General features: G+C 39.6%; 5 protein-coding genes and 4 long non-coding RNA genes across 12 annotated transcripts; 2 read left to right on the top strand and 7 right to left on the bottom strand.

Moving 5' to 3' along the window:
• Positions 1-15348: 15348 nt before the first annotated feature.
• On the bottom strand, positions 15349-16736 carry LOC129446116 (uncharacterized). Its single transcript, XM_055207070.2, has 6 exons — positions 16239-16736; positions 16032-16149; positions 15827-15940; positions 15646-15741; positions 15525-15569; positions 15349-15444 (listed from the first exon to the last, which is right to left on the bottom strand). Exons 1-6 carry the CDS (start codon positions 16452-16454, stop codon positions 15413-15415), a joined length of 621 nt encoding a protein of 206 aa, XP_055063045.2. The 5' UTR covers positions 16455-16736; the 3' UTR covers positions 15349-15412.
• A 1418-nt stretch (positions 16737-18154) lies between these two features.
• Positions 18155-21044, bottom strand: LOC129447550 (uncharacterized). The gene is made up of 6 exons (XM_073874651.1): positions 19676-21044; positions 19407-19581; positions 19022-19317; positions 18770-18939; positions 18458-18688; positions 18155-18346 (listed from the first exon to the last, which is right to left on the bottom strand). Exons 1-6 carry the CDS (start codon positions 20244-20246, stop codon positions 18155-18157), a joined length of 1635 nt encoding a protein of 544 aa, XP_073730752.1. The 5' UTR covers positions 20247-21044.
• A 5244-nt stretch (positions 21045-26288) lies between these two features.
• LOC129446118 (uncharacterized) lies at positions 26289-27676 on the bottom strand. The gene is made up of 6 exons (XM_073873756.1): positions 27179-27676; positions 26972-27089; positions 26767-26880; positions 26586-26681; positions 26465-26509; positions 26289-26384 (listed from the first exon to the last, which is right to left on the bottom strand). The coding sequence occupies exons 1-6, from the start codon at positions 27392-27394 to the stop codon at positions 26353-26355; spliced, it is 621 nt and encodes a 206-aa protein (XP_073729857.1). The 5' UTR covers positions 27395-27676; the 3' UTR covers positions 26289-26352.
• Positions 27677-29093: 1417 nt separating this feature from the next.
• Positions 29094-41470, bottom strand: LOC129447549 (uncharacterized). The gene is made up of 6 exons (XM_073874650.1): positions 40998-41470; positions 30346-30520; positions 29961-30256; positions 29709-29878; positions 29355-29627; positions 29094-29285 (listed from the first exon to the last, which is right to left on the bottom strand). The coding sequence occupies exons 1-6, from the start codon at positions 41140-41142 to the stop codon at positions 29094-29096; spliced, it is 1251 nt and encodes a 416-aa protein (XP_073730751.1). The 5' UTR covers positions 41143-41470.
• Positions 41471-42080: 610 nt separating this feature from the next.
• LOC129446120 (uncharacterized) lies at positions 42081-43564 on the bottom strand. Its single transcript, XR_012372328.1, has 3 exons — positions 43115-43564; positions 42949-43002; positions 42081-42626 (listed from the first exon to the last, which is right to left on the bottom strand). It is a non-coding gene; the product is annotated as an uncharacterized lncRNA (long non-coding RNA).
• On the top strand, positions 42789-47772 carry LOC141368925 (uncharacterized). 3 transcript variants are annotated; one of them, XR_012372327.1, is made up of 7 exons: positions 42789-42854; positions 42940-43025; positions 43127-43201; positions 46257-46329; positions 46578-46677; positions 47342-47404; positions 47523-47771. It is a non-coding gene; the product is annotated as an uncharacterized lncRNA (long non-coding RNA). The 3 variants fall into 3 exon arrangements; XR_012372325.1 differs by having other exon boundaries at positions 42790-42854; positions 42940-43022; XR_012372326.1 differs by having other exon boundaries at positions 42794-42854; positions 42940-43037; positions 47523-47772.
• A 12723-nt stretch (positions 47773-60495) lies between these two features.
• Positions 60496-121000, top strand: LOC141368922 (uncharacterized). Its single transcript, XR_012372321.1, has 3 exons — positions 60496-60639; positions 61789-61837; positions 120282-121000. It is a non-coding gene; the product is annotated as an uncharacterized lncRNA (long non-coding RNA).
• Positions 67818-86941, bottom strand: LOC141368921 (uncharacterized). Of its 2 annotated transcripts, XM_073873754.1 has the most exons (12): positions 84203-86940; positions 83477-83621; positions 80825-80987; positions 79303-79495; positions 79128-79187; positions 78659-78775; positions 77256-77342; positions 76780-77004; positions 76439-76471; positions 74261-76277; positions 74022-74144; positions 67818-68229 (listed from the first exon to the last, which is right to left on the bottom strand). In XM_073873754.1, the coding sequence occupies exons 1-12, from the start codon at positions 84284-84286 to the stop codon at positions 68009-68011; spliced, it is 3468 nt and encodes a 1155-aa protein (XP_073729855.1). In that variant the 5' UTR covers positions 84287-86940; the 3' UTR covers positions 67818-68008. The 2 variants fall into 2 exon arrangements, with proteins under 2 accessions (XP_073729855.1, XP_073729856.1); XM_073873755.1 differs by lacking the exon at positions 76439-76471 and having other exon boundaries at positions 84203-86941.
• A 4696-nt stretch (positions 121001-125696) lies between the features above and the next one.
• LOC141369118 (uncharacterized) lies at positions 125697-135270 on the bottom strand. Its single transcript, XR_012372669.1, has 4 exons — positions 135067-135270; positions 133013-133171; positions 129193-129287; positions 125697-126067 (listed from the first exon to the last, which is right to left on the bottom strand). It is a non-coding gene; the product is annotated as an uncharacterized lncRNA (long non-coding RNA).
• Positions 135271-144179: the final 8909 nt, after the last annotated feature.

Here is a 144179-nt window from a genome sequence, read left to right as displayed (position 1 = left end):
CAAGTAAACTGACAGAACTCATAAAAAAATCTCATAAGATAGTCTGAGCCCTGCTGAAAAAAACAGCATACCAGCAAGACCAGCATATGTTGTGTTTTGGTGCTGGTTTTGCTAGTGAACACCAGCGCAACCAGCATCAGCACCATCATTAGCACCAGCTGAACCAGCATTAGCACATTGTTCACAAATTGTGTATACAAACTGATTTTAGACAAAAAATCATGTTTTTTTTTTAAATAATTGTGAATCTAATGTCACGTGTCTGTTGTGAGAAGCACTTGCATATTACGGTACAGTATACAGCGAATCAGACGTCAACCATCAATGAATTTTCTTTATTCTGTGATTTAAGTATGAAGTAAATAAAAATGTAAATGTACAATTGTACTCTCAAGAGTACACATTTACAAGTAAATGTAACACATTATATGGAGTGTGTTCATACCCACCTCTGTAGTTAAAATTTATATATCTTTTATAGGTTTACTTCTACATTAACACACACAAGCGATCTTGTCCACTAATTACTAATCCACTAACTACTACTCCATTCTTAAGCCCTATTCGAACAGGATTAGTTTTACAGGGTTAGATGGCGTAATATAATTTTACCACAGGACGTCTGTAATATTAATGGTCAATATGGATGGGATTGGACAGCTCAGTAAAACATTCAGAAGTGGGAGGGTAACTCGTTTGCGCAGCGCATCACCTCCCGTCTTCACGTGCACATTACCTTGCTTTCTGACATCTGATGTGCAAACAATAAGACACAGACGAGGAAAACGCAAAACACTCATTCACCGCCAGCCTTTTTGAGAAAAGTTGCCCACCTGCATTTTTGTGATTTTAACAAAAGTTTCACAAAATTCCTTGCAGGAAAAATTATCTTCTATAAATATATAAACATACAAATTATATCAAATTAAAGAACACACCCTTTGCTTTCAAACAAACAATAAACAAATAAACAAACAAACAAAATGGGGAAAAAACGTTTCATTATATATTTACTTTTTCTACTTAATTTAACCACTGAAATATGGATATTTCTCTTCAAAAATACAACATTTTGAGGAAAAAGCTTAAAAAATTGCGTTTTTGTAAAGGAATTTATGTTAGATATCAGACTCAGAATGACTATAAAACATAAAGGCATTTAAAATCAGTCATTACTTCTTTTTAACTTCCGTTTTTGATCAATTTGGTTTTGGCGCCATCCAGTGGATAAAAGCGGTATTACACTTTCACTTTGAAATTCGTCCAGAAAGGCATATTAATTAGTTCAATATTACCTCATAATTGAAGAGATAACTCGTCAATGGCGGGGAATGAGTTAATTTCAGTTTGGGGAGAACGTCAGTTTCATAAACAATTCCATGCCTCTGAGAAATAAAGTTTGTGTCGTGTTATTCAGAAACTGACTTGTAACTGACTTGTTTTTCCACCTAGAATGCAAGTAAATGCTTCTTTAACCCCCTGGGGTCCAAAAACGCGGGGCCGCGTTTTGACGTGTTTTTTCCTTATCATGGCAGAATCAACTTAAAATACTCCATCATTAATAATCATACACTTACATGTTTGACATCATTTGAAACGGTAAAGGGTCTTCTTTAATATGTGTTCATTCACAATAACAACAGATCTTTGTGTTTTTGTCAAATAAAGAAAATAAACAGGGTGTGCATCCAGACATTTCTGTCTCCGCCAGCTGTCTCTCAAAACGTTACAAAAATCAATTGAAACTCCGCGAATACTCGTCACAAGCTAAATATAATCGAAAACAAATATTGCCTGTTTATGTAATCTGGATTGAAGTAAAGAGAGTACAGTCTTTCCTGGCTGACTTCATTATTTTTAATTCGGCCACGCCCACAGCTGTTGACATGGTAATGAAGACACGAGCTGTTACCATAACAAGCAAAGCGTAAAGTTTACAGATTTAAAGACTTTACCGCATGTTTGGATGATAAACTTTACACACACGTGAGGAATATCTTCATTTATGTCTGGACATTGAGGAAGAGAAGCATTTATCTTTAACGTTACCTAAGAAGAACAATGGAGAACGCACTGGAGCTGGATTAGAAGTAAGTAACGTTAACAGTTAATTTATACCATTTATATTTGCTATCATGTAACTTAATATGCTCATGGCTTGTGCAGTTCAGCCTACATACAGTAAGCAACCTCACAGACTGTACGCTTCGGATTGAAAAACTTTCGCATTGTTTACAAACGGACGCAATCTCACGTAATGGCGGATTTCACTGTTGCATGCTGTAACAGTGTTAAACACAGTTATTCACTTATATCCTTCATGGAAACTTTCAGTAAGCCTGAACTGCTGTATCTTTTAAGTGTGTGCTGTAATATGATTCCATGTTTACATGCTTATTTACAAACAAATCCGCGTGACATCCCGTAATGGCGGATATCTGTTACATGCTGTACAGTGTTAGACACAGTTATAACTTTCGTATCCTTCATGGCAACTTTGAGTAATGCCGCACTGCGGGATTTGCTGTAAAATGATTCCATATTGTTTACATGCAAGGTAATTCCATACATTGCGCTTTATGCGACACCGTTTTTATGAGCGCTGTGTTACACGGAGACGCGAGCTCGCGCACATGCGATGTGTTTTTAAAGTTCATACGCGCTTACAGAAACACGTTTAAAACAGAAGCTAGACGATAAGGGCATGGGCATCTGAAAACAGTCATCTGAAAACAGCTTTTTAAATTAATTGCTGCAGATGTTTATCTGAGATTAAGTTTATGTACAAGATAGTGTATGAATGTAACTTAGTATCAGTGATATTTACCCATCAGTTATATAAGTAAGGGTATTTCTGTGGACAAATTATGCTAACAGCTGTTTATATCTCTCTTAGAGGTCTGCATCTTTCTCATCAGTACAAAACTATGAAGTGGAAAAACACTTTTTGGACATAAAGTTATACGGTAACATAAGCCACATGAAGTTTACAGCTCTGTTGTGTATCAGTTTCTTAGTTTATACAAAGTTTTTGAATAAGGTTTCTTTCCAAATGAACTTAAAATGTCCTACTAACCATCATTTTTATTTTGATTATATTGTTAACTTAATAAACCTCAAACAAACATGTATACATTTGTCCTCACATTCTTCACTGTAGTTCATTCTCACATTCCTGCCTCATTATGCAGCTCATTATGCGAGCCTTTGTTTGCTTGCTGTCAATCAATCCTTCTCACATACGGCCCCTCTAAACAAAAAGTGTCTTACAATTTCTAAATCAATACATTGTTTTATGTGAATAAGTAGGCAGGGTGATTGTCACATCATTTTAAAGAAAAAACTCTAGACTACTAGATTCTGTTTAGGAAAGTCTTGTTAAAATATGTTTAGTATGGGTTTTGTAGACTTATATCAGTGACTTAAAAATTTAGCTTTTTTAAAAACCACGCATAAACATTTTCTCTCAAAAATACAAACATGTACATACATGTAGCTCATATAATATTTTAGCTCAGTTTGTGCTGAACACAGTGGTATGAGACACTTGCCATTATTATGTTTTAATGCAACTGAAAACAGACCAAATGTAAGAGCATGTCAGAACCTCTGAGAGTGTCCCAAAATGGTCGGACCCCTTTATTTTGAAAAGAAACTCGCAAATTAAAAGGAAATGATGCGATTTACCTGGATATTTACAGCTGGTCTATTTGCACTGGATTAGTATTACTTGAGGTAATTTCTCCGGACCTTTTTTACAGAAGGTAAAAGTCGCCGTAATCTTTACTGACATTATCCGTAATGATTACTGACATGGAGCATTCGGGCGGGACTAAAATCACTGAGAAGCTCTGATAAAAATTGCTTTATCTCACCTCCCTATGTAAATCTAATCCCGTCCGAATAGTACTTTATTTGTATAATCACATGTCATGAGTACATATTTTCCAAAAACTTACTAAAGAAAGTAATTGTAACATAGTATATGGAGTGCGTTCCTACCCACCTCTGTAGTAATAATTTATATTTCAATTATAGGTTTACTACAAATGTCATGGTAGAAAAATAATTTCTGTAGTGAAACCACGTTTTGTTTGATGTCACCACCAGGGGTTAAATTGGGATTTGTTATGTGGGGGGGCTCTGCGGGAAGGGGTACTTCAAGGGGTAACATGTTTAATACTGATGATAGCAAAGCCACTGGTGTGTTTCAATGACATTCTGGACCTCTGATAGGATTTGATAAGTTTCAGCTTTAAATCTGTGCCAGAGGTTGACCCAAATTATTTACAAAGAGCTTCTGAATTTTAAATGATGCAAATCTATGAGTTTGACACCCTATATCCATTTATTGCACATGTCATTATGCACAACTGATCAAACTTTAAAGGAAGTTAAAAGAATCAACATCCTTGAATAATTCTAGGCATAAGATACCCTAAAAGACTAAATTAACAAGAAAAGGTACAACACACTATACTGTATCAGCAACATGTCTTAGTCATTAGTCAAATTAGTCATAGAGATTCCCTATGCTGGTCAGCAGCTAAAACAATCCTATAGTTAGGTTTGATTTGTGTAATCAAAATACATTATTTTATTAATCTATACAATAGTTATATCCACTGTTATCCTTAACATAATGTAATTAGATGAGTGACATACATACTTTAATCCTTTACACGTTTCTAGTCTTCTATGAAGTTTTCTCGACATGGGCACCATTCTTACCTCTCTCTCTCTCTCTCGTCAAATTATCCTGCGTGAGAGCGCGTTCTTGAAGTTCTGAGTTTTTTCGCTTGAGTTGCATAACTTGCCGCATTTAAAAGGAAAAGCGCGTGTTTTCGCGGCAATTGCGGCGCCCAATTCGCGTCATTTTCATCTCCCCATGCGAGGACGCCCCTGGTTGCGTCTTTGCATTGACTTTGTATGTAATCTGCTCGCGCAAATCGTTGAACTTGCGTTGGTGAGTATGCCCCATAATGAATGAAAACGCATTATTCCCTTCGCGTCAGTGCACACACAACAGCGCAGCGAGTACACACGCCCAAGCGCAGCGGGTACACTGGCAAGAGCAGAGCGTGACCTTCAGCCTATGTGCCGGAGCTTAGCCCCGGACGGCCCCGGCCCAATTTAAACCCTTGTCACCACTACTTTACAACAATCTTAAAATATTATAGTTAAATCATGGTTATATTTACTGAAAAAAAAACGCCAATACCATCCAAAACTGATTTGCTGGTTTAGTTGTTTAGCGAGATGGTTTAAGATAGGCTGTGGCCTTTTTTTAGTTTAAACTTAAGTAGTGCTGCCGCGAATAGTCGACGTAATCGACGATGAAAATTTGTCGACGGCAATTTTTTTTAGTCGAGGAGTCGCATATTTTTTTTTTTCCGTCTCAAACGGCCCACTGTAATTCTGTCTCATGTCTCAAATGGCTCAATGTAATTCACCTCCACACCAGTCTGTGCGCACCCTGCTGGTTAATCTGCTACGCTATCATCTTTCTTCCCTCTCCCCCTGCCTTCACTGCTTTAATTTTGAAAAATTGCCGGTGGCAGGTGAGTCTATGGAATTATGAGTCGGAAAGCTTCCGAAGTATGAAAGTATTTTAAGCCAAGTTGTGATAAAAGAGTGGTCTGTTACACCGTGCCAAACGTCGCTGGCTTATCACGGGAGCACAACGACAATGCACGAGCATCTCAAACGAAAACACTCGGGAGTTATTGACGATACACCCACAGAGAATAGGACAACGTAAGTAACTGTTATATGATTATTAATGAAACGGCGAGCTAGTCAGTACTGTTTTATTAACTCTTTTGAGAAGTACAATGACTCTGTCTTTGGATGTTAAAGGCTATCAGTGTTTGCTCGTGATTCCGCCACGGAATCAACACTGGACGCAACAAATAGATTTTTCATGATTCCCATTTACATTTTTATTTTACTATTTTATACGGCTCATTTCATTGTTGCGAGTGTTCAGCGCGTCTCTCTCTCTCTCTCTCTCTCACTCACTCATGTTGCTTGCAGCGCCTCGACCGCGCGCGCCTCTCTCTTACGTGACAGTGAAAAGGTGGCAGTGTTTTTAATGTACTTTCTTTTTTTGCGTAAACGTCAACATTCCCAGATGTCTCTGACAAAGACGACTGATCGAGTTAACATGACTTGAAGAAAGATTAGCAGTAGTGTGAGTCTGTGTGCGAGCTTTCTCCCTCCCTATGATGCTGTATGCCGTGTTCTGTAGTCTATGTAACAACTAGTGTATTCTCTTATATTTCTGAATTTGCACCGAATTGTCTGCGCTATATCACTCGCATTTAAAATCAAGAAATGGCTCAAAACACAACAACAATTATGAGAAGAGCAACAGCAGTAAAGCTACAATGTAAATGTATGGTGATGTTTGCATATCTAAATCAGGATTTTAGCAGCAGTTAAAGGAACAGCTGGTTGGATAAAAAACGAGGTGATGGGTCATGTTTAGTCACTATTTTATAGGCTACAACAGAACAGATAATATGTAAAATAGCATTCAGTTGTGTTAAAATGCAATATAAGATCAAAGAGTAGAAGTGAAACATTTCATATTTCTGTTAAGCATCTACTTTGCACTGGAAGTTTTTATTATTATTTATATTGTTTACATTGTAATTTTTTATTTGGTAACATTTAAGTTATTCATATTGTTTATGACACTGGTGGGTTCAAAATAAAATGGACACAATGAAATAACAAACACTTGAGTTTTTTTTTTGTCGTTTAGAATAGTCGACTTTTCGAAAAATTAGTCGAAAGATTAGTCGTTAGAAAATTAGTCGTTAGTGGCAGCACTAAACTTAAGCTAACTGATCACCAGGGGCCTCATTTATAAAGCGTGTGTACGCACAAAACGGGGCTGCAAACGTGCGTACACCAATTCTTACGCAAAGGTTGTGATTTATAAAAAAAAACTTGACTGCAGAATGTGTGCGCACCTGTAAGCAAACTGTGACCCATGCGTACGCACATTCTGGAGACAAATAATGGGTATTGGTGACGCAGATGGCAAGAAAGTGAACTGAAATCAGATTGAAGAAAGTAAATATGAAAAGAAAGATTTTAAGTATTGATAACACAAACACATTTAATTTCCCTCTATATCAGGGGTGTCTAATACATCGATCGCGGCAATGCCGGTAGATCGCACATAAGTTAACTGTGTATCCTCATGCTGCTCCATGCCTCCATGAGTAATTGTGAAACACGCAAGTCTTTTTGAGTTGCTGTGCCTTTCTTCTCAAATGTGTTTTTATAAATCTTATGCCTGCCCGCTGCAGCTCAGTTGTGTAAACTTCCGAAATTTACCAGGATGCAATCGCATCGCATTCTTGCCTTCATGCAGGAGCTGATCCATGCGCCCAGTGTGTGTGTGTGTGTAGGCGTGCGAGCGAACGAGGGAGAGAGATGCAGCGTTGTGCTGATTTATATGCTTCTGATACTATTGTCATTTTCTTTGTAGTTTGTTTTACTGAATCGTATCTCCGCTATTTTAACACTCTGGGGTCGGCTGCGGCGCGGGCTCTTTATTTTTCATTCACTCCGCAAAGAGACTTAGATAACTCTGGTGATTTCGGACATACAGATATGATTTATACATCATTTAAAACGTTAAAGTGTCTATTATTTTTCTGTCCAATCCCAATAAAAACAGAATGTTGTGCTTTTCACAAAATTAAGAAAATAAACATGATGCGCGTTTTGTTCTCTCTCCCTCAGTGAAGTCCTTTCTCAAACGCATCAGAAAAAGAAACTGTAACTTAACGAATACATGTCATAGAAACAAAAGATAAACGTTTACATAATGCTTGGAATGTCAGCTTTTAAATGAAGTAAGTGAGATCGAAAACATATATTGTCATTCGGTGTAAACTGTATGAGAAGGATGAGAAGTACCGTCTATCTCTTGTTACCTGATTATCTATAATGAGATGAGATCGCCACACCCCTGCGCCATTGAAGTGAACAAGCAGAAACATCCATATGCATAACTCGTGCCTCCTGCAGTCAATGGAGACTCAGTCCAGTGTCTCCATTCCTTATTGTTTCATCAGAATGCACCAAACAGGACATCTAAATCCTCATTTACTTGCGTATGTGTGTCAGTATCTCCAAACACGAGTGTTTTCTTTGTTCTTCCGTCAAACATTTCACACGAGGGGAACCCACATAAACACACGAAAACTCAGGAAACTCGACTCGGTTTTTGGTATTCTTATAAAATACGCGATTGCGAACAATACAATCCTTATTTAGTTGCATCTTAGCGCATATCTCCGCACAGCAAGTTTATTAAACACAGGATCACTCGCGTGTGCACACATTCACTGCTTTCATGATCAATACGTGAGGTAGCAATGGCGGCGGCTGTAAACAAACATTACAAAAACACAAATAAGAGTCCAGACAACGATAGGCAGTTTTTATTTTGAGTTGTTTACTGCACAAAAGTAAAACTCTCGCTGGCCAACCAAACACTACCCTGTGTTCATTTTTACGATCGCCAAAACAGTACCTTTACTATGATTACTATGGTTTTTAAAGGTATACTTGTGAAATTAATAGAAAATATTTCTATATATACACACATTAAATATATATATAATTTTTTGTTATAAATTCCCAAGTAAACCTTATCATGGTTTTACTACAGAGAAAGGCTCATTATGTGGCTCATTATGCAACTCTTTTGTTCCTCAGCTGTCAATCCCAGATTATTCAGGAGCTATCCCAACTCCACGCATACAGCCTTTCCCAGGAAAAAGTGTCTTAGAAATTGTAAGTCAATATATTGCTTTATGTGAATGAGTAGGCTGCATATTTTTCACATCATTTTGAAGAAAAAACTGTATAGACTACTAGATCCTGTTTTGAAAAGTCTTGGGAAAACATGTTTAGAATGAGTTTTGTGGACTTGTATCAGTGACTTAAAAATTTAGCTTTTTCAAAAACCACGCATAAACATTTTTCTCTCAAAAATACAAACATGTACATACATGTTGATCATGTAATATTGTAGCCCAGTTTGTGCTGAACACAGTGTTATGAGAATTTTGCCATTTATATGTTTTTAAGAAACTGAAAAAAGCACAAATGTCAGTGCATGTCAAAACTTCCCCAGGGCCCTAAAAACCCCTTAGACCCCAGAGGGTTAAACAGTACTCGACATGAACTCCAGGATTTTTTTAAACTCTTCAAAAAAATAGAGTAATGGTGACAGCACTAAATCCAATGTAGAGATATATGCAGTATAGTCCACGCATTTAAAGTGTTTTTTAGCATGTAGATGTTGTCGGTTTTATCATTTTAAAAGTAAATCACCACACAAAAAAGTCTGGACACCCCTGCTCTATATCATAGATCCACGTTATCATGATGATGAAATCCAACAGTGTTATTTGCACTTGTACTGTTTGATAATTGTTTCATATACATCTTGTAAAATTTAATTAAAAATCATTTTAAATGTTTAACCAGTGCTGTCACGGTCACAATGTCCACTACGGGAGCGCTAGATGAACTGACAGATGTATAGCATCAAATACGCATCCATTAGATAACTGTAGAACACGGTGTAAATAACCAAATATAATAATATCCTTAATTAATGTGCAATTTTATCATCAAATGTCAAAGTGGGGAAATACAACCATCAAGTTCCTGGACAATCGTTTCTGTATCGTTATAATAGTCCTAATTATGATGTTCATAAGAAAACCTGCATGAAGAAACATGTGTTCGCCTAATATTAAAACAAATATTTACTCACACTTGTAAGTTAATACAAGTCTGTTAGGTAAAAGGAAATTACTATTAATGTTTTTAAAGTTAAATTATTAATTTTTTATATGTCTGCTCTTTGTAGAGCTAAGGAGAACGCTCGTGCTGCTGGAGAACAGTTCGCATATATCAGACGTGCACTGAAGGAGCAGAAAACACTTTTTTTTGGTGATACCTCTCATTTATGCTGTGATTTTGGCAAGGCGTACGATTTGCTGTAACAATATATGAAAGCTGCAGTGACTCCCGTGTGTAATGCTGCGTCCTTGCAATGCTGGAGGATTACAACAATGGCTTGCGTTTATTGGCTGGGCGCATTTAGCTTACGAACTAACAATTGGATGCCAGTCTTATTAATATGAGGATCAGCATTCAGGAGGTGATTTGCATTGACTATTTATGGTTAAAAGTGGGCGTGTATAGGGCGTGACATGAGGCAGATTCACGTACTAACCCTTTCAGGTGATCTGTGATTTTATAAAAGGAAAATTGCTTGCTGGTGTGCGTGCGCATGGTTTTATAAATCTGAATATTTTTTATTCAGATTTATAAATATGTGTGGCTTTCTTGCTATTTTTGGCTTTTGTGCGTAGGTAGACTTTTACTAAGGATCCTACGTTTTATAAATGAGGCCCCTGGGTTTTATACGTTGTGGGAAATCGCCACCTGGTGGATAATAGGGGTATTGCAGATTGACGAGATAACTTGTCAATGATGGGGAAAGAGTTAATTAATAGGGATTAATGTGCATTCATTTTTGTTATTATAATGTGTTTCTTTAAAACAATACGTGTCAGCCAATAATAGCTTGTTGTTATGCATAGCTAATGACCGACTAGTTTCAACCTGTTATCGCGTCAGGTGAGGATGGACAGATCACTTCTCGTCTAGTTTTTAGTTAAGTTATACTATGACAAAAATATGGTAAATTTTTACTTGAAATCAATCTAGAGAGAGGATTCACTTCTTGCACGCACCTGCACTTAATGCACACGTCTTGGACTCTTTCTAGCACCTAAATCCAGGGCGTTGTGAGCAGCTGCGCTTTTCTCTGTCTCACGTGCACAAGCTCTTGCATCCGTCCGAAATCTTAACATAAACTAGAGTAGTAATCCTTATATATTTCTTTAATTTAATGTGTTTAATGCGAGCTGAAGTAAACTATCCCTTTTGTTTAAAATATAACTCGCTGCATATTGGCGCCTCACTCACTCTCGTGTAGGTGCAGAAAGCTGCGCTTGTCCGAAGTCAGATCACTAGGTAGTAATCCTGTTTATGATATGCATTTCAAAGATTTGTAGCAATACATTCCTGTTTAAAATATGACCGCGTTCCGCTGGACCAATGTGTTTAAAAAGGCACCTCTGAAAGCACCACTGCTTGAGACATGTAGCCTTCTGCAATAGCACTGTCTGTGTGTGTGCAGGCATGTGTTTACAGTCATTAAGTAATCATGCAAGACATTTTAGAGCGCCTGGGCTTTAATGACTTGCTCGGATTAATGGCATCAGTTTTAAGAAGGTTGCGTTCATGACTAGGCTTGTGCCGGTGTTCGGTAATACGATACACCACGGTAGTTAAGCTGCACGTTGTGTTATTGCGAGGTCTTCAATTTACGGCAAAAAGACGTGCATTATTTTTTCCTTTGACCGGTTCAAATTACACTGGATGCTGCATAGGTGTCACTCATACGCAGGTGCACACGTTACTTATGGAGAAGGATAGCGGAAGGATGAGTGCTGCTGCTGACTATTTTTACACATTCTAAAAGACTAAAGTATGGAAGTGTTTTGGCTTCGTGAAAAAACAAAGAGGGAGTGCTGGTGATAGACAACTTCCCTATGTGTAGAATATGTGGACGGAAAGGCTTTCAAACATCATGGACTCCGCCTTTAAGTTAAAATAGACTACAATTAATGTTAGAGCAAAACACAGCTGAGTTCTTACCAGGTCACGAAGTTTGATCATATAACTCAAATTCCATTATCTTTACACTGGTAAGTTTTTATTTTTTTACAACAAAAAAAAGATTTTAATCTTCTAAATTGTGTTTTGTTGTATATTTTAATTGTGTACATTATGTATATTTTCATTGACTGTTAAATGCGTTATATGAATTGAGTTAAGTGATGTGTCACTGACTGGCTGTCACAGGGTTCCTGCAGGTTTCACCAAGTCAAATTTAAGACTTTTTAAGACCTTTTTAAGACCATTATGAGTGAAATTTAAGACCAAAGCGGCACAATGATCTCAGAAATTCTCAAAACATTAAATTTTTTATTATATCTTTGTTTATTGTTTTTTTTTTGACAAATAAAATCCACTAATATGGGAAGATCAGTATGGTCAGCTGCTGATATGTGCCTTGTTAACATGTTTTACACTTTCTCCACCCATACGTTATATGCATAAATATACGCTATTACGCTATCGCATTTATTCCCCTCTCTAATTACACAATAATGAAATGAAAAGGAACTTTACTATTAAAAGGCTGTTCGTGGTTTGTTGTGTGTTGCAAACAAGGCCGTTTCTAAATCCAAAGGCTGTAGCCTCCAGAGGTCGCATTTGTAGGCTGCATATGAAAACTGTGTAACACTAAAGTTGACTCATTGTTGATGGCGCGGGACTTGACGGCCTGACTGTTAAGTTGATTTTCAATAAAGCAGTGTTGATTTTTTCGCTTCTGGGTCCTCTGTTTCAGAACCTTGCAAATGCTCTGGTAAGCCACGGGCTAGTTGGTTAAATTAACACAGAAAAGATTTTTGCTTATAAAAAACTGCATTTAAGGTTTGTTTCTCGCCAAACCTACAGTATACAGTCGGATCACAACACCTGAAATATAGCTTATGGCATGAATTGCGTGGATTATAATAGCCTACATTTGTATCCTCTTTAAAAAATAATGATTAAAAACTGGATTGAAGAGACATTCAGTGACACGCAAAGTGCAGAACTTTTCTTTTTAGAGGCCCACCCACCAAATACATTCTTCCCCCGTCACTGATTAGTTCTACAGCATTTTAATTTACCATTTTATATTTTTCGGACAACCTTTTCGGGAATAAATGGAGGTAAGAAATTTAAGACTTGGGTTAATTAAATTTAAGACCTAGTGCAGTGTTCTTCATTGCGCGGCTCGCGAGCCGCATGCGGCTCGGCAAGCTTTAATTTGTGGCTCGCATGGCATTGTAATATAATACAGTGATATGATCATGCAGGCATGCGTTTTTTCTGTTTTTTCTGCTCCGGACGCTAACTTTGTTAGAAACCCATACCTATTAGATCAAGATGCACGTCGAGAACCGTGTTCAATCGCATGCAGCGCTTGCTCGCCCTAGGGTACCACGCAAGGGCAGCTGACATCCCTAGGCTAAAATACAGGCAAGAGGGAAGGGGAAACTGTCAGCTGCGCGCCACGCCCCCAAAATTTTTCACGACCAATCGAACGCCACAGGGGGTCCCCGCGTGAACTCCCGGTCGAGGCTGGGGGGTTTTCGCGCCCCTCCCCCCCAGGGGGTCCGACTTGGTTTTCCACGGATTTTAGGGATTTCGGGCGTCGTTCGGCACTGAGCCACCGGGTGGAGACTCTCCCTCCGTCCACGGACCCTCTATTCATCCGATTGCCCATTATCTTCGGCTACGCCCCCCGGCCCCCTCCCAAACGTACGCGGGGCCATTATTTGTCAATTTGCCCATTATCGGTGCGGATTGACCCCCTGACCCCTCCTGACCGCACCCCAGACCCCCCCCCAATGACACGGACCCACTATTTGTCCATTTGCCCATTATCGGTGCGGATTAACCCCTTGGACACTCCTGACCCGCCCCCCCGACCCCCCCCCCATGACACGGACCCACTATTTGTCCGTTTGCCCATTAATGTCGCGGATTGACCCCCTGACCCCTCCTGACCGCCCCCCCGACCCCCCCCATGACACGGACCCACTTACGCGCACGTACGACACGTACACGAACCCGTTATTTATTTTTGAATGGAATCTGTGACACGTGTCAGGGCCGTAACTCCGCCCCGTAACGAGTCACTGCCCCGAGACGCACGTTTCCGCGCACGGCCCGACCCCCTCATCACGCGTGAGCGATTTGAGCTAAATCCGGCAACGTTGAAAATTTCGTCCAAAAAAATGACGTAAGGGGTACGTACCCCTGTCGGTTTTTTTGGACCAAATTTTCGACCTCGCCGGATCTTCACCGGATTCGCACCACGCGTCGACCGTGCCGAGACTAAGACGGGTGCGCGGGTCCCGCCTTCCTAGCGCGTTCCTGTGCCGAGATAGAGGCCTGACACGTGTCAGCGATTCAATTCAATCGTAAATAGTGCGTTCGTGTACATGTCGTAGGCGCGCGAAAGTTACCTTGCCGCTCTCCGCGCGTCGTCCGTGTCGCGGTAATGCGGTCGAAATCAGCGAGGCTCTAAAGGGGAAAAAATGACACGGACCCATTATCCGTCCAATGGCAGACTATTGAATGCACGAATACATGGAAACTGTCAGTGATGTAAATATGCCCCGTAACGTCGTAGAGACATGTTGGCGGTGTCACTTCCAAAGACATAACTCGTTTTTCCTCATATTCAAATGCCAATAGCTCCGCCCAGGAGAGTGACACGCCCTCGTGCCCGGCACTGTCGGAAAGTACTGTTCCAGGGCTTTCCGACGAATCCAAGATCAAGTGTCTCCGACCTTGTTCGGCTGAGAAAAAGAGCACTAAACTTTAGCCTATTTCGCATGTTTAATAAAAATAAAAAAAACACTGTCCAAGCATTTTTTTTACACATATTCAAATGACCGCAGCCCCGCCCCTGATTAGGTTACACCCTCGACCGTGGGCTCTTTGGAAAGGTCTAGTCCGGACCTTTCCAACGCACGCTCACTCGAGTGTCTACGACCTTCGTGGGCCGAGAAATAGAGCCGTGAATATAAGCATTATTCATACATTTTCAAAAATGAAAAGCTATATCTCGGCGAAGGAACGTCGTAGAGACTCGGTTGGTGTCGTTGGAAAGCTCTCCCTGCCCCCTTTAAAATGCACCCACGCCCGAGTCTCTAGGACCTCCCCTTCCGGAGATATAAAAAATGAGTTATTATATTCAAATTCCCCTAGCTCCGCCCCAGAGATTGTCTAGTCCGGACCTTTCCAACGCACCCTCCACCGAGCGTCTACGACCTTCACAGGTCGAGAAAAAGAGCCCTAAACTTTAGCATTTTTCACATTTTTTTCAAACGCAGAAACGATTGAGGTCAAACTCAAAAAGAGCCTATTTTGAACATTTTTCCAAAAAACAAAACAAAAAACCAGTTCAGAAATGCATCCGTTTACGTTGTTAAACAGTGAAATTGCACGTTATTTACCATGCAATTGAATACGTACCAGTTCTCAGTTGTTAAACAGTGTTATTGCATGTTATTTACCATGCAATTAAAAACGTACCAGTTCTCAGTGACAATGATATTGCATGTTATTTACCATGCAATTAAAAATATAAAGGAACAACCAAACACATGATTAAAACACATATAAAAACTTTATTGAACATACATTAATAAACACTTTAAACAATTAAAACTTTTTAAATATCCTCCAGTGAGGGGTACTGCGGCCCTGAAATGAAAGAAAGATTCAAATTAATTAAATGATTTCCTTTAACGGTAACATAATTAAAGGCACAGCATGATACATACCTAGGAGCGTATCCCCCCACTGGAGAGGATCCATGGAATTGTCCTCTGTAAAACAAATCATTCAATCATTCTTGCTGTCCGAGCGAGATAATGCAGAATCGCTAGCAGATTTAAGACCTACCAAGCATCTCCATGAAACTCATGGACACTATGTCCATTTCAAATGGCTCCACTTCATTGACCCCCACACTGGCCTCGACCCCATCTCCAATGGTCACTGTAATGAAATAAAAAACAAACATTTGATTTCCGTATCAGAAGGAAAGGCAAAAGGCCATTCGGGGCGATGAATTGAGACCTACTTAGAAAGGCATCAAAGGAGAAGCCAGTGTGAGGGTCGCTGCTCGCAGGAATGACGGGCGGGCAGACCGGCGGGCAGACCGGCGGGCAGACCTCATTCTGCGTGTCAGGATCGTCTGAAACGACACATAAATGTATATAGTTGATTAGCTTAACTTGCTGTGTCTTGAAAGACAACGGAGCAAAGTTCAGACATAGTACACCTACCAGAGGGTTCATCAAGTGTGACGAGAGGCACCTCCGGGTTGCTGGCCTCAAGCTCACGGAGCCTCTCCATGGTGATCTCCCACTGGAAATGCCGGACAGTCCTCTTGAGCTCCTTGTCCTAGGAGACGAAACGTGTTTAAAACCGGTTCGTAGAGATTTACTAGCTATCGACATGTTGACAAAGAAAGTTTAACGGTCGACACTCACCGACAGATCCTTGTGGGAGTTTGCGAAGTGTGGCCGGATGTATTTGACCGACCGGCCACACAACGGGCACGGCCGGAAAGGCTCCGTGACCTTCCTCAGGGAAAAGCTGACCCAAAGGTGCCTTTCCCTGAGGTTAAGGATGCCATGGGATACCCGGAGGTGTTGCCTCATGTTGGCCCGGGGTTTGCGGCAAAAGGGGCACTTCACAGGAGCCATGTTTCTGAAACGACACACAAGAAAGAGGACATGAATAACAAATAACAGACTTTAATAGAGCCAAACGTGTGCGTAATGCAACAGGCACCGAGATATTACAGCATATTGATGAGAAAAGCACAGGTCAGAGGTTACAGTAGCACTACAAGGCCTGCTTGTTGCATTAAAACAATGTAAACACGAGTCTCAGACAGTAAACTTTAATGTAAAGTGACATTGATGGTGCCCGTTGCATTATGCACACGTTTAGCTCTAAGATATAACAGCATATTGATGAGAAAAGCACAGGTCAGAGTTTACAGTAGCACTACAAGGCCTGCTTTTTGCATTAAAACAATGTAAACACGAGTCTCAGACAGTAAACTTTAATGTAAAGTGACATTGATAGAGCTAAACGTGTGCATAATGCAACGGGCACCAAGAAATTACTGTTTTTTCCATAAGACGAGCATAGGTCAGAGGTTAAATCAATCAATCAACTCATGTTTAATGCAATAGGTAGGCCCTGGTATTAAAAACTGTGACTTTACGTGACGTTAAACAGATAATTACTTAATAAATCACTATCTACGCATTAACGAGACATGTCGGCTCTCGTATTACAACTTTGCACATATCCAATAAAAAAAAAATCAATTGACACAATCACTTGTTAAAAGTTTCAAATCGTCAAATCAAAACATAATTAAACTTACTCATTAAATCGATCATCTGTTGATATATGCGTCATTAATCAGCTGTAATCAATATATATATAGGGATTTCCGAAATTCCCGTCAAGTCCTACGTAGAGAGTACAGTAGCCAATGGGATTCGTTTACCTTTTAAAGTCGTTGTTTTATTTTTACTTGTTTTTCTCAAACTAATAAAGTTAATTTACATCATTCGAGATCAACGTTACGTTTCATTAAGTTGTCTTTGTGTTGAAATTAATTGTTCACAGGCGCTGTTCACTTCCTGGTTTGTGTTTACATATTTATAAACGATGTAATAATTTTTTTATTTAATTTTGACCTTATTCCGTTTAGTTTCTCGTGACGTTACGACGTTTAGATCATAATTTAAGTTACGTTTATCATTAATTATTTACTCGGTGGCGGTTACTTCCGGGTTTGAGTTTACGTGTTTATAAACGTAATAATAATTATTTAATTCTATTTTGACCTTATTTCATCTAGTTTCTCGTTACCTTACGCTGTTTCGATCACGTTTTAAGTTACGTTTATAGTTTATTAATTTCTAGGGCCGTTCACTTCCGGTTTTCAGTTTCGCTCTGTTTTAACTTTATTCTATCCAATATTTTGACCTTATTTATTTTCCTTTGGCCAAACGATGATTCCCTTTCGCTAGAGATTAATGTTTAAGTTTTATCTATTTGTTTTAAGTGTTTTTAATAAATTGTTTTAATAAATTGTTTAATAATTGTTTCATGTTAGTTATTATTTGTTAATTCCTTTGGATTCTCTTTGCTAACGATTGTATTAATTAATAAAAAATGCTGGTATTCGAATAAAGCTATTTTACTTAAGTGTTGTTTGATTACTTGTCTTCATTTCTGGTTTTGACAACAATAAATTCCAAGTCAGTCATTTATCAGAAGAACATTTATTTATAAAAAAAAACACACAACACAATGAACACATTTAAATGACACGCAAACACAGAACATTTGAACAACATTTGAACATTCTATTCTACTTTTATTCTACCTCGGCGGCCGGATTCGCTGGCGAGACCTCCTCCCCCACCAACGCCCCCTCGAAGAGCCGACGGTGCTCCACGGCCTGCTTGACGTTCAGGTTCATAGCATAGAACCTGTCGGCCGTGGAGGTGTCGTGGCACATGAACTTCGACACTTTCTCCCGGTCGGCCTTCGAGTGGGTGTTACGGGCCTGCGAAAGAGAGAAGAACACAAAGGGTCAGTCGCGAGCGTACGTACAAACGAAATCCAACGATATCACGTGTGTCCGGCGCTTACGTGGGTAAGTCCTGGAGGTCCTCACGTCCATGAATGTGGGTTTCCCCGGCAGGCCCATCGACACCCAAGCCCCCTGAAAGTAGTTATTCAAGTTCTTACAGGGGTTGGGTGTCGATGTGTAAAAGAACAAGCGGGCGTCCGGCCCGCCGACCAGCCGGTCGCGCAGCGCCAGGAACCGCCGAAACCATCCGTACTCCTCGGCGGTCAGGGACAGCTGCGCCGGGCCGAACGCCCGGTTCGTCTTGTGTAGAGAGATCTGCGAGAGAGAAAAGAGAGAGAGAGTTAGGTCGTGCCGGGCGCGACGATTTCCGATCTACGCTTGGGGTAAAACGCTTACGTTTATGAGGTAGTCCCCCGTGCTAGGCGACTTGACGGCCCCCTCCACCTCCCGGATGGTGAGGTTCTGGAAAACCCCCAGCCGGTGCCCGTAAATGGAGGCGTAGTAGGCCGTCAAGTAGCCATAGAACGAGAACTGAGTCTTTTGCTGGAGGTCGTTCTCGAGCTGGTCTGTGGATACAAGAGCACACCTGAGTAAAACAGAGACACGAAACCGGACACAATGGCAAAACCGACAGCAACTTCGACCTACCCAGGACCTCCGGTATGCGTTTCTTGGCCTCCGAGAGGCATTGACGGAGCACCGCCTTGGGGATGACGCGGCCCTCTTTGGCCTGCTTCACCCCAATTTGGTGCATGACAACACCTCTACGGAGGCCCTTCAGCAGGGCCCTGACCTCCCGCCTGATCCCCAGCATGGATTTCTTGGACAGGCGGGAGGTCGGCGGAGGGGTCTCATGGATGTAATCGAGGAACTGGGCCACGTTGTTCAGGTAGTGGTTCAAGGTGGTCTCGGTCATTTTGGACGCCCTGAGATTTGTCACCCACCTGCGGACACACACAAAGAGAAACGAGAGTTAATAGCGCCCCGCCGGCGTCAAAACGACAGCAGAAAGACAACAAGGACCGAAACTTACGTCCTCATCCTCTCAGGGTCGTCCATGAACCGCAACGTGGCCAGCCTGCTCTTCCCCTCCGCCACGTAGGCCACGAAGGCCCTGATGCGGAAGATTTTGCTTGTCACGTTGTCCCTCAGCTTCCGGCTGGGTTCCGGCCCCTCGTGATGCCTCCTGAACTCCGCCAGGAGCTCGTCTAGAGAGAGAGAGAGAGAAAGAGAGGGAGATAAACATTAGCATTATAGACTATCGACAGTAGGAGGTCGCTGGGAATAAAGACCGCTACTCACTAAGGGCGACCACGTGGTCCGGAAACTGAGGGCCGCTCGACTCTTCCGCCTCCTCCTCAGGCAGCGGGGGTGGCGTGACGGGACCAGCTTCCACCTCCGGAGGAGAGTCTCCGGTGGCCTCTGGTGGTGCCTCCTCCCGGTCCGGAGACACCGGAGCCTCCAGAGCGCCGAGGAGCTTGCCCGTCACCCTCCGGACTTCCTGAGCCGGCCTCGCCGTCTGCCGACGAAGAAGTTTTTTATATCGCCTCGTGAGCTCGGCCAAGGAAGACGTGAGGGCGTCGACCTGTTCGTTCAGGTCGGCGTTGGTCGCCCTCAACCTGTCGCGAGCCCGCGCACAGGCCTCGGAGCCGCAGTCCTGCGGCTCCGCGTCTTCCTCGGCGGCGGCCGAGGTGCCTTCCCCGGCCTGCTCTCCTTCCCCCCGCAGGTCGAGGGAAGACACCATCGGCACCGCCGGGTTCGTGGCTCTCAGTGTCGCCAACTCCGACAATATCTTCTGCCGTTTGCTCTCGGCAAAGGCGACCCGGCGTGCCTTTGCCGAGAGCTCGGAGTGGGAGAAGAGGTGCCTATCCATTCTCGACACCTCCTTCTGGCATCCCGGCACGGGGCAACGTCCCTGACGGACGTTGACCCGGCCGGACTCTAGCGCCAGAAGGAGGCATCTCTCCTCCAGATTGACCACCCGGTGTAACACCTTCAGATGCTGGCTTAATTGAGCATAGTCACGACCGCACAATGGACATTTTGAAAAATTTTCACAAGATGATTGAGCATGAAGAAATAGAAGAATGGGGAGGTCACTTGAGCTCTAAGCTTATATACTCCTTGCAAAGGGGGCGGAGCACTGGCTCATCGGTATAGATCGGAACCTCCCGTATTTCACTTTTCTATCTATTCTCCGCCTTTTTTAGATAGAAAAGTGAAACGGATTGACTTTCGTGTATATTTGACTTTTTAGACCCGAAAGTCAATTGTTTCACTTTTCCTGCTATTTCAGACCCTGGATGTCACGAGCTGCCCGACTCGACTTAGACTCTCCTGGGGTGCAGCCCCTTGGAAACTATTTAAGTAAAAACACAAAAATACTATATCGGCCCAGGAATGTCGTAGAGACGTCTCCTGGGATGGAGCCCTTTGGAAACAATTAAAGAAAAACCAAAGAAAAAATGATCTCGGCCCAGGAAAGTCGTAGAGAGGTGGGGTCGGTGTCGTCGGAAAGGTCTCGTCGCCCCCTTTAAAACGATCCGACCCCCGAGTCTCTGGGACCTTCCCTTCCAAAGATATAACGAATTTGTCCTCGTATTCAAATGCCCCTAGCTCCGTCCCCGAACGTCGGCCAGACTCGAAGGTAGGCTCGTTCGAAACGTCTCTCTTTCACCTTTTCAACGACACCGGCTCCAAAAAACAAAACAAAAAACCAGTTCAGAAATGCATCCGTTTACGTTGTTAAACAGTGAAATTGCACGTTATTTACCATGCAATTGAATACGTACCAGTTCTCAGTTGTTAAACAGTGTTATTGCATGTTATTTACCATGCAATTAAAAACGTACCAGTTCTCAGTGACAATGATATTGCATGTTATTTACCATGCAATTAAAAATATAAAGGAACAACCAAACACATGATTAAAACACATATAAAAACTTTATTGAACATACATTAATAAACACTTTAAACAATTAAAACTTTTTAAATATCCTCCAGTGAGGGGTACTGCGGCCCTGAAATGAAAGAAAGATTCAAATTAATTAAATGATTTCCTTTAACGGTAACATAATTAAAGGCACAGCATGATACATACCTAGGAGCGTATCCCCCCACTGGAGAGGATCCATGGAATTGTCCTCTGTAAAACAAATCATTCAATCATTCTTGCTGTCCGAGCGAGATAATGCAGAATCGCTAGCAGATTTAAGACCTACCAAGCATCTCCATGAAACTCATGGACACTATGTCCATTTCAAATGGCTCCACTTCATTGACCCCCACACTGGCCTCGACCCCATCTCCAATGGTCACTGTAATGAAATAAAAAACAAACATTTGATTTCCGTATCAGAAGGAAAGGCAAAAGGCCATTCGGGGCGATGAATTGAGACCTACTTAGAAAGGCATCAAAGGAGAAGCCAGTGTGAGGGTCGCTGCTCGCAGGAATGACGGGCGGGCAGACCGGCGGGCAGACCGGCGGGCAGACCTCATTCTGCGTGTCAGGATCGTCTGAAACGACACATAAATGTATATAGTTGATTAGCTTAACTTGCTGTGTCTTGAAAGACAACGGAGCAAAGTTCAGACATAGTACACCTACCAGAGGGTTCATCAAGTGTGACGAGAGGCACCTCCGGGTTGCTGGCCTCAAGCTCACGGAGCCTCTCCATGGTGATCTCCCACTGGAAATGCCGGACAGTCCTCTTGAGCTCCTTGTCCTAGGAGACGAAACGTGTTTAAAACCGGTTCGTAGAGATTTACTAGCTATCGACATGTTGACAAAGAAAGTTTAACGGTCGACACTCACCGACAGATCCTTGTGGGAGTTTGCGAAGTGTGGCCGGATGTATTTGACCGACCGGCCACACAACGGGCACGGCCGGAAAGGCTCCGTGACCTTCCTCAGGGAAAAGCTGACCCAAAGGTGCCTTTCCCTGAGGTTAAGGAGGCCATGGGATACCCGGAGGTGTTGCCTCATGTTGGCCCGGGGTTTGCGGCAAAAGGGGCACTTCACAGGAGCCATGTTTCTGAAACGACACACAAGAAAGAGGACATGAATAACAAATAACAGACTTTAATAGAGCCAAACGTGTGCGTAATGCAACAGGCACCGAGATATTACAGCATATTGATGAGAAAAGCACAGGTCAGAGGTTACAGTAGCACTACAAGGCCTGCTTGTTGCATTAAAACAATGTAAACACGAGTCTCAGACAGTAAACTTTAATGTAAAGTGACATTGATGGTGCCCGTTGCATTATGCACACGTTTAGCTCTAAGATATAACAGCATATTGATGAGAAAAGCACAGGTCAGAGTTTACAGTAGCACTACAAGGCCTGCTTTTTGCATTAAAACAATGTAAACACGAGTCTCAGACAGTAAACTTTAATGTAAAGTGACATTGATAGAGCTAAACGTGTGCATAATGCAACGGGCACCAAGAAATTACTGTTTTTTCCATAAGACGAGCATAGGTCAGAGGTTAAATCAATCAATCAACTCATGTTTAATGCAATAGGTAGGCCCTGGTATTAAAAACTGTGACTTTACGTGACGTTAAACAGATAATTACTTAATAAATCACTATCTACGCATTAACGAGACATGTCGGCTCTCGTATTACAACTTTGCACATATCCAATAAAAAAAAAATCAATTGACACAATCACTTGTTAAAAGTTTCAAATCGTCAAATCAAAACATAATTAAACTTACTCATTAAATCGATCATCTGTTGATATATGCGTCATTAATCAGCTGTAATCAATATATATATAGGGATTTCCGAAATTCCCGTCAAGTCCTACGTAGAGAGTACAGTAGCCAATGGGATTCGTTTACCTTTTGAAGTCGTTGTTTTATTTTTACTTGTTTTTCTCAAACTAATAAAGTTAATTTACATCATTCGAGATCAACGTTACGTTTCATTAAGTTGTCTTTGTGTTGAAATTAATTGTTCATAGGCGCTGTTCACTTCCTGGTTTGTGTTTACATATTTATAAACGATGTAATAATTTTTTTATTTAATTTTGACCTTATTCCGTTTAGTTTCTCGTGACGTTACGACGTTTAGATCATAATTTAAGTTACGTTTATCATTAATTATTTACTCGGTGGCGGTTACTTCCGGGTTTGAGTTTACGTGTTTATAAACGTAATAATAATTATTTAATTCTATTTTGACCTTATTTCATCTAGTTTCTCGTTACCTTACGCTGTTTCGATCACGTTTTAAGTTACGTTTATAGTTTATTAATTTCTAGGGCCGTTCACTTCCGGTTTTCAGTTTCGCTCTGTTTTAACTTTATTCTATCCAATATTTTGACCTTATTTATTTTCCTTTGGCCAAACGATGATTCCCTTTCGCTAGAGATTAATGTTTAAGTTTTATCTATTTGTTTTAAGTGTTTTTAATAAATTGTTTTAATAAATTGTTTAATAATTGTTTCATGTTAGTTATTATTTGTTAATTCCTTTGGATTCTCTTTGCTAACGATTGTATTAATTAATAAAAAATGCTGGTATTCGAATAAAGCTATTTTACTTAAGTGTTGTTTGATTACTTGGAATTTATTGTTGTCAAAACCAGAAATGAAGACAAGTCAGTCATTTATCAGAAGAACATTTATTTATAAAAAAAACACACAACACAATGAACACATTTAAATGACACGCAAACACAGAACATTTGAACAACATTTGAACATTCTATTCTACTTTTATTCTACCTCGGCGGCCGGATTCGCTGGCGAGACCTCCTCCCCCACCAACGCCCCCTGGAAGAGCCGACGGTGCCTGCTTGACGTTCAGGTTCATAGCATAGAACCTGTCGGCCGTGGAGGTGTCGTGGCACATGAACTTCGACACTTTCTCCCGGTCGGCCTTTGAGTGGGTGTTACGGGCCTGCGAAAGAGAGAAGAACACAAGGGGTCAGTCGCGAGCGTACGTACAAACGAAATCCAACGATATCACGTGTGTCCGGCGCTTACGTGGGTAAGTCCTGGAGGTCCTCACGTCCATGAACGTGGGTTTCCCCGGCAGGCCCATCGACACCCAAGCCCCCTGAAAGTAGTTATTCAAGTTCTTACAGGGGTTGGGTGTCGATGTGTAAAAGAACAAGCGGGCGTCCGGCCCGCCGACCAGCCGGTCGCGCAGCGCCAGGAACCGCCGAAACCATCCGTACTCCTCGGCGGTCAGGGACAGCTGCGCCGGGCCGAACGCCCGGTTCGTCTTGTGTAGAGAGATCTGCGAGAGAGAAAAGAGAGAGAGAGTTAGGTCGTGCCGGGCGCGACGATTTCCGATCTACGCTTGGGGTAAAACGCTTACGTTTATGAGGTAGTCCCCCGTGCTAGGCGACTTGACGGCTTCCACCTCCGGAGGAGAGTCTCCGGTGGCCTCTGGTGGTGCCTCCTCCCGGTCCGGAGACACCGGAGCCTCCAGAGCGCCGAGGAGCTTGCCCGTCACCCTCCGGACTTCCTGAGCCGGCCTCGCCGTCTGCCGACGAAGAAGTTTTTTATATCGCCTCGTGAGCTCGGCCAAGGAAGACGTGAGGGCGTCGACCTGTTCGTTCAGGTCGGCGTTGGTCGCCCTCAACCTGTCGCGAGCCCGCGCACAGGCCTCGGAGCCGCAGTCCTGCGGCTCCGCGTCTTCCTCGGCGGCGGCCGAGGTGCCTTCCCCGGCCTGCTCTCCTTCCCCCCGCAGGTCGAGGGAAGACACCATCGGCACCGCCGGGTTCGTGGCTCTCAGTGTCGCCAACTCCGACAATATCTTCTGCCGTTTGCTCTCGGCAAAGGCGACCCGGCGTGCCTTTGCCGAGAGCTCGGAGTGGGAGAAGAGGTGCCTATCCATTCTCGACACCTCCTTCTGGCATCCCGGCACGGGGCAACGTCCCTGACGGACGTTGACCCGGCCGGACTCTAGCGCCAGAAGGAGGCATCTCTCCTCCAGATTGACCACCCGGTGTAACACCTTCAGATGCTGGCTTAATTGAGCATAGTCACGACCGCACAATGGACATTTTGAAAAATTTTCACAAGATGATTGAGCATGAAGAAATAGAAGAATGGGGAGGTCACTTGAGCTCTAAGCTTATATACTCCTTGCAAAGGGGGCGGAGCACTGGCTCATCGGTATAGATCGGAACCTCCCGTATTTCACTTTTCTATCTATTCTCCGCCTTTTTTAGATAGAAAAGTGAAACGGATTGACTTTCGTGTATATTTGACTTTTTAGACCCGAAAGTCAATTGTTTCACTTTTCCTGCTATTTCAGACCCTGGATGTCACGAGCTGCCCGACTCGACTTAGACTCTCCTGGGGTGCAGCCCCTTGGAAACTATTTAAGTAAAAACACAAAAATACTATATCGGCCCAGGAATGTCGTAGAGACGTCTCCTGGGATGGAGCCCTTTGGAAACAATTAAAGAAAAACCAAAGAAAAAATTATCTCGGCCCAGGAAAGTCGTAGAGAGGTGGGGTCGGTGTCGTCGGAAAGGTCTCGTCGCCCCCTTTAAAACGATCCGACCCCCGAGTCTCTGGGACCTTCCCTTCCAAAGATATAACGAATTTGTCCTCGTATTCAAATGCCCCTAGCTCCGTCCCCGAACGTCGGCCAGACTCGAAGGTAGGCTCGTTCGAAACGTCTCTCTTTCACCTTTTCAACGACACCGGCTCCAAAAAACAAAACAAAAAACCAGTTCAGAAATGCATCCGTTTACGTTGTTAAACAGTGAAATTGCACGTTATTTACCATGCAATTGAATACGTACCAGTTCTCAGTTGTTAAACAGTGTTATTGCATGTTATTTACCATGCAATTAAAAACGTACCAGTTCTCAGTGACAATGATATTGCATGTTATTTACCATGCAATTAAAAATATAAAGGAACAACCAAACACATGATTAAAACACATATAAAAACTTTATTGAACATACATTAATAAACACTTTAAACAATTAAAACTTTTTAAATATCCTCCAGTGAGGGGTACTGCGGCCCTGAAATGAAAGAAAGATTCAAATTAATTAAATGATTTCCTTTAACGGTAACATAATTAAAGGCACAGCATGATACATACCTAGGAGCGTATCCCCCCACTGGAGAGGATCCATGGAATTGTCCTCTGTAAAACAAATCATTCAATCATTCTTGCTGTCCGAGCGAGATAATGCAGAATCGCTAGCAGATTTAAGACCTACCAAGCATCTCCATGAAACTCATGGACACTATGTCCATTTCAAATGGCTCCACTTCATTGACCCCCACACTGGCCTCGACCCCATCTCCAATGGTCACTGTAATGAAATAAAAAACAAACATTTGATTTCCGTATCAGAAGGAAAGGCAAAAGGCCATTCGGGGCGATGAATTGAGACCTACTTAGAAAGGCATCAAAGGAGAAGCCAGTGTGAGGGTCGCTGCTCGCAGGAATGACGGGCGGGCAGACCGGCGGGCAGACCGGCGGGCAGACCTCATTCTGCGTGTCAGGATCGTCTGAAACGACACATAAATGTATATAGTTGATTAGCTTAACTTGCTGTGTCTTGAAAGACAACGGAGCAAAGTTCAGACATAGTACACCTACCAGAGGGTTCATCAAGTGTGACGAGAGGCACCTCCGGGTTGCTGGCCTCAAGCTCACGGAGCCTCTCCATGGTGATCTCCCACTGGAAATGCCGGACAGTCCTCTTGAGCTCCTTGTCCTAGGAGACGAAACGTGTTTAAAACCGGTTCGTAGAGATTTACTAGCTATCGACATGTTGACAAAGAAAGTTTAACGGTCGACACTCACCGACAGATCCTTGTGGGAGTTTGCGAAGTGTGGCCGGATGTATTTGACCGACCGGCCACACAACGGGCACGGCCGGAAAGGCTCCGTGACCTTCCTCAGGGAAAAGCTGACCCAAAGGTGCCTTTCCCTGAGGTTAAGGATGCCATGGGATACCCGGAGGTGTTGCCTCATGTTGGCCCGGGGTTTGCGGCAAAAGGGGCACTTCACAGGAGCCATGTTTCTGAAACGACACACAAGAAAGAGGACATGAATAACAAATAACAGACTTTAATAGAGCCAAACGTGTGCGTAATGCAACAGGCACCGAGATATTACAGCATATTGATGAGAAAAGCACAGGTCAGAGGTTACAGTAGCACTACAAGGCCTGCTTGTTGCATTAAAACAATGTAAACACGAGTCTCAGACAGTAAACTTTAATGTAAAGTGACATTGATGGTGCCCGTTGCATTATGCACACGTTTAGCTCTAAGATATAACAGCATATTGATGAGAAAAGCACAGGTCAGAGTTTACAGTAGCACTACAAGGCCTGCTTTTTGCATTAAAACAATGTAAACACGAGTCTCAGACAGTAAACTTTAATGTAAAGTGACATTGATAGAGCTAAACGTGTGCATAATGCAACGGGCACCAAGAAATTACTGTTTTTTCCATAAGACGAGCATAGGTCAGAGGTTAAATCAATCAATCAACTCATGTTTAATGCAATAGGTAGGCCCTGGTATTAAAAACTGTGACTTTACGTGACGTTAAACAGATAATTACTTAATAAATCACTATCTACGCATTAACGAGACATGTCGGCTCTCGTATTACAACTTTGCACATATCCAATAAAAAAAAAATCAATTGACACAATCACTTGTTAAAAGTTTCAAATCGTCAAATCAAAACATAATTAAACTTACTCATTAAATCGATCATCTGTTGATATATGCGTCATTAATCAGCTGTAATCAATATATATATAGGGATTTCCGAAATTCCCGTCAAGTCCTACGTAGAGAGTACAGTAGCCAATGGGATTCGTTTACCTTTTGAAGTCGTTGTTTTATTTTTACTTGTTTTTCTCAAACTAATAAAGTTAATTTACATCATTCGAGATCAACGTTACGTTTCATTAAGTTGTCTTTGTGTTGAAATTAATTGTTCACAGGCGCTGTTCACTTCCTGGTTTGTGTTTACATATTTATAAACGATGTAATAATTTTTTTATTTAATTTTGACCTTATTCCGTTTAGTTTCTCGTGACGTTACGACGTTTAGATCATAATTTAAGTTACGTTTATCATTAATTATTTACTCGGCGGCGGTTACTTCCGGGTTTGAGTTTACGTGTTTATAAACGTAATAATAATTATTTAATTCTATTTTGACCTTATTTCATCTAGTTTCTCGTTACCTTACGCTGTTTCGATCACGTTTTAAGTTACGTTTATAGTTTATTAATTTCTAGGGCCGTTCACTTCCGGTTTTCAGTTTCGCTCTGTTTTAACTTTATTCTATCCAATATTTTGACCTTATTTATTTTCCTTTGGCCAAACGATGATTCCCTTTCGCTAGAGATTAATGTTTAAGTTTTATCTATTTGTTTTAAGTGTTTTTAATAAATTGTTTTAATAAATTGTTTAATAATTGTTTCATGTTAGTTATTATTTGTTAATTCCTTTGGATTCTCTTTGCTAACGATTGTATTAATTAATAAAAAATGCTGGTATTCGAATAAAGCTATTTTACTTAAGTGTTGTTTGATTACTTGGAATTTATTGTTGTCAAAACCAGAAATGAAGACAAGTCAGTCATTTATCAGAAGAACATTTATTTATAAAAAAAACACACAACACAATGAACACATTTAAATGACACGCAAACACAGAACATTTGAACAACATTTGAACATTCTATTCTACTTTTATTCTACCTCGGCGGCCGGATTCGCTGGCGAGACCTCCTCCCCCACCAACGCCCCCTGGAAGAGCCGACGGTGCTCCACGGCCTGCTTGACGTTCAGGTTCATAGCATAGAACCTGTCGGCCGTGGAGGTGTCGTGGCACATGAACTTCGACACTTTCTCCCGGTCGGCCTTCGAGTGGGTGTTACGGGCCTGCGAAAGAGAGAAGAACACAAGGGGTCAGTCGCGAGCGTACGTACAAACGAAATCCAACGATATCACGTGTGTCCGGCGCTTACGTGGGTAAGTCCTGGAGGTCCTCACGTCCATGAACGTGGGTTTCCCCGGCAGGCCCATCGACACCCAAGCCCCCTGAAAGTAGTTATTCAAGTTCTTACAGGGGTTGGGTGTCGATGTGTAAAAGAACAAGCGGGCGTCCGGCCCGCCGACCAGCCGGTCGCGCAGCGCCAGGAACCGCCGAAACCATCCGTACTCCTCGGCGGTCAGGGACAGCTGCGCCGGGCCGAACGCCCGGTTCGTCTTGTGTAGAGAGATCTGCGAGAGAGAAAAGAGAGAGAGAGTTAGGTCGTGCCGGGCGCGACGATTTCCGATCTACGCTTGGGGTAAAACGCTTACGTTTATGAGGTAGTCCCCCGTGCTAGGCGACTTGACGGCCCCCTCCACCTCCCGGATGGTGAGGTTCTGGAAAACCCCCAGCCGGTGCCCGTAAATGGAGGCGTAGTAGGCCGTCAAGTAGCCATAGAACGAGAACTGAGTCTTTTGCTGGAGGTCGTTCTCGAGCTGGTCTGTGGATACAAGAGCACACCTGAGTAAAACAGAGACACGAAACCGGACACAATGGCAAAACCGACAGCAACTTCGACCTACCCAGGACCTCCGGTATGCGTTTCTTGGCCTCCGAGAGGCATTGACGGAGCACCGCCTTGGGGATGACGCGGCCCTCTTTGGCCTGCTTCACCCCAATTTGGTGCATGACAACACCTCTACGGAGGCCCTTCAGCAGGGCCCTGACCTCCCGCCTGATCCCCAGCATGGATTTCTTGGACAGGCGGGAGGTCGGCGGAGGGGTCTCATGGATGTAATCGAGGAACTGGGCCACGTTGTTCAGGTAGTGGTTCAAGGTGGTCTCGGTCATTTTGGACGCCCTGAGATTTGTCACCCACCTGCGGACACACACAAAGAGAAACGAGAGTTAATAGCGCCCCGCCGGCGTCAAAACGACAGCAGAAAGACAACAAGGACCGAAACTTACGTCCTCATCCTCTCAGGGTCGTCCATGAACCGCAACGTGGCCAGCCTGCTCTTCCCCTCCGCCACGTAGGCCACGAAGGCCCTGATGCGGAAGATTTTGCTTGTCACGTTGTCCCTCAGCTTCCGGCTGGGTTCCGGCCCCTCGTGATGCCTCCTGAACTCCGCCAGGAGCTCGTCTAGAGAGAGAGAGAGAGAAAGAGAGGGAGATAAACATTAGCATTATAGACTATCGACAGTAGGAGGTCGCTGGGAATAAAGACCGCTACTCACTAAGGGCGACCACGTGGTCCGGAAACTGAGGGCCGCTCGACTCTTCCGCCTCCTCCTCAGGCAGCGGGGGTGGCGTGACGGGACCAGCTTCCACCTCCGGAGGAGAGTCTCCGGTGGCCTCTGGTGGTGCCTCCTCCCGGTCCGGAGACACCGGAGCCTCCAGACCGCCGAGGAGCTTGCCCGTCACCCTCCGGACTTCCTGAGCCGGCCTCGCCGTCTGCCGACGAAGAAGTTTTTTATATCGCCTCGTGAGCTCGGCCAAGGAAGACGTGAGGGCGTCGACCTGTTCGTTCAGGTCGGCGTTGGTCGCCCTCAACCTGTCGCGAGCCCGCGCACAGGCCTCGGAGCCTCTCCTTCCCCCCGCAGGTCGAGGGAAGACACCATCGGCACCGCCGGGTTCGTGGCTCTCAGTGTCGCCAACTCCGACAATATCTTCTGCCGTTTGCTCTCGGCAAAGGCGACCCGGCGTGCCTTTGCCGAGAGCTCGGAGTGGGAGAAGAGGTGCCTATCCATTCTCGACACCTCCTTCTGGCATCCCGGCACGGGGCAACGTCCCTGACGGACGTTGACCCGGCCGGACTCTAGCGCCAGAAGGAGGCATCTCTCCTCCAGATTGACCACCCGGTGTAACACCTTCAGATGCTGGCTTAATTGAGCATAGTCACGACCGCACAATGGACATTTTGAAAAATTTTCACAAGATGATTGAGCATGAAGAAATAGAAGAATGGGGAGGTCACTTGAGCTCTAAGCTTATATACTCCTTGCAAAGGGGGCGGAGCACTGGCTCATCGGTATAGATCGGAACCTCCCGTATTTCACTTTTCTATCTATTCTCCGCCTTTTTTAGATAGAAAAGTGAAACGGATTGACTTTCGTGTATATTTGACTTTTTAGACCCGAAAGTCAATTGTTTCACTTTTCCTGCTATTTCAGACCCTGGATGTCACGAGCTGCCCGACTCGACTTAGACTCTCCTGGGGTGCAGCCCCTTGGAAACTATTTAAGTAAAAACACAAAAATACTATATCGGCCCAGGAATGTCGTAGAGACGTCTCCTGGGATGGAGCCCTTTGGAAACAATTAAAGAAAAACCAAAGAAAAAATTATCTCGGCCCAGGAAAGTCGTAGAGAGGTGGGGTCGGTGTCGTCGGAAAGGTCTCGTCGCCCCCTTTAAAACGATCCGACCCCCGAGTCTCTGGGACCTTCCCTTCCAAAGATATAACGAATTTGTCCTCGTATTCAAATGCCCCTAGCTCCGTCCCCGAACGTCGGCCAGACTCGAAGGTAGGCTCGTTCGAAACGTCTCTCTTTCACCTTTTCAACGACACCGGCCACGAGTCTCTAGGACACTGCGTTCAGGAGATAAAACCACATTTATCCTACCATTCAAATGCCGCTAGCTCCGCCCCCGAGAAAGCCACGCCCTCGACTTTGGGTTCGTTGGAAAGGCCTAGTCCCTCGTTCGAGTCTCTACGCCCTTCCCAGGCCGAGAAAAAGAGCCCCAACTTTGAGCCCCTTCTCTGGCAAAAACAATTGAGGCAGACCTGTTAAAGGCCCCCTATAATGCGATTTAAGAAAAAAAAAAAAAAACTTTTCGGCACAGAAATGTCGTAGAGACGTGTGGGTGGTTTTGTGGGCGTGGTGTCGTCGCCCCCTTCAAAACGATCCGACCCCCAAGTCTCTAGGACCTCCCCTTCCAAAAATATAACGATTTTCCCTCGTATTCAAATGCCCCTAGCTCCGCCCCTGAATGGGTCACACCCTCGACCCTGAGCTCTTCGGAAAGGCCTGGTCCGGGGCTTTCCAACGAACCCGAGATCAACTGTCTCCGACCTTGTTCGGCTGAGAAAAAGAGCACTAAACTTTAGCCTATTTCACATGTTTAAAAAAAATTAAAAAACACTAAGTCCAAGCTTTTTTTTACACATATTCAAATGACAGCAGCTCCGCCCCTGATTAGGCTACACCCACAACCTTAGGCTTGTTGGAAAGCGCTAGTCCGGGCCTTTCCAAAGAGTCCTCACTCGAGTGTCTACGACCTTCCTGGGCCGAGAAATAGAGCCGCGAGTATGAGCCTTTTTCGTACTTTTTCAAACATTTTAAAACTATATCTCGGCGAGGGAACGTCGTAGAGACTCGAGGCTGGTGTCGTTCGAAAGCTCTCGTCGAGCCCTTCAAAAGGACCCAAGTCTCTAGGACCCACCCTTCCGGAGATATGAATGAGGTTTTATTTTCAAATGCCCCTATCTCCGCCCCAGAGAGTGCCACGCCCTCGAGCTTGGGCTCGTTGGAAAGAACTTTCCTCCACCTTTCCAACGCCCCCACCCCTATGTCTCTAGGACCTTCCCTTCCGGATATATACGAAATTTGCCCATTTTTTCAAATGCGCGTAGCTCCGCCCCCTAGAGGGCCACGCCCTCTAACTTGGGCTCCTTCGAAAGGTCTCCCCAGGACCTTTCCAACGAACCCTCACTCGAGTGTGACCTTCTCGGGCCGAGAAATAGGGCCCTGAAAATCATCATTTTTTTCCCATTTTCACACACAAAAGATATTGAGGTCAATCTTCAAGAAAGCCTTTTTTGAACATTTCAGCCAAAAAATAAAAAATCTATCTCGGCCAATGAGTGTCGTAGAGACTTGGGGGTGGTGTCATTTGAAAGGCCTCGACGCCCCCTCCGACAAGCCCCCACCCCCAAGTCTCTACGCCCCCCACCCTTTCCGAAAAACCAATGTTTTCAAAACGTCTTTTCAAAAGCACATAGCTCCGCCCAGGAAAGAGTTACGCCCATTTCCTTGGACTCTTTGGAAAGGCCTAGTCCGGGCCTTTCCAACGAGCCCTCACTCGAGTCTCTACGACCTTCCTGGGCCGAGAAATAAAGCCCTAAACTTGATTTTTTTCACTTATTTTCAATATTCGACTGGCCCTAGCTCCGCCCAGGAAAGAGTCACGCCCTCGACCTTGGACTCTTTGGAAAGGCCTAGTCCGAGTCTCTACGACCTTCCTAGGCCGAGTAAACGAGCTCTGAAAACAAGCGTTTTTCATAATTTTTCAAAAATCAAAAACTATATCCGTTACCTTATAGAACGCCCTCACCCCCGAGTCTCTAGGACCTTCACTTCCGGAGATATAAAAAATGAGCTTTTAAATTCAAATCGCCATAGCTCCGCCCCTGAACGTGGCACGCCCTCGACCTCGGGCTCGTTGGAAAGGTCTCCATTTGAGTCTCTAGGACCTTCCTGGGCGGAGAAATAAAGCCCCAAAATTTAGCCTTTTTCACACATTATTCATTTTCAAATGGCCGTAGCTCCGCCCCTGATCAGGCTACCCCCTCGTCCTCGGGGTCTTCGTAAAGGCCTGGTCCGGGTCTTTCCAACGAACCCTCGTTCGAGTCTCTACGACCTTTCTCGGCCGAGAATAAAGCCCCAAATTGAGCTTTATTTCACCCTTTTTCACAAAAAAACACAAGTCCAAACTCAAAAATCCTTCACACAGAAATTTTACCAGGTGAATCAGCGTCGTCTGAAACGCCTAGAAAACTTGTTCCCCGGTGACCAATTTTCGCACCCCATACTAAAAACATGAAAAAATGAGGATTTTCGAAGCCTCACCGATGGGCCCCGGAAGGGCCTAGGTGCCCCAAATTCGGGGCCCTGGCTCACCTAGTGCCCCTCTACGACATATCCGAAGACGGGTGTCGTGGCACAAAAAAATCCATTTGTCCGCCGTCCGAAAACATGAAATTCCCCCATTATAATCTCCATAGGCCTCAGGCCTTGCGTTTTCGTTGCTTTTTTTTAATCTATTCTTTCAGGAACGTCGCAGCGGCCCGCGCTTCCGGGGTACGCCTCGTGAGACCTCCGACATTCAGCGTGCCGAATTTCGATCCGACTCCGGCACGAACAGACGGTCGTTAGCGGGAAACCGTCACCTTTCCCGCGAGGCTGGGAAAAGTCGTAAAGTCCCCGAAATCGACGCGCGGGTCGGCGTAGAGCCCTCGCGCGACATATCCGAAACCCGCGCGCCGGCGGTCTAAGGCGCGCGCGCTACGCCCCGGCGAAAACCTCAAAACTAGGGTAGGCGAGTCGTGACGCGAAAGGGTCTCGGCCGCGACGCTCGGCTTCCCGCGGAGAGGCCGTCCAGCCGAGGAGACCCGCGCGCGTCCCGGTCGAATCGGAGTTACGGGGACGGCGTAATCCCGCCGCGAAAGCCGGCATCGGCTCGAGAAATGGCCCTAAGGCTCCTCTTCCGAACGTCCAAGGAGTACGCGCTTCCGGTGTCCGTCTTCGGCGACCCTGCCGTGCGCGCGTGCCGAGTTTCGACCCGATCCGACTCCGGCACGAACCCACGGCCGAATCGTGGAAAACTGTCGGGTCTCCCGCGAGGACGGGAAAAGTCGTAGCCTCTCGGAATTCGGCGCACGTGCTGCCGGAAGGCTCTGGCCCGACATATCCGACACCCGCGCTCCGACGGCGCACCGCGTGCGCGCAGGACAGGCGCAAAGTCCGGGTTTTAGGGTTCGCAACTGTGCTCGCGAAAGGTCCTCGGCCGCGTCCTTCCGCGTCCTTCGGCGTCCCTGGCCGGCCCCCTGGCGGGACGTCACGCCGGGCGTATCGGGGCCGCGCGACGTTCGGGGTCCGCGCGGGGGTAGCGACACTTTTCCATTAAACCAATGCGTTTTTCCGTAATGGGTTTGTGTACGCACTCCTCGTGACCCCGCGCGGTGTCATATGACCTCTGGGGGGCCCCCGATCGACATATCCGAATTTGGAGAACGTAGCTCAAAAATAAGACCAAGTTGTCCAAATGTTCTCAAAATCACTCATCAGGATCCTGTTGATGGCCCAGACAGCCACCCCATGTTAATTGCCAATAGAGCTCCGTTTCGCTAGCTTTTTATCAGAAGGTCCCAGGGGTCTGCGCTTCGAGGGCCCGTACGGCGGGGCCCCCAAGCGCGCGCGTGCCGAATTTGGACCAGATCCGACTCCATACGCGAACCCGCTAATTTAGCGGGAAACTGTCAGTGCCCCCGCGAGGCCGGGAAAAGGCCTAGGCGCCCGAAATTCGGCGTGCCGTCCGGCGGAGGGCCCGCGCACGACGTCTCCCGTTCCCGCGTGCCTTCGGCGTACGGCCTGCCCACAGCTCCCTCGCCGTGCCTCTTAGTGCGATCGCAAAGCGCCTAGGGTTAGGGTTGGCAAGTAGGCTCACAAAGGGTTCTCTGCGGGCAGACTGCAGGACTCTTCGGCCGGGCCGTCGGCACCGGGATACCGCGTGCGTTTCGAAGCCGTGCGTCCTTACGGGGCCGCGTGACGCCACTGACACTTCTCCATTAAACCAATGTTATTTTCGTAGACGCGTCGGACCGCGAAACGGACGGCCGGGGAGCGTTCGGCCGGTGGACGAGGAGGGGGTAGGGGGGGTCCGGTAGAGGTAGCATCCAAATTGAGCAAAAACGGACAGGGACGTCATTTTCGCGTCGAACTCTGCGCTACAGGGCACGTGAGGGGACGTAAGCAGGGCCCGTGACGTCCGTTCGCGGTTCGGACCGTTTCCCAAAAAAGTAGCCTGCGAACGTACGAATAACGGGTCCGTGGCGTCGGGGGGGTCGGGCAGGGTGGGGGGAGACGTTCCGTACACTTAATTTGCAAATGTACAAATAATGGGTCTGTGTCACTGGGGGGGGTCGGGGGGTCGGTCTGGGTGGACGTTCCGAACACGTAATGGGCAAATATACAAATAGTGGGTCCGTGTCATGGGGGGGGTCGGGGGTGCGGTCAGGAGGGGTCAGGGGGTCGATCCGCATCGATAACGGGCAAATGGACAAATAGTGGGTCCGTGTCATGGGGGGGGTCGGGGTCAGGAGGGGTCAGGGGGTCGATCCGCATCGATAACGGGCAAATGGACAAATAGTGGGTCCGTGTCATGGGGGGGGGGGGGGTCGGGGGGGTGGTCAGGAGTGTCCAAGGGGTTAATCCGCACCAATAATGGGCAAATGGACAAATAGTGGGTCCGTGTCATGGGGGGGTCGGGGGGGTGGTCAGGAGTGTCCAAGGGGTTAATCCGCACCAATAATGGGCAAATCGACAAATAGTGGGTCCGTGTCAGTGGGGGCGTGTCCTGGGGGGCGTGTCCGGGGGTCCGGAGGGGTGTGGCGCTAAATCCGGACCAATAATGGGCAAATGGACAAATAGTGGATCCGTGTCAGTGGGGGTCGAGGGGGGGTCGAGGGGGGTGGTCTCGCAACTCATTGGCACCCCTAGAGGTGTCCGTTACCTGGTTAAATCAGCCTTGCAGGTAAAGTCTTTGAAATTTTAAAAGTGTCCATTCTGTAACCGGTTTAACGCGTCCATGGTTGACATGAAAGGCGTACGATCCCTCGCCCCAATTATGGTTACAATGGCAGACTAAATGAATGGCAAAACTGACACCAACCCACTAGGTTCCCTTGCACAGAGCGATCGTCATATGACATCAAAGTACCGTGAGATCAGACTGCTTGTTATGCTTTCGAATTGCTCTCGCGGCACAGATGTCACTCGCCAACTGTTATGTGCAGCGCCGCATGAAATTACTAGAAAGGTGGCCCCCTGGTGGTTTGGGGGGCACTGCATAAGCATATTATAAGAATGCTTAGCATTAAAATCCTGTTTTTGTCATTAAGGGAAATCATATTGTCTCAGACTGGTAAATGATAAAGAATGATTTGCCCTTGTATTTATTGCATTGCAACAGATTGACGGATTGATAGGCAGACATGCTATTTATGACTGCATGTAACTTTTGATACTTTGCGGTAAAGGCGGCTCTCCTATTGACCCTGACCTATCAGTGTGGCTCTCATGAAAAAAATAGTGAAGACCACTGACCTAGGGTGAAAATTTGGCCATTTTTAAGACTTTTTATGGCCTTAAATTTAACTTTCTAAATTTCAGACTTTTTAAGACTTTTTAAGACCCCGCGGGAACCCTGTGTCAGTAATGACCATTTAAATATGTTACATAATTTATTTGACTATGTACGTTATCATATTTAATCAAAGAAACACGCAAAAAAGACAAACTATCAGTAAGTTTCACTTCTTTTTATTCTCTTTAGTTGTCTAAAATGCATCTTTAAGGCATGAAGTAATATTTTTCTTCTCTATTTTACAGAGTATCCAAGCATCTAGCAGTGCTGCTGCTGGCTCATTTTCAGCTTTCCAACATCAGGCTGCATCTGCACTAATTTTTGCAATTTAATCATTTAAACCACTAAAGTTGACTGCTTTTGCAGTTTGAATCTGATTGGCTCAGTTTTAAAAAAAAAACAGTTTCTTCATGTGCCTTTCTTCATTACTGTACTCTTTATGTTATCATGTTTCACTTGGTATGAAACAAAATATAAAATTTGCAATGGTGTTGAATACATTTCACTGAGACTTTTTATGTTGTACATTTAACTAGGTAATAAGTAAATAAAATCTATTGCTTTTATTATCCACCATAAATTTTTCCTTTTTAAATAATTGAAGATAAGAGCAGGCTTCACTCAATGTGTTTAAAATTAAGCTAATTTAAATACATAAGCTAAGAAAGAGGCCGCACTATGCATAAATAATTTTTATTTAACACTCCGTTCAGCACAAACTGGGCTACAATATTATATGAGCTACATGTATGTACATGTTTGTATTTTTGAGAGAATAATGTTTATGTAAAAAGCAACATTTTTAAGTCACTGATATAAGTCCACAAAATCCATACTAAACATGTTTTAACAAGACTTTTCTAAACAGAATCTAGTAGTCTAGAGTTTTTTAACAGGAATGTGAGAGGGAACTACAGCAAAGAATGTGAGGACAAAAGGAATATACATGTTTGTTTGTGGTTTATTAAGAAGTTAACAATATAATCAAAATAGCAATGAAGGTCAGTGGTACATTTTCAGTTTATTTGGAAACAAATCCTATTCAAAAACTGAACTTGTATAAACTAAGAAACTGATACACAACAGAGCTGCCTTAGAAAAATGTTCAGTGGTAATCCTGTGATAAAACATCAAAGGTACCACACAAAACTGGTGTGGTAATTGTGTAGTGTTTTGTAGTTCTTTGGGTAACTTTACCACAGGATTTTGTTGTAATGTCTGTAATATTCCTGCAGTATTCCTGTAATATTCTTGTGTTATTACTTTCATATTTCTGTAGTAGTATTTACCACAGGTATTGTGTTGTTTTTTGGGACACTTTACCAAAGGATTTTGTTGTAACGTCTGTTATATTCCTGCAGTAATCTTGTGATATTAATTTCATAATTCTGTAGTATTAACCACATGATTTTGTTGTAAAGTATGTAATATTCTTGTGGGATTGTGTGGTATTAATTTCATATTTCTGTGGTATTTACCGCAGGATTTTGTTGTCAAGTGTGTAAGATTACTGCACCCAGATAGCACACGTACGTCACGGAGATGTCTGCGCGATGTCTTCTTTTTCGTCTGGAAGACGTATTATTTAGGACGTTTGCTCATCTGGAAGGCGTCGCCGAGACGTCCGACGCAGCTGTTTGCAAGACACCCAGCAGATCTTTACAAGATGTATGTTATTAGAACGATGGCGAGCTGCCGTTTCCCAGATCTTTACAAGATGTTAGAACGGCAAGCCGCTCTTTCACCGATCTTTAGAAGAGCTTTAAAAGATGCGGAGCAGCTCTTTCCCAGATCTTTAGAAGAGCTTAGAAAGACGGTAAGCCGCTCTTTCCCAGATGTTTGTAAGATTACAAGATCCCTCATTAACAAATTGAATTGCCCTAAACTACAGCAAATTATTTCTACACACATCTACACATGCATGCTGTGTCATCGATATTAAGTAATTAAAACAGCATTTTCAATTGATCTTAAAACAGGCAGTTGTTGATTTTATACAGGGTATATACAGCAATCCTTAAGTTAAATTTACAACTTTTTAATACCTTTTTTAATACCTTTAGAATATTTTTTTAAAACCATCACGACACTGAATTGCAAGTGTTAATCAGTGACCTTTCTATTATTTACACATATTTTGACATATATAACATACAAAAAGAATAGACATGGATTAAAGTGAAAAAAAATTCTTCTGACTGAAATGTTTTTCAGGCCAAGTCATATTCCTTTAACACTTTATGTAGGCGAGACCAATAACATTTTAAGGGGAGATTTTTTGCCATAAATTCCATATTGAAGTCTCCTGTTGCATATATAGGTAACTTTAGCTTGCAGGGCATTTCAGATGCGAAGGCGAAACGGCTAAATAAAATAACTATATAAAAAGAAAACATGAATATCACCACCTTTAATGAATCTTTTATTAATTATTTATTAATTGTAAATGTATTTATTTTAGCATTTACTAATTTTTTTTAATCAAAGTTGAAACTGTTAACATTAGTGAATGCACCATGAACTACCATCAATTACTGTAATGACATAAACAAGAATTCATTAATGCTTATATACTCTATATTTTTCATTGTTTGTTCATGTTACATACTGCATTTACTAATGTGAACAAATACAACTTTTCATATCATATTATTCAGTACCGATAAACGACTAATCCAGTGTCTGTTCTGTTCACACAACATCTTACAGTCACAGCTATACAAACGTTATGTATGAATATAAACCCTGAACGAGCAACTCGAGTTAAAGTAGTGTACAAATCGCACAGGATGCCTGTAACCATACTGAATGAAATTAAATGACTGTACCTTTATCAACAAATTATTATGTTACAATAGAGGCAGCGCTGATGTGCTATTTTATGCGCAATGTTTCTGCTGTTTACTTTCTCCTAAGACCTAAATGGTTTGTTTATATGAGGATATTTGCAAAGACGGGATTTTAGAGGCATATGTGTTATTTAAGGCCAATAAAGCGGCAAAAATACTTACAACACAAGCTCAATGAGAAACGAATGCGCGGCTTGCGTGCTCCTCTGACACAGAAACAGCGGATGCATTTAGCACTGTTGTATGTGTTTGAATGGCTTAAAATCACTTGTTTTTAAACTGCGGTGCTTAAATATATGGACAAATGTTACGTTTGTGTGACCACACGCAAATGCAACTGCAAGAACCGACAGGTCGATGACATCAAAGTCCCGCGAGAGCATTTCGGAAGCAGTCTCCTCTTATGATTCCTCGTCAATCTCTCTGATGGGATTTGGATGTCACCTGCCTCTTGGTTCTTGTGGCGCCACATGAAGTTTACCCACGAGTTCAACATACCCATAGCGGCTAGATCAGCATAGCATTAAAAAACGTGACGCGGATGATCACGTACGTGAGAAATCATTTACCCCCAAAATACAGGACCCCTAATAATGTAGTCATACTGTGCGGAGACACGCAAGTTACCTGGCTGTTTGGGTTTCTTAGCCCCCGAACTGAAAGGCTTGCCAATCTTCATCATTTCGCTAAGCCAAGTCAATCTCCAGTGGTCTTTTACACCTTTATCGATCTTCAAAACATCGGAGCCTTCCTGCTTTATAAGTTTGACCATGCTAGCTGAAAGTTTTACCTCAGCTTAACGGGATACAGTCAGAAAACCCGGAGTGGATCCGGTGCGTAGTGATTTCAGTACGCTCACAGTGGAGAGAGGAACGTGATTTGGCTCCACTCCAGGCTTTGATAACATCCCAGAGACGAAAGATCTTTGATTATGTGCCCAGATATGCTAAAGCCCGTATTTAAACGAACTAACGCGAACGCAGATAGAATTTCAATCAGAATAGGACACCTGATAGTCTGAAAAAATAATACCTAATTTGGAAAAAATAATACCTCTAAGCCGAATTTAACACTTTTAATGGCCTTAAATTTGACAATTTTGATTTCACTTTTTAATACTTTTTAAAACCCCGCGGACACCCTGTTATAAAACACATTTATTCAAATTAAACAATGAAAACTTTCATTCATTTATCTTTAAATATATTTTTTACATGACAGTATGCGAAAACAACAAGATATAAAAATAACATATTTAAATAATCAAAACCTTTCCGCTTCAGCTTTATTAATCTCCATTCTAAAAAAAAACATTTAAAAAAATTACCAGGAAATAATCGTGAAAGGCTGTTCTTTCTTTATAGCTTTAATTAGGATCTAGAAGATAAAATTACCCGAAAGTGTTGTCATTGTTAAATAAATTACGGATGTGCGTCTTTACGTCAAGGTCGTGATTCTACATAACAACATCCGCTTGACCTCACAACGCCAAGAAGAAGAAAGGCGTGGAACACATGCTTAAGGTATGTAGTAATAATGCATTCAAATAATAAACTGTTTGGTGTGGGATCATTTAAATAATACCTTGAAATTGGGTTGATAACAGTTATTCATGCTTTAATATTGATATTTCGCCCACCTGTCTGACGTTAATTTATTTTGATCGTTCATGTAACTGAGTCTTGTGTAAGACTAAGATTAAGATATAGTGGCTTACTTTTTTTTAAAACGATCAGTATTATGGTTGATATTTGTATTGCACTTGTTAAAAATAGTTTTTGCCCCCATTTTTCATTTCATGAGCTGAACTTAAATATTTTCTATGTCCCCAAAAGGCCTATTTTTCTCAAATATTATACACAAATCTGTCTAAATCTGTGTTAGTGTTGCGTTTATAATTGTGGTTAGTGTGTGTGTAATGCTCTGCCTATGAAAACACATCTAAAGTCTTTTTTGTGATGTATTGCTTTCTACATAAAATCATCCTAAACAATGAAAAATCATTTTGTAAAAATATCTTATCTTTAATATTGGCTGAGTAAGATTCTTTGTATAAACCCTCAGTCTGTTAATTTTGTCTCCAGCCTGTCAAGATCTTCAGCAGATGTTTGAAAAAAAGTCATCATCCTCTTCGTCACTCTTCATCCGTATTTGGGGTAACAAGCACCTGCTTCCCACAAGAGACTGGACCGCTGAAGTCAGGCTGTTAGTCTTTATTTGCATTCCTCCTAGAACCTCAAGACTGCCTTTTTGCAGCTGCAATAGCAAAGATAAATGAATTAGGAGTGTAGCTTTTAAAATGCTTTTACTATTAAATGCATCATTTTGATTTATTTAAACTTAAGAATCAAATAGGTGTGTAGTTTAGGTAAAATTCTTATAACTGCATATGTCTGTTTTACAACAGATGTAACTAAGTATAAATTTACTGTTTTTTTTTATGTTGGATGGATCATCAGACCTGCACCTTCCTTGAACATGTTGGTAAGGTAACACTTCATCTGAGTAAATGATGATGCTTTTTTATAAGAACTTTTTATAAATAAATATTATTATTGTTTTTTTTTAGGTAACTTACTCTGTATTTGTTCACGGTGGTCACCCCAGGGTCTCAGGACTCAAAACGAGTGCTCTATGGATTGAACAGAAAATGTAGTATAAACAAGTGTTAAGCTATGTCTTTAAATGCCACTAATAATGTGTTTCTGTTTTCTTTCTCATTATGCTAAGACACGCTCTTTTACCCCTCATGTTAGGTGGATCAACACTCCAACCATCTGCATTAGGGACTGAATAAAGGATGCCCTCTGTAGCTGGGAATGTTAGATCAGGTAATTTGCATTTGATATATTTTTAAAGACACACACGTATGCTGCTTGTACACAATCTCGTTCATTCCAATGGAAGCTTTGCCCCATTCAGCAACATGAGCAACTGTGACCATCAACAACAGGAAGTGGGCATGTCCAGCTATGCCACAACGTTGAGGAAAGTTCAACTTGCTGAAGGACTTTTGGGAGCAACTACCAATGAGAGTGAAGCAGTGAAGTTCATGTCATCACTCTTTTGTCATTTACTGAGAGGATTGTTACTCATTTGTTTGTAGTTTTTACTAGGACAACCAGAATTGGGAACGCCTTCTGATAAACTCATTAAAAGAAATGGCTGACACACAGTGACTAGGTTGTTGGCGGTGTGAAAGCAGCATAAGGCCTTAAACCAAGGGTCTCAAACTCAAACTGGCTTGGGGCCATTTCTAAGACAGACATTTCATCGGAGGGCCGCAGAGCTATTTAACGTTAAAAAGTACAATATTTCTGTAAATGTCATGTTTTTAATTTCTATTATTTAATGTATAATAATACTTGAAAATATATAAGCAATGGTTTTATCTTTTTAATATAAATTATTTTATAAAAGTAGCCTAAGTAAATCTTCTCTTAACCTTATCTTAACTAAGACCTATTATAACCTTGCACTAAACTAACACATTTAATTCCTGTATACATTTATAAACTATTATTAAAAATTACCACCAGTAATTGTTTCTGTTTTGATTTATTTTAGATTGTTTTCAGTCATAGTATTAACTTCATTGTGTCTTTGTTATTTCAGTTGTAATGAATTTTCTATTATATGTGGGAAAATATTAATATGTGAAAGTGATCCTAAAACTTTTGAATGGGTAGTCCATGTTATATAAGCTAGTTGGACAGGAAAAAAATAATACTGCTCTATGTGTAATTGAATAGTAAGCTACATAATAACATATTATACTTCATTATATCAGTATACATACTTTATCTTCTGTACATTTCTCCTCATTTTTTCTCTTTTCTTAACCTGGACACTTATCTGTAGTTTAAAATGTGTTGCATTACATCTACCGCTCTGCCTCCATATGCGGTGTCTCCATTAGATGCTGTAACTTGAGGCGAAGCCCACCGCAGCTCTTCTCTGAGTAACAGATGATATCCACCCGGAAGTAACAAATCTTCTCTGGACAAATACTACAAAGTCCCGACCAGATTAACTGATCGCATGGTGACAATGGTATGATTGGCGCGAGGTTCAGTTAAGGCATTAAAATCCGATCACGCATTCCGTTATCCTCGACACGGAGCGCACGGTTCATGGCTGCGTAGCGTGGCTGCGTAGCGTAGCAACGGTGACGCGACCCACGTCACAGAGCGCAACTTCCGCTCCCGAGCACTTTGTAAAGTAATGCTTTGACTCGTTTTAACGCGTTGTTAGAACGAACACTTGAACGTTTAAATAAAAAATCAAACGAATATAAAACAAAGTGGGGTGCTGCTTTTAAAGGAAAACACCACAGTTTTTCAATATTTTACTATATTCTTACCTGAACTTATATAAATTAATACATCCCTATCTTTTATCAATGTATGCACTTAATATTTGTACAGCGCGTCGTGAATGTGTTAGCATTAAGCCTAGCCCCATTCATTCCTCAGAGTGCAGTAACATCATCACTCCTGACTACTCCCCCTCTTTTGAGTTTGAGCAAGAGGTGGAGTAATCAGGAGTGATGATGCCACTGAGCGCCGAGGTTGAAGTGCTGCAAACTTAGTGCTCTTTTGCCATACAATATAGTTCTCATTTTTAACCGCTTAAAAAATTGCCACGTTTTATTTTGTGCCACCATACTTACTCGTGTAACTACTTATGTAACAGTCTTTAAATAGGGAAAACATGAAAGGGTTGGGTGGCTTCTAAATTCATCCCTGTTTGGATCCTAAGGAATGAATGGGGCTAGGCTAAATGCTAACACATTCACAACACCCTGTACAAAGATTAAGTGCACGCATTGAAAAAAGATGGGTATGTATCAATTCGTCAAAGGTAAAAACATATTAACATCTTGGAAAGCGGTGGTGTTCTCCACTTAAAGGGATAGTTCACGCAAAAATGAAAATAATGTAATTAATGACTCACCCTCATGTTGTTCCAAACCTGTAAGACCTCCGTTCAACTTCGGAACACAGGGTAAGATGTTTTAGATTTAGTCCGAGAGCTTTCTGACCCTCCAAAAAATGTATGTGCTGTATAATGTCTAATTTCCAGAAAGTTAATTAAAACATCATCAAAGTAGAATTTGTTGAAGCATCATTAATACATTTTGGTCCAAAAATAACTATTTATTCAGCATTGTCTTCTCTTCCGGGTCTGTTGCGAATACCCGTGCACAGTGGCACTGCTGACGTGTTATCCTCAGAAATGTTTGCGAAGATTGTTTGCAAAGATTTTGTTTACAGCGTCTCCCTCAGACTGTAAATGACAAAAAGCTTGGGTGCACCAGATAACACGCCAGCAGCGTCGTACGGCAGCAGTGTCATGCACACGGTTCACAACAGACCTGAAAGAGAAGACAATGCCGAATTAAGTCATTATTTTTGGACCTAAATGTATTTTTGATGCTTCAACAAATTCTAACTGACCCACTGATGTCACATGAACTACTTTGATGATGTTTTTATTACCTAACTGGACATGAACAGTATATCGTACATACATTTTTAATGGAGGGTCAGCAAGCTCTCGGACTACATCTAAAATATCTTAAACAGTGTTTCTGAAGATGAACGGAGGACTTTAGGGTATTATTTAAATCAACTAAAAGAAAGACAATCCTTAAATGGTTACTAAAATTGAGGTCAGATTTTTGAAAACTTGCTGTCTTGATGGTCATCCAAAGTTCTCGGTACAGAAAATCTGTTTTGTATGGATCAGAGTTAGACATTGTCATGTAATATATAACAATGTAATAGCAAGTGTTATGTTGTTTTTGAAAATGCTGTGAAAATGAAAAAAAGCTATTTTGTTTATCCACTATGCTATCAAATACTCTTTTACCTTGCATGTTAGGCGGATCAACATTCCATCCATCTGCATTAGGATCTACCTTAGAGACACTCCCTGGAGCTGTAAAGGGAAGCAGGTAAGTTGCACAACCCATCAAGCCTTTGTGGGGAACAAGGTTTCTTGTAGAATTCTTAGACTAGCAATTTTTGTGTGAGAACTTTAACATGATAGAAATTGTTAAACTACAAATATGGTCAACCATGAAGCCATCTGAGTCTATATTGTCTAAGAGAAATTCTTACTCAAGAATCTGCATATTGCTATAGATATGCAGAGTACTTATCTTGAAACAGTCGTAAAATATTGATGTTTTTTGTTTTGTAGGTCACTTACTTTTCATTCGTCCTTGGTGGTCACCCCAGGGTCTCTAGAGTGAAAATTACTCAATCTATGGATTAAACAGAAAATGTAGTTTTATGAAGTGGTATGTTGTCTTTAAATGCCATTAAAAATGTGTTTCTGTTTTCTGTCTCATATAAAAATACTCTTTAACCTGCCCACTGGAGCTGGGATTGGTTAGCTGCATTTTTTACATTTACAAATAAACACACTAAGGCTTGGACCTGCCTTAGGTTTTAGCAAATTAACTAGGGGTGCTGATTTTTAAAGGAACACGCCCACATTTTGGGAATTTAGCTTATTCACAGTATCCCCCAGAGTTAGATAAGTCCATACATACCATTCTCATATCCGTGCATGCTGTAACTCTGTCTGACGCAGCCCCCGCTAGCTTAGCTTAGAACAAAAGACTGGTAGTGAATTTAACTATACAAATCGCAACACATAATAGGAAAATGTTTGCGTTATTTTGTCATGTTTGGAAGCCGTATGCTAGATGGAGCCATTCACTTCCAGTCTTTGTGCTAAGCTAAGCTAGCGGGGGCTGCATCAGACAGAGTTATAGCACGCACAGGGTTGAGAAAGGTATGTATGGACTTATCTAACTCTGGGGGATACGTTGAATAAGCTAAATTCCCAAAATGTGGGCATGTTCTTTAAGGATTTAGGGGTATTTTTGAAGTTAAATGAAGCCGTTTTACCTTTTAAACTGTCTCTTTTATAAGGACTTACTGAATTTCTTTTATCAGCAATTTGGGACATTCTTCCAGTTGTCGGCAACTTTGTGAAAAAGGCTGGAAACTAAAATGCAGGTACTGTTTCATTCTTTTGTTTTTTACAGCTATGAAAAATGATGTGTTATTAATTGTACTGTCTATTAATTAATGATTTTATACAGTGTAACTGATTCTGCTTACCTGACTTATGCAGAATTCTGGCCTGGTGTTTGGTCCGTGCTGTCTTTGGCTCTTGCATCTCCATCATCCTGACCCTCTTTAGCAGCCTGTCCATGTATTTATTTGGAGGCCACCATGAGCACCCATCTGCATAATATGACTTTGTTACTCAGTTGTCCATGCTCCTACAAATTCTACATTTTTTGTAAAGCTGCAACAAGTTGAAACCATATAATTATTAACATTTGATTTTGAATTATGTAATTCAAATACATGAATAAGTAACAAAAGCAGAAATATATTAAAGGTGCCCTTCCTCTGGCGTTTTTATTGTTTTAGACTGTTGTCTGAGGTCTACTCATGATGTTTGCATGATTTTTACATCCAAAAACATCAAAAGCAATAAGTAATAGGCTATTTTGTACCCTGGTTTTGAGGCTGGTTAGAGAAGTGATCCGTTTTTAATGGGCGGGCTGCATTGACGACTTGGAAGTAAACGCCCACTGCTATTATTGGATAACAGTTTTTCGTTCAAACTAACTTTCAATTTAATCTCATGTGTAATCAGTTTAATGTTAAGTGAGTGTCTTAAGACACAGTGTCTTTCTTACACACGCATATTTTATCATAAACCCTTTTGACACACACACACGTGTGTCTTTTATCGTAAACCCACGGACAAAAACACACACAACACGTGTCTTTTATCGTAAACCCTTTCGATACGCGTGTAGCAGCGGATGCACACACGCACACGCACACACACACACCCTTTCGACGCACGTGTAACGAACGCACAAACAAACACATGTCTTTTATCACATTCGATGCGTGTGCATTATGAATTTGCGTGAATCGCGTCCCTCTAAAGAGAACTCATAGTGACACAAAGTACTAAAGTGTTTTACTCGCACACACGCGTGCGTGTCTTTTATCATAAACCCTTTCAACGTGTGTGCAGCATGAATTCGCGTCCCTCGGAAGAGAAAACACCGGCCACTACAGTGACACATAGTACTAAAGTGCTTTATTCACATAAGCTGCGCCATTCTGTCCGGATCCGCTTTTTCATCGCAGTCTCTCTACAAATCCAGCGTTCTTCTGAACATCCAAATATGTATCAACTGTTATGATTTCCTCGTTTAATAGGAATGATGTCTCTCGACGAAAAACAATGGCCCGATTACGGTACGGTTGACGTTTAGCCATCCTTGCTGTAACTTGTTATGAAAACTTCACGTAATATGTGGGCGCGGGCTCAAGTTGGAGAGCTCATGAATATTAATGACCTCGATCAGTTCCACGTCACACTGATAAGATTTTAAAACTGACCTGATTTCTACGCTTATTTTTTTTCAGTGGCTAGAGCTGAGAGAGGAGGCGGAAGTTAATTTTCACATTCACGACACAACACAAACACACATGGACCTAACACATATCAAAAAATACAAGTAAAAACGGTTTTATGTGGAAGGGCCTCTTTAAGACATTACCTTTTTGTTGATTGTTTACTGATCTATAAATCCTTTTGCATTCTCATAATTGATCATCATAACTTGGTATACAGTGGATGTGTGGCTGTAGATAACTTTCTGGAGTCAATTTAAAAAGGCAAAATTTAATAAATGCTAAATTGGTCAAATATACATTGTTGTATTTTCACCATTTTAATCTTATTTAGGCATTTCATAACTTGAGGTAAATTTACGTATACTGATGTTTCAAATCAAATATTAATTTATTAATGACAGCTAATCATTTTATAAAGATTTTTTATAACAATATTTATTTATATAATATCAATTTAATACATTTATTTCGTTACACCTACATCACTGAGCGCAAGGGAGTGCAGCCAACAAATACATTCAGGTGTGTTTGACTTTACACCGAGATGCGCAGACAGCACGTGGTATGACATCAAGTACGGCAGGAGTTTGGGAAAGCTCCGGAAAAGGTTTGAACTCGCGGTACTTGATGTCACGATGTGAGAGATGTGTGGGCTGCCTGCACTCAACGTTGCGATCATTCAATAGAGTGTAACCTCAATCGGTTTTTGCAGCTTCTGGGTCTCGTGTAGAACGATCACAGAACGATTTTTTGTTATTTTCCAACTCGATTTTTAACTCCCTAAACTAGTAGGATGTTCCAACGGGTGAAGCAACAGTGCTGACGGCAGTTTCAGTGTCAAGGTAAGTTAATATGTTATGCATGCATGTAAGTTAGTCGATCTACAGAATTATCGTCTTATATTAATGTTCTATACGCGATTAAAAGCTTATTAACATTTATCAATGCAATGCTATTCAGGTCGCTGCAAAGTCCCGAAGCCACGTTGTAACGTTAACTTTACATGTTACACACTGGTGTGGATAAACCAGCCAGTTTAATAGAGTTATTAAATGCCTCAAACCTTTCCCGCCCTGTAACGTTACGTTAAAATGGCCCTTATACGGATTACGTTAATTTCAGTCAGACCTTTTCCTAAAAACTACTCAAAACCGTTAACGTTTTTCTATTGGAGTGGTTCGATAATTGTATTTATTAATTGTTTCAGTTATATTAGTTATATCTGTTCTTTAATTCGTATTTCTAACAATTAAAACCAGGAATGACAAGCTATTAGTTACTTACCAAGATTCTGACGATCAAACTGACAGAAAAACTAACCTAAAGCCGACTATTAAACCAAAAACATACTATTACAACGTGAAGAGGAACGTAATGTGTACAAATTTTATTATTTACAGGTTATTAATAATGATATTTGCGACAAAAAAGTTGAGGGAACTCGAGCAAATAACGGTCTTCTGGTAAATATTGTGGTCACGTGATGGCCTCGCGACATATAAGTCGTTTCCGGTTGTTTCTCAAACGCACAGCTGCGTTCTTTTAAAAATATTTTTAATATATTTTTTTAAATAATAAGAAATACAAGTTCAGTCAGGGGGTACATTATACATATATAAAATAAAATAAATAAGGCTGCTTCCATTTTTTTTTTTTTTTTAAATAAGGCTGCGTCCTAGAATGCTGCATGTCTCGGCTGCCACGTCATCAAGCATAGTCGAAGGACATCTCAATCTGCTTGTTTTCTCTTTTGTTGTTTGAATTAAATTACAAAAGGTTTAACTGTCCATGTTGTAAAGACCGTTGAAACATGACTTTTATTCACTGTACTACAGTATTGGATTTTTTTTGGTGATGCATTGCTAATTTTCAACTTCTCTCTTTAAAGTTTTCATGCCATGACCACTGGGGCAGAAACCATTATGACATTGCCTTGGACATCAAACTAAACCATCTCATTCTGGCTTTTGAGGTGGATTCTAACCTCGAAATCTCAGAAGGACAGGTCTAAGATGGACGCAGCCTCCATAGGATGCAACCTTGCATTTGAGAAACACCCATAGAACGGTCAACTTACCCCACTGCACTGTTTTTTATAAAGTGACCAAATAAAGGTGCACCTTGTGTTTCCACGTCTTTAAAACGCATTTGGTGTGATTGGCTCGCAACAAGGGTTTTTCTGCCACTTTTTATTTTTTTCAGCTTTTGCCTTGATATTGTATTTTACATTGGTAAATGCCTATGGACATTGGCTACTAGCGTTCTGCATGTGTAAATGCACATCGATGCGAACAACGACGCAAACGTGTAAATGAAAAGTGGCGCATAGCCTACTGTGTAGAGGCATTGGGGTAGGTCTGACAAAATCAGCCTTAATGACAACTGCATCAGTCTTCAATGTTGGTTTGACTTTTACACAGATAAACACTCACTTTGTCTATCCAGACCTCAATGTTAGAGTTCAGACAGATTCAGACAGTTGGTTTTGTTCATTTTCAGTGTTTTGTTGATATTTTAGTTAGGGATGCACCGATATGGAAATTTTGGCCGATACCGATAACCGATAACTCTTTATAGTTGGGGGCCGATAACCGATATATATATATATATATATATATATATATATATATATATATATATATATATATATATATATATATATATATATATAGGCCGATAAATATTCCTATTAATTTCACAATGAAAAACTCCCAGACTGCGGACATCTTGTCTTTGCGCTAGACTAGCATACTCTTCTTAAGCCCGCAACATGTGTCATCTTCGTGCTATGTCACAGAAAGCACCAATCGAAACTCCACATGGCCAGCAATGAGCAAGTGAAGTGGTTCAACAAACCAAAATAATCCATAATTTATCGGCTTTCATTTATCTGCCTAATTTCGCTATCAGACCGATAACCGATAATATTAAAAATAAGCAGTTATCGGCCGATAACGATATGTCGGCCGATATATCGTGCATCCCTAATTTTAGTCCTAATTGATTATGACAGATTTGTTACAGCCTTATCTGTCAAAATGAAAAAGTTTAATTCAACCTCTGTTGTAAAGCAGATTTTTAACTAGTCTTCTTCAATTGTGTCACTAGCCTACCACAATCCCTGTGCACCAGCTATGGAAAGTGCAGACCAAACTTCTACCTCCACCTGTGAGTCTCTTCCCATATTTAGTAAAGTAATTAATGCGGTCTTACAAATGAAAGGTTTTTTAGGGTACATTATTTTAATTACCAAATGATTTCTCGGATGAATTGGATAAAAAGACAATATTTTATTTTTCATTTATGAAAACTGGTTGTTGCTGCATGAACTCAAGCACATTTATTTCAAACACATCAACGCAACGTCATTGCTATAAACCAATGCAGCTATTTTGGATAAAAGATAATGCGCCTCAGGTCACACAAATCAAACACGAAGAGTTGTCATACACAGTGTGTACAGTCAGTCATTCAAATTGGATATACACAAAAATCAGATTTAAACTGACAGTGTAAACATAGTCTATGAGATAAAACAAAAATGTTTAAATGTAAGCCTTGCTAAATACCTTATTACCCATAGTTTATCCTCTTTATACTATGGTCACTTGCTTTTGTTTATTTTGCAGTACAAAATAGGACAGGACAGATAAGAAAAAAAACATTATTTTTATTAATTATTTTATCTAGGGGTCAATAGATCTAGTTCAATCAACACCCTCACCATGCTCTCCCAGCTTTAGGTGCTTAGACCTGTTTTTCTAATCAAACAATACAAGGGCAGATGTTTCGGCGTTATTGCCTTCAGTTCATGGCATGAAAGATTAAAATCTGCATTTAAACCCAAAGGGGATATGATCTTTAAATAAAATTGCATTGTCATTTTCTTGATTACAACCATAATACTGAACAACTTTAAAGGTCCCGTTTTTCCTGTGTTTTTTGAAGATTTGATTGTGTTTACAGTGCGCAATATAACATGTGTACATGTTTCACATGCGGTATTTTTCACACAATCTACTTATCTATATAGTGCTTTCACTGTCCTAAAAATGGGCTGATGTCTTCTTTGTCCTATGAAGTCCCTCCATCAGAAATACGTAACGAGTTCTGCTTGTTTAGTGTGTTGTGATTCAATAGCAGCTTATCTTAGCCAGGACGGAGTTTAGTCAAACACACTTGCTTTGACGTCATTCAACCGGGAAGTAGAGGGCTGTAGTACAAACCGGCCGTTCGCTGTATTGGAAGGGGGATTCTGTTAAAGAAAATACATCGCCTGGCTGGCAGTGAACTTTGAGCTTTATCATTTACAGGTATTATTTATGCTATTACAGCAACATTACACACTAACTAAAGTTTGAAAAATGGGATCAGGAAAAACGTGACCTTTAATGTTTAAGTATTGCGAAAGAAATGAATTCTTACTGTGGTGGAGATATTGAAAACTCATACAAAGAGAGTCATTTTGGGTGTTTTATTTAAAGACCATGTCCCCTTTTAGCCTGACTACATCAGACTTTGTACTTCCGCTCAAGCAAAGTAGCAGAGAATGGTATTACCAGGCTAGTCCCCTTTGAGTTTAAATGAAGATTTTGATCTTTCATGTTTTTAATATTTTGGTTTTTCTTTGGGTGCAATTTATATAAATGAAATACTTTGTCTGATGTGATGATGGTCTCATTGTGTTCTTTTGTTACAGATAGAACTGAACTGGAGTCTATGAACTAATGCTGTGTTCGAGACAACTTGGATGTTGGATATTATTGACCTTAAACCCGTAAGAAGTCAGGAACAGCAAACACAGTGGAGTATCCGACCTCTCAACTTGGAACAGATCGATCAACACCGACCTCAACGAGATGCGTCATTTGACATTGCAGACAAGGTGGTGGCTCCCATACGGCAAAAAATATATTTTGAAATATATTTCAAAATATATTTCAAAATATACAAAAATTGGCCAAAAAATATATTTGCTGAAATACATTTTTTAAATATATTTCATATCAATATATTTTTGGCAAGTTTTGTATATTTCTAGAAATATATTTTAAAATATATTTAACACTCCACATATTTCAGTCCAAGGAAAATACATTGCAAAATATATTTAAATATAAACTTTATTTGTTGTTTCCAGCATTTGTAAATATAGAAAACCAATGTGAGCAAAATGTTTATATGTGTAATGCATGCAAAATATGTGACAATTAAACTTATATTGTAACCCAGAACTCTGGAATTCAAGTGGGTTTTTCTTTATTAACATACTCTGTTTTCTCCTCTACAACTGCCTTCATCTTCAGATGTAATGCTTCATCCTCATGGATAATTAAACTAAATATGTTTTTTTTTCAAGCAGTCTCAGTTCCCCCAGTTTTGAATTTACTGCAATCCCCAAAGCTCCATTGGAAACGTTTGGGAATCTTTTCTTAACTGCCACTGAAAGAGACAAAGTCATAGCTTTATTTTAAATTTTTTTAGATTTTTTTGAGCTGGTTTTAGCAGGTCCCCAGCTTGGTTTTAGCTGGTTTTGCTGGTGTAGAAAGCTGGTTTTGCTGGTGTAGCAAGCTGGTCTAGCTGTGTATTGGTGACATTTTAAGCTGGTCTAGCTGGACTTAGCTGGTCATGCTGGAATACCAGCTGGCCCACCAGCATGACCAGCTTTGTCAGGCTGGGAGGACCAGCGTAAACCACCTTAAACCAGCTAAAACCAGCTACCAGCTTATGCTGGTTTTAGCTGGATTTTTCAGTAGGGTCTGTGCATGCGCCCGAAGTGATATCTCGTGCGTGTACGTCACTCATTGTTTACACAGAACAGAGAGTGTAGGTAAGACAGCTAATAGACATTGTACTAATTTGCGCTTATCCGGGATGTTTAAACCGACGTAAAAGAAAACAATTACGTATGCTCGCGCAAACTCATCCAGGAGATCACTTTCGGCGCATGCGCAGACTAAGCACAGACGCGGCTGTGCACAAGGGGCAAAAACAACACAAATAGTGTCCGTTTTCTCACACAAACCGCTCGTTTCATGTCTTAGGCCATCAATGTGTACTTACGATAGACAGTTGTTTAATTTGGACTTCTCTGTGCATGCTCTTTGATGTAAGGTTTAGTAAGTGACTATAGACCTGCATTATATGACTGACAGACAACAACGGCCCGACCCAAAAACATCAAAAGTGAAACCACCGCGGAAACAAATACACATATAGACATAATATATCAGATGAAAAACAGATCCTATCTTCATTTGTTCTGTTTTTATCACCTCTCAAATATGGGTAGGTTTTTTTTAAATACCAACTTTAAGCAAAAACTAGAGCATTTTAATGAGTAGCTTTTGATAGATATCAGATTCAAAGTGATGATCAAAACATACACAGAAGTATAACTGTTTTGGCCTTTTGATGGTTCCGTAAGAGCGCCACAATCGTCATTGGCATGTAAGCGTTTTCTGTTATTTTCTTTTAAGCATTTTCTATTTATAATAGTTAACAGTCTTGTACAGAAACAAAACTACTCAAATAAATGTTTAAGAGGTTGACCTGGCATTTGAAATTGTTTACCTTTCAAATTGCTGTGGATAAGCACATCCAGTGGGAAAGCGACCATTAAAAGAACACGGACCATTGAAGTGGCCGTTGGGGCATGCAGGGCTGAAGTCCATTGATGCCTCAAAACTTTGATGCCTGTGCCATGACCTAACTCCACCTGTAGTTGTGATCACATAAAAAGAAATTGAAGTTTTATTACACAGAGCGTATGATACTGTAAATTCATATATTTAATAAAAATTCCTTCATGTTTTTAAATAAAATTGTACTTTTCTTATGAAAGAAGTTAATATGTTTGGCAAAAGTAACATTTTAATTATTCACTCCTAAAAATGTTACCTTTTTAATTATTTATTCCAAATTAATATTTTCAACTTTGTCTGGTGATAAGTAGCGGTAACTCTGCTGTAACATTTGCAAACAAATGATGTTACATGTTCACTTGACATGAAAAACCTGTGTGGTTTATGTAATACCACTTAAAGTAAATGTTGTTTTTTCATTTTGTTGAAGAGGAGTGAAATTTGTTTTAGCCAAACTGACATGGTAAAATTTATTAAACATACACTTAAGATCTAAAGCTTTTTAAGATCATGAAAAACAATATGATCCCAAGCACCATCTGATGGCCCCCAGATTGAGAACCACTGCTTAAAATCCTTTTCCAGCTTTTATTTAGGCATTCTAAGATGCATAAGGCAAATGCATAACAAATCTGTTTTTATAATCTTAAAACATTAGCAAAATGTTCAAGTACTTACATAGTCAGCATCACTAGAACACTAAAAAACAAAACAGAATTAAAGTAAACAATATTATTATAGACTGCTGTTGAAGGTAAACTGTTACTAAAAGGATGGAAACAAGGATGAGCTTAAAAACATATTCTACACACTTCATCCAGAATTTACACTAGTGCAACTACACCATGTATTCTTCCAAGACGAAAACCATATACTTACTTGAGCAGCACCAGACGGGGGAGTCTTGAGTGGAGCTTTCAGCACCTGTAGAATATTCATAGATTAACACAATACACACAATGCTGTAAAACACATATTTTATTCCATAAACACTACTCCATAGTCTGCATTTGTATGTCTATATGTATAAATCGTACAATCTCATATCTTTCTGATCCACTAAACATAAAAGTCATGAAAAAATGTAAAACTTACATCAGTGACATCATCATTTGATTCCACAGGCTACAATTAAAACATTAATCAATATGTTAGTACTGTAACAGTATTCATATTAGGGTGACCAGCTGCTAATAAGCCCAAGGGGGGACAAGGGGTGTGTTTCTGAGGGACAATGTGGGACACTCCCTGGCCCGGCGGTGCACCCGACCCAGGGGCCGAATTATTGATAGTGGTTCACCCATTTCTAGCACATACCACCTTACACTGCAAAAAAACTTATTTTCTAGAAAAAAATTCTTAAATTAAGATGCTGTTTCGTGATGAGCATATCGACCCAAGAAAATAAGTCTAGTTTTTAGACCAAAAATATCAAATTTAAGTGATTTTGTGCACAAAACAAAAAAATCTGCCAATGGGGTAAGCAAAAAAATCTTGAACATTTTTCTAAAACCCTAAATTTAAGATTTTTTTCCTTGTTTTATGCACAAAATCACTTAAATTTGATAGTTTTTGGTCTAAAAACTAGACTTATTTTCTTGGGTCGGTTTGCCCCTTAAGAAAAAGCATCTTAATTTAAGAATTTTTAGATATTTTTACTGAAAACAAGACAAATATACTAAGACATTTTTTTCTTGAAAATCATTTTTTGCAGTGTACATGGCATATTAATAATGCCCTATTCCCCTAAAGATGATGTATGCTCATGAATAGGCCAACCAATGTGAATTTTTTAAAAATAAAGATTCATAATATTTTGAACATTCAATGATTAACAGATGCACTTTCACTTACGATTTACTTTAGCTATTTAATTTATTTTTCATTATAATTTATTCACTTTAAATAAATTATAATATAAAATTATAGAATTAACAGGAATTGAAGTTGCTCAACAACACAGAAACAGTTAAAAAAAACCTCTTAACTCACAACTCCGGAGGTTCAAGGAACGAGAAGAGGGAGGAAGGATGGTGAACTTGCATGTTAGTAAAGGCAGGCGCAGGAAAAAACTGTTCAGTGTTCTGGAGACATCTTTAGGACTTAGCCACAAATATTTATTTTCCCAGTCTTTCTTGTACTGTGATGAGCCTCTTCGACATTCTCTTTTTAATTGATGATGGCGGTGCAGAGTCAGACTCAGTCTCTTTCTTCATTTTTCGAATTGGAAAGCGCGGATCTAAAAGGGATGCACGTGCGAGGCTGCGTGCTGACTGCGCTGTCATGACAACAACGAAAAGTTGACAACAACCTGTCAGCAGTTCAGCTGAGGGGCAACAGTAGCGTGCGAGTGGCGAGCGAGCCTGAACTGTCTAGTAATGTTCGTTTGGGTGCCTGGGGCTCAAGGATATAGACAGAGCAACCAACTTTTTTTTAAGCAGGCATTGATTATGCGTGACACGGTCTCAATTTGCGGGACGCATGAATTGGGCTTCAAACGCTGTGCGTTCACGCGGGACGGGTGGTCACCCTAATTCATATTGAAATTGTTATTCTAAAATAAGCTTTTATCAGAAATCTGGTGCTATCTGGATATTTAAATGATAAAACAAAATGCAGAAATAGACCATTTCAAAAAATGTAAACAACACTGGTCCCAAAGCACTTCCTGTTTCATTTTTTTAACACTAGATAAACACTGGGATGAAATTCATCCAACAGAACATATAGAACTGAACCAAAAAGTTAAACAAACATCCTAAAGATAAGGATATATGTGAAATGAATAAAAAACAGTCACAAACTGAAACAGGAAGTGTTTCTGGACCAGTGTTGTTTACATCCTTTGAAATGGTCTATAAGTAAGAAAATACACAGTATAGTTTGCATGTACAGTAATTTGTTCTGTGTGATTATTTTACTCATTCCAATAAATAGTTTTATTATTAATGTAAGCTACTTTTTAGCAAACCTATTGGTTAGCAAACATGGCTAGTGTCTGGGAAAATCTGTTTAAAAACAGTCATTAATACACAGACATTAAAAAAGGATCCAATACTTACTTTAGGACCAATTGAGACAGGTTTCAGAGATGAAGGCTTTGGCATCTGTTAGTAAAAAATCCATGTACATGTTACATATACATACAATACATACATATTTAAGTGTGTGTGTGTGTGTGTGCGCGCGTGTGGTTTGGTATATGTGGTTTATGAGGAGTAATGACATGTTTATACAGGTAATTATTTTATCATTAACAAATAAATTGTTTTATTATAAATGTAAGTTACTTTTTAACAGAACTACTTGTCAGCAAACATAGCTAGTGTCTGAAAAAGTCATTAGTCATTAATATTGCAACCCTATATCACGAAATTACGTGACTATTTCACGCATGGACCAGCGTGAAAATGTCACGCTTTGCCGCGTTTGAGCGTGAGCATGTCACGCTCTTCTGTTTGTGTCACTGTCACGTATTGGTTACTCAACTTTTTTGTCCTATTTTCAAACCATTCTCGCTTCGGTTTAGGGTTAGATTTGGTGCTTGTGTTATATGTCACTTTAAGCATTTGTCACTTTAAGTATTGGTTTATAAAAAAAAAGATACAAGACTTATCCTTTTATATTTTCTAAACTTTAACCAATTGTCACCTGACGTTGGGGTTAGAGTTTGTTTAGGTAAGGATGTCATTTTATGTAAATCCTAAACCGAAGCGACAATGGTAAGAAATTAGGACAAAAAAGTTGAGTAACCAATACGTGACAGTGACACAAACAGAAAAGCGTGACATGCTCACGCTCAAATGCGGCAAAGCGTGACATTTTCACGCTGGTCCATGCATGAAATAGTCACGCAATTTCGTCATACTGGGTTGTAATATTTATGCTGTAACACAGACATTACATAAAATGTATCTTATACTTACTTTAGGAGCAACTGAGACAGGATTAAAAGATGAAGGCTTTGGCACCTGTAAGTGAAAAATTCCTTTACTTGTCAAATACATATGTGTGTGTGTATGTGTGCATAAGTAATTTAAAGTTACACCATTAACAACATTACATGTACATCATGGATACTTGCAACAAATTCCCCAGGAAAAAAATATTGTGTGTTCAATAATGCAGTGAGCAGCACATAGAATTGTTCAAAAAAAGACAAAAAAGTGGGAAAAAAAGACAAACTGTGCAATTATATTTTTTGTGGTGTGGACTTAACAAAGCCTGCATTGAATGTATGCATTTTATAAAAGCATTAGGTTTTACAGACAGTAAACTGGGTAAATGTAAGGGTGTTATGGGTGTTTGCTAAGCTGTTAGATTAAGAAAATACATATAGACCTTTTGCGTTTTTGCAAACAGAGATGACGTTTTTTGTGGGCGTAGCCCAACTTGTGGCAGAAAGTGAATGCTTCTCAATAGCTGTGTGTTTTAGCATTAAACTGTGATTTTTATGGATCCGGTGTTCTGTAGAAGTCTGTTTCCCCTATATTTCTCTTAAGTGTAATGTTTATAATAACGTTTTCACCAAGTTACGTTTATTGTTTAAATAAATTAAAAGTTTAAATGGCTTGGCTACTAATTGTGTGCATGTATGTAATGTATATGTATTGTTCTTTATTGGTAAATCAATTATTTTTACAGTATGAATCGCTGAACTACTTATAAGAGCAATACTATCATGTATTCTGTATAATATCATTTATTAAATATTTCAACATTTCCTGTTTTCAATTTCTTCCTTATATTTTTAGCATACGTGTTTTATCTAAAAATATTATGTTTACATCCAAATTAATCTATATAGGCCTATTTATATATTATTTGTCACGACACGCTCACAAAGCAGGTAAGATCCAAGTGCAGTTTTATTTGTAAGTAATCCACAATTGTAATACATACGGGGAAAGGGTCAAAATCCATACATAAAACTATGTATGTTTTTTTATTTTAAATGTTTACCATTTGTGTTTCACAATTAATCCTCCGTTTTACCTTCATTCCACAGATAAGATATGATACATTTTTACGTGAACACGCGAGATTCACGACCAAAATGAGCGAGCCTCCACATAGGATTTCGTATAAACGTTATCTAACTCATCCTGAAGAAACAATTCCTGCAAGAACCCAAAGAAGATGGGCACAGAAAAAAAGGTGAGTAGATAACATTAGTGTTATCTTTAACAGCTTCATTCATAGGTGTAACGAGAGTATTTTTCCCAATAATTATACTTTATTAAGCACTTTTTCATCGACTGTAATTTCTAAAGACGTTACATTTCTTTCTGTTATCGCAATCGCTTAATGGACAATAATATTTAGTCACTTCAAATCATGCAAGGGAAACTGGGTGTGTGCGACTACCCGCTGCCCATACCGAGCAGCGCATGACATCAAGATCTCGCGAGAGCAGACTGCTGCGTATGCTAGTTTTCGCTCTCGTGGTACTTTGATGTCATACCCTGATCAGTCTATGCAGTGCAGTATGAAGTCATACACGGCCAAACTTGCGACCTCAGTTTTTAGTCAAGGAGGAAGGTGTCAGCTAAACCATTCTAAATATCAGCGTTAATTTAACATTACATTTGAATAAACATATCGAGGTGAGTTTCAAGGATATGTGTATGTATGTATTTATGGTATGCTCCGTCGTTAGCTAGCTACATTACTGGCCTAATGTTTATGACTCAACAAGCGCTTTAGTTCGCTCTGTCTGTCAGTACATTATGTGAGGAAAATGTAAGTTATGTGTTCTCTCAGTGCGATTTAAAAGGATAGTCCCCAGAAGTAGTCTAGTATTATTAATTTTGAATATTAGTTGATACACGTTTTACCACCGTTTACTATACTAAATCATACTACAGTATATTTTCATGTGGGCATGTATACCAAATAACGTATAATAAAAAATAGATTATAACAGTAAGTTACACTCAGCTAGTACTGATGGCAATAGATTAAATTATTTGATTGATTGCAGTTCTATAATATTAGCAGTTAAAAAGCTGTTGGTGGACTTATGTTTTTGTTCTTTCAAGAATATATACATATAACCAAATGACATTGGTGTAGCTATATTTTAAATTGCAGTGTGCTGTTTTACAAGTCGTTATGACATTCATTGTTACATTAATACTTATTTTTCATGACTACATAGTATACAACGAGTGGTGTATGTTGCTAAATAAAATAATGTGTGTAACCTGCAAACAAACAATTACAACCTAACTAGGCTAGTTGTTTTGTGGTTAACTTTCCTTAATGTGATGTCACATAATTGTTTATTTTATACATTTTTTCCAGAATTAAGGCAGCAGAAGAGCTTGAGGATGTTCAAGAGGAAGGTCAAAAGGTATGCTTTTTAAAGTTTAATAGATTATTCATTGGTGAATAATTAGGTAAATAGTACAGTAAATAAAAAGGTTACTATTGTGTGCTACAATTAATACAAATAACCACCTTATTGATCTGTTTTAAATATCAAGGTTAGTGTCAACGCACTCTAGGGGGCCAATCACACTAAAAGCGTTTATGGCAGTTACAGGCGCCTTTTTCAAATGATATTCTATGGGCAGGGAGCGTTTGCGCGCTGTTTATGCGTGCCGAGCGCATTGCGGTTTTTGCCGCCAGTTGCAGCACGCGCCTTTGAAGGAGCGCTGAGAGCGGAGAAGCGCCCGACGTCATTCGAGTCTTTCCATTGTCCAATAGATTAAGGGGAGAGGCGGGCATTACGTTGTGGTGAGGGAAGTTTACAGTTGAAGAACCGGACTCCACTCGCTCACTCTCTCCTGCGTGTTTGTGCACCTCTCACCCTCAAACAAGGTCAGAGCAAACGCCCTCTTTTTAAAGTTTGTGCTAAGATGACAGTTAACAGCAAAAGAGCGCTCACGCTTCAGTATTTGATTGACAAGACAGATGACTCGGTGGTTGCTTAGTAATATAAAAAGCCGCGTTGCACTGCTCTTTTTTTTAAAAAAGGCAGTGCGTCGCGCCTTGCGTTTCCAAGCGAATATGGTTGCAGAATAGTCGCAAAAGCTGGTAGGGGTGCCATAGAAGCACTTTGGTAGCGTACTTCTCTGTGTGCTTTTACTCTCGCAGAACTGCACAGGTCTGCGCAGCATGAAGTCAAACACAACCCCTGTCTTTACGTGCCTGTAACCCTAACCAGTCATACCAAAAATTTAAACCCAGACAAACATTGTTTTCATGATTGATTGTTGATTTAACATTTGAGTACTTGGGTACTCATGCCAATCGCTAGCACTGTACAGTTGGTGGCACCGGGATTTACGTTCGTAGCACCAGACTCGTGATTTGGGGCAAGAAAGAAAGAAAGAAACACTAAAACTACCTCAAAGCGTGCTTAACGCATAAATACAGCAAAAGAAAAAAATGAAGAGATCACTCCCAGATTAATTTCAGATTTTTAGACATTTACTGTTTATTGGTAGGCCAGTGTGTTTAAGTAAGATTATTATTCGTGTTTCATTCTGTCAAGTAATGACAACATTAGGGCTGAAACGATTCATCGAGTTACTCGATTTACTCGATTCAAAAAATTCATCGAGGCAAAAAGTCTGCCTCGAAGCCTCGTTAAATTCCTATGACGCGCACTACATGCGCCGAGATCTGATTCACACGGACCGTTGTTCAGTGTTCAGGAAGCACATCATAGCACGTGGTACATTTTGAATTTAGTTGGCGCGAAGGCGGAGCGAATATGTCCATAAACGGCAGAGAGAGAATGTCTAAAGTTTGGGATCATTACATCATCATTACATTCAGCATCTGAACCGAAAACATCCACTGTTGTTTCACCAAGCGTCGATGAAACAAGGTAACGTAGCTTCCGCTGATTTTAATCCCATACTGTATTTGTAGCGATGTCGTTATGCGGTTTGACTAGATATGATGTTTAGCTTTGATGTTTTTAAGTAGTAAACGTATTCACGTTCAATTGCAGGAGAGTATAGCTTAAAAAAGAACCACTTCACACACACGCATGCACTTTACAGGTGTGTGTACCAAAAAACGGCACCACAGTGCAATCATATATGGGCAACTTGTAATCTGACATATTTTGTTCAATAATAATAATCTCTGTTTTATTGGAGTTTAGCATAAGGAAGTTATTCTCTCTCACGCGAGTCAGACCGATCGCGCAATGCATTACATATGCTTAAACTTTTATGTAGCCACTGTTGGACTTTAAGGCGTCCGAAGCATGTTCATCAATGGAGAAAGACACAAATATCTAAATTGAATATTTATTGATCAGATATGAAAAAGTTTTACAGCGCGCCGGGTTGTTTCAAGGCCACAATCGGCAAACAACTCCCAGCATTTGGGAAAACAACTATTTATAGAGTATGTGACGTCGATCTTCTTCTTAGAATCTCCACCCACAAAGGCTGCTTTTCCTCGTGAATCTGACTCCCTCACCACACCTAGTTTTAGCCTATAGGCAAAGATAAACACACAGACAAAGGAAAAAACAACTGCTCTCCCCCAACTTTGAGAGTCCTGCAGTTTGTCAGTACTTTTCCACTTTACATATGATTGACTTCACATAGCATTTTATAATGCTTTCTTAAAAACAAATCATTAATAAAACATTCATTTATTCATAAAAAACAAACTGTAAGATAAAAGTGATTATTATGTAGAACACATTTCAATATCATGACATAATTTCATTATTCGTAAAATTGGTTATATGAATAAGGCACACATTAACTTCTTTAGATAGATAAACACATATTAAATCTTTTACTGCAATACTACTTCTAAGCAAACACTTTAATCATCATTAAAAACCATCTGTTCAGTATGTTTTCCCTCAGGCCCCTTTTATCTTGAATGATTATCAGATACACATTCCTAGCTAATCCTTCTCGCAGTTTTACACACACACACACACACAAGCTGGTAGCTTTCCACTCTCAAGCACAAACACCTCATTTTTACCTAATAACTCAATGCATATATGAAACACCCAGTGTTTGTAGAATAAAATGATTAATTAAAGAAATATAAAATGGAACAAAATCAATTTCCACAGTCCTTATTTGGACATCTTTATAACTTTAACACTTTTGGCAATCATAGGTAGTAAATATGTAAAACATAATTATTCAACAACACAACAATACTCCATTGTTCATGAATTGGTTAAATGCATTCATTAGTTAAACATACTAATTTTCACTTTCTCTAAATATAAAATAGTTATAAAGCAAACAACTTGTTTATTGAAACCAGCTGTTCTGTGTGTTTTCCCTTCAGGGCTTTTTACAGCCCCCCGGCTCCCACACACACACACACACACACACACACACACACACACACACACACACACACACACACACACACAAACCTACATATCTACCAAGTGGGGACGTATGACAGAACACACTAACTTTGTGTACACCCCTATCTGAAGGGTCTAGAGACAAAATAAAGATATCCCTGCACTACTGGAAATGCCCTCATTACAGATATCAGTTGATATTTTCAATAAAAGCCTTCTTTCCAGACCTGACATTTTGCCTTCACTTTGGGGACAGTATTTTTTATGTCCAATTTGAGGACAAACACAAACTCTGATCTAGTCGACTTTTGAGGACAATGGTGATACACAAACTCTGATTATGTTAACCTTTAAGGACTTTAAGATTATGCTGTATATGACTCACTCTAATAAGCAACATTACAATTCAAAGTTCAAATACTGACTTGAAAACAGCCTAGTGCAGATATACAGCGGTTACAGTTAAGTTCTTCTATTATTTAGTGATTATTGATTGGTAAGCTGATTTTATGAATATATACTACTTCAACATACATAAAAGACAGGAATTGCCTAGTTCAGTGGTTCTCAACTCCATTCTTGGAGGCCCACTGCTCTGCACATTTTGTATGTTTCTCTTATCCGACAGACTTAGTTTAGTTCATGGTGATCTCTACTAATGATTTGAATCAGGTGTGTTAAATAAGGGAGACATTGGCTGTTTCTCAATATGCGTTCTTCAGCGATCTTGCGTCCTCGTGTCCTCGCTCTACGTCATCATTAACGGTCGAAGTTCATTCCAATTCTCAAGAACGCAAGGACAGAGGACGCATGAAAATACCCGGATGTGTTCTTGATATCGAGGATGCATCGAGTGCAGCCTTGCTGAAATCGCTTTACGCCCCAGAAGTCATTGCGGCTAAACTTCCGAGTTCGTTCTTCCCAGGTCGCCTGGCAAGACCGATCTCCACGAGGACGCAAGTCCGTTCTTTGCGTTCTTGGAATTGAGAAACGGCCTTAGAAAATGTGCAGAGCAGTGGGCCTCCAGGAATAACGTTGAGAACCACTGGCCTAGTCAATGTCAATAGACCAAAATTATTGCTTTCTTGAAATCCAAGACTCTGGTGATACACAAATTCATATTTTAAGTCACTTTGGGCAGTCTGGTCATACACAATTCATACACAACAACATAATATCACTTTGGTTGAAACACAAACTTGGATTTTAAGTCACTTTGAGGACTTTGGTTGATACACAAACTCAGATTTTAAGTCACTTTGAGGACTTTGGTTGATACACAAACTCAGATTTTAAGTCACTTTGGGGACTTTGGTTGATACACAAAGTCAGATTTTAAGTCACTTTGGGGACTTTGGTTGATACACAAAGTCAGATTTTAGGTCACTTTGAGGACTTTGGTTGATACACAAAGTCAGATTTTAAGTTACTTTGGGGACTTTGGTTGATACACAAACTCAGATTTTAAGTCACTTTGAGGACTTTGGTTGATACACAAAGTCAGATTTTAGGTCACTTTGGGGACTTTGGTTGATACACAAAGTCAGATTTTAGGTCACTTTGAGGACTTTGGTTGATACACAAAGTCAGATTTTAAGTTACTTTGGGGACTTTGGTTGATAAACAAACTCAGATTTTAAGTCACTTTGAGGACTTTGGTTGATACACAAAGTCAGATTTTAAGTCACTTTGGGGACTTTGGTTGATACACAAACTCAGATTTTAAGTCACTTTGAGGACTTTGGTTGATACACAAACTCAGATTTTAAGTCACTTTGAGGACTTTGGTTGATACACAAAGTCAGATTTTAAGTCACTTTGGGGACTTTGGTTGATACACAAAGTCAGATTTTAAGTCACTTTGAGGACTTTGGTTGATACACAAACTCAGATTTTAAGTCACTTTGAGGACTTTGGTTGATACACAAACTCAGATTTTAAGTCACTTTGAGGACTTTGGTTGATACACAAACTCAGATTTTAGGTCACTTCAGGGTCTCTGGTCATACACAAACTCAGATTTTAAGTCACTTTGAGGACTACAAGAAAACAAGGAAAAATGACTTCCAAACCATTTATTTACCATGCAAATGCGTGCTATAAATGTCAGAAGTTTTAGGCAATATCAGTAACAGCACTTAACCATAAACACAGTTACTTAAAAGTTAAGTGCATTTTAGTTTGCCAATAAAAGTGTCAGTATAAAATATAGGACAGTATAATCAATGAAACTGATATGAACTCTTTCACTCTTTTCTTCACCTTTACTTTCTTGCCTTCTACCTTGCTCCTCCCACTTCACTTTCCTTTTGCTCCTCCCTCTTCTCTTTTATCTTTGCTTCTCCTTTTATCTCTTTACTTTCAGTTCACTCAATTAACTTCTGTCTACATTGAACAATTGTAATTACAATTAAAGGAAATAAACAATACTGACATATTTTAAAAGTGCATATAGAACAGAATATGTTGACAGAAAAAAATATCAACATGTAAACATATAACAACATGTAAACATGCATGTAAACAAAGAATGAAAATTAGAAATTTGTCAGTTCAGCTTGTTCTTTTTGCTTTCCTCAGCTTTTTACAGAAATTATCGTCTAACCATTACATTCAATCCTCTCTCTTCTCCTGTCTTGCTTACCTCATTAATATTCTGTTTCCTCCTGTACTCAAACAAATTCTCCCCCTTCATACACCTTTACTCTTCCTTACTATTTTCACTCATTTTTAAAAAAAAACAGAGCATGATGTGTAAACTATAAATATAGTTTGTCTGAAAGGAACCTATTATATATTACAAACATACAAAATGATGAATCGTTTGCAGAAGAAAAGCTTTTGTTTACATCATATATGTGTGTACTGTGTATAATAATTATGTAGCTCATACACACACATGAATGTATAATTTGAAGAAACAAAATCTATTTATATTTTAAGTGTTTATATAATATAAATTACATATAAACATGCATGTGTATTTATATATAGATAATTATTATACACAGTATACACACATATGATGTAAAAAAAAAAAAACTTTTATTCTGCAAACGATTAGTCATAATTCATCATTTTGCAGCCCTAAACATGTTAAAAAGTTATTCTAGAAAAGGCATTCATTATTTTATGTTTTTGTAACATGGCAACTTTTCCTCACCATGCTCTGTTTTTTTACAGTAAAAAGAAAAGTGTTTTTTATTTGCTCCCCTATAATCCACCCTGTTTTTTTAAAGTGGTGATCCTGTTTCTCACATAATTTTTCACACCAGTCCAAGTACGTTCCTTCAAGGCTTCTGGCTCTGCTTGAATGCATCTCTCGCAGTCTTGCTTACCAGGAACTTTGCATGTCTTTATGAACTTCATCATGTGTTTTTCAACAGCTTTTACCTCAACTTCTTCCCATTTTCTTTTTGGAGGTATTGATGAACCTATAAAGTGAAAAATCATATCCTTATTACAACTAAAGTCAATGGGATTTATTTATCAATCAAATGTAGAAACAAGCGCAGATCCATGCGCAAACACAATCTTACAACACCACTCATGTGTGATTCATTAAACTTTCATGTGGCCAATTCCATCACACAAATGAATGGGTGTTGATAAATGTGGCGAATGAAAACTATAGTAATTTAAATAATATACCAATATAAATGAAGCCTAGCCCCTAGAGAATATGACATGAGGAAACATAACCTGGCCACACAGAGGAACATCTACATAGATATTGAACTTTGACATTTCAAGTTCAAACAAAGTAGCTTGAAAAGCAATATTCATGCAGTTGGGAGCCAGATCACTAAAAAGTAGAGCTGCAACTAACTACTATTTCTTCTGTCGACTAATCTAGCGATTCAGTGGCGGTTCTACACGGAGGCCAAGGGTGGCCCGTGCCTCTGTAGACATGTCCCTGGCCACCCCTGTGGCCACCCCGTGCTGACCAAATAAATCAGTATACATTTATTTTGATTTTACACGCGAGCGCCAAAAGCGGAACTAATGCGACGCAACGTTCTTTACAGGCAAATTGCAAATTAGAGCGGCGCACCCAACACTGTAGATGCCTGCGGGTGCTGCTCGGTGAGTGTCTCAATTCGTTCCCAATCTCCCGATGTTGTGAATGTGTATATGCAGGTTTGGGCACTGGTAAGGAGCTGACTTGACATTGGGACACTGTTGTTCTCCTGTGACGTGGCTGCTTAAGCGCGTTCTGATCATTCACAGCTGTTACTCATCAACAACCGGCAAAACCAAACATCTCGCTAACTTTTTAAAGTTTACACATTGTAAAAAGCGCTGTAATTATGCTCTTACATATACGTGCATAAAATTGGAAGAATATAATTAAATGTTACATATAAAAATGTTTACAATTTAAAAAAAAATATTTTTTTAAATACTGATTAGATTGTGGTCCCTAACTGTCTAGCAATGTGTGTTTATATGTAAACTAAAACAAACGTTTGTCTTTATAAAAGTTTGCATTTCATAAAGTTTATTGAGTAGGCTCGCATGATTTTCGGTTGGGGGGCTTTAGAAAAGAGCCAAGCTCCCCTTTTGCACCTGCACTTACTCTTGTATTATATAAATATTTATATGATTGTAAAGTAAAATAAAGTTTACGTGGCAGTTTCCCGGAAAGGGATTAGACTAGTCCTAGACTAAAATAAATGTAAGAGCTGTCCAAACTGAAAACAACTTGCATGCCATATCTTAAAATTCACCAGTGCCCTTTGTTTTGCTTCAAAATGCACACAAGTAATGTTTTTAGTAAGGCATGTTTGTTAAAACTAGTTATGTTTCCTAATTAAACTAAGGCCTAGTCCTGTTTTAAACTAATTCCTGTAACCACTATAATCTTTAAATATAATTTCTTGTCATTTTTTATGTGCCCCTCTGGTAAAACACTGGCCCCTCCTTGGCCCCCCTAGTGAAATTTGTCTAGAACCGCCACTGTAGCGATTATTTTTCCGATTAGTCGACTACTCTAACAATTATTTTTTTTATTAATAAAGTGTTCTTTTTTTGATTTATCTATTTAATCTGTTGGATAATCTGTTTTCTACTCTCTGTCGGATCTGACAGTCATTGGTTGTTTTATTGTATTTTAACACATCTGAATGCTATTTTCACATATTATCTGTTCTGTTGTCAGACATATAGAGGCGTTTTTCCAGACAGGGATTAGACTAGTCCTAGACTAAAATAAATATAAGCCCTGCTGAAAAAAACAGCATCAAACCAGCATGGACCAGCATGGGAATTATGCTGGTCTATGCTGGTTTAGCTGGTGGTCACAGCATACCAGCACCAAAACACAACATATGCTGGTATGACCAGCATGGGATGCTGGTGGTAATGCTGGTTTAGCTGGTGCTAATGCTGGTTTAGCTGGTGCTAATGCTGGTGCTGATGCTGGTTTGATACTGGTTTAGCTGGTGTTCACTAGCAAACCAGCACCAAAACACAACATATGCTGGTCTTGCTGGTATGCTGGTTTTTTCAGCAGGGAGAGCTGTCCAAACTGAAAACATCTTCCACTGACATATCTTTAAATACATCAGTGCCTTTAGTTTGGCCTCAAAATGCACACAAGTAATGTTTTTAGTAAGGCATGTTTGTTTAAACTAATTATATTTCCTAATTAAACGAAGGTCTAGTCCTGGCTTAAACTAATCTCTGTCCAGGAAACCACCCCAAAGACTATTAAAATAGTGACAAAACATGACCCAATAACCTTGTGTTTAATTCAACCAGCTGTTACTTTAACTACTAAGTTACTAAAATTTTGATTTATAAACGCGACATCGCAGACAATTCGGCGCAAATTAAAAAAATTGCCATTACACAGAGTTACTACAGAAGACATGCGCGGGCATAGGAGAGAGAGAGCTCGCGCACAAGCACATAGAGAACCAGTGTGTGTGGGAAAACACTGCTAACCTTTCATGATAAACTCGAATCAGTCGTCTTCTCTGTCAGTAACATCTGACGTTTACGTGAAAATGCAAGTACACAAAGGAATCCGCACGGAAAACACAGCCAACTTTTAATTCTTTCACTCAGTGTCATGTATGAGAGGTGCTGTCTAGGGGCTTCACGCAGAGAAAGAGAGAGAGCGCACGTGCACAAGAGAGGCACCACTGAGCGCTCACAACAATAAATGAATCCATTTTAAATTAAAATAAAAATGTAAATGTTGCGACCATTGTTGATTTTGTGGCGCACACAAACAAATCAATGTATGGAAAACACTTCCAGGAGCAGAAGCAGCCATTACGCGAGATGAATGTAAACAGCGTGACGCGTCGACGCATTTTACGCATGTCGACGTATTTTCGTAGTCGACGTAATCGATGACGTCGACGCGTCGTTGCAGCACTACTAAAAAGAAATTGATATTTCACCAAAACGCCAACATTGTAATTTTTAGATATGTGACCGAACACGGAAAGTAGGGACACAAGTCTGGGGCAGATTCTTAATGTGTAGTATCTAAGCTTTCCAGCGATGTGTAACACATGGGAATCTGATCATATTTGGAGAAGTTGTTGCCATTTGAATATAGGAACTCAAAAGACCTCAAAGCGGAGATATAGCCTGTTAAAGTTTGGATCATTTTCACCTCTGTTCTGCTGGGAGTGACAATAGGGCTCATTTACATCTCATTTAGCTAAGCCATACACCCTGTAAAGCCGTTTTGAGATACAGATGCTCTATCATCATATGTAGTTTTTTGTGAAAGAAGTCTGGATGAAAACAGACAAAAAATAAACAGGACTTTTTGTGTTTATCACAAGTCGCATCCAGTCTGTTTCAGACGTGTGAATCATCCAATGACCATTTTTGTCCACAAATGCCATGAAATATAGAAATATATAGTCTATTGTTTACATCAGATTTCGAATGAAAGTCTGGTAATAGATTATAATATATAATCTGATGACCATTTACGTCGTAACACTTTATATTACTGTATCGCTCGATCGTTCCTCCATCAGCCAATGACTTCATGGCAAATATTGATAGACAAAATACGTAGCCAATTACATAACGAATTCAACAATCATTGTGTGATTTTTTGTGTGTTCGACTTCATGTGGCGCTGCAAGAACTGACAGGCGGATGACGTCAAAGTACTGCAAGAGCGAGTCGAAATTAGACTACTCCGTAAGATTTCTTGAATAGCTCGAATAGCTATGAAACGAAGACGACTCCTAACTGTGAGTATTTTTGGTAAAAACAACCATTTTAGTGAACATAGGTTGGTTTGGGCTACAGTGGGGCTCCTTCTCAAGAGGTTAAGTAGCCACGCTGAGGGCAGGGGCAATAACAAAAGAAACAATGGCTGGCTTATCCAGTATGTAAATGCACACAGACGACGACACCACCTACTGCATTCTAGAAACTGCGTAAAAAAAGCAGATATCAACCTCAAAATGTACCCTTTTAAATATACAAATACTGCTATATCAAACATGTAGAGGCTACTTCGTGATCTCAACAGATTCTGCAAAAAATATAAAAATGCTTTTCTATCATTAGCTCAAAAGTTGTTCTGCCGACTTGTGTCACTGGTTTCCGTGACGGGGCACATATTACTGTTTTTAAGACTTGTATATACCCAATTTACCATATTACAGCTGTATAGTAAAATCCTTTTTATAATTAAGTATTCTGCATTGATGCATTTAAATATAACAATGTAAATAAAAATCATACTGTGTATGTGAATTTCATTGCAGGTTTTTCACATAACAGTGTAGGCAGAAGGCGGTTGCGTTTACACTTGGCATTAACATGCGACCTGTATCCGGATGTTGTCCACATACACATTGAAAAGACAGCGTCTGTGATCTGAATGTTATCCGATCTGTGTGTCCTGATGCAGAGGTAGTCGAGGACGCATTGTGATCGGATCTCAGTGTAATGTAAACGCAATCCAGCCATCGTATCTGCATTAACAGGTCAACATCACAAAAAAACCCCGCCCACTATCATCTCCTCTTACTGACAGCTGTCAAAAATAAAGGACGTTAGGTCATGGAGCGCAGGTGAGAGACGCATACATTCATATTTGTGGAGCAATGGAAGCTACGCTTAAAAGTATCTTAATAAATCGATATTCAAAAGCATTTTAACACTGCTGACTGTATTTAAGTTATTCAGGCATATGTTATATGTTCCTATTCATAGAGAGATTTAATATTTAATGGCAGAATTCAGGATCGTTACAATGTTTGAGTTTCCATGGTGACATATCAATGTGAATGTTGCGCTTCTTTCTGGCTGTTTCTGTCTCATTTAACACATTTTAAGTTACTTTAAAACACGTACAAACCATAACAACATTAACCAAATACATTTATTCAGTGTTGGTTTTATGCAAGGTTACTTATGTGTGTTTGTAAATTACATTACTTCTTACGCACTATGAACAGGAAATTTAGGAAATTGTTAGCTCTTTTAATTAAATCATATTAAAATTACCAGGAAACATAACTAACAACAGTTTATGGTTAAAATATAAATATACATAAGTTCAGGCAGAGCCAAAAGCCCTTTATTAAGGCAGAATAAAACAGTGGAGTCGGTCATGTTTCACGCGGATTTTGTTGTTGATTTAAAGCATGCGGGTGAAAGTCAAGTTTAGGTAAAAACAGGATATTCATCCGCGGTGCGGACGCTATAAAGGCTTTTAAAGAGAAGGCTTTTAAAGCTAAAAAATATAACGCTTAAAATGTGAACATCACGGTTGTTGGGGTTGCTAGTTATTCTCTGCTGTTGGCTTCTCAGTAGCACTGTACAATACGGGATTGCGGTTAGCGCGAAAACCCTAAATCATGTGGCTAAAGACAGCTGTACCCATTTTGATTGACAGCTATCCACCCAGCGCTCCCGCACGGGATCAGGTCACACATCCAGATACAGAAGCCACATTTATGTGACAAATGTAAACGCGCCGTGTCCTGATATACGAATGATCGGATCTGCGTGAACGGATCACCGAGATCGCATGTTAATGCAAAATGTAAACGCAGCCTTAGTGAATAAATGACAAATCACATAATATATGTTTATCTATTTCTTCAAACTGACTGTACAACAAACTCAAATTTTGAAAAGCTCCTGTCTTGCTACTGTTGCCTATAGGTATTGTATTTAGTAATTCAGGGTTTGCCATTTCTTGCTGTTTGTGTAGTTTAAAGATTTTTTTTACCTTGATCTTTCTGGGAAGCAGATGGTTGATCAGTCTCTGCTGGTACTGGTGATGTTGTCTGAGGCAGGTCACTACAATCCTCTTCATCACTTGACATTGAATCACCTTCGGCCTCAAGTTGCTCTATAACAATAAAAGGAATCTGTGTATCAATGTATTTTTTGCAAAAGATGATGAAAGATACAGATTTGCAAATATGTAAAGCACAGACGCGCACAAAAATCTAATTTCATACATACCATTTGGGTCGATTTCAATGTCATCAAGTCTCTTTCCTTTAAAGCTGGACAGTGTTCCTTTCTCCATTGCCATTAAGACCTTACTCATTTTTGCCAGCTGCAATGTCCCCTCTGGTAACCGGTAATACTGTCTGTGGATCCTTATATCGTGACCGAGAAAATCAGCCAGTTGATCTGCTTCATTTTCATCAAGGTTGAGAATCTTTGACATGGTAGCTATGTGTTTCCTGAGCCTGGTTGAGGAAAGAGCTTCAGGATTCTTAATGCCACATTCACGAGCAGCTTTACTTATGCACTCTCCTCCTCTGTAGGCAGACATTGCACCAGATCTGGCAAACATAAAAGGATTCTCATTTGGGACACCACAAGCCTCACGTGTTTCAACAAGCAGCTCCATGGCAGAAACCAATGAAGGTTTGAGGAGGACAGGGACCTTTCTCTCTCGCTTTCCACGGATCTCTACTCTGGTAAAGTGTTTACACAGCTTCCTCTCAAACTCAGAAAGACAGATGGCTATGTCTTCATGCAGCTCAGAAGAATCCCGGCTTTGAAAAGCTGACAAAAGCATCCGTGACACCTCACCTTCTCTTCGTCTATTGAACAGGATAACTTGGGAGAGTGTGACTTTGGCCAAAGCAGCATAGCTGTCTGCAGAGGGGCAGTTTTTAAGTTTATTAAGGAATTTATCCCGTTTCTTTTCTAGATGTGCGTGCAGGACTTTGACATCCTGAGTGAAAGGAATGATCTGTGGTGCATTCCACTTGGCTTCCTTCAATGTAGTTATAGCACCAGCAGAAATGTATTCATTCCACCTTGCTTGGTGTACTTTTCTGAAGTCTCGAGCACACTCAGCACGCTCATGGTCTCCATACATCATCGCATTACTTTCAACAATGCTACAGATCTTTTTTAAAGAATGTCCAAGTTTGAGGGCTAAAGAGGGAATGCGGTAAGAGTTCTTCTCTTCGTCAAAGCCAGACACAACTTTCACAGCTGATATGACATGTTTGAAGTTTGCTGGTATCATGAAGTCCTCCATTGTTTTCAGTGGGGTTATCCTTCTTGCTTCAAGAAGAAGTCTGCCAACTTCTCTCATTTTCTGTCGGATGTAGTCATGTTTGGTCACATCAGATCCCATCCTGTTAAACATGTGCTCTCCCAGTTGCATGATGCATCTGTCACTATGAATCACCCTTGAAACTTCGTCATAGTTCATCAGGGAAAGTACTTTCTTGAAACCTTTACTCACCTCTAAGCCAACAGGTGTTTTTAGGGCACAAAGAGATCTTACTCTTTTTCTGCCCTGAGCTTCATCATCCTTTGGTTTAAGTGGACAGTTTTTAATGTGTTTCCATAGGCTGAGCTTGTTGTAAAGGCCTTGACAGTGAATACAGTGGATAAATTCTTTGGGGTTTTTGCACTTTTTTGGACGGTAGCAGGCAATCATCTCACCTTCCCCTTTTCTCACCACATCTGTGTTGTGAGCAAAGTTGCCCTTTTTTCTAAGAAGGTTTAACTTGACTCTTCGTTCTTTGGAACGTTTTGGGAAAGCTACAGCCTTTGCAACCTCTACTTCATTGCGATGTACAAACTCAAGGTGTCTTGCCATTTTTGCATATGGCTTAGAGCAATAAAGGCAATACTGTTTTTTGTTATATGACCTGCTCTTTTTTTGTGGTGATGGCATTGACTGAACCAAAGTCTTTTTGTCAGATGAGGTTTCGGTCTCTTCAGTTTGGCATTTCATCCTTTTTGATGACACTGCTGTCATACATTTGGCAGATGAACTACCTGCCTCTTCAGCTTTCCTTTTTGAAAGGGGTGATTTAGTATGTCTTAAACGTTTGTTGGGTCTAGGATCACTACATTCAGACTTATTGTTTGATCCATCTGAACTCCTTTCAGCCTTGCTTTGTCCAGAAGCACTTCCATCTGATTCATCTGAGCTGAACTGGGGTATGTAGTCAACATCACTGTAGTCCGTAACATCTGAATCACTGTAGGCACTCCCAGAATACTAAATGAGAAAAATGTTACACTTACTTAAATCATGCAAAATTATTTCTTTAACTAAATGTTTAAAAACTTGCTTAATGGGATAGACAACTGCCAGAATCCAACTGATTTTCAACAAGAGGAACTCATTTAAGCATATAAAGTGCATGGTTAATTACAAACCTGTCTTTTTCTTGATTGCCTTAATGAGTGCATCTGAAAAAAGAACAAACAAAACTAATGTACATAAAATTGTATATAATAATTAAATGTAAATAATAATAATTTAAAAAATAAAACACTTAAGAGCAAAAAACAGTTATTTCAACTAGATATATTTCAAACTGTAGCTTAGCAAACAAGGCCTTAGTAGATGGCACACTTGGCACGGTTTGATAATCACAAACAGAAACTCTGTACAATACAACTGTATCATAAAATCTTTTTGCACCATGACATAGATGATAATAATATTAGGTCTGTGAATTCACATTAAACAGTCATTACTAATCTCAATTACCCACCTCCATTAAAGATAGTGTCTCAGACACCTGTGATGAGGAAATCACAGGGGTGGAAGCAGCACAGGGCAAGGGTGTAGAGGGATGCACAGGAGAAGAGGACGATGATGTGGTCATCACAGGTGATGAGGGCTGCACAGGAGAAGAGGACGATGATGTGGTCTTCACAGGTGATGAGGGCTGTACAAGTGCAGAGAAAGATGATGTGGTCATCACAGGTGATGAGGGCTGCACAGGAGAAGGGTATGAGGGCAATACGGCTTTTACAGAGGTAGACATTGCACAGGGTGCCTAAGACGGTGCATTAAATGTGTATGCTATAATACTGTCTGTAACTTTAAAAGAATAATTGAAAAAAAAGTTAAAAATAAAAGCAGCATGGAAACTGTTCAACGACTATTAACACTTTAAATAATAAAGTCTTAATTGACTGAGGTGCTAATCAAGTAATGTGATGATCATATCCAAATATTACTCACCATGAAATATTCTTGTGATGGCTCTATGGCAGTCTTTTTCGTTTTAATTTGTGCTCTGTTAAAGCGCTCATGGCAATCTTTGAGTTTCTGAGGATATATGAAAAGGTATTAAACTTAAAATAAAAGTAAAATGTACATAATGTTAAAAGCTGTGACACTCAAAGACATTAGGCAAAACCAATCAAAAATATAGAAAACAAAAAGTAAATATAAAATATTGCTTAATTTCAAGTGCTCTGGTTTAGATTAAAGGAATAGTCTACTCATTTTCAATACCAAACCATGTTACCACCCCAACCAAGAACCGCTGACACATCCCTCTATCATCTGTGCGCGCGCACGCAAGCGCTGGAGCGCGTTGCGACACTTTGATAGCATTTAGCTTAGCCCCATTCATTCAATGGTACCAATCAGAGATAAAGTTAGAAGTGACCAAACACATCAACGTTTTTCCTATTTAAGACGAGTAGTTATACGAGCAAGTTTGGTGGTACAAAATAAAACGTAGCGCTTTTCTAAGCGGATTCAAAAGAGGAACTATATTTTATGGCGTAATAGCACTTTTGGGAGTACTTCGACTCGGCGCAGTAACACCCTCCCTCTCCCATTATGAGAGTGAGAAGGGGAGCGGACTTTTCAGGCGAGTCGAAGCACTCCCAAAAGTGCTATTACGCCATAAAATATAGTTCCTCTTTTAAATCCGCTTAGAAAAGCGCTACGTTTTATTTTGTACCACCAAACTTGCTCGTATAACTACTCGTTTTAAACAGGAAAAACGTTGATGTGTTTGCTCACTTCTAACTTTATCTCTGATTGGTACCATTGAATGAATGGAACGAAATGTTGCAGCGCGCTCCAGCGCTTACGTGCACGCACACAGATGATAAAGGGATGTATCAACAATTCTTAGTTAAGGTAATAACATAGTTTAATATTGAAAATGAGTAGACTATTCCTTTAAGAGCAAGCCAAATAAATTTAGTTTAGTAAACTAAATAAGGAAACCCATAAATCTGTTAGAAAAGATATAGCACATAAAGTAAGAAGAGTCTATGGGCCAGATCTACTAACAGCTTGTGCCAGCGCAAACCATCATTTTGTTACATAACGACTGTTGTGATTTATTAAAGACTTGAATGTCTTTAAAATACAAAATCGATTGTGGGACCATTGTCATGTTTGAATAGAAAAGAGCTCTGCCCGAACTGCTGCTATAAAATTAGACACACACAATTTTGGAAAATATCATTATATACTGTAGCATTAAGATTTGTGCTCACAGAAATGAGTAGTTAAATGTGTTCACTAGAAGTTGCCGTCCAATACTTTTGTCCATATAGTGTAACTAGTTATCTGATGAAGTAAACGGCCTAAGATACTTTCTGCATGTATAGAATGGTTACCATTTTATTCTCTGATGTACTTGCTTTGCCTGACTGTTGTGGCTCAACTTGCTTATGTGGTTCATTGATGTACACCTTATACAGGGCAGATGAGGAAACAGGAGGAGCCTGATGGAACTGAAAGTCAGAAAAGAAGAGTTAGGGGGTAAATTTTGTACTGTATTTGCTAAGCTTTTGTATGGTTTTGTTTTATACTGTGATGTATAAAAGACAGTGAGATGCAGTAATATAAGGTACACGTTCATCTGTCCTACAGTAACTTTAGCTGAACCTACTTTTTAAATCTGTCAGTATTCCTCTGTTTAAAAAAACAAACAAGAATACGTTTACTGAAAAAATGCACGATTTAGAAGTTGTGGCATTGTTTCACAGAGGATTAAATGCTTGTCCAATATGTCAAAAACCTCTCAAATTGCTAGTTTCCCACATGACTGTATAGAACCCGAATATAGATGTTTTGTGTACTTACCAATTTCTGCAAATCCAAACTGCTGACTGGGCTTTTATCACTGGATTCTGTTGATGATACCTAAATGAAAGATTTGAGAAATATGAGAACACAATCATATGGTATCAAATCAGCATAAGAGAAAAATGTAATCATGAAATATTTTTAAAGATTCTTAGGATATACTTGACAGTACCTTAGCTCGCCAAGGCCAATCTGAATCTCCATAACTGTAAGTGATTTCTTCTCCTGGTTGGATATCTCGTACAGCAAAAAGACACAGATGAGGTTTTTTGTTCACTTCAACAGTTCTTATTTTGCATGTAGGATTTCTGTGCTCATCATTTACAAGTCTTCCCAAGGACCCATCTTCCTTGGATGCATCCATGCTATAAATACATAAAAATACCACCAAGCATAAGAGACTGATTTGTAATCTTGTACAGCAGTTGTTTCCTTTATGCCTGTACCTCGTAAGAGTAACTTCTGTAAACATATCTTAACAACTACATGAAATCAAAATGAGTTTTTTGGGCTTTAAGGCATTTTACATCAGTGGGTTTGGTTATATGGTCTGCTCTACAAATTTTGGGGCAGATTCCTGAACAGGGCTAAAGTCTATTTGCAGACTTGAATACAAGTTTGAATTGTCTGAACAGAAAACAGCTTTCACTGAGATATCTTAGAGAGCGCCTATTTCATTTCTAAAAAAAACAATATTATTTTGTGTATTTTGTATAATATAATGTGTTCATGTGGTTTATGGTTAAAAAACACATTATTTTCCACGTAAGGTTTATTTTTGTATTTCCAGATTTCACTCTCTTCCTGAAACGCACGGATTTGAAAAGCTGTGTGCCTAATTGGTCAGCTAATCTGTATGTTGTGATTGGTCTGATTAGCTCTGTCAGCTGGAAACGTGAGACTTCTTACCATGATTGAAAGATTCAGTTACTAACAGGAGTTACAGGAGTTACCTTACAGGTTGAGTTCGAAGCAGGATGAATTATGATAATGTCGGTCTTGTCTACATCACCAATCCCAGGAAGTAAACCTTTTGCCTACAATCCGTGTGTTTGTTGTAATCCAAGAAAAGAGATTTATGTTGGAGACGATAACTCGCGTCATGGTTTACTTTGGGGTTTGTAACTTTTGCATATTGTTAACATGTACAAATACACACTTAAACACCAGAGGAAATTTAAAAACAATAGGTGCTCTTTAACATATCAGTGCCACTGTTTTTATCACAAGATGCACAGCAAATTTTTTTTGTAAAATGTCCTAATATTACTAAGCCCTAGTCCTGGATTAATCTAAACCCTGTATGGTAAACTGCCCCTTTGTTTCTGCTTTTTTACACACAATAAAAATCATCAGCTGGGTACTGAGTGCGTCATACCAAATGTGCAGAGACGAGGATCACCAGGACCCAGGGGCCGGTTGCATAAACATAGCCGTGACATTAAGACTGCGTCTTAAGAATTATTCTGACTAACTAGCAATTAGTTAGGGCTAATCAGTCTTATTATTTGGATTTAAATTAGACCAATCTACCTTTCTATGTAACATACTTAAAACAGTTATGATCAGTCTTGAAGAAAAAAATTCATGACTAACTTTAAAGACTAGTCTTAAAGTTTTATGCAACCGGCCACAGGAGTTTTGGTGAACTAACCCTTAACCGCCCTATTACTTCAAGACAACTCTATACTCACCACCAATTTTTGCCATGCCACTGAAAATCAAACAAGAATGTGTTCTCAACGTCATTGTAGAGTTTAGATTGATCAAGGCTCTCCTCTGAAGTCAGAAGTTCACCTCTGTATTCAAGGACAAAATCACCTCTAAAAAATGCTTCAGTGGTGAAAACTCCACGTCCTAAAAAGAAAAAAATACCAGTAAGTTCTGATGTTCCTTTAAAGTTAATTATTATTTTCATGAGCTCTTATCCAAAAACAATAATAAAAATTACTAGATCTGAAGTTTTATCTGTGGTATCCAACAAATTTGGACATTGCCCTAGTTGGATCTTTCATTTTGTTGTTGTCGGCTGGATTAAAAGGAGTAAAACAATACATTTTACCTTGATAATTTGTTATATAAGAGGTCATCATACTTAAATGAACATCACAAATTTGAAAACGTCCGAGCTATTGAAATATAACAGTTTTTTGCACCAAGCCAGGAAAATGGTCTATTCAGGAATGTGCTGAAATATGATGTCAGAGTAGAATTGAAACACCTCCCCAAACCCATATACAATGACCACTTTTGTAGCCCCGTCCACAGCTTTGCGTGACATGTGTGGGTCAGGGGTAAAGCAAACCATGCAGTGTCTCAACAATCAGTAAACATTAGGGGTGGCACGGTTCATGAAAAAAATCTGAACCGTTCAGTTCGGAGCGTGTGTGCGTCGCACGGTTCATGGCATGCGCAATAGCCTCGTGCCCTGTATGTGACCTTGCCTCAGATGGCGTGTTTCCCTTTCGCGAAAGAAAAGTTGACTGTTGTGGAGAGTGAGTGCTGCAGGTTATGTTACATGTAGAAATGGCAAGTGGGAGAGAAAAGGAAGTCTGCCCGGAGTTGGATGATGTTACCTACAATGACAGTAGAAAAAAACAATAGATAGAACTGCAGTCTATGGGTTGAATTTGTTCAAACAGCCACAGGAGACCGCCTTCTCTCCGCCCATTTATCTAAGCTAAGGTACTGAACGTCTTTTCTGACTTCTGCCGCGAAAACACAGTGAACGTGCGCTATTTTTAGCCTTTTATTGATAAAACTAAAGCGGCTGATTTCCGCGTAGTTTCATTTTGCTAGCGTAGGAAAGTTGCACGATCTTATTTCATAAATTGCCTCTTAAAGTAACCAGGACAGAAGTGGTCAAAAGTGGAAAAAAGAGACGGATTTAAATATTACAGGTGTAAACATTGTGTTTCTCTCTCGTCCACATATACTCTCTGCAGTATTTAAGCAGCCTCTCAGTGATAAATCTTAAAGCTACACTGAAGTTGGCAGTTTGATAAATGCAAGTTATCTTTGTGTGCTAAAAAGGCACTTAAGATGGATATACACATTCTCCTTTTTTGCCAAAAAAAGAGAGGGTCCCAATAATGTGCTTAAAGTCAAATTCAGTTTGTGCATGATTACATGATATAACTTTTTTAATAATGTATCCTAAATTATGGATAATTACTACATTAATAAGATAATACATTTCTGGAGTGTTAAAAATTAAAAGTAAAAATAACAACAAGAACCGAGAACTGTGGCCATTAAACCGTGATACGAACCGAACCGAGGGTTTACACAGTGAGTAATACATTTTACTTTAAGTTACTACGCGTCACTACTGTTTAGTAAAAGATCGCTTGATATGTCCTGTTGTAACATCAGTGTCTAAACACGTATATTTTACTGTTTTAATTTACTAAAAAAATTAAACCATTAATAAAGGTGCAACACTTAACAATATGACTGTAATATAACGATAGAAATATACAAAGTTAGTGATAAGGAAGAACTTACCAGCCCTAATTTAGATTCTGATGCCTGCTTACTGTGTTGTATACGGTAATTTAGGCAAGTCGCGTTTGTAAGGTCCAACATTTAACAAAGCTTTTTTATCATATAACTGTGGTATGTAACGTTATGTGTATGTAAGAGCAACCTCACAAGCACAATAGAAATATACAAAGTTAGTGATAAGGACTTATCAGCCGTGGTTTAGATTCTGATGCGTGCTTACTTGTGTTGTTTATGGTAATTTAGTCACGTTGAGTTTATAGTTTTGTTTATACTTTACTATACGTATTGTCATTTATGGGTATCATCTTTAGCACCCAGAATCTTTTGTGGCTCAAACATATTTGTGTTCGGCTGCTATTTTTACACATCAATGTTTTTAAAACATTTCCCCACATGTAATGACGGGGATCATAGCAGTGGGCGTTTACGTCCAGGTCTTCACTGCGGCCCCCCCTTCAAACGAACCATTATCCAGAGAGCAACTAATCCATGTTACAAACTAACCTATTACTTATTGCCTTTGATGTTTTTGAATGGAAAAACCACTTGAACATCATAAGTAGATATCAGACAACAGTAGTAAAACAATAAAATCGACAGATTCATTGCCCCTTTAAGTCAGCAGGATCTATCACAAGAGTCCATGTAGAGTGCACGTGACACAATTTCCATCATGCATTCACTAAGGGATTTTGAAGTAGGTAGCCCAGGCGATGTGTTGCATTTTGTCGCAATGCGCATGCATCAAAAGTCTGTATGCACATACAAATAAACTATGCTTTGCAACTTACATTTGCGTACATGAAAGAAAACCGTCTATACTACAGAATTTATCTTACCTTTATATTTGCTGATAACTTGCTCATAAAGCTCAGGCTTGTCTGTTTTGCAAGTAATGTGATGCTCAGCATCCTGTTGAGGTCTTTTTCGTTTTTTCTGCCTTGGTATACCCAGCATCATGGCGACTGCAGTGACATGCAATGACTGAAAATAATTAAATTAATCAATCGATGAATCAACCATAATATTAAGGTTGCTAAAATTGTTTACCCAAATAGCCAACAAATGGTATAACATATGTATCTAACTTATGTATATGCATGTATACTTTTGTAAATATACATATAGCTTAGATATATACACACACACACATACATACACAACTGTAGTTAACTTAGATATACATACACAACTTAAAATCTTTAAAGATATCTGTGGCTATTCGTGCCACTGTGCATGATAAGAAAATCGCATGATTGAAACTTAGATTAAACAATAAGAATTAATTACTAATTACCCAATCTATTACTGCTATTTCACATAATTTTACTAAGCACTTAGTCGTTTATGGACAACATTAATAGATCAGTTAAGTAAGTTAAGTTACTCTGAAACCGAATGTTTGTTTACTGACCAATGCCAATATCATTATAGGCTACTCAGGAAGATAATATTTTTGACCACAAACCGTCAAATAAGATAAAATATTTCACAAATCGTATGTTAATCCTGCTTATCTTTCATATTTTGCAAAAATATGTTATTATACATAGGACTGAACTCACCTTTCCTCCTATAATGAGCGCGTGTAGTCTGCTTCGCGGGAAATTGGGGCTAACAGCGGTGATGTCATTATCACGTGTCTGCATTTCCAGGGAAACGAATCCACTGCTGCTGACTTGCGTAGTAAAAGTGTCGTTGATAGGAAGGTCGAAAGGATGTCACGTTGAAATATCGCGTGAGCGATTCGAGCACGTATTGATAAAGTTTGATCTCGCGGTACTGTGATGTCATATCTTGTTCGATCTGCGCAGCGCTGTATGAACACAGCTTAGTGTTTTTGCTGTTACGCTACAGACAAGGGGATCAGCACAGCACCTCGTGCTACTGTCCAAAACAACTGCTATTTACAGAGAGATTCCTCTAAATGTTGACAAATCCACATGGAAATTAATTGATGGAATGTACTTTTAAAAACATTTAATACATACAACAAAACAGCTTAATGAAAGCTCTGTTTCTTGAGAACATTTACTGCTCCACCTACAATATCTTATTGGACTGTCTTTTTTATTACCTAATAAAAATTAAACATGCAACAAAGCTTTTTTAAACAAGTAAAAAATATAATATAATAACTTTTGACCCAAATTGAACACAGCTGAAACAGCTAATCAAGGTGTTCAGGGTTGCTTGATAATTACAGACAGGTGTATGAGCAGGGTTTTAGACACCTGACCTAGGGTTTAGGAATACACAATGTGTAACTTCAGATTATGAATACCCAGGGTTATCTCTTAACCCCTGGTTAAGCACGAACAGTGTGACACGTGAAACAGATAACCCAGGATTCCGTTAACCCGGGTTTAGAATAACCTGGTGTTAACTTTTCCAGTGTGAAAAGCATGTTTATATGTTGATAACCTCAAATGACACTAAATCTCCTGTTCATTTCTTCTGGTTGTGTAGTTAGCAGTTTGATGTGCTGCTCTGATGTGGAGCATCAGTGGCTAAAACAAGTGGGTTTCAATGTTTACATGCACAACAATATTCAAATAAAACAACTGCAAAACTAAGATGTAAACAGTGGTTTTTAATTACTCTTATTTGGCTAAAGTCATAATCAAAGTAAACACAAATCAAATTCATATTAATATTTTAGCTTCATTATCAAAGTGCATCATGACCTACACACTTCAATCACAATACTAACGTTGTGTGGGAGTTTTGTGACTGGACACATATACACACACAGTGGTCAACCGTTTGGCTGTAAACAGATGGCTTCAAGCAGGAAAGGCCCTCTAGCTAGGTTTCCAACTGTCCCGTATTAGTCGGCATGTCCGTATTTTGGGTCTCATTGATTTTAGTCCTGTATGTGACCTCCCATGTCTTGTTTTTGACTGCTACGTTGATCTAAACAGTGACTGATACAACAGGCTTGCTCGACTTCTTGTGGCTCCACAACAACTGAGAAGCAGATGACGACAAAATCCAACAAGAGTGATTTGAGAATTCAGACAAAGTGGACTGCTATCGAAATGCTCTCGCGGTACTTTGATGTCATCCGCCTGTCTGTTCATGCGGCACCGCATGAAGTCAAATAAGTAGCAAGCAGTGCTGAACACTTGAGAATAATCTCAAACACAATCAGTATACGCTAAAGGGGGTCATATAATATGATATCATGTTATCCTTTTATTATTTGTGCAAAGATCTTCATAATTAAAATGCTCAGTCTCAATTACAAAGAGATCACTGATCCAGACCTGCGTAATAAATCGATCTTAAAGGCCCCAACAAAACATTTCCAACTTTGCTTGGACATTCTCACACTTCTAATTCACATCCTGTGTGTTTTAATTAAAGTATTTGAAGTTGACTCTGCAAAACTACAGCTCACAGAATCATTGAATCTATGTTAGTTTTAGTTTGTCACATGTAAGATGAACATGAAGGGGATAACGTTTAATTACCCTTAGTGCAGAAGTCACAACTGTTTTGTCTTCCCTGCTGAAAAAACCAGCATACCAGCAAATGTTGTGTTTTGGTGCTGGTTTGCTAGTGAACACCAGCTAAACCAGCATCAAACCAGCATCAGCACCAGCATTAGCACCAGCTAAACCAGCACCAAATCAGCATTAGCACCAGCATCCCATGCTGGTCATACCAGCATATGTTGTGTTTTGGTGCTGGTATGCTGTGACCACCAGCTAAACCAGCATAGACCAGCATAATTCCCATGCTGGTCCATGCTGGTTTGATGCTGTTTTTTTTCAGCAGCGTTATACGGTAATGGTTCAATTTAAGGACTGTGTTAAAAGTACCTGCTGTACCAACAAACTGTTAATAAACCCATTGTATGTTGCCAAGGCATAAGAGTTATTATACAATTTTAATTAAGGGATTAGCTATCATTTGGACAAAATACACTGTATACAAACAAAACCATGCCTGCACTGCTGCAGCAGAGCACCTTTTGTCCTGTATTTGGTGAGGGTGACAAAGTTAGCAACCCTACATCTAACACATATAACAAATAATTAACTGCACTTTAAGCTTTCGTAATATTTAAAATAAAAAATAATATAGTATCACAACAACGATGAACTTTATGTTGTTCAGGAGTAACATGGGGATGTAATAATGTCTGCGATTAATGGATTTATTCTATAACATGTAAAATGGGAACATGAAAGCATTAAAAGCATTTTATGTAAACACCTTAATTTGAATACTGTATTATTTAGAATAAGGTCAGTAATTAGATTACTACTGTCCATGTAAACATAATCACTGGCTGACCCTGCTAACTTTACTTCAGTGGACTGCACCTTTTAAATTAAATGATAAAGTTCTCTAAACAAACAGCTTATATGACTTTATTTCTGAATGAGAATTGTATATGTGTTGTAAAGTGTGATGTGCTACTGTGATGTCGGGGGAAGGGCGTTTAGACATGTGAGGCCTGAAATCCATGACTGACAAACTGCTAACTTTACTTCAGAGGACTGCACCTTTTAAATTAAATGATACAGTTCTCTAAACAAACAGCTTATATGACTTTATTTCTGAATGAGAATTGTATTGTAAAGTCTGATGTGCTACTGTGATGTCGGGGGAAGGGTGCTTAGACATGTGAGGCCTGAAATCACTGACTGACAAACTACTAACTTTACTTCAGAGGACTGCACCTTTTAAATTAAATGATACAGTTCTCTAAACAAACAGCTTATATGACTTTATTTCTGAATGAGAATTGTATTGTAAGGTCTGATGTGCTACTGTGATGTCGGGGGAAGGGCGTTTAGACATGTGAGGCCTGAAATCACTGACTGACAAACTGCTAACTTTACTTCAGTGGACTGCACCTTTTCAATTAAATGATACAGTTCTCTAAACAAACAGCTGGCTTATATGACTTTATTTCTGAATGAGAATTGTATATGTGTTGTAAAGTCTGATGTGCTACTGTGATGTCGGGGGAAGGGCGTTTAGACATGTGAGGCCTGAAATCACTGACTGACAAACTGCTAACTTTACTTCAGAGGACTGCACCTTTTAAACTAAATGATACAGTTCTCTAAACAAACAGCTGGCTTATATGACTTTATTTCTGAATGAGAATTGTATATGTGTTGTAAAGTCTGATGTGCTACTGTGATGTCGGGGGAAGGGCGTTTAGACATGTGAGGCCTGAAATCACTGACTGACAAACTGCTAACTTTACTTCAGAGGACTGCACCTTTTAAATTAAATGATACAGTTCTCTAAACAAACAGCTTATATGACTTTATTTCTGAATGAGAATTGTATTGTAAAGTCTGATGTGCTACTGTGATGTCGGGGGAAGGGCGTTTAGACATGTGAGGCCTGAAATCCATGACTGACAAACTGCTAACTTTACTTCAGAGGACTGCACCTTTTAAATTAAATGATACAGTTCTCTAAACAAACAGCTGGCTTATATGACTTTATTTCTGAATGATAATTGTATTGTAAAGTCTGATGTGCTACTGTGATGTCGGGGGAAGGGCGCTTAGACATATGAGGCCTGAAATCACTGACTGACAAACTGCTAACTTTACTTCAGTGGACTGCACCTTTTAAATTAAATGATACAGTTCTCTAAACAAACAGCTGGCTTATATGACTTTATTTCTGAATGAGAATTGTATATGTGTTGTAAAGTCTGATGTGCTACTGTGATGTCGGGGGAAGGGCGCTTAGACATGTGAGGCCTGAAATCACTGACTGACAAACTGCTAACTTTACTTCAGAGGACTGCACCTTTTAAATTAAATGATACAGTTCTCTAAACAAACAGCTTATATGACTTTATTTCTGAATGAGAATTGTATTGTAAAGTCTGATGTGCTACTGTGATGTCGGGGGAAGGGCGCTTAGACATGTGAGGCCTGAAATCACTGACTGACAAACTGCTAACTTTACTTCAGAGGACTGCACCTTTTAAATTAAATGATACAGTTCTCTAAACAAACAGCTTATATGACTTTATTTCTGAATGAGAATTGTATTGTAAAGTCTGATGTGCTACTGTGATGTCGGGGGAAGGGCGCTTAGACATGTGAGGCCTAAAATCACTGACTGACAAACTACTAACTTTACTTCAGTGGACTGCACCTTTTAAATTAAATGATACAGTTCTCTAACAAACAGCTTATATGACTTTATTTCTGAATGAGAATTGTATATGTGTTGTAAAGTCTGATGTGCTACTGTGATGTCGGGGGAAGGGCGCTTAGACATGTGAGGCCTAAAATCCATGACTGACAAACTACTAACTTTACTTCAGAGGACTCCACCTTTTAAATTAAATGATAAAGTTCTCTAAACAAACAGCTTATATGACTTTATTTCTGAATGAGAATTGTATATGTGTTGTAAAGTCTGATGTGCTACTGTGATGTCGGGGGAAGGGCGTTTAGACATGTGAGGCCTGAAATCCATGACTGACAAACTGCTAACTTTACTTCAGAGGACTGCACCTTTTAAATTAAATGATACAGTTCTCTAAACAAACAGCTGGCTTATATGACTTTATTTCTGAATGATAATTGTATTGTAAAGTCTGATGTGCTACTGTGATGTCGGGGGAAGGGCGCTTAGACATATGAGGCCTGAAATCACTGACTGACAAACTGCTAACTTTACTTCAGTGGACTGCACCTTTTAAATTAAATGATACAGTTCTCTAAACAAACAGCTGGCTTATATGACTTTATTTCTGAATGAGAATTGTATATGTGTTGTAAAGTCTGATGTGCTACTGTGATGTCGGGGGAAGGGCGCTTAGACATGTGAGGCCTGAAATCACTGACTGACAAACTGCTAACTTTACTTCAGAGGACTGCACCTTTTAAATTAAATGATACAGTTCTCTAAACAAACAGCTTATATGACTTTATTTCTGAATGAGAATTGTATTGTAAAGTCTGATGTGCTACTGTGATGTCGGGGGAAGGGCGCTTAGACATGTGAGGCCTGAAATCACTGACTGACAAACTGCTAACTTTACTTCAGAGGACTGCACCTTTTAAATTAAATGATACAGTTCTCTAAACAAACAGCTTATATGACTTTATTTCTGAATGAGAATTGTATTGTAAAGTCTGATGTGCTACTGTGATGTCGGGGGAAGGGCGCTTAGACATGTGAGGCCTAAAATCACTGACTGACAAACTACTAACTTTACTTCAGTGGACTGCACCTTTTAAATTAAATGATACAGTTCTCTAACAAACAGCTTATATGACTTTATTTCTGAATGAGAATTGTATATGTGTTGTAAAGTCTGATGTGCTACTGTGATGTCGGGGGAAGGGCGCTTAGACATGTGAGGCCTAAAATCCATGACTGACAAACTACTAACTTTACTTCAGAGGACTCCACCTTTTAAATTAAATGATAAAGTTCTCTAAACAAACAGCTTATATGACTTTATTTCTGAATGAGAATTGTATATGTGTTGTAAAGTCTGATGTGCTACTGTGATGTCGGGGGAAGGGCGTTTAGACATGTGAGGCCTGAAATCCATGACTGACAAACTGCTAACTTTACTTCAGAGGACTGCACCTTTTAAATTAAATGATACAGTTCTCTAAACAAACAGCTGGCTTATATGACTTTATTTCTGAATGAGAATTGTATATGTGTTGTAAAGTCTGATGTGCTACTGTGATGTCGGGGGAAGGGCGCTTAGACATGTGAGGCCTGAAATCACTGACTGACAAACTGCTAACTTTACTTCAGAGGACTGCACCTTTTAAATTAAATGATACAGTTCTCTAAACAAACAGCTTATATGACTTTATTTCTGAATGAGAATTGTATTGTAAAGTCTGATGTGCTACTGTGATGTCGGGGGAAGGGCGTTTAGACATGTGAGGCCTGAAATCACTGACTGACAAACTGCTAACTTTACTTCAGTGGACTGCACCTTTTCAATTAAATGATACAGTTCTCTAAACAAACAGCTGGCTTATATGACTTTATTTCTGAATGAGAATTGTATATGTGTTGTAAAGTCTGATGTGCTACTGTGATGTCGGGGGAAGGGCGCTTAGACATGTGAGGCCTGAAATCACTGACTGACAAACTGCTAACTTTACTTCAGTGGACTGCACCTTTTAAATTAAATGATACAGTTCTCTAAACAAACAGCTGGCTTATATGACTTTATTTCTGAATGAGAATTGTATATGTGTTGTAAAGTCTGATGTGCTACTGTGATGTCGGGGGAAGGGCGCTTAGACATGTGAGGCCTGAAATCACTGACTGACAAACTGCTAACTTTACTTCAGTGGACTGCACCTTTTAAATTAAATGATACAGTTCTCTAAACAAACAGCTGGCTTATATGACTTTATTTCTGAATGAGAATTGTATATGTGTTGTAAAGTCTGATGTGCTACTGTGATGTCAGGGGAAGGGTGCTTAGACATGTGAGGCCTGAAATCACTGACTGACAAACTGCTAACTTTACTTCAGTGGACTGCACCTTTTAAATTAAATGATACAGTTCTCTAAACAAACAGCTGGCTTATATGACTTTATTTCTGAATGAGAATTGTATATGTGTTGTAAAGTCTGATGTGCTACTGTGATGTCGGGGGAAGGGCGCTTAGACATGTGAGGCCTGAAATCCATGACTGACAAACTGCTAACTTTACTTCAGAGGACTGCACCTTTTAAATTAAATGATACAGTTCTCTAAACAAACAGCTTATATGACTTTATTTCTGAATGAGAATTGTATTGTAAAGTCTGATGTGCTACTGTGATGTCGGGGGAAGGGCGTTTAGACATGTGAGGCCTGAAATCACTGACTGACAAACTGCTAACTTTACTTCAGTGGACTGCACCTTTTCAATTAAATGATACAGTTCTCTAAACAAACAGCTGGCTTATATGACTTTATTTCTGAATGAGAATTGTATATGTGTTGTAAAGTCTGATGTGCTACTGTGATGTCGGGGGAAGGGCGCTTAGACATGTGAGGCCTGAAATCACTGACTGACAAACTGCTAACTTTACTTCAGTGGACTGCACCTTTTCAATTAAATGATACAGTTCTCTAAACAAACAGCTGGCTTATATGACTTTATTTCTGAATGAGAATTGTATATGTGTTGTAAAGTCTGATGTGCTACTGTGATGTCGGGGGAAGGGCGCTTAGACATGTGAGGCCTGAAATCACTGACTGACAAACTGCTAACTTTACTTCAGAGGACTGCACCTTTTAAATTAAATGATACAGTTCTCTAAACAAACAGCTTATATGACTTTATTTCTGAATGAGAATTGTATTGTAAAGTCTGATGTGCTACTGTGATGTCGGGGGAAGGGCGTTTAGACATGTGAGGCCTGAAATCACTGACTGACAAACTGCTAACTTTACTTCAGTGGACTGCACCTTTTCAATTAAATGATACAGTTCTCTAAACAAACAGCTGGCTTATATGACTTTATTTCTGAATGAGAATTGTATATGTGTTGTAAAGTCTGATGTGCTACTGTGATGTCGGGGGAAGGGCGCTTAGACATGTGAGGCCTGAAATCACTGACTGACAAACTGCTAACTTTACTTCAGTGGACTGCACCTTTTAAATTAAATGATACAGTTCTCTAAACAAACAGCTGGCTTATATGACTTTATTTCTGAATGAGAATTGTATATGTATTGTAAAGTCTGATGTGCTACTGTGATGTCGGGGGAAGGGCGCTTAGACATGTGAGGCCTGAAATCACTGACTGACAAACTGCTAACTTTACTTCAGAGGACTGCACCTTTTAAATTAAATGATACAGTTCTCTAAACAAACAGCTTATATGACTTTATTTCTGAATGAGAATTGTATTGTAAAGTCTGATGTGCTACTGTGATGTCGGGGGAAGGGCGTTTAGACATGTGAGGCCTGAAATCACTGACTGACAAACTGCTAACTTTACTTCAGTGGACTGCACCTTTTCAATTAAATGATACAGTTCTCTAAACAAACAGCTGGCTTATATGACTTTATTTCTGAATAAGAATTGTATATGTGTTGTAAAGTCTGATGTGCTACTGTGATGTCGGGGGAAGGGCGCTTAGACATGTGAGGCCTGAAATCACTGACTGACAAACTGCTAACTTTACTTCAGAGGACTGCACCTTTTAAATTAAATGATACAGTTCTCTAAACAAACAGCTTATATGACTTTATTTCTGAATGAGAATTGTATTGTAAAGTCTGATGTGCTACTGTGATGTCGGGGGAAGGGCGTTTAGACATGTGAGGCCTGAAATCACTGACTGACAAACTGCTAACTTTACTTCAGTGGACTGCACCTTTTAAATTAAATTATACAGTTCTCTAAACGAACAGCTGGCTTATATGACTTTATTTCTGAATGAGAATTGTATATGTGTTGTAAAGTCTGATGTGCTACTTGATGTCGGGGGAAGGGTGCTCAGACATGTGAGGCCTGAAATCACTGACTGACAAACTGCTAACTTTACTTCAGAGGACTGCACCTTTTAAATTAAATGATACAGTTCTCTAAACAAACAGCTGGCTTATATGACTTTATTTCTGAATGAGAATTGTATTGTAAAGTCTGATGTGCTACTGTGATGTCGGGGGAAGGGTGCTTAGACATGTGAGGCCTGAAATCACTGACTGACAAACTGCTAACTTTACTTCAGTGGACTGCACCTTTTCAATTAAATGATACAGTTCTCTAAACAAACAGCTGGCTTATATGACTTTATTTCTGAATAAGAATTGTATATGTGTTGTAAAGTCTGATGTGCTACTGTGATGTCGGGGGAAGGGCGCTTAGACATGTGAGGCCTAAAATCACTGACTGGCAAACTGCTAACTTTACTTCAGAGGACTGCACCTTTTAAATTAAATAATAAAGTTCTCTAAACAAACAGCTTATATGACTTTATTTCTGAATGAGAATTGTATTGTAAAGTCTGATGTGCTACTGTGATGTCGGGGGAAGGGCGTTTAGACATGTGAGGCCTGAAATCACTGACTGACAAACTGCTAACTTTACTTCAGTGGACTGCACCTTTTAAATTAAATGATACAGTTCTCTAAACAAACAGCTGGCTTATATGACTTTATTTCTGAATGAGAATTGTATATGTGTTGTAAAGTCTGATGTGCTACTGTGATGTCGGGGGAAGGGCGCTTAGACATGTGAGGCCTGAAATCACTGACTGACAAACTGCTAACTTTACTTCAGAGGACTGCACCTTTTAAATTAAATGATACAGTTCTCTAAACAAACAGCTGGCTTATATGACTTTATTTCTGAATGAGAATTGTATTGTAAAGTCTGATGTGCTACTTGATGTCGGGGGAAGGGTGCTTATGTGAGGCCTGAAATCACTGACTGACAAACTGCTAACTTTACTTCAGTGGACTGCACCTTTTAAATTAAATTATACAGTTCTCTAAACAAACAGCTGGCTTATATGACTTTATTTCTGAATGAGAATTGTATATGTGTTGTAAAGTCTGATGTGCTACTGTGATGTCGGGGGAAGGGCGTTTAGACATGTGAGGCCTGAAATCACTGACTGACAAACTGCTAACTTTACTTCAGAGGACTGCACCTTTTAAATTAAATGATCAAGTTCTCTAAACAAACAGCTTATATGACTTTATTTCTGAATGAGAATTGTATTGTAAAGTCTGATGTGCTACTGTGATGTCGGGGGAAGGGCGCTTAGACATATGAGGCCTGAAATCACTGACTGACAAACTGCTAACTTTACTTCAGAGGACTGCACCTTTTAAATTAAATGATACAGTTCTCTAAACAAACAGCTTATATGACTTTATTTCTGAATGATAATTGTATTGTAAAGTCTGATGTGCTACTGTGATGTCGGGGGAAGGGCGCTTAGACATGTGAGGCCTGAAATCCATGACTGACAAACTACTAACTTTACTTCAGAGGACTCCACCTTTTAAATTAAATGATAAAGTTCTCTAAACAAACAGCTTATATGACTTTATTTCTGAATGAGAATTGTATATGTGTTGTAAAGTCTGATGTGCTACTGTGATGTCGGGGGAAGGGCGTTTAGACATGTGAGGCCTGAAATCCATGACTGACAAACTGCTAACTTTACTTCAGAGGACTGCACCTTTCAAATTAAATGATACAGTTCTCTAAACAAACAGCTGGCTTATATGACTTTATTTCTGAATGAGAATTGTATATGTGTTGTAAAGTCTGATGTGCTACTGTGATGTCGGGGGAAGGGCGCTTAGACATGTGAGGCCTGAATCACTGACTGACAAACTGCTTACTTTACTTCAGAGGACTGCACCTTTTAAATTAAATGATACAGTTCTCTAAACAAACAGCTTATATGACTTTATTTCTGAATGAGAATTGTATTGTAAAGTCTGATGTGCTACTGTGATGTCGGGGGAAGGGCGCTTAGACATGTGAGGCCTGAAATCACTGACTGACAAACTGCTAACTTTACTTCAGAGGACTGCACCTTTTAAATTAAATGATACAGTTCTCTAAACAAACAGCTTATATGACTTTATTTCTGAATGAGAATTGTATTGTAAAGTCTGATGTGCTACTGTGATGTCGGGGGAAGGGCGCTTAGACATGTGAGGCCTGAAATCACTGACTGACAAACTGCTAACTTTACTTCAGTGGACTGCACCTTTTCAATTAAATGATACAGTTCTCTAAACAAACAGCTTATATGACTTTATTTCTGAATGAGAATTGTATATGTGTTGTAAAGTCTGATGTGCTACTGTGATGTCGGGGGAAGGGCGCTTAGACATGTGAGGCCTGAAATCACTGACTGACAAACTGCTAACTTTACTTCAGAGGACTGCACCTTTTAAATTAAATGATACAGTTCTCTAAACAAACAGCTTATATGACTTTATTTCTGAATGATAATTGTATTGTAAAGTCTGATGTGCTACTGTGATGTCGGGGGAAGGGCGCTTAGACATGTGAGGCCTGAAATCACTGACTGACAAACTGCTAACTTTACTTCAGTGGACTGCACCTTTTAAATTAAATGATACAGTTCTCTAAACAAACAGCTGGCTTATATGACTTTATTTCTGAATGAGAATTGTATTGTAAAGTCTGATGTGCTACTGTGATGTCGGGGGAAGGGCGTTTAGACATATGAGGCCTGAAATCACTGACTGACAAACTGCTAACTTTACTTCAGTGGACTGCACCTTTTCAATTAAATGATACAGTTCTCTAAACAAACAGCTTATAGCCTATGACTTTATTTCTGAATGAGAATTGTATATGTATTGTAAAGTCTGATGTGCTACTGTGATGTCGGGGGAAGGGTGCTTAGACATGTGAGGCCTAAAATCACTGACTGACAAACTACTAACTTTACTTCAGTGGACTGCACCTTTTAAATTAAATGATACAGTTCTCTAAACAAACAGCTTATATGACTTTATTTCTGAATGAGAATTGTATTGTAAAGTCTGATGTGCTACTGTGATGTCGGGGGAAGGGCGTTTAGACATGTGAGGCCTGAAATCCATGACTGACAAACTGCTAACTTTACTTCAGAGGACTGCACCTTTTAAATTAAATGATACAGTTCTCTAACAAACAGCTTATAGCCTATGACTTTATTTCTGAATGAGAATTGTATATGTATTGTATAGTCTGATGTGCTTCTGTGATGTCGGGGGAAGGGCGTTTAGACATATGAGGCCTGAAATCACTGACTGACAAACTGCTAACTTTACTTCAGTGGACTGCACCTTTTAAATTAAATGATACAGTTCTCTAACAAACAGCTTATATGACTTTATTTCTGAATGAGAATTGTATAGGCTCTATGTGTTGTAAAGTCTGATGTGACATGTGGTGGAAAGCATGAAATCACTGACTGACAAACTGCTACCTTTACTTCTTTGAATTCCAGCTATATAATTATAAAAATCATATAAACTTCATCTTGATTTGTGATTGTTTTTAGAGCTTTTAGTTAATAAACTGAAAACACACATTTATTCTTATTCTAGAAACTGAATATAATGATTAATGATGAAATATGGCATGAGGATTATGATTGTTTCTATGATTATATTATAAATCACTATCTGATGCCATGAGGTGATGTTTGCTGTGCTTAGCCTACTGTGTGGAGTGGGGATTGGGCTACAGTCTGCTTAGCCATCTGAATTAAACAGAATGGTCAGAGATTTTATTCAAACTAAACATAAAGAAGGAAAAAATATTCAAACCAATCAAACTGCAACAAAAAGCACACAATTCCTCATGTTTTAACATATTATCCTTACGAAAATTAACCATGGTTGTATTGTGTTAAAAGTGTATTAATCATGTTTTTGGGGTAATGATTACTATCAGCAAAAGCATGGTTTTACTACACTAACCAATTATAGTTTTTGGTTATCAACAACCATGGTTATTTTGTGGTTACCATGGTTTACTATTTGTTTTTGTTTAACTGTAGTAAAACCATGGTTAATTTTCGTAAGCGTTGTGTCATATATATTTAATTAAATAAACAAAAACATTGTAATGACACCTACTGCATTAAATGTAAACATACCACTTTACTTTTAGAAAGAAATGTTTCCTTTAAAGCCTAATGTCCGTCTCCCCTGTATTAAACTGTTCCTGCACCATTAATAAACAACTGTTATCGATTTTATACAGCGCTGCGCATATTGGTCCGGCTATGAAATCAAACTACCGCGAGCACAGACGGTTGAGTGTGCTTTTGAATCGCTTTCGCAAAACTGTGATGTCAGAAACCGATCGATCTGCGCAGCACAAACACACGTGCTGCCTGCATTACTGTACCGCGGGTCCTGTCAGTCACTCGATGAGTGAGTCGAGGGAGAGGCTGCACGGGTCATCTTTACACAGACGCGACAGAGAAACCGAGTATACGATGCAAAGTTGAGAAACACATCATAAGAGATCCTGATTCTTAATACAGGTTAGTCTGTTTTAAATTGATAGGGTTTATTTTAAACAACTGTAAATAATGTGTCCATTCTTTCATATAATATCTTCCGCAATCTCTACTGATCGCGTATTTGGCCTCTGATTGGTCAGATTATCATTATATTTAAAATGTGCAGTTCATTTAATGGCCGATTGGGGCGATATGGGGCCCTAATCTTCCTGGCCTGTGATTGGTCAGAATCTCCCGAGTGTGTATCTTTCAGGAAGTGCAGTTCTCCTAGAGGGCGCTGCATTATACACAAATTAGTGGGGGGGCATACACACTTTGAGTACACAAATCATGTAAAAGTGCATTTTTGGGACAAGTGAGATTTTAAGTTAGGACACCATTTTAGGACATGCTGAATGCCATTATATAGTCAAACAAATGAGGACATCAAAAAAGTCCTAAATTGTCAAGGTGGTCCTCAGTTTACTGGTGTGTACTCTGGTGAATGTCCCCAAAAGTGACATAAGTAAGTGCACACACACACACACACACACAGACAACTTTCTTGTGGTCAGCACAGAAATCATTGTTGTAACAATACACATAAATTAAGATTATAAACAGCACGATTAATAAAACAAAATCAAATCCCACACCACGCAACAATAATTTCAGCATGCATTCACTGTATACAGCGGGACGTGATGTTGTGATTTTTCTAATGGATTCTTAACCTAAAATGCACCGCAATGCAAGTGATGCAAACCAAATGCAGCGTTCTATATGTATTTCTGCCGTACCAAAATGCAATGAAGCAACGGAACGTCTGACTGGGGTGTCACTGTTCCTTACGCACAGCACGCGTGCACACACAAACACAGGTGCACGTGCGCTAGGGTTGCCACCTGTCCCAGTTTTACCGGGATTGTCCTTCTTTTTAATAACCTGTCCCGGGAAATTTTTCCACTCTCCCGGGACACTGAATGTCCCGGTTTTAATTCGAAAGGCTATGTGAATATGTAATTTACATATTTTAAATGTACTATTTTCTCTCCGCTTGAAATAGCCTAGTGTTGTGCACAGAGCGGTCGGAGTCTCTCTCTCTCTGTGTGTGTAAAGACTGCGCAGAGGTTGGGGACGTGTGACGTAGGATGCGTGATCTAGCGCGCGTCTGTCGTCTTGACAGCCACACAGATGAGAGTGTGTTCACAAAGACTGACAGGCCAGTAAAAAAGAAAATAAAACGTTCGACATACTTTAACAATGACTGGATGAAAAATGAAAATTACTCCACATGGCTAAAGCCAACACCAGGCGACCCACTTTATGCTACCTGCTCCGTATGCTCAGTTAAAATTCTGGTTAAACATGAAGGAAAAACTGCTTTGGATGACCATTCTAAAACAAAGAAACATCAGAGTCGTGTTCAAGTAACCAGACAATCCAAGGCAATTTCATAATTCATGATAACAAAAAACTCAGAGGACAAAATTACTGTCGCCGAATTAACAGCTACCTATCACGGTGTGCGACATGGCCATAGCTACCTGTCAACTGATTGTGGGAACAAGGTCAGTGAAAAAATTTTCAATGACTCTGATATTGCAACTAAGATGTCTTGTGGCAGAACTAAAAGTGAGGCATTAGTTGAAAATGTGTTGGCACCATTTAGTCAGCAAAGATTAGCAGCAGAGTTGCAGAAAGCTCACTATTTTGCAGTATGTTCTGATGCGTCCAATTCTGGGCACACAAAATTGTTTCCCTACACGGTCCAGTATTTCTGTGCATCTGAGGGTGTGAAATATGGATTGTTAGACTTTTATGACGACTCTAATGAATCTAGTGAAGCTGTATTTAGACAAATAGGGCCCTATCTTGCACCCAACGCAAGTGACTTTGTCAGTGACGCATGTATCATTTCGTATTTTGCACTGGCGCACAGCGGGTTTTTCCCTCCACAGACGCACGTCGGCAAACTAGGGAATGAACTTGCGCTCCCTGGGCGGTTCAGCGCAAAAAAGGAGGCGTGCTCCGGCGCAAACCATCTCTTATGCTATTTTGCCGTTTCAAAAAACAATTGCGCTACTAACCAAAAAAAACTAGTCTAAAGTCAGTGGCGCGTTGCGCGTGGTTCATTATGCTATTTTAAGGGCGCATGCTTCACCATAATTATAGCGTGCACAACGCGCATTGCTTATCTAATCTACACAGATGCAACAGTTATTTTTGCAATTCATAAATTGTTACAATAAAAAATATAAGATAAGGGAAATCATTAAATCATAAATTGTTACAATAAAAAATATTAATACATGAGATAAGGGAAATCATTGTGGTGAGCATTGTGGTGATAGTTTTTATTTATTTTGTGTGGCAGCGTTAAACAATTATCATGTAAATAACGATTAAAATATTTTCATAAGTTTGTTGTGTGGCTGTATTACGTTTATTTTATCTAAATAATAATTAAAATGTTTTCATAAGAAACCTTCATGTATGTGAACTTGATTTGTAAGTGTACTTTGGGGTTGAACCTTGCTTGCGTTTCTTGTGTCCGATTTCAAAGCCCCCAAACCCTTTCAGCGGTGAGGGTGGACGCAGCGATGTCCTCCTGTGTGCCCGGCGTGCCCGATTTATGCTGGCAAGCTTGGGATCGGCATCCGCCCGTCTCCTGACATCATTGTAGTGCTTGGCGCAGCTGATGAGACAATTGCGGCTATTTCCTCCCCCGCCTGTTTAACCGACGCTGATTTGGGCGGGTTTCTCCCATACAAAACAACTTCTCTGTCTTTGACTGCTCTTACAAGAACGTCGGTCTCCTCGGCTGTGAACCGCTCCTGGCGTGCGCCTGTCAAATCCGTCATAATAATAGCAACCCGCCATGGAACTTGCGCCCTTGCGTTTAAAGGGAATGTTGGATAGCGTTCTGATTGGTTTATTTGACGTTACGCCCAAACCACACCTATGAATAATGAACCTACTTGTTACGTACGCTGTGTTATGCAAGCGTTTTGTTTGCTGCATATGTGTGTATGCGTGCCTGTCTGTTGTTTTTCAGGTGTGGATTCTGATTTGACGGTCCATCTGTCAATCTGCGGGCGTAAGGGTCTGACGTCACGGATCGCGCCACCAATCGCTGCTCACGGAGCTGTTTATGAATGGCTCAAACTTCAATGGCGGCAGCTCAAAGACAAACTCTGGGTTGGGGAGAGACGTTGCGTTTGTCGTGCTCGCTTGTTTGGGGTTTCTGTGTTTAATTCATGCTTGATTTAAAACGTGAATGTTACGATTGATGTACCTGTAAAAATCTCACGTCCCGCTCTAAATGCGGCGAGTGTTTGTTTGGGGCTCCTGTGTTTAATTCATGCTTGATTCGAAACGCGGAACACCGGCCGCGGTATCGGTGAAACGTACACTTTAAACCATGTCCTTCTGTGGAAATGTGTAGCCTGGTTGGAGAGGTCGTGAGTCAGGTAAGCAGGTCGCGACCTACATTTGCACGTAGTCGTTTTATCATGTATTAGACACACTAGCATAAACGAGTGGAGCTAATTATGTATGTTTTGTTTTGTTAGATAGTATGGTTTAGTTATAGCGTCTTGCACGCTGAAGATGTTTCTTTCTACATTTTCTTTTGTTAGTTAGTTTAGCTTTCTACTCCTTAGTTAGTTTTCTTTATGATTATATTTGGTTCTTTGATTTAAGCTCCACTCTCTCGCTCCTTCCTCTCCTCCAGTTTGTCAATGTTTGTTTGTTCTTGCTAATTGTATATATTGTAAATATTTATTCCTTTATACTATACTAATACTACTTTTCATATTTAACTTATATTCTAATTAAAAACTTTGCATTGAGATTGCTGGTTTGGTTGTCTGTCTCTTTGTCTTGTGGTTTTCCTGTTGCCATCATTATACACACACAGCTATTTTGTTACGTCTAATAACAATATTCCTAGACAAATAACATCCAACTAACGAGGGACGTAACATATTTGGGGGCTCGTCCGGGATATATATGATTTATATGATTTATGATTCATATTTAATTTATATATTGTTTATAATATCTCGGAGGGTAGTGGTGTGTGTGTGTTTTTGTATGGCGTGGGAAAATGCAATGACAAGGGCATTGTTTTGTATATTGAGAAGTGAGTATAGTGATAATTGGATTCAATGAGTACTTTTGACTTACAATCATTTATTGCCAATCCAACTTTGCAAACGTTTAAGCGGTGTAGAAAAGACGAGTTGTTGCAGATAGCTGAACACTATCGCATTCCTGTGGTGAGGCAGTCTCTAAAGCTCATTATTAAGAGTACAATTTGGAATCATGTGGTCGAACTAAAAGTGTTTATATCTTCAGATTCGAAAAGTGAGCAAGCTGAGATGTCAGCTGTGGATAAAAGTATGACTGGCGTGGGGAACTCAGTGGAGGCAACAGGTGAGAATGCTGAGGTGGAGGTGGAGGCCGAGCCCAAGGCTGTCTTACCGCCCTTCTACCCACTGTCTCCGTCTTCTGTGGAGTCTGGGGGTGATGCACGGCTTAAGGTTCGCATAGCCCGACTCCAGATGGAAGCACAGGAGCGAGCTGATACACGCCAAGCTGAAATGACCCTACGCTTAGAGATCCGTAAATTGGAAATTGAGGCAGAGAAACAGATTAAACTGCGACAGCTCGAGTTAGAGTCAGCGAAGGTTGTCTCTGATCGAACCGCGCAGCTTAACCCTGTTAGCCCTGTTGGTGCTTCAGTGAATTCGGTAAACTCTATGAGTGATATTTCGACCGCAACATTTGATATTAGTAAGCAAATTGCTTTAGTGCCTCACTTTAGAGAATCCGAAGTGGATACGTATTTCGCTGCTTTTGAGCGTGTGGCTGCAGCACTTCATTGGCCAAAAGAGGTTTGGTGTCTTCTGCTACAGTGTCGATTAGTTGGAAAAGCACAGGAAGTTTGCTCTGCGCTATCATTAGAAGAGAGCTTGCAATATGATGTGGTGAAGAATGCTGTTCTTCGCGCGTATGAATTGGTACCTGAAGCGTATCGGCAACGTTTCAGGAACCATAAGAAGGCCGCTCAGCAAACGTTTGTGGAATTCGCCCGAGAGAAGGGAGTTCTTTTTGATAAATGGTTGTCAACTAACAATGTGCAAGATTTAAGTTCGTTGCGAGAGCTAATGCTTTTAGAAGATTTTAAGAATTGTCTATCAGAACGAGTAGTTACATACCTGAATGAACAAAAAGTTACAACGTTGTCACAAGCTGCTATTCTTGCAGATGAGTATGTGTTAACGCATAAGAGTGTGTTTGTTTCAGGCCGACCAGAGAAAGCACTGAATTCGTCGTCAGCTCAAAACTCGAACGTCCGTACTAAAAGTAGTTCACCGCAGAGTAAAGAGACACGAGAATGTTTCTATTGTCACAAGGTGGGTCACGTTATTTCAGATTGCCTGATGCTTAAGCGCAAGAATCAGCAAGGGCAGGTAAAACCTGTTAGTTTTGTGAAGGCTGTGTCTGAAACTGTTCTAGAGAAGGATGAGATTGATGCAGGGTTTAAGCCATTCTTAATGAAGGGTTTAATCTCTTTAAACGGTAAACCTGAGGAGCAGAAAGAGGTACAAATTCTGAGGGATACAGGCGCTATCCAGTCGTTTGTAATAACAGATGTACTTACGTTGTAAAAACAGACAACATGTGGGTCAACTGTATTAGTTACAGGGCTTGAAATGGGTGTAAAAAAAGTACCGTTGCATAAGATAAATTTACAGAGTGACCTAGTTTCAGGATTTGTAAAAGTTGGGATACGTTCTTCCTTTCCTGTTAAAGGCGTTGCATTCATCCTTGGAAATGACTTGGCAGGAGGTAAAGTGTCACCTGTGCCAGAAGTTATTGATAAACCTGACTGTTTCGTCCATGCTGATGACATCTCTGAGCATTTTCCAGAGGTATTTGCTGCTAATGTAGTTACACGTGCTCAAAAACGCAGAATCGGAAATGACATCGTTCTATCTGACTCTTTTATGTCACCTGTGTTTACTGAAGAAAGTTCAGGGTTAGCGGAAAAGGATGTTGAAGATGTTCGGCACGATAAATATTCTGTTAATGCTGTTCCTGAGACAGAATTGTTAGCTGAACCCATTTCACATGAACGAATTAAGATCGCACAACGAGAAGACGTGTCACTAACTAAGTGTTTTTCTGCTGCTGAAAGTACAAAATCTGATTCAACCCGTTTAGTAGAATACGTGATTGAAAATGGTCTGTTGTTAAGGAAATGGCGTCCTAATGCAGATGTGGAGCAGGAATGGGAGGTTGTCTGTCAGGTTGTTTTGCCTACTGTTTACCGTAAACAAGTCTTGAGTTTGGCACATGACCATGAGTTAGCAGGTCATTTGGGTGTGACAAAAACTTACAACCGCATTCTTAAGCATTTCTTCTGGCCTGGTTTGAAGAGGGATGTGTCTCAGTATTGCCGCACTTGTCATGAATGTCAGATGATGGGTAAGCCCAATCAAAAGATTCCACCAGCTCCATTAGTTCCGATTCCAGTTATTTGCGAACCGTTCGAACACATAATTTTGGATTGTGTTGGTCCCTTGCCGAAATCAAAGGCAGGTAATCAGTTTTTGTTAACGATTATGTGTTCTGCGACACGATTTCCGGAAGCTGTCCCATTAAGAAAAATAACTGCTACTGTGGTTATTAAAGCTTTGCTCAAGTTTTTTACTACATTCGGGTTGCCAAAAATTGTGCAAACAGATCAGGGGACTAACTTTCTTTCTAATGTTTTTAGACAAGTGTTGAGAACTTTGGGCATCACACATCGAATTTCGAGTGCATATCATCCTGAAAGTCAGGGTGCTATTGAACGTTTTCATCAGACGTTAAAGTCGATGTTGAAAAAGTATTGTCTAAGCTCTGGGAAAGACTGGGATGAGGGAGTACCATTTGTGCTGTTTGCAGTTCGGGAAGCAACTCAAGAATCTCTGGGGTTTAGTCCTGCAGACTTGGTTTTCGGTCACACTGTACGAGGCCCCCTGAAAGTAGTGAAGGACGGGTTGTTAAATGACACAAAGACAACTGAACAAAACGTGTTGGATTATGTCAGCCGTTTCCGAGAACGTTTGCATAATGCGTGTTCATTTGCACAAAAATCATTGTCAATAGCTCAGGAGGGTATGAAGAAACGGTACGATAAGAAAGCTGTCGTGCGCAAGCTACAACCTGGTGATGAAGTTTTAGTACTGCTACCAGTACCTGGGTCAGGTTTTGACTGCTCGTTTTTCTGGTCCGTATAAGATATCTAAGAGATTGAGCGAGACTGATTTTGTGATCCACACCCCTGATCGCAAGCGAAAGTTTCGAACATGCCATGTTAACATGTTGAAGTCTTATTGCTCTCGAAAGGTATCTGAGAAAGTTTCAGAGGAGCATGAGAAGCCTGCCGTTTCTACTGAGGTTTTAGCCGTTGCTGTCCTTGCTGAGCCTGACTCCACTGCAGTGGAGATGTTGCTGCCACCTCCTGGTGAGTGTTATACCGATGATGGTGTTACACTTGGTAATGATGTGTCAATGGGTGGTAGACTTTCAAATTCTGAAGTTTTAAAGAACTTGCCAGAAAACCTTGAAAATTTACTTGAGTCACAAAAACAGGATATTATGACATTAATCCAGGAATTTCCTATGTTGTTTGGTGATGTGCCGACTCAAACTCATGTGTTACAGCATGATATCCAGGTGACGTGTAGTTCTTCCATTAAACAACATGCATATAGAGTGAATAATATCAAGCGTTCTGTGATGAAGACTGAGGTGGATTATCTGTTGAAAAATAACTTGGCTGAACCTAGCTATAGTCCATGGAGTTCACCTTGCCTTCTTGTTCCGAAACCCGACGGTACATTTCGTTTTTGCACAGATTACAGAAAAGTAAATTCTGTGACTGTACCAGATAGCTATCCTCTTCCTAGAATGGAAGACTGCATCGATAACTTGGGTTCTGCTAAATTTGTAACGAAATTAGATTTGCTGAAAGGGTATTGGCAAGTGCCATTGACCGCTCGAGCGGCGGAAATTTCAGCTTTTGTTACACCGGATAACTTCCTACAGTACCGGGTCATGGCCTTTGGTCTACGAAATGCACCCGCCACTTTTCAGCGTTTGGTAAACATTGTACTGTCAGGAGTTAAAAATTGTAATGCATATCTAGATGATTTGGTGATCTATTCGTCTGATTGGGTTGAACATTTGACTGTCCTTCGGACTGTTTTTGAAAGGTTAGCTGATGCATCCTTAACCATTAATCTATCTAAGTGTGAGTTTGGTAAAGCAACAATAACGTACTTGGGCAAAGAAGTAGGGCAAGGACAAGTCCGTCCTGTTAGTGCCAAAGTAGATGCTATTGCTAATTTTCCAGTTCCAACGACACGGCGAGAGCTACGTCGGTTTTTAGGGATGGCTGGGTACTACAGAAGTTTTTGTCGGAACTTCTCTACCGTCGTGCATCCTTTGACTGATTTGTTAAGTCCAGCCAAGCCTTTTCTTTGGACTGACGCTTGTCAGCATGCTTTTGAAGGAGCAAAGTCGCTGCTAACCAGTGCCCCTGTTCTTGCTGCCCCAGATTTTACACGCTCTTTTAAACTAGAAGTCGACGCCAGTGCTTTAGGCATGGGAGCCGTGCTTCTTCAGGATGATGATTTTGGTTTAGAGCATCCAGTTTGCTACTTCTCTAGAAAATTCAATCGACATCAACGAAATTACTCTACCATCGAGAAGGAAGCTTTAGGTTTGATTTTGGCTCTACAATTTTTTGAGGTTTATGTGGGGTCATCGGTTCTGCCCATCACTGTGTATACTGACCACAATCCCTTGGTGTTTTTGTCCAGAATGTACAATCACAACCAACGCCTTATGCGTTGGTCGTTGGTTGTGCAGAGCTATAACTTAATCATAAAGCATAAAAAAGGTTCAGAGAATGTCATTGCTGATACTTTGTCTAGAGCTTTAAAAAAAGCTGCTTTATGTTTAATTTTAAGGGGGGGAGTGTTACGTACGCTGTGTTATGCAAGCGTTTTGTTTGCTGCATATGTGTGTGTGCGTGCCTGTCTGTTGTTTTTCAGGTGTGGATTCTGATTTGACGGTCCATCTGTCAATCTGCGGGCGTAAGGGTCTGACGTCACGGATCGCGCCACCAATCGCTGCTCACGGAGCTGTTTATGAATGGCTCAAACTTCAATGGCGGCAGCTCAAAGACAAACTCTGGGTTGGGGAGAGACGTTGCGTTTGTCGTGCTCGCTTGTTTGGGGTTTCTGTGTTTAATTCATGCTTGATTTAAAACGTGAATGTTACGATTGATGTACCTGTAAAAATCTCACGTCCCGCTCTAAATGCGGCGAGTGTTTGTTTGGGGCTCCTGTGTTTAATTCATGCTTGATTCGAAACGCGGAACACCGGCCGCGGTATCGGTGAAACGTACACTTTAAACCATGTCCTTCTGTGGAAATGTGTAGCCTGGTTGGAGAGGTCGTGAGTCAGGTAAGCAGGTCGCGACCTACATTTGCACGTAGTCGTTTTATCATGTATTAGACACACTAGCATAAACGAGTGGAGCTAATTATGTATGTTTTGTTTTGTTAGATAGTATGGTTTAGTTATAGCGTCTTGCACGCTGAAGATGTTTCTTTCTACATTTTCTTTTGTTAGTTAGTTTAGCTTTCTACTCCTTAGTTAGTTTTCTTTATGATTATATTTGGTTCTTTGATTTAAGCTCCACTCTCTCGCTCCTTCCTCTCCTCCAGTTTGTCAATGTTTGTTTGTTCTTGCTAATTGTATATATTGTAAATATTTATTCCTTTATACTATACTAATACTACTTTTCATATTTAACTTATATTCTAATTAAAAACTTTGCATTGAGATTGCTGGTTTGGTTGTCTGTCTCTTTGTCTTGTGGTTTTCCTGTTGCCATCATTATACACACACAGCTATTTTGTTACGTCTAATAACAATATTCCTAGACAAATAACATCCAACTAACGAGGGACGTAACACTACTTCAGACCAACCCCTTGTTGATTTGCGCCCGGCGCAAGACTTATTTCTCCCGCCGGGAAAATAGCAATAGTGCCCAAGATCCGCCCACAATGTCACTTGCGCTTTACGCTTCGGACTTGCGTTTCAGATCGTTAAAATAGGGCCCATAGTGTCTATTACTGAGAACAATGGACTTTCAGTCAGCCAGATCAGTGCCTATGGTGCAGATAATGCATCAGTTAATTATGGTCAGCACAACTCAGTTTTTCAGAAACTCAGAGAAGCCAACCCACAAATTGTTAAGGGCAATTGCAAGTGTCACATCATAATCAACACTGTCAAAGCAGCTAATCGTTTCTTTAGTGCTGGAGGGTGTGACGTTGAGGCCTTTGTGCTGAAGGTGTATAGTGAATTCAGTTGTTCTGCTAAAAAAGTGGATTTGCTTAAGGACTTCTGTGAATTTACTAATACAAAATACAGGGAGATTCTGAGACATGTCCCCACACGCTGGCTGTCTTTGCTGCCAGCGATACAGAGGATTTTAGAGTGCTGGCCAGCTTTAAAGTCATATTTTGTGTCCCTGGGAAATGAGGACTGCCCAAGTATCATCTGGAAATTTGTGTGTGGTGCAAGTGATTCAGAAAATGAGGGCTGAACTGTAGCTGAATGCACCCTGGCACTCATGCACAATGTGATGCAAGAATTTGATTCAGCTATTAGTGTGCTTGAGAGTGACAGTGCTACTGTGATTGACGTTTACTCTGTGATGAACCGATTGCGCAATCAGCTGATCGCAAGGCGCACAGACAAATTCTATGGCAGCAAAGCAAAACAAATACTAAGAAACCTTTTACCCCAGCAACAAGAAAAGTTCAGGAACCTGGTAGACAGATTTTTTGAGCAGGCAGTACTATATCTTGAGGATAAATTTGACTTCAATGACCAGGTTCTTACACACATTGGCTGTCTCAGCCTTCATGAAGGACAATCACTCCAGTGGTCAGAGATGGATGTTTTAGTGGAAAAACTAGCCCTGGATGTTGAAGAAGACAAGCTGTATGGTGATGTTGTCATTCTGAATGAGGTCTTACCCACCATTCCAACAGAAAGTGGGCCTATTTTTTTAGCAAGGCAACTGAATCCACTGAGCTGTTGAAAGTAGTTGCTTTTGTTTTTTCCATACCAGTCAGTAATGCCTATGCAGAAAGGGTGTTCAGTCATATGGAGGATGTTTGGTCTGATAAAAGAAACAGACTATCAGTTGCAATGGTGAAGTCTGAACTTCAAGTCAGATTGAATTTCAAATTGTCATGCAATGAATTCAAGACATTCATTGAAGAACAGAAACACTGATAGCTGCAGCAAAGGGAAACGCCAAGTATAGATGGAAGACTAGGTGAGCTAAGGCCTATTTATGTATGATTTTGTTATTCGAATGTCTGATTGAGAGATACTAAATAAAAGTGTCTATAAATGTGGCTAAGGTATGGTAAATGCAAATCTTATGTCATCCACCTAACTTATTTATTTTTTTAGCAAAGAGGGAGGGAAAGGAAGCATAAGCACCAGTATCTAAGCAATCAGGTAAGCGAAGATAAGTTAAAGAGATAGTTCACCCAAAATTGAAAATTCTGTCATCATTTACTCATTCTCATGTTGTTACTAACCTGTATACATTTCTTTGTTCTAATGAATACAAAGGGAGATATTTTAAGAAATGTTTGTAACCAAACCGTTCGTGGACCCCATTCACTTCCATAGTATTTTTTTTCCTACTATGGAAGTCAATTGGGCTCATGATCAGTAGGAGGCGTGGTTCCGTGAGGTCTGTAATTGGAGAGAGGAGACTGGAGCATAAGTAGGTCAAGTGCAAATAACAAACACCTGTTTCTCGTTGCAGTATTTGGCATGGAGAGACCGGAGAAATAAACCGCCCAAGAGAGACGGAGAGAATGACTGAGAGGACTCGTATGCCATCAGCACGTTGAGATATTGTTAAAAAAAGTTTGTGCTGTGTTGATTTTGTGTTGTAGCAAGGCTACTGTGAAAGCGCTGTGCGCGCAACTTTTTTGTTTTATTAATAAACATACGAGTCCCAGTCACGCAGACCCTGTCTTCTTACTTCCTTTTACTGTCTGAACCTCATCAAATGGATATTTTCACTTGATTGGTCGGGTCATCGATATGTCCAGGTTTTTTATCAGACATGGGTGGCAACCCTAACGTGCGCGCACACACAGGTTGTTACCATAGCAAATAGGCTCACCCCAGAAATGATATATTATATGTTAGTAGCCTTATGGTAAATGCTGCAGGTGTAGAAATGTACATAAACCAGATATTTACTTTGATGTCGGGGGTAGATTACAGCATGAAACCTGTTGTGCATATTAATAAATTAAAGTGTTTAATTGTTGGCACTGGCACTTATAAACATTAAATGGGTAAAAATTGAAATAAATAGTAGGGCTGGGTATTGTTAGCAATTTCACGATTCGATTTCGATTCTTGAGGCTTCGGTTCACTTCAATATTGATTTAATCCTTCGATATCGATTCAATAATAAGTAAATACACAAGCAATTAAAGGCGGAGTCCACGATGTTTGAAAAACGCGTTGGAAAAGGAGACGGGCCGACTACCAAAACACACTTATAGCCAATCAAATCAAATCAAATGCCGGTTTGCGTATGTGTGGGGCGGGTCTATCAACAGAAGGTCCAGATTCTATTGGGGTAGGGGCGTGTTTGTTTAGGTGATTTCAAATATCAACATTGGCTTTCAAACATCATGGACTCCGCCTTTAAGTACCCGAGTATATTTTTAAATAATGTGTGTAGTATTACTAATGTTCAGAGGTGGAAAAAGTACTAAAATATTGTACTCAAGTAAAAGTAAAGTTACTTTAATAATATTTTACTTAAGTAAAAGTAAAATTACTGGTCTAAAAATCTACTCAAGTAAAAAGTAAATCATTTTAACTTTACTCAGAGTAAAAGTTATTTTTTTTACAGCGGGGAGAGGTGGAGGATTTTAGTATAGTTCAAAAACGACAAGGGAATATAAATCTTAAACTAGTTATTTTTAATTGTAGGAACATCTTTACAATTAAAGTGCGATAACAAAAAGTTAATAAAATAAAAAGATTTTTTAAAATAAGAAACATTTATGGAATTATTTAATGATTTTACATGTGAGTTATGCACTTTTGAAGTTTGTCAGCAGCTTTTAAATACAATCACTATAGTAAGGTTGTAATTGATGTATTGCTGGTAACATACATTATTTTATTAAACTATATATCTAGTTTAAATGAGCATATAATGAGATGAGTGCCGTGTCATACTTTTGACACGTTTATTGTCTTCTAGCTTCCCTGACCAGGGGCCTATACCATGAAGGTAGCTGAACAAACTCGGGGTTACAGGATTGGTTTTGAGTTGACAAAACCAAACCGATGCAATCAGGCTTTATTGGTCCCATGAAGCGGCTCATCAACTTTCTCTGTCAACTCAGGCTTTGATCCTTAAGCTATGATTACTCCACGCGCTCGTGCACATAAAAGAGTGACGTCGGCACCGAACAACCAATTGCGTGAAATATGGATAGAGCGAGAGCCGTGTACTTTTCTGCGGAGGAACAAGAGGTTATTCTTCAAAAATACGAAGAATACAAAACTGTATTTCAAGCACGCAGTAACACTGTATCTGCTGCCAAAGCAAGAGAAGAATGTTGGAGGAAGATTGCAGATTGTGTTAATGCGTAAGTTAAACAAATACCTTGTAAAGGCCATTAATGTGAAGTTATATATACGTATAATAATAGAAACAAATGTATTAAACATTAACGTGTGCGTGTGTATGGTTATTACTTACAGAATTTTTTATATTAATTAAATTTTTTTAGATGCAACCCCAACTCCATACGTTCTTGGCAGCAGATCAAAACTAAATATAAAAATATAATTCAAAGTGGTAAGTAGCCTTTTTACCAGAAACTTTATTTTTGTTAACATTTTATCACAAATACTTGTTTGCAGCCAACAGAAAAAAGTGTGAAATAAGGAAAACTGGGGGAGGGCCACCCCCTCCAGAATACACTGTGGCAGAGGAGTTGGCTTTGAGTAACAATAAGGGGCGGCCGATTATGGATGGGATTGCAGGTGCTGTGCAATCTGACCCTGGTGCTGGCTCCTCGAAGCAAGTAACACTGGGTATGTGTGTGCAATGCATTACTACTTGTTAAAGTATTAAAAATGGCTGACTCTATGTTCTGCAGTACAGGGAAATGCAGTGTCCCTGATGAGGCCAGCTCTTGTACACACAGTCTCCTGCCCAGAGGTCAGTATGCAGCAGACAGAACACCATGAACTTAACCTGATTTATAATAGTTATGTTTTACATTGGCCTACTACGTTTATTTATTAGGGTGAAGAAAATGAAGACACTTTCCGTGTGTTCTGACACAGTTGCTGAGGTGAATGCAGTGGGCTTTTTATTGTTGCACACATTTGAATGTCATAAGTGACTGGCCCTTAAGGGCGGTTTGTGGTCGTGCGTGGGTCCTGCGGCGTAGCAGCGACGGCGTAGGTTCCGCGTCGGTTTTCATTTATACTTGTGCGTCGCCGTCCGCGTCGACGTGCAAACACACGCGAAACCGCTGGTTGGCAGTAATCACGCGTGTAACCACAGTAGCAGCAGAAGTCATCACAGGAGAAGAAGCTAAGCAAGTAAACCCACAAACGAAGAAGAAATAGCAACTTGTTGTGTATAATTTGAGAAGACCAGCAATGATGGAAGTAAATAAACAGTGACTTATGTTTCAGTTTGAGTTAAATCACTCCTCAACTTGGCTCATCTTTGTTTTCACCGTCTCAAACGGAAATACCTATGACGCAGTTTTTTTACCTGACGGGAGGGGTTCTGGTGGACCAATCACAGCGCTTACGGTCCGCGTAGAGCCGACGCGCTGTTAGAAATTTTGTGAGGTGCGCGTCAGGCTACGCAGAGCTACGCACAGGCTACGGATAGCCTACGCCGTAGCTACGCCGTAGGACCTACGCACGACTATAAATCTCCCTTTACACATGAACACATCTTTTTCTAGGATTTTACACCACCTGCCCCAGAAACTGAAGCCCTTACCCCGCCTCAATGGGCTATAGAAGGAATGTGAACAAGGTAATGCTTTAAACACTTGACATAAATTAGTCAGTCTTATTTTTGTAAAAAGTCATGCCACTTTTTGTGTGTTTTTTTTTTAAATAACCTCCAGAAGAGTTTCTGACTGTTTGTGATTTGAATTGTTTCAGGTGGAAACCGACTCAGTCAGGGCCCTTTACAAAAGAAGTCTTGAACTGGACTGCAAATTGAAGGAGCTAGACTGTGAGCTGAAAACACTCCAAATTAAAAAAATTAAATTGGAGATCAAGCAGCTGTAACAAACAGACATTAGTATGTGAACTTATTTAACCTAGTAACCTTTCAGTATGAACTCTATAAATATTTATTAATGTAACTTTCTCTTGCTTTTTCTCCCCCCAGCCACATGACATGAAAAATAAAACAGTTTGAGACCTATCTGCAGTGTCAATGTGATTTTTATTAAGTAAAATATTGAGTTGTGATAGCATTTCTGACAGCTGCGCCAGCTGGGTGGTCAACTGTAATTGGGTCAATTTCATCAGGGAGAATGTGATTTTGTGGTGGTACTCTCTCCTTTCTGATAGTGGCTATATTGTGCAGAATGGCACATGCAGCCACTATCTGTGATGCCCGCTCTGGTGATACTCTTAAGCGCCTAAGGCAGCTGAATCGTGCCTTTAGGATGCCAAAGGTCATCTCAATCTTTACCCTGGTTCTACTGAGGGCCACATTGAAGCGGTTTTGTGGCCTTGTCTGAGGCCATCAAAAATCCCTGTCATGGAACAGAAAAGGGTAAAATTGTGTTAGTTTGGCTGTCACAATTAAAAGGAACATGTTAAAGTGTTTTTGTGCTTCACCAAATTTAACTTGCCTTCCTCAAATCGCTGACACAACACAGACTCACGGAAAATTCGTGAGTCATGCACTGAGCCAGGCCATTTGGCGTCCAAGCTTGTGATCATGCATTCATGATCACAAGTCATCTGCAGATGAAATGTACAGTAAATCATTGTCCTATCTGTTGAAGTCACTATTACGTTAAAGATCACTGTTAATGCAAAAAACAATTCTTGCATGTATAGTACACCTACCTGAACATTAAGGCTGTGAAAGGACTTTCTGTTCACATAATCTGCCTCATGTTCTCCCAGAGCTGTGGAGATTGCAACATGTGTGGAGTCTATTGCTCCTATGACTCTAGGGAATCCTATCATATGATTTAAAATAATGAAAAAAATAAATACAACCAGTCTTAACATTTACCTACTAATACATTTAGGAGCTCTAAGTGAAATCTGATTGTTGAAGGGAAAAAAACCATGTGAAATGTTACATTTGTTCATGTGATGTGACCCTATGAATATCTTACCGGCAATATTATAAAAGCCCTCTTTTATGGACATGGGTGATAAATGTCCAGGGAACACAATGAAACTATTTATGTAACCTTGCAGTGCGAGGACCACCGCAAATGGTTCGACAAACTGTGTTTTTTCCAATGTTCTCCGCATCACCGACCGCATACAAATATGTACCAGTTGCAAAAAAACGCAACGCAATACACACCATTTGCGGTACAGTTAGGGCATGGCTTCGACGAGTCACATTTGTAATATGCGGCTCAAGAAGTCCGCAAATATATGTTATTCCTTCCGCGGAAAATCTGTACCTTTCATACAAATAATCATCATGAAAGTCAAGAGGATTTTGTCTGTCCCTAAAAACTCTTTCTCTACGAAGTGCTCTTCTAACAATTTGCGCGCCGATGTCCACAGGATTGGGAAGAAAAGGTGAAGCCATTGTAACAGAGTACAGGCGCTGGAAATTAGTTACGTCACCTATATATGTCTTTGCTCGCAGCTGATTGGTCAAACTGCAGTCTCAGATCTCGAATCCAGAACATAACCTGCCCCGGGGCTGGTTAGCTGTGCAGCGTAAGATACCATGGCGACGAACACCGATTAAAGCCGCGCTACTTTCATGGGACCTAAAACCCAGGGTTGGCACAAACTAATCTTAAACTTACCTGGCTATCCACTGAAACCGGCTTCATGGTATAGGCCCCAGGGTATGTGATGTCAGACCTTTTCTCTCTCTCTCTCTCTCTCTGCAATGTCTAATGACCTGCGCATTCACGAGGACGCGAAGCTGCTACTGCGGAGGATAATGCGCATTGTCTTAAAAACGCGTCGTGCAAATGAGCGGTAAAACCCGGTCTGCAATTTCGTACTCGAGAGCATGAATCCTACCTTTCATAGGAATTAAACACTCGCTTCGCGTCAGTGGAAAGTGGTCACTTAAATATGACCAGGGGTTTCTTTCATAAGATTTGAACTGAGGCGGGTCTGCAGTAGCGCGCGCCTGTCTCGTCCGTCTCCATGGTTCTTGTTGCGCGTTACCCGCCCATCAATCATCCATTGCGCGTCTTTATCACCTTGCTTTTCAAAAACAAATTTACTCTGTAACGGATATGATTTAAAATGTAGCGAAGTACAATACTTCAAACAAAACATACTTATTTTAAAAACGACTCAAAAAAGTAAAAGTACACAAAAAACTACTCATTTACAGTAACGTGAGTAAATGTAATTCGTTACTTTCCACCGCGATCAATGTTTGATCACGTTGATGGTGCAGGCTTGAAAGAAGTGCTGCTGTTTGCCATCTTTGATCTTTCTGTTTTGATACAACGCTGAATGCTCTCACTAGAGTGTTGCCCACAGCGCCGCCAGTGGCCGGGGGCTGAATCGATTCATAGGATTTGATGAATCGATATTGAATTGAAAAACAAATAATTGCAATGCATTGATGAATCGATATTTTTACCCAGCCCTAATAAATAGGCTTATTTTTTGGAGCCAAATACCTCTGTTTTTTTTTTAAATAAAAGCCAAATGCTTGAACATTTTACAGCCACGTTATTTTCGTTATGCATTATTTGTTTTGGTCGTTTAAAAACACACACAAAATGTTTATCCGATTACTCGATTAATCGATCGATTCAGTGCCAGATTAATCGATTACATAAAGAATCCATAGCTGCAGCCCTAGACAACATTTCTGCCAAATTATTGAAAAGTTTTATTTGCATTTAGTTACTTAAAAATCAAATTGGGTAAAAAATAGTCAAAATGGCTTGATTTCTTTGAATAACTGCAAATAAATCAAATTTATATTAATTTTCAACAACACAATAGTACTGTACTAACCTGTATTTTAGGAATAGTTAAAAATAAATATTTGATTAAATAACTCTGATTTTAATTACATCTTTCATGTGTGCTATCATGCTCTAAATGTTTTACATTGCTGTTAGGTTATGTTATGTCACTACTGAGGTTTGCTTTTGTTGAACTTCAACAGCCACTGGATTGAAGTGGTCACAATACATCTAGAAATCATGGTTAAAGACAAAACTGGTGTGGTCTTTAATTTTTTTCTGTGGCTTCTTTTCTTTTCTTTAAGCCTTTACATTCCCTTCGAAACATAGGCCATTGATGAATCGCCTCCATCCCCGCCTGTCTTGGGCCATCTTTTCAAGCAGTTGCCACGTCAGCCCCTCCTTCTTAATCTCTTGCTCTGTGCTTCTCCTCCAGGTGTTCTTGGGACGACCTCTTCCTCGTTTGCCTTGTGGGTTCCATGTCAGTGCCTGTTTGGTTATTGCCATTTTGTTTCTTCTCATTGTATGCCCAATCCAGATCCACTTTCTCCTTTTTATCTGTATTTCTATTGATTCCTGGTTGGTGAGTTCCCAAAGCTTGATGTTGTTTATTGTGTTTGGCCAGAAGATCCCAAGGATACGTCTTAGGCAGTGGTTCATGAATGTCTGCAGCTTACTAATGATGGTAGTATTGTTCTTCCATGTTTCTGATCCGTACAACAGTACGGATTTAACATTGGAGTTGAAGATTTTTAGCTTTGTCCTGAGAGAGATATTTTTTGTTTTCCAGATCTTGATTAGTATGTTGAATGCTGCTCTAGCTTTTCCGATTCTTGTCTTTACGTCTTCTTCTGACCCACCATCCACAGCTATCACACTTCCCAGGTAGGTAAATTTTTCGACCTCTTCGAGAGAGTGGCCTGCGAGTTTTATGGTATTCATGTTTTTGTTGTTTATCCGCATGATTTTGGTTTTTGGCCCATTTATTTTGAGTCCAAGCTCAGCAGCAGTTGTTTCCAGCTGTGTTGTCTTGTCCTGCATCTGTTGGTATGTATGTGAGAGCAGTGCAATGTCATCCGCGAAGTCTAGATCATCAAGTTGTTCCGTCAGACTCCACTGAATGCCATTCTTTTTATTTTTGGTTGTTTTTTTCATTATTCAATCTATACATAAGAGGAAGAGGAATGGAGACAGGAGTCAGCCCTGTCTCACACCAGTGAGCACTTCGATCTTTTCATATGTAACTCCCTGCTGGTGCACTTGGCATTGCATACCCTGGTATGTGTTCTTGATGATGTTTACATACTTTGGAGGGATGCCATAGTGCGCCATGAGTTTCCACAGTAGCACACGGTCTACACTGTCAAATGCCTTTTCAAAGTCAATGAAATTGACATATACAGGGGTGTTCCATTCTATGGACTGCTCGATGATAATCCTGAGAGTGGCAGTTTGGTCACTGCATGATCTTCCGTTCCGAAACCCAGCCTGATTCTCTCTCAGTCTTTCATCAACCCCCTTCCGCAATCTTTCCAAGATAATACGATTGAACACTTTTCCGGGTGTTGATAACAGCATGATTCCTCTGTAGTTATTACACTCCCTGAGGTCTCCTTTCTTGGGTACAATTGCAATGAGGCCATCCTTCCAATCCATTGGTATAATCTCTTCCTCCCATATCTGTCTGATCAGCTGGTGCAGCATTGTAGTTGAGGTTTCTAGAGCAGCTTGTAGTGCCTCTGCAGGTATTTCATCTGGCCCTTCCGCCTTGCCACGGCGCAAACCCTTTATTGCCTTCTTTATTTCCGATCTTGTTGGGGGATTGCAGTTTATCTCCAGCATCTTGTCAGCTGGTGGGATCTCTATCATCCGAGCAGGGGGCTGTCTGTTGAGCAGTTCCCTGAAGTGCTCCGTCCATCTTTTCTGTTGTTCTTCCTGGGTTGTCAGGAGTTGCCCCTGTTTGTTGCGGATCTGTGTGTTTGTCCGCCTGAACCTGCCTGCTAGTTTCTTTGTGATCAGGTATAGATCCTTTAGGTTGTTTTTAGAAGCTGCAACCTCTGCTTGCTGTGCCAAGTCTTCTATGTAGTTTCTTTTGTCTCGTTTAGCACTTTTTTTTTTTTTTCACTTCCTTGTTTGCAGCTTCATACTCTCTATGGGCTGCCATCTTTTGCGTTCGTGTTTTGCAGTTATTGTGTTTTTGTTTTTTAACCTTCCGTTCCTCTATTCTTTTCAGTGTTTCTGTTGACAACCACGGTTTATGGTTTATTTTCTTTCTCCCCAACACTTCTGAACAGGACTCCTTCCATATGGTTTTAAGGTATTTCCAATGCTCCTCTATTGTTGTTTGGTTTTCTTCTTGCAGGGCTTGGAACCTATTCTGTACGGTGGTTTGGTACATTTCAGTTGTTCCTATGTCCTGGAAGAGCTGGATGTTGAATTTGACTCTACGGTCACAGTGGTTGTTGCAGCGCTTCAGCTTCAGTTGTATTTTTGCTGTCAGGAGGTGGTGGTCTGACCCGGCATCTGCTCCCCTCTTTACTCTTACATCTAAGAGAGAGCGTCTGAACTTCCTATTTATGCATATGTGGTCGATTTGGTTTTCAGTAATGTGGTCAGGTGATACCCAAGTGGCTTTGTGGATGGGTTTGTGGGGGAAGAGTGTTCCTCCTATGACCAAGTTGTTATCTGCACAGACGTCTGCAAAGATTTCTCCATTTTCGTTCATGGAACCAATTCCTTGTTTTCCCATTACTAGATGGTATCCACTGTTGTCCATTCCCACCTTTGCATTCATGTCTCCCATGAGCACAGTGATGTCTCTTATTGGTCTGGTCTGGAGTATCTGTTTCAGTTGATTGTAGAAGTTGTCCTTTGATTCCTTATCTGCATTGTTTGTGGGTGCATAGCATTGTATGACTTGTAGCTTTATTCTTTTCTGTGTAGTTTGAAAACTTGCCGTGATGATTCTGGAATTGATTGGCTCCCAACTGATGAGGGACCTCTGTGCTTCTTTGGAGAGCATAAATGCTACTCCCTCCGTGTGTGATGCCTTATCATCCATGTGTCCAGAGTATAGTATGGACTCCCCACTTGCCAGTCTGACTTCACCTGTCTGTATCCATCTGGTTTCACACAGACCGAGGACAGAGATCTTGTACCTCCTCATCTCTTCTGCAATGGCTGACGTTTTTCCTGCTTGGTACATTGTCCTGATGTTCCAGGTTGCGATGTTAATAGGTTGCCTAGAAGATAGAAGATTCCGTCGCACCCTCTCCCTAAGGTTTTCAGTATGCGCCTTCATAGTCTCTTCGGCATGTCTTTCTGAAGAGTCTTCATCTTCTATGCTACAGGGTTTTTTACTTTCCATCAATGTTTCAGTAATCATTTTTATCCACGACACGGGGGATTGGCCCATGCGCTTCACCAGAGCCGTGTTAGTCAGCCTTACCTGCTTCCACCTCTCACGACAAGGACGTAGGGATGGACTTTGAGAGGCTACTGGCTAGATATTTATTACAAATAAATTATTATATATATAAATTATTTGTTTATGGATAAACATCTCTTTCAGCATCTTAACCATACTCCTAGTTAGCACATCTTGAACTTGTGTAAACTATATGCTACTTTCCCCTAAATTGAGTTTAAACATCTTTTAACTAACTGTACTAATAGATATATCCATAAAGTCAACACCGTTATTCTATTTATTTCAAATATAAAATGTTACATTTCCCTATCTTGGTTTTACATAGTTTCACTGAGCACTTACTTTATGCACATCTGGATGTCAATATACTAAATAGCTGTGCAAAAACAATGTTGCACTGCTTCATAGACGTATCTGAGTGTTTGTCAATCATAAAAGACATAAAGGGGACTGACAAAGTTTGTGCGTGTTCTTGCTTTTTATCCTATCCGCAATGACCTAATTAAATTGAACACACATGGTGTAATTTGCTTAAACTTATTCAAGAAAAGTTTCTTCTGATGTAAATTGGACTTTAACTTGAATGTCACCTTGCTTGCAAAATAAGCTGCCTTGCGAATTCGTTCTGCAGCATCTTCTCTGCATTGAGAAGTGCTGTGTCTTTACCCTGCACACAACTCCTTGCAACCATTCTGGATGGTACTTGCCTCACACAGCCGCGTCCATCAGGGGAATGTCATGTAAACATGTCAAGTCCTTTCTGATACCATAGAATCACTTTACATTTTCATTTTGTTATTTCTGTCAAGAAATGTCACCATGTCATGAATGCAGTCCACTGGCTACAGCTTTGACATTAGAGCCTTGATGTGATTTTAACAGGACCCATAATTCTCTTTTTTTTTTTTCAGAAAATCACAGAGACCTCTCAAGAAGAAGATACAAGAACTGCTCCTGATGATGAGTGCACATCCAGGCCTGTTCAAATAGAGGTTCCAGTGGATTCAGGTCACACTAAAGAGCAAACCCAACTACTTCTTTTGGCACTTAAGCTCAAACACAGCTTGACCAATGACTGTCTTGAAGATGTTATGAGAATTATTAATGTGGTTGGTGGTCATGATTCAGTATGCAGGACAAAATACTCCTTTTATAAGGCGTTTGATTATACCAAAGACATTATGAGAATCTGTTATGTATGTGAACAGTGCACTAATATAATGTCAGCTGAACTGGACCATGTTCATTGTGTTCAATGCAACATTACCCATGATAAAGCCAATAGGTTAACCAATTTTTTTATATACCTCTCACTGGAAGATCAAATAAAAAAACTTTTAGAAATGCCAGGAATTATAGACAGCATAGTACAAAAGCAATCAGAATCGTCAACATCTTTCAGTGATATTACTGATGGACTTTTGTATCAGAACGCTATACGTGCTTCAGACAACCCCCTTCAAACACTTACCTTGACATTTAGCTGTGATGGTGTGCCTGTTTTTAAAAAGTCCCCCTGTAGTATTTGGCCCCTTTTATGCACAATTAATGAGTTGCCGGTGAAAATGAGACAGGATAATGTACTCCTTTGTGGACTGTGGTTTGGAGATGAGAAGCCTCATATGACAACATTCTTAAAGCTCACGTAACACACGCTGTTTCTGCATTTCTGATATTAATCTGGAGTACCTATGGAGTAGTATGACATCCTTTATATCTCTGAAGAGTCTTTAGTTTAATCAGATTTATAAAAGAAAGATTAGCTTTAACGAATCTTTCCGATAACGTACGAAAAAATGAAGAAGGAGGAGTTATAACACGGGAGGAGCGAGTAGGAGTCATACAACACTATACAACACATTTTTAACGTATGATTCACTACATGTTCGTGTCATTTATATAATATACACGCGCCTATTTCCAACATAAGACAGAAGTCTTACTTACCACGTGTAACTCGTCATGACCCGGTTCTGAAAATCCACCGCATCAAACGCACACGCAAAACTCCGCTGCTAATCCGGATAATAAACTATATCCATTGTTTCCATAAGGCTGGATGTCTTCTCCTTACATCCAAAAACACACTTCTTCTTGTGCCATTGTTGACTTTTGAAATTAAACAAGGCTGAGTGGCGTGATAAGCTGTTAGCAAGCTCTAGCGTCTCCCGCTGACTGACGGCTGGGCGGGGTTTTCCGGGGGAAGTTTTCCGATGGAAGCCCATATAAAGAAGTGATACGTATCGAAAACCCCTGAAACGTCAGTTAGAACCGTAATCGAAAAAAATTAGCCGAAACTTGTTACGAACCCTGGCGAAGTGCATTCGGCACAGAAATACTCTGAAACACGCCCAACTGCATTTTTGACACTTTGCCTATGTTTAGCATAGGAAACAACTTCTATAACTGTGTTAATAAGTCAGAATGCTTGAAATACCATTAACCCCCCCCCCTTAAAACCTTTTGTAGATGAATGTGTTAAGCTAGAGGACAGTGGATTCACATGGGGAAAAGAAAAATGAGTTTTTATCAACACAAAAGTCATCCCCCTAGTTCTGGTCAGTGATTCTGTTGCCAGACCTTTAATACAAAACATCAAACAGTTTAATGGTGAATATGGCTGCTCATATTGCCTTCACAAAGGTAAATTGGTTGAAAAGGGTAGAGGATCCACTCGTGTATATCCTTTTCATCAAAACCTTGACCTCCGCAATCAGGAACAAACCAATGAATTTGTAGAAAATGCACTAGAGTCAGGTCAGCCTGCTTTTGGTGTTAAAGGACCTAGTGTTTTGTGTCGACTTCCCAGTTTTGATGTCATTGAAGGGTGTGTCCCAGACTACATGCATTCAGTACTTTTGGGTGTTGCAAGAACTGTAACAGGGCTGTGGTTAAACAGTGAAAACCATGAAAAGCACTGGTATATAGGTAGGTCTAGACACTTGATTGATGAGTTGCTCTTAAAGATCAAACCACCATGCAATGTACCTCGTGTCCCAAGGTCAGTCACATTGAGGAAATTCTGGAAAGCCCATGAGTGGTACATGTGGCTCTTTTATTACAGCTTACCTGTTCTAAAAGGTATCTTGCCAGAACCATTGCTAAATCACTGGTCCAAATTAGTTAAGGGTGTATCACTTCTGTTAGGTGAAAATATAACCAGAGAGAAGATTACTGAATCTGAATCACTTCTAACAGATTTTGTGAAAGACATGGAGGTTTACTATGGAGAAACCAATATGTATTATAATGTCCATCTTTGCCTCCATTTACCAAGAAGTGTAGTTAATTGGGGGCCTTTGTGGGCTCATTCTGCCTTTGTATTTGAGTCCTATAATGCAAAACTTCTGGACATGATCAAAAGCACTCAAGGGGTTGCACTACAAATTGTCAAAACCTTTTGGTTACAAAAGGCTTTACCATTTTATGGTCAGACTATTATGCAAGATGCCTCCAATGAATGCAAAGAGATCTTTGAAATTCTGACAAGACCAAAACAGTTGAAACATGTGACTCGCACATGTGACATAACTGCACTTGATCGCCCTAAAGTACGAATACTTGGCAGAGATGACTATACAGCACTGAGTCGTTATCGGGTTCAACGAGCCAGGGTCAAGTACTTTCAAAGGATTGTTGCAAATGGTGAAGTGATTCACTCAGAAGATTACAGTTGTGTGTTTAAACGCAACTCCTTCACTGTTATGTTGAATGATGACGATCAAAACTTTTTCAGTATTAAAAGTTTTGTGATTTGCCAAAATGAAAATGAGGAGATGTGTTATGCCATTGGAAGGTTTTATGAACGAGCAAAGCACAGTCTCTGTGTCTCAAATCCAAGGTACTTTGAACCAGTCTCAAAACATCTCGGCCATCTTACAGCCATTCCTGCTTCTGATATCAAATGCAAATGCATGATCATTCACACTGAGAAACTACAAGTGGATTACATTTGTATAAATATTAACCACTGTGAATTCCTTAAATGAGGTGTCGGATGAACCCAAGAGAAATTTGTGTCAGTTTGTGTTTTCTGTAATTTGTATCTTTTTTAACTGTGATGATGAATTCATATGAAAAAGCTATGTATCCAGTACAGAAGCAGTTTGTTATTTTGTACAATGTAATATATATTTCCAATGGGATTGTAAACAAATTTACATTAATGATTTTGAACTTTGTAATTGTACTTTGTTATGCTTATTTATTTCCTTTACATGGTGTCTTCATAATTTTAGGATGACATACTTTATTGAATATTTAATAGCAAAAAGTAATGTACAGAGCATGTCCATTAAATTACCAACCTTAAATATAGTGTATTGTTGTTATTAATGTAAAAATCAGATGTACACTGCATAAGTATTGAGGGATTAATAAAGCTGTAATTTTTCCTAATTCTTACTAAACCTTTGCAGTTGTCACATTTTTTTATTTATCAATGTAATTCTAACATATTTTAAGTGGTTAGTACAAAATTTAGATTTTAGTAGGCTCTTACATCTAAATTTGCATTTACCTAATTGTATGGCTTTTGTAAGGTTAGAAATATATTTTCTTACCACTGAAATGCATTTTAAAATATGTTTTGAGATATTAAAGTTGAATATAAATATATTTTCTTACCCCTGAAATACATTTTAAAATATATTTTGAGATATAAAAGTTGGAATATAAATATATTTTCAAGTTCAAAAATATATTTATAAAAAACTTCTAAAATATATTTACAATATATTTAAAATATATTTTGGCCAAAAAAAATATATTTTTTTGCTGTATGGGCTAGCCTTTCACAGCCTTACATGAACCGCAAACAAACTTTAAACAGCACCTAATATAGATGAACATGAATGTTAAATTATCCAGTTTTCTGCCATAATTGGCACAAGAGCACAAACTTCTCCTGGCGTCTCATTATGTGGTAAACACGCAAATGTGATACGTGATTGACTGCAATGCATTGAGGTCGGAGGTAGGATATTTAATGACATAACATCAGAAATCCGAGTTGTCTGTAACACTGCACAGTATTTCACCTAATTGTTAGCACCTGATTATCATGTTTTTAACACAACCATTGATTGGTCACACGGATGAAGGCAGCAAACAGAGACATTTGTCCTTTGTATCTCTCTCAAAAAAATTAATCTATATTTAATGTTAAAAACCACTTACAGTAGACTGTGTTAGATAACTGTGCTCTTAGAAGTCAGCTTAAGTGAACAAATGGTAATGTTAATTAAAAGTTCATTTTTGTCACTGTTGCAAACTAACCACCACACAGAATATGAAGAATAGCCAGAACTGTGGTAATAAGCTAGCCCAAAAATGTTGTGAGAATCTTGATGTATTGGTCATAGGTGTGTAGTATCTGTTATATATTGACGGTTGACAGGTTTGTGTGCATGTAATTGCATTATTATTAATTTGGTGTTGATAGTCCAATGTTGATTTGGGATAAATATTTAATTTCTTTTCTTTTTAGATCCGTTCTCTTTTTAATGCAGCACTTAAGGATGAACCACCCTGATCTACTAAGATGCACAGATTCAACTCTGGCCCAGCATCATCCCCATACCTCATCTGCCATCAGTTTAATTTAATGTCTGTCAATTGCAAATGCTATTTATTTCAGTTATATTACAACTTAATATTAAAGGAATAGTCTACCCTTTTGCCATACCAAACCATGCCACTACCTCAACCCAGACGAACCAATACATACCTATCTTTTCTCAACGCGTGCACCGCACAGCGCGCCGTGAACGTGCCAGCACCCAGCCCAGCCCCATTCATTCCCACGGCACCAAAAAAAGTTTTATTTTGTGGCACCATACTTACTGGTATAACTCCTCATGTAACAGTCTTTAAATAGGGAAAACACGAAAGTGTTTCCCAGCTAACAAATTTATGTTCCGAGAACGTTTTCCTAACGTTCTGTTTTGGTTGTGGGAACGTTATTTGGAATGTTCTAAAAACGTGAAAATGTCCAGTTTGCTTAACGTTGCTAGAACGTTATTTTATGGTTAGCATAACGTTCCTACAACGTTCTTGCCACCTAAATTTCACAAAAAATATAACGTTCTACAACCGTTTATTTGTAACGTTCTAAGAACGTTAAAATGTCCAGTTTGCTAAACGTTGCTAGAACGTTATTTTATGGTTAGCATAACGTTCCTACAACGTTCTTGCCACCTAAATTTCACAAAAAATATAACGTTCTACAAACGTTTATTTGTAACGTTCTAAGAATGTTAAAATGTCCAGTTTGCTTAACATTGCTGGGACGTTACTTTATGTATAGTATAATGTTCCCGTAACGTTCTTGCCACCAACATTTTATAAAAACACATTCTGAGAACATACTTTTTTAGAACATTACAAAGTTTATTTTAGATTAATAAAATGTTATTTTGACCTTAGCAGTGATGCAACATTCTCTTTCAACATATTTTTTTATTAAATAATAACATTCCGGTACAACATAACAACATGTACAACTTAACTCATTAACAGATAAAATTATATAAAATGTAACAAAGTTTAAAATGTAGGTTAACACTAATGAAAAATAATTATAAATTGACAGGAAATGTAAGTACTTTAATTAAAACATACAATCAGTAAGAACTTAAATAAATGTGGATGTCTGTGTGGGTGCTGAAAACTAGTCCGTCTGCTGTTCATGCTCCATCTGTAAAAGTAAATAGAATAAAATTGATTAGATCCTGTGCAGTAAGTACAAATATTAAATATGAATAGTCAAAACTGCTATTATAAACTACAAACTATAAGCTAATCCTTTAAAGTTTTCTGGTATTCAGAAACAAGATATTTTGGAAATGTAGCTATACAATTGTAATACAAAGTTTTGAATTTACATAATTACAAATTAAAATAGATTTCTACAGCAATCATTATAAATGACAAATAAACATCTAGCCAAAATGAATTTACGTAAAACAAGAAAAAAAACGTACATCTGTCATTAATCACAAATGCAAGTGTTTTCATTTTATGATGATTATGTAAGCAAGGTTTTATAGTTAGCTCCTGGTTCCAGTATCCTTGTTAAAGGAACACGCTGACATTTTGGGATCTTAGCTTTTTCAGAGTATCCCCCAAAGTAAGATAAGTCCATACATACCTTTCTCATCTCCGTGCATGCTGTAACTCTGTCTGACGTACCCACCGCTAGCTTATCTTAGCACAAAGTCTGGAATTGAATGGCTCCAGCTAGCATACAGCTCCCAATAAATGACAAAATAATGCCAACATTTTCCTATTTCTGTGTTGTGATTTATATAGTCACACCGTGTACAAATAACAAGGTCATATGAGACACAGCTATCTTTTAACAGTATACATACTGGGAACTATATTCCCAGAAGACGAAGCACTGCTACTTGTGTGGAGTGATTAGCACAACTTTGACCAAACTCTCTGCTCCTCACCAGGGGCTTCTCGTGTGCTGCGAGCAAATCACTCCACCCAAGTAGCAGTGCTTCACCTTCTAAGAATATAGTTCCAAGTATGTATACTCTTAAAAGATGGTTGTGTCTCATAGGACCTTGTTATTTGTACACGGTGTGACCACACAAATCACAACACACAAATAGGAAAATGTTATTGGGAGCAGTATGCTAGCTGGAGCCATTCACTTCCAGTCCTTGTGCTAAGCTAAGCTAGAGGGGGCTGCGTCAGACAGAGTTACGGAATTCACAGAGATGAAAAAGGTATGTATGGACTTATCCAACTCTAGGGGAATACAGTGAATAAGCTAAAATCTCAAAATGTTGGTGTGTTCCTTTAAGCATAATTTATCACATGCACAAAAAATGTGTTGGTCAGCGTGGTAAGTTGGTGCTCACACTAACCAACACAGAATGTACAACTGATCGTTAAATGTGTGTGACTGCAATGCGTTCTATGATTAATAAACTGTAATGTCAATACTATAACTGATATTATGTTTATGTGAGGCTCCAGCGCGTTCGCTAATTTTGACGTTATAAAAGCAGAGACTACTTAAAATCAGTGGCGGCCGGTGATTTCTTTTTCAAGGGCGCACAATATGTCACAACATGTATTTAGCTCGTCATGTGTGTGGTTCATCATTTTAAAATATGTGTTCAGCGCGTCATGTGAACCTATGTGCATCTTGTCAAAAAATAAGTGCCTGCTGTACACAAGTCTGAAGGGTTTATGAAAATGATAAAATAAAGCAATAAACCCCAAGAAGCAGTGGGTTACCAGTGCATTTTATAACAGCTAAGGGGCGTTGTTAGGCACGACGCGAAGCGGAGTGCCTAAACCCCCTTAGCTGTTATAAAATGCACTGGTAACCCAACGCTTCGAGGGGTTTATTGCGTTTATAAAACGGTTAGTTCATATGCATAACGTTAGCGGGGTTTTATAAAATAAAACACAAATAAGTTGTAATTATATTAGTATAAATATTACTCTTCCGCCAAACAAAGTAGTTCCTCAGAATCAAGTGTGGCTGCAACAGAGCGCAGTTCACAAACAACACAGACGCACGCAGCAAAGACACAATGAAAATATGATTTAAGACTGAGGTGTTTATTTTTATAAATCAACATTCATCTAATTTATACATTAACATTTATATCGTGCAACTATTGAAGTGATGATCAAATATGCTTGGAAGCATGCTTAACTTTTTCCCCGTCAGCGTTTTTTTAAGTTGCCACCCAGTTTTAGTTGAATGTCCTACAGAAAAATTATCTTCTTTAAATAAACATAATAAAAATAAAATATCAAATGAAAGAACAGTCCATCCGCTTTCCAACAACATCAAAAAACGTTTCATCCTACCTTCATTTGTTGTCTTATCAGTTATCACCTCTCAAATTTTCAGCTAAATGCGGAGATAATTCCATTTTTGTGAGGAACTTTGTAAGAGATCAGATTCAGAGCCTGATCAAAACACACGTCACGCTAAATCCACCACAACGCTGTTGTGTCGAGTGAATGCCTCAGTGTTTAAGTTGGGTAAGATTGCCATCTTGTGGATAATAGCGGAAATATCAATAAGACAAAAAAAAACTTCAGAGAACGTTTTCTCTTTATTGATGAGATGACTCAACAGTATTTATTGACATTTATCTGGATATCGCCATAATTGTGCAAATGTAGAAAAATTAAAAAATGATTAAAGACTGTGGTGTTTATTTTCATAAATCAGTACACAGCAACAGTGGCGCAATGATACTTGTGATGCGGTCTGAACCGTGGGTTTACCGGGGTATTTTATCACGGCTTAGAACGCGTTTCAACCAATCAGAATGAAGAACCAGAACGAGCCGTTTTATAAGATATAATTTGCCAGATACTCCCTTAATCTTATGTGTTATCATAGTTTAGTTTTAGTGACTTGGGAATATTTTGTGAACGTGAGTGTCTTTTGACGCGTGTGCATGAGGCATTTATTTTGACAGGACGCATGATGCACATGGTTCACATGATGCAACAAACACATATTTTGGAATGACGAGCAACACACATGACACTCCAATACACACATTTTGAATTTCGGTCCCTTCGGAAGAGAAGTCAACGGCCGCCACGGTTTAAAATACAAATTATTAGTCACACGGATAGGAGTAAGATATCCAACACTGTGTACACTCACTATAAAAAAAAACACATTGTGCCTTTGCAAAATAATGAATATACACCTTCAGACATCTCGTTTTTGTAAACTTGAGGCATGGTTGCAGAAATGAAATAAAATTGTGTATTTTTGTCTTGCAGTTTTGTTTCTTTTTTGTCTGTCATAATTCTGGGGTGACTCACCCTTGACTCACGATGGGGAGCATATTTTAAAGTGTCTGCAATGCAGTCCTCTAACACCTTAGCTGGCACTTTTGGGTGGATCTTTTGGCAGGCTTCTAAAAAGGTTTGCATAAGATAATTAACATTTAAGTAACAAGCATAAAAAACTAGCATTTTTAACAATCACATTATTTTGCGAAAAACTTAAATTTTTAGGCAACATTTATGTGAACCGTAACAAAATATTTGTCATATGACCCCTTTAAAGAACCATTTCTTAAAAGAATAGATTAGATTAAACTTTATTGTCATTGCACATGTAAAGTACAGGGCAACAAAATGTAGAATAGGTGATGCTAAGTGCAACCCAGTCTCACTCGTGATACGTACCTCTGCCTACATTTCTGCATAACCATTACTCCTGGTACAAATCGTTGAAGCTTTCGATGGAATGTCCACTAGAGGCGTACAGGACCATAGTGGTGACTAACAAAAGGGACGGTATTGAATGTTTCACATGCATCTGTCTGTTTTGGTCAGCTGTGTTTCATTAAAATTAAACCACAAGAACTGTGTAAGTTGCTATGCATCTCGCACATTTGCATGCATACGATTCTAAACAGGTACCAAACAGCAAAAATCTACTTAACAAAGAGGAGTGGATGTTAATTTCTGTATGTGTCTGCTTTGTAACTTTTACAAATCCCCCATCAAAATGAACAGAAACAAAATGCCTCTTGTGAACATTCCATTGAAAGCTGCAACGATTTGTACCAGGAGTAATGCATTTCAGGATATGTAGAATTGTAGGCAGAGGTACATATCGCAAGTGAGCCTGGGTTGGATATGATCACTGAAAATGCATCTTACAGACCTGCCAACCTTGGAATTTTTTTTTGAGTGCAGTAGCATCGGCCGAAAGGACAGAACACGGGTTTTTAACATATCATTTAACACATGCACGCGCAGACACACGCACACACACACACACCTCTTGGTAACTTTCAAGGTAACATACTGCACATTGCACTCACTTTTTTCCCATCCAGCCATAATCTGCTTTAAACATAATTATAAATGTGAATAAAATCATGTTTAACAAAATTTGCCATACATGGTGATTAATATCATTATTAATGTTAAGTACTGTATTCTCCAAAGTTTAGCATGTCTGCACAAACACTGTTAAAGTGATATTTCTGTTAAATAGTGGGTGATAGTTCACCCATAAATGACATTCTGTTATCATTTACTCATATTGTTCCAAACGGTCATGATTTCGTTCTTGAGTGAAACAAAAAAATTGTTTTCCCTGACTAGCAAAAAATACAATGGAGAGCAGTGGGAACCAGACACTGTTTGGTTACCAACATTTTTTTAAAATAACTTGTGTTCCACACAATAAAGAAACTCAAAGGTTTGGACGGTCTGTACTGTTATGTAAACTATGACTGAATTACATTTTTTAAGTTAACTACCCCTTTAAAGTGCTTGTTTCAGGTTAACCACCACTGTCGATTAATGGGTACATAAATCACTCAAGATATGTGTATAATTTTTAAAATGTCTCAAAAATGGTCTTAAAAACCACTTTTTTTACGTTTTTGGTATTAACAGTTTTTTAACGCAATTCTGTGATGACGTCACGTTGGGGAGAAGTGGAGAAAGACTCAGCCAGAGCCATAGAGATAGATGAGACATTTATTGCTGTTTAATACTTACGTATATAATTTGGAAATCATATGTACATCGTAGGAAATATATAATGTGTTATACTGCAAAGTTGCCACGCTAATTATTATTTATGATATATGTGGAGATAAATAAAACTTCGCAAATCTGCTGATTTGATCCATTCATGTCCTGACCACCAGGCTAGAGATTTTTAAACATCCTTAATCCACACTTACTAGTCTATCAAATAATATCTCAAATATATTGTTTTGTGAAATAAAAGGATGCTTTGTTATATTGTTTATGCGATTATAACGAATCACACGATCATTTTATACGCAGCAGCAGTCAGCAGCTGCAGCATACTCGGATCCGACCGCATACATACTGTAATAAACAGGCGTTCGGCGGCTTTTTACATCACGACAGGCTATGCCATTTGAGAAGGAACCGCTCATTGATCACCGTATTTTTATAAATCCTGTACATGTTTGGACCTGCTGAACAGGTTGAGCACTTTTATATACTTTGTTGAGCAGAGAAGCTGCAGTTTGACCAGCGGGCTGAGGGAACCGGCTGCACATCACGCCGCCAGACGGTGTTGCTAATATAACTCGAAATGTACAACTATTATCAGATCGGCCCACCGGGAAAGTCCCGACTCTCCCGATTGCCATTCCGCTACTGGCTGTAAGAAAGTGAGTGCGTTTGGGTCGATGGTACCCGCAAACAAACGTGACGTGCTTCACTCACCTTCAAGGATTAGAGACATGCTGCCAAAACCGTTTGTGCTGAAGATCGCATAAAGTTACACCCATTTCAGGCAGGATCATGGACCCCCTCAAGCCAGCATGCATGAGTATGTTAATTGTTTGTTTACTTTCTACACGAAGATATGCTAACGTTATGCTATCTGGCTGTCTGCCTATCTCTCTATACTAGCCTATCCATCTGTCTGTCTATCTATCTGTCTATCTATCTATCTATTATCTGCGCTATCAGAACTGTACTTTACTCGTCTTTCTATAGTCATTCTCAATGCTCTCAAGGCGGCTTTGCTAAATTCTCTCCCCAGCGTGACGTCATACAGTGCGTTGTGGGGGAAAGGAGAATCATTGCAAACCGCTGTACTTTTTCATACTTTTTCGGGTTTTGTGATACCCAACAACATAAAATACAATGGATAACAGTTTACATGTTTATTATCAACAAGCAAATTGCACAAATTCGTTGAAAAATTTTACCTGCAAAACGCCCTTTAAGACAGTATTTTAACACTGCTTTAAATTCAACCATAACTGTGACAGTACTGCTGTTTACTGTATGTCTGTCTTTAATTTATTGTAGCTTTATTTACAGTACAGTACGGCATGGGCACCTATCACGTGGGTGCTCGAGACACGAGATATTCTCCATGTATAAAACTTTATTTGATGTGGTTTGTATATGACGTTTTATTTTATTGACAATTATCAAGAGCGCATTATTGTAGAGCGCATTTAATCCGCTTCACTCGGATGTCAGGTGGATTCCCTTCACTGAGAGTGAATTTTCCGTTTTTATTTGACTAAAACTTGATGATCTGCCCCATGGTAAAATCATGGTACTTTTTCGTAAGTGCTCAATTATAAAATATGCTAATTTACAAATCAGAAGTAATGTTTACGTATCTTGCGGTCAAGTGCACGTTATGAAACGGAGCCCGCGAGACCGTCAACTTCATAGGATTAAGCTAAATAATTATTTCAACTTTGCACATTCACCCTGACCAGTTAACCTTAGGGGGTCAGACGTCTTCACTCTCCGTTGAAAAAGATTGTCAGAAACAGCGGGTGGAGGACAGAGATCACACGGGATTTTAAGGTTCCGTTGATAGCAGACTCTTGTTACTGATTGGCCATACGACTTGTCAATCATCCCCGCTTTCTATTTGGTCGTTGAATCCAGTGCTATGATTGGACATATTTTTATGTTGCTTGTTTAGAATACTTTGCGCGGCAAAGGCGGCACCAGGTTTTTGCATACGTAGTTTAGAGTGACAAATCGTACCACCGTACTTTGAGGTCAAAATGAGTACCTGCTATGCAAAATGCGTAGGCTACAGGTTGGCAGGTCTGATCTTATTTTCAAGTGTTCCTTTTGTGAGTCTTAAGAATTTAATACTCACGAATGATCACGCTGCAAATGTTCAGCTCTCCAAATTTTTTTTCCCCTTTCTTCCTCTCATGCTGTATTTTAACCATAGACTATTAGTTCCAATTGTACGCAAGACCCTGCGGATGGCATCGCCAGGTGTTTTGCCTTCGAGGAGGCTTAAGTAATGGACCTATAATAAAAAAAAGAATGAATTACTTTAGAACAGATAGCTGCTTCCATTCATAATACATGTACTGTGAATAGTTAAATTAAAAATGTTGAAAAGTAACCCAGGTAAAAAAAGTATTGAATGTACCAAAAATATACTTAAATACAAGCAAGTACATTTGAAGTACATTGTTTTGTGCTAAATAAAAGTATAAATTATAACTATACTAACTGAAAGTATAATTTTACTTTACTAGTAAATCAGGGCACCTGCATAAAATATACTAAATGCTCATTCATGTATTCAATTCATGTATTCTGACATATTACCATAGTTGGACTCTCAAGCTAAAGATGGGCTAGGTAAAAAAACAGACGTATGACAGACATCTTTTCCAAATACACTTTGTCAATATTTGCACAAATCTCGGAAAGTTTTCATGACACAGCGGATGAAAGTATGAGGAAACACCTTGTATAGGCAATTATCATGGAAAAGAGCATGCACACATCAACTAGAGCGAGAGCAAAAGGCACGCCCATCAACGTACTTCGATTTTCAGATCACAAAATCAACATCACCGGGGTTGTTGTGGTGACAGAATTTTCCCACCGGTTAATCAGCGCGTGACAAACCCGGGTGGGGACATGCGCATTTTGCTTTCACTTTTGAATTAGATGCAATTGTTTAAATGTAGCGCTTGCGTACGCTGCGTTAAATCGCATATCCATGTGCAATGCGAGTCAGGGTTCCTACAGGTTTATTCAAGTTAAATTAAAATCATTTTAAGACCTTTTTAAGACCATTTATAATGGTTGAATAAAGGGTTTATTATTATTCTTAATAAATAACACAACAACAAAACGATCTCGCTTATATTAAACATTATATATGTATATTATAACAAAACAAGTAAGCACGTGTCTTCTGCCATTGTCTGCTCAGTCAGCTTGCCTCGCACACGCTGACAGGAATATGCTCTGTGATGTGACGTGCGTTCAGCTCCACTGAATTCAGGCAGCAGACACATTCAGTTGTTAGTGTTTGCTCTCTCTTATGAAACTAAATGATTTATTTACAAGAAAATATTAAAACTGCGGTGAAAGACGGTGTTGCGGTGAGTAAGTGATCTAACCGGTGAGAGGCTGAAGCACCGTGTATCACCGGTTATACCAACTACCGCAACAAGCCTAGTCACCAAAGAAGTGTGTTTCTGTTTGTGAGGGAAATTTTGTGAGGGAGATTTTTCAGCTTCCCATAGAACCCAGCATTAAGGGAACAGTGGATACAGTTAGTTTTTCCAGGGCAACAACGCAGTTGTGCAAGTGTGTTTGTATGTTCCTGTCATTTTGGTGACAAATGTTTTATAAACAAGGCCCAGAGTTAAAACTGAATTATGGATGATAAAAGACCTGGTAATGAGTCGGAAAAGACAGACGGGAAGTACTGCGACTGCATCAAATGTCTGTGTTTTCTTATCAATCGGTGCAAAAGAGCATAATGTAACATCACAAACGTATAGTTAACCAAAAATTATGATGTATTGTGTTAATCATTGTCTTGTTACCTAAAAGATAATACCATTATGAACCATGTCAGCAACTCCTACTAACTGATAGGTGGGATTGAAAACAATTTTACACAGTGGGGATAGTTGTCAGACAGTATTATAATTAAGCCTCAGGTATACAATGATAATAAAATGAAAACAATGTAAATTGTAACTTTGGTACGGAACCCAAGACTACATGAAGTTCGATTGCAATGAACTATGGCACAACACATGACAATTTGTGTGCTTTGAGCATGCTTTGCTTGCTTGAAGATAACAGCATTATATACATCACAGCACATTTTAGATGATGAAAAATCACCAACTTGTATTTTGGAAAATACAGAAGATGAAATTTACTTACAGTTTTTTTTCCGGAAGTCATTGTCTTGCAGCTTCAGACACAAATCATCCAATTCTTGAGAGCTCTGGCAAGGATTCACCAGAAACTCACAAGAAGTGTCGCTTGTTTGGACAACACTTCTTAAAAGAGTTTCAATGGCTGACATCTTTTGCTCCAGTTTGTCCAGCCTAACAAACATGGCTTGCTCCAGCTTCTTCAATTCAGTACTGCCTGAAATGTGCATGTTAATATGCAAAAGATAAGCAGGTCAAACATCTGCAGCACAATATTTAAATTGCTTGATAAAGACAATGGAGTGGCACATGTCTAATTTGGGATACTGGAGGTCCAGCAGCACTCAACTCAACATTTCAAAACAAAGACATAAGTGTATATAATATAATGTTATTATAATTTACATAATGATAATAAATGCTTACTTAATGGATGTAAAATGGAAAATAATGACTAAAAAGAAGCATACAGTAAGTTTGACTGTTTACAAAAGATAAACATGTAACTAGGAGTACTGTAAAGATGCTGAAAGAGATGTTTATCCATAAACAAAAATTTATCTGTATTCATTTGTAATAAATATATTATTATTATTATGCACTAAACACGTTTGTATGTAGTTGGAAGTCCCAGTGCCACCCCTCTTAAATTTTAGTGTACATCCCAGTCTACTAAGAAGTTTGGACTTACACAAATTGGTTTGCCCAGCTGATGAAGAAACATCTTGGGACACATCAGCTGAAAACGAGAAAAACAATGTCTAGCTAACAAACAAGATAAGGACACTGAATAGCTTTGCTTATGTAAATGTAATGTTACAGGACAATGTTCAAAGCTCAGCATGCTTTGAAATATCACAAAAGCTTTGCTGATGTGTACTGTGGGACAATATTTCAGCATGTTTATTTAAACACTGTTGTGTAAAAAGTAGGGCTGTCAATAGATTAAAAAAATTAATCTAGATTAATCGCATGATTTCATGAGTTAACTGCGATTAATCGCAAATTAATCGCACATTTTTATCCATTCTAAATTTACCCTAATTTAACACTTTTCAGGTTTTTAATATTCTAATCATATATACATATATAGATGCTTTATGGAAATGTATGTTAACAACAGCCTGTTTACATTTTAACAGAATCACCAGCCATTGTTTTGTATATGAATTTTCCTTTCAGAAGATTTTTCTTTCTCTATTTTTGTTTGCTGCTGCATCATTTGTGACCTGTGCTGGCAAGTTGAGTCGGAATTAGCAAATTTAAAAAAAAATAGTTGTTCATATTTTGACATTCTCTATTAAACATAGAACAATGCATGATTTGTTGAAATATAACAAAATATGACAGAACTACACGTGTTTGAAGTTGAAAGAGTCAAATTACCACAAAAATGTCCACATCCATACATTATATTACCACATCAATACCTTAAAATCACTGGTAAAACTAATAGATTTAGCACACACAAAGCAAAAACATCATCAATGTATGTTCAACTTTTTTCCTTTTGTTTGATTGACATTGAGACAGACAGCTTAAAATCTAAGTGATCTAATATCATGTTACACATCAGATATGTTTACCCAACAGTTAACCAAACATTTACTTAATACATAACAGATAATAGATCCTACATGCGTGAATTCTTATCAAAACAGATATTTGTAAAACTGTAATTTTGTGTAGATGTCTATATATCCGGGTCGCGCACTCGCGCGTCTGTGTGCACGCGCTTCAGATGTCAGTCAGTCAGCGTGAGGAGATCGCTTTTGAGTCTTGTCGCTCTTAATAACTCTTTAACATTAATCAGGTACCGAACTTTATCTCTCTTAATGACTATTTTAACATCAAGCAAGTCCTGCAGTCTATTTTATAAGTCACGCATAAAAGCGAAACCAAAATGAATTGAGACGCATTTTTTTATTAGATTAAGCATTAGGAGGACGGTAACGTTACACCTCTCAGACGTATAAATAAATTTCATATCAGATGTCCAACGAGCATTTAGAGCATTGGATTTGGTAAAACATTTGCTTAATGTTCTTATTTCTATGAAAACCTTTTACTCATTTAGAGAGAGTCACATTTGTCTGCGTCTCTGTTCATTCAACTATGGGCTGGACCAAGGGTCAAACAGAAATTAATCTCCGTTAATAAAATTAGTGGCGTTAAAATGACGAGTTTTTACAGAAGTCATTGCTGAATTTTTCAGTGCAACTTTGTTTTGGAAGGATGAAAGTTATTTTCAGTTATTTTCATATCACAAAATTTTTACAGATTTCTGCTTATTCGAATCACAGACAGATAACGTAGCATTAAGATTGCATTTATTCAAATACATTAAGTTATTGTGTATGTTAATCAGTCTGTTTCATGCTGAAAACATGCTTTCAGTATCCAGCTACAACAACTAAAACTTCCCTATCGTCGTCAAAACCATCAGGGGCGTCATGGACCAATTTTTTTAAGGGGGCACAGTTCACAGAAATTTGTGCATACACAGACATTAAACAAAATATTATAGAGCTTTCAGACTAACTTTTATATAAAATACTATTCAATCGGAACAATGACATATTGGCATCATATTTACATCTGAAACGGCATGTTTTATTTATGTGAGTTTTAATAAATTAAATTAACATTTAAAATTAAATTTAAATTAATAAATTGTGTCATTAGTGCATTTTGCACAACAAATGCATGTAATTTTAAATAAAAAGTATATAAACAACGAAAATGACATAAGCTATAGCCACATGATTGAGTTTAATGTTCAATAATGATTCAAAATAATATTTTTAGATAAAATAATTTTTGCGTTCAATTTTACCTCATATGTGAGCATGTGTGATTCTGCCCCCCCCGTGAACTCTGGCGAAGTTTGGCGTTGTACCAAGATGAATCTAGAAATCTCTACTAATATAACGTTGAGACGGTCACATTTTAAACCATACATTTTCTACACAGAGGATGTTAACTGCACATTACCGTACTGGGGTTTGTTGTGAGTGTTTCTTACATGTTTTAATTCCTCAGATAGCCAAATGAAGCAGCAACAGTAAAGAGCTAGTGAGCGCGCTCAGACGCTGATGACATCTGCGACTGCGCTGACTGCAGCGCCTGCCGCCAGAATATGTAATGTAACATGATAAAAACACTATCAAAACGGCAAACATCTCTGAAAAGTGACAAGGACGCAGCACAGAATTGATACCGTAATATTGTGCATATTAAACCGATTAAAAGACAAGTAACAGAGGGCGCTTCTTTGATTTTGAGGTTGCATGAAAATTCCATTTGGCTCAAAAAAACCGAGGGGGCACGTGCCCCCTCAGTTTGAATGGGCATGACGCCTCTGATAACCATCACATTCTTTCTGATTTGAGTCATTGATTTATATCCAACTAGCTTTATAAATGTAACATTTGAATGCGTTGGCATAAATTTTACTCATGATAGTGAAGCGCTTATGGAGCAAGTAAGACCTTAACCCTCTGACTCATGAATAATTATGGAAGACGATAAACTGATGAACTGTCAATGTACATCAACCATCTATGTTAGTCATTGCTCTGATGTTAGCTTTAAACCCACAAGATGAAAATTAACCATTCTCTCCTAAAATTAAAATGAACAGATGCTACCATTATCTTCTATGATCAGCAACACAAATCTGTAAAAAGGGTATTTAAAATTAAAATCATAATTTTTTCTAACCCTTCTGCAAAAGATGCACATATGACTCTTCAGAACAACACTAAGATAAAAAAGGAGATTCATGACCATTAAATGGTTAAGAATGATTATAATGTAAAGGAATAAACCAACTTTTTTTAGATAACTATCCAAATTGTGACACATTAATACACACAAAAAAACGAATATAATAATTTAAATATAATTTCCTACCTTCGAATAGAAGTTCCCTGTCAGACTCAGGTTCTTGACGAATTAAAAGCCCTGAAGAACAAGGTTCGGAAAATGTGTTTCTTGGTAACGTTTCAGGAATGCTTTCTGTTATAAAAAATAAATAATGGTTTAATGTCAGCAATCATTTTAGTTAAGTTGTTTTATACTATTTATTTACAAGCTAATTAAAAATGACAAAAACATAACAACAATTAAAAATGTGTATATACCAAAACAAAGAAACTCACTCTTTGACATTCGTTCACCAAAAAATTCTCTCCTTGGGGTGACTAAAACGAAATTAATTAAATATAAATTAAAATTAATGAAACACTAAACATATAATATATATATATATATATATATATATATATATATATATATATATATATATATATATATATATATATATATACACACACACACTCACACGTTGGTGTGCTCATTATGTTGTCTTTGTTAATGGGTCTTTTTGATGATGGTTGATCCTTCTCATGACCTAGCATGTAAAAAAAGCGCTTAAGGAAATGTTTGTTATGCAGGGATAATCAAGCTTGTTAAAACAATAACTTACATCTGGATGTATTTACAGTGCGGGACATCTTTGGTGCTGGCATGTCCTCTTCATCTAGAAATATAATTCCAATTATACAACATAACTGTATAAGTCAACTACACATGAACAGGGTTTCTGCAGGTTTTACAAAGTCAAATGTAACCAGGGTTCTTGCAGGTTTCAGCAAGTTAAATTTAAGACCTTTTTAAGACCTTTTAAGACCATTATGAGTAAAATTTAAGACCAACACGACACATTACTAGAAGCATTCAAATGATCTCAGAAATTCTTAAAACGTTCTATTTTTATTGATTCAGTTATAGAAAAATATAAAATGAACGCAGTTTTAAAACAGATAATCAAAATACATGGAAATACATTATGCTTAACTCTATTAGACCGCGAGTGTTGGCGCCGACAAATTTTACCCATAGCCCTTTAGGAAGAGACTTCTGACAATGGAAGCCCAAAAATGGCTCATAGTGAGCCATTGATATACATTGAGTTAGAGGCAAAGAGCTGTGATTTTTCTTAATTAATAGTCAAGAAATGCATTGATTTACAAAATACATCACACTAAAATGTGTAAGTAGTATTTTTATAAAATTCTATCAACAATGTTTTTTGACAAATAAAATTCACTAATATTAGATCAGTTAGTATGGTCAGCTGCTGGTTTGTGCCTAGTTTTACACTGCCTCATACAACTTTAAAGCTTTAAAATGCATCACACTCTGTAGTACGTAAGCTTATAGGGGAGGTTTCCCAGACAGGGATAAGAGCTTTCCAAACTTGAAAACAATTTGCACTGACATATCTTAAAATACATCAAAATGCACACAAGTAATGGTTTTAGTAAGGCATGTTTATTCAAACTAGTTATATGTCATAATTAAACTAAGACCTAGTCCTGGTTTAAGCTAATCCCTGCCCGGGAAACCACCCCATAATGTTTAATGTACAATGACTGTGTGCTGTGTATACTGACTGTGTGCCTGTTTATAAATATACAAAGAACAAAAGATCACTCGCCTTAGGGTACCAGGTTAGGACAGGTGACATCCCTAGGCTAAAATACGGCCGAGTGGGAAGGGGTAACTGTCGGCTGCGCGCCGCGCCCCCAAAATTTTTCACGACCAATCGAACGCCACAGGGGGTCCCCGCGTGAACTCCCGGTCGAGGCGGGTGGGTTTTCGCGCCCCTCCCCCCCAAGGGGTCCGACTTGGTTTTCCACGGATGTTAGGGATTTCGGGCGTCGTTCGGCACTCGGCCACCAGGTGGAGATTCTCCCTCCGTCCACGGACCCCCTATTCGTCCAATTGCCCATTATCTTCGGACACGCCCCCCGGCCCCCTCCCAAACGTACGCGGGGCCATTATTTGTCCATTTGCCCATTATCGGTGCGGATTGACCCCCTGACCCCTCCTGACCGCACCCCCGACCCCCCCCCCCAATGACACGGACCCACTATTTGTCCATTTGCCCATTATCAGTGCGGATTAACCCCTTGGACACTCCTGACCACCCCCCCGACCCCCCCCCATGACACGCACCCACTATTTGTCCATTTGCCCATTATTGTCGCGGATTGACCCCCTGACCCCTCCTGACCACCCCCCCGACCCCCCCCCCATGACACGGACCCACTATTTGTCCATTTGCCCGTTAGTTGCGCGGATTGACCCCCTGACCCCTCCTGACCGCACCCCCGACCCCCCCCCATGACACGTACCCACTATTTGTCCATTTGCCCGTTAGTTGCGTGGATTGACCCCCTGACCCCTCCTGACCGCACCCCCGACCCCCCCCATGACACGGACCCACTATTTGTCCATTTGCCCATTAGTCGCGCGGATTGACCCCCCGACCGATCATTTTGACCTCGCCCGATCTTCACCAAATTCGCACCACCCGTAGAGCGTGCCGAGACGAAGACGACGGCGCGGGTCCCACCCTCCTAGCTCGTTCCTGTGCCGAGATAGAGGCCTGACACTTGCGTGTAAATAGTCTGCCAATGGACGAATAATGGGTTCGTGTCAGTTTTTCCCTTTAGGGCCTCGGGGATTTCGACCGCGTTACCGCGACACGGACGACGCGCGGAGAGCGTCGAGGTGACTTTCGGGCACGTACGGCACGTACGCGAACGCACGTTTTGGAATCGGTGACTCGTGTCAGAGCCGTAGCTCCGCCCCACAACGCGTCACCGCCCCCAAACGCACGTTTCCGAGCACGGCCCAACCCCCTCTTCACGCGTGAGCAGTTTGAGCTAAATCCGACAACGTTGAAAATTCGGTGCAAAAAAATGACCCCTGTCGTTTTTTTTGACCAAATTTTCGACCTCGTCCGATCTTCACCAAACTCGCACCACGCGTAGAGGGTGCCGAGACTAAGACAGGAGCGCAGGTCCCACCCTCCTAGCTCGTTCCTGTGCCGAGATAGAGGCCTGACACTTGCGTGTAAATAGAGGGCCAATGGACAAATAGGCAAGGCAAGGCAAGTTTATTTGTATAGAACATTTCATACACAAAGGTCATTCAAAGTGCTTTACATAGAAATGCGAAAACAAAAATCAAAGATACATGAATTTAAAATATCAATTAAAAGAAAATAAATGTGATTTTAATAAAAACTGTTTAAATGTGTGAAAAAGAATAAAACAGGAATAAAAGTATAAAACAATTAAAAATATGAATAAAAACAAGAGAAATAGAAAATAATTAAAATAGTGCATATATAATATAGTGCAATCAGTTCGGACGCAGCATAGTGCTCATTCAGTAAATGCATAGCTAAACAGATGTGTTTTGAGTCTGGATTTGAATGTGGCTACTGTTGGAGCACATCTGATCTCTTCTGGAAGCTGGTTCCAGCTGCGACTGGCATAATAGCTAAAAGCTGACTCTCCTTGCTTTGAGTGAACCCTTGGTATTTCTAGCTGATGTGATCCTAATGATCTCAGTGATCTGATGGGTTTGTATTCAATGAGCATATCAGCAATGTATTGAGGTCCTAGTCCATTGAGTGATTTATATACCATTAATAATACTTTAAAATCAATCCTAAATGTAACCGGTAGCCAGTGTAGAGACCTGAGGACTGGTGTGATATGTTCATATTTTTTGGCAGCAGCATTCTGAATGAGCTGAAGCTGTCTAATGGTCTTTTTGGGAAGGCCAGTGAGGAGGCCATTACAATAATCCACCCTGCTGGTGATGAAAGCATGCACAAGTTTCTCTAAGTCTTGTCTGGAAACAAAGCATCTAATTCTTGCGATATTTTTGAAATGATAGTATGCTGATTTAGTTATTGCTTTGACATGACTACTGAAACTAAGGTCAGACTCCAGAATCACACCAAGATTCCTGACTTGATTTTTAGTTGTTTGACCCCTACTGTCAAGGTATGCATTCACCTTGAGAACTTCATCTTTGTTTCCAAACGCAATGACTTCAGTTTTCTCTTTGTTTAACTGAAGAAAGTTTTGGCACATCCAACTGTTAACTTCATCAATGCATTTGCACAGGGAGTCAATGGGGCTGTAGTCATTAGGCGATAGAGCTAAGTAGATCTGAGTGTCGTCTGCATAACTGTGATAGGCAATTTTGTTCTCTCTCATTATTTGGCTTAGTGGGAGCATATACAGGTTGAACAGGAGTGGCGCAAGAATTGAGCCTTGCGGGACTCCGCATGTCATTGATGTCCACTCAGATTTATGGCCACCTATACTTATAATAACCTCTCCCTTCTAAGTATGACCTGAACCATTTCAGGACCACCCCAGAAAGTCCGACCCAGTTTTCCAGCCTGTCAAGAAGTATGTTGTGATCGACAGTGTCAAAAGCAGCACTGAGGTCGAGTAGCACCAGCACTGATAGTTTGCCTGTGTCTGTATTGAGGCGAATATCATTTATTATCTTTATGAGCGCTGTCTCTGTACTGTGGTGTTGTCTGAAACCAGATTGAAAAATGTCAAAGTAACCATTAGAAATTAAGAATTTGTTCAGCTGATTGAAAACAACTTTTTCAATGATCTTGCCTATGAAAGGAAGATTTGAGATTGGTCTGTAGTTGCTCAATACAGTGTTATCTAGGTTGCTCTTTTTCAGGAGGGGCTTAACAACTGCAGTTTTAAGGGACTTTGGAAAAGTGCCAGAGATAAGTGATGAATTTACCACTTTTAGGAGATCTGCTTCTAAACAGTTAAAGACACTTTTGAAAAAAGATGTTGGGAGTGTGTCAAGGGCGCAGGTTGATGTTTTAAGATGCTGTACTATTTCTTCCAAAATTTTACCATCAACTGCTTCGAAATCAGACATTGTAACTACTTTCTGATGTTGTGGTCTGATTTGTCTGACCCCGGCGCAGCTCAAGGATGTGCTGATCACCTTTCTGATATTATTGATTTTCTCAGAGAAGAAGTTAGCAAACTCACTACATTTGCTCTCTGAGAGCATTTCACTTGGAATGTGACTTGGGGGGGTTGTTAGTCTCTCTATAGTAGCAAAAAGAGTGCGTGTGTTATTTATGTTTTTGTTTATTATATTTGAAAAGAAGGTCTGTCTAGCTTTGCCTAGTTCCACACTGAAAGCACGAAGGCTGTCTTTATAAATTTTATAATGGACTACAAGTTTTGTCTTCCGCCACATGCG

The sequence above is a fragment of the Misgurnus anguillicaudatus genome, chromosome 12 (genome assembly GCF_027580225.2).
Source record: "Misgurnus anguillicaudatus chromosome 12, ASM2758022v2, whole genome shotgun sequence".
NCBI classification, from domain to species: Eukaryota; Metazoa; Chordata; class Actinopteri; order Cypriniformes; family Cobitidae; genus Misgurnus; species Misgurnus anguillicaudatus.
The sequence above is the reverse complement of the archived record's forward strand: the minus strand, read 5'-3'. Positions and strand labels throughout refer to the sequence as shown.

Bases quoted from the DNA above. Each gene is read 5' to 3' on its own strand.
- LOC129446116 (XM_055207070.2), bottom strand. From the start codon at position 16,454: ATGGCTCCTGTGAAGTGCCCCTTTTGCCGCAAACCCCGGGCCAACATG. The intron at 16,150-16,238 runs GTGAGTGTCGAC...TTCGTCTCCTAG, and splicing joins ACTCCCACAAGGATCTGTCG to GACAAGGAGCTCAAGAGGAC. The intron at 15,570-15,645 runs GTAGGTCTTAAA...TTTGTTTTACAG, and splicing joins GAGTTTCATGGAGATGCTTG to AGGACAATTCCATGGATCCT.
- LOC129447550 (XM_073874651.1), bottom strand. From the start codon at position 20,246: ATGGATAGGCACCTCTTCTCCCACTCCGAGCTCTCGGCAAAGGCACGC. The intron at 18,689-18,769 runs GTAAGCGTTTTA...TCTCTCTCGCAG, and splicing joins CGGGGGACTACCTCATAAAC to ATCTCTCTACACAAGACGAA. The intron at 18,347-18,457 runs GTGAGGACCTCC...TCTCTTTCGCAG, and splicing joins GGAAACCCACATTCATGGAC to GCCCGTAACACCCACTCGAA.
- LOC129446118 (XM_073873756.1), bottom strand. From the start codon at position 27,394: ATGGCTCCTGTGAAGTGCCCCTTTTGCCGCAAACCCCGGGCCAACATG. The intron at 26,881-26,971 runs GTAGGTGTACTA...GTGTCGTTTCAG, and splicing joins CACACTTGATGAACCCTCTG to ACGATCCTGACACGCAGAAT. The intron at 26,682-26,766 runs GTAGGTCTCAAT...ATTTCATTACAG, and splicing joins CTCCTTTGATGCCTTTCTAA to TGACCATTGGAGATGGGGTC.
- LOC129447549 (XM_073874650.1), bottom strand. From the start codon at position 41,142: ATGGTCAAACTTATAAAGCAGGAAGGCTCCGATGTTTTGAAGATCGAT. The intron at 30,257-30,345 runs GTAAGTTTCGGT...GTGTGTCCGCAG, and splicing joins GACCCTGAGAGGATGAGGAC to GTGGGTGACAAATCTCAGGG. The intron at 29,628-29,708 runs GTAAGCGTTTTA...TCTCTCTCGCAG, and splicing joins CGGGGGACTACCTCATAAAC to ATCTCTCTACACAAGACGAA.
- LOC141368921 (XM_073873754.1), bottom strand. From the start codon at position 84,286: ATGCAGACACGTGATAATGACATCACCGCTGTTAGCCCCAATTTCCCG. The intron at 77,343-78,658 runs GTAACCATTCTA...ATATATCCTCAG, and splicing joins GTACATCAGAGAATAAAATG to AAACTCAAAGATTGCCATGA. The intron at 74,145-74,260 runs GTATGTATGAAA...TTATTGTTATAG, and splicing joins CATTGAAATCGACCCAAATG to AGCAACTTGAGGCCGAAGGT.